Consider the following 144,179-nt stretch of genomic DNA (forward strand, 5'->3'; position numbering starts at 1 on the left):
AGCACAGATGATGATTGACAAAACATTTTGTCTTGCTTGCACAAAAATGACAAAATATACATTTATAATTAAACAATCATGGTGTTTAGTGAATACCTTAAGTATAATCAGGTGTCTTAGTAATGGGCTAAAACAAAAACCTGCTTTATATGGATACATTTTTCTTTTACTGCCTTGATACTCAATCCTGGTCCTGAAGTGCTGGTTGTTTTCATAAAATCAGCGACTCCAGCCAAGAAATCAGGTGACCTGAATTAACTGTTTAATCAATTGCTTTAACTCATCACTTGCTGAGATACTGAAATGCTGAATAACAACAAAAACCAGCAGACCATGCAGCTCTCCAGGACCAGGAGTAAGGATCAAACATTTACATTTACATTTCAGTCATTTAGCTGACGTTTTTAACCAAAAGCGAAGTTACAAGTACAATTTCAACAAAAAAAAGCATCAAATCCATAAATATCAAAACACAAATGTAGAGTTCTAACCAAAAACAATAGTCATAGTAAGTGCAAGGTTTTATAATATATAATAAAGGGTGTACAGGAGGAATATAGTGTGGGGGGGGGATCAGGAGGGAGGACGTACAGTCTGAAAAGATGCGTCGAAATATTGGGATTCTGCTGTTCTGAAAGTAGGCAAGTCATTCCACCACTGAGGTATCAAAACCGAGAACAGGCGTGAGGGTGCAGCTTGACCACTTGGTGCTCGAAATGAGGAGACCACAAGTTGACCCAAGCTGGCAGACCAAAGTGGTCTTGCTGGTGTTTAGGGAGCAATTAAAGTCTGGATGTACTATATCAGGGGTGCACAACAACCTGGAGAGCCAGTCTGCGAGCTGATTTTTGTTCCAACCAATTACCTTAATTTATTTTTCTGATCGCTCTATAAATTATGTTGGTTCACTCCTGTACGTGAGCACAGAACAATCTTTAGGATACACTTGCGATCTGTAGCTGTAGCTGTCTGATCAAGACATTATTTAGCTAATTAACTCATTAAGATTAGAAGTTGGCACAAAATCCTGAAGCGGATCGGCCCTTGCTGTGCACCCCTGCTCTATATATTATATTACATACTCAAAGAGACAAACTGGTGGCCCTATTTCTAATGCCTCATACTTTTAAAATGTTGGAAGCCATTATCAATTCCAACATGCTCTTTGAATTCCTCTCAACATATAATATCCCATATATCCCAAAATAACACATCTGTAGAAATGAAATGAGTGTGAGCAAACACCCCAGATCATGGTATGTGGTTGGATAACATGTAACTGGGCAGTCCCCTTAGCAGCCTGGAATGGCAACACTAGTGCCTTGAAGCAGATGCATGCAGCAATAGGACAGCCACTGGAGGCCAATGAAAGGTGAGGTGACATGAGCCGACTTGGGCTGACTGATGGTCAGGCGGGCTGCAGCATTCTGGACCCGCAGGAGCGGCTTGGGAGGGAAGGGAATTTAAAATTGAGTGTCATGAGCATAAGAGTGGTAAGAAAAGCCATGGGAAGAGATAACACAACCAAGAGACATGGTGTATAGAAAGAAGACCTGAGCCCTGCAGGACCACAGTTTGTAGGGGGTGTGGGTCAGAGACTGAGCCCCTCCATGTCACCTGGTAGGAACGACCAGAGAGGTAGGAAGTTCTGTGACACCCATCCCAGTGAGTGATGAGAGCAGAATCTCATGGTTGAATGTATCAGAGGAGGTCGACAGGTCAAGGAAGACGAGGACAGAGGAGAGGGATTTGGCTCTAGCAGAGTGGAGAACCTTGGTGACCGCGAGTAGGGCAGTCTCAGTGGGGTGGCCACTCTTGAAATGTGTCTTGCTGCATGATGATAATCTTTTGTCCAAAGAGATTGGTGGAATTTTCTGGAATATTGGTGGACAATATGGGTCTATCACTCTGTTGCTGCTATCACTGATTACATCATCAATAAAAACCAGTGAACCAGTTCCATATGCGGCCATACAGGCCCAAGCCATCACACTGCTTTCACCATTCTTTACAGATTAACCATATTATGCCAATGGAGCTCTTTCACCTTTCTATCAATCTGGTGAAGGTTTATCCTTGTCTCATTTCTCCATAAGACTTGTCTTCAGAACTCATCAGGCTCATTTAATTATGCATCTTTGCTAATTCTAACCTCGCCTTTCTTCTCTTGGTGCTGATGAGAGGTTTACCTCTGCATGTAAGTGTAGCCTCTGTAATTTGCCTCTCTCAGTCTTCTGCACGTAGTAGTCTTCTGTGATGCCTTCAGCCCAATGTATGGAGATCATTAGCAATTACTCCAGCTGTCAACTGAGGATTTTTTATCCCTGTCAACACTTTCTGATGTTTTCCACTGACAGACTGAACAACGGTTATTCCTGAATCTTCCATGTGTCCTCTTCTTTAGGACATTCAATTCTGTTGACTTTGCAATGTACAAACATTCTACAACTTTTTTTTTCTTTCATCCTCACAATAGCTGTCATACTCAGTTGTCTGGCCCTCATATTATCTTGTATCTTTTAACTAATAAAGTAGACTCTACAAACGTTTCCAAAGGATGCAACCCATGCCCTGACACACTAGTTCCATTTACAAATACAGTTATAAATGAAACCTGTGAAATTTGAAACAGCTGACAGGCATTTGTCCTAATACTTATGCTGACTTGGAATAGGGGGATTCATTGAATGGGATGGGTGTAATGTAGTTCAATGTTTGTTAAAATACACATGAAATAAAGGCAGACATTGTGAATTTTGCCCCATAGTCATTGTTTAATTAAAAAAACAAAAACAATTTGACACAATTGCCCCAATACCTTTGCATTGAACTGGGTGTGCTTTTATGTCAAATAAAAAAATCTATGCTTGAAAAATTGTGGGTGTATTAAAATCTTTGACTCGTAGTCTATATAAAGTGATATAGGCTGTAGCTAAATAGTTCCTACTTAAATAGTTCCTATGCAGGATCAAATGTAAATTAGAGCCACCAAAACTGCATGGCATTCAAAATCCAGCGGAAATATTTTGTTAAGTAGCATTTTATGTTAAGATTTAATTTTACCCTGGTGACATGGCATGGATAAACAAAAAGCTTCACTCAGATTAATGAATGAAATTTTAAAAACTGTTTTTTTTTTTAGAAGAATGACAGATGTGGCCTTCTGGAACACTTCCTAATGATCAAAAATGAATTATTCCTTTTTTGTCTCACTGTAGGGTACAAACATCGACTGTATCTTACTCTGAACGACATTTATACTGATGATATTATTCTAATTACGGAGTAGCATAAAATGGGAGATTATGCTCCTCAATAATTTGAAAAGGCATAATTATTGGATAACTTTCTCAGAAACATTTATTCCGTGATATTTTCCAAACAATTCTATTTTCTTGGCAAATAGCAAATTCAGTGCATTAAATATTTCTGGTATTCAGACAATTAGCTCATGTTTATTAAAGATCCTTTACAGAAAACAAAATGTCGTTTTCAACCACTAGCAGGCGCTGAGTTTACAGAAAAAGATTTTTGTCGTCGCTGACGGGATGCCTTTTAAAGTTGGGGCTGCCGAATGAACGTTCGTCTGGCTCCTTTCTTGCTTCTAGTGTGTGGACATTGCCGTGGCGTGAACGGTTTTCATGAAAAATAAAGCCCAGTGTTTGTAATTATTACATTTTCTAGCCATGAATAAGGGTGATTGAAATGCTTCTCATTTGAAATATTGTGTGCAGTGTGGTGCATTTGTAAAGTTTTCTCTTTTGGTTTAACGAGGTAAGTTTGTTTTATTATTTGTATACAAAACACGAGCTGCGAAAATAAACAGTTTAGCTCGATTAAAGTAGACACGTGTTGTTAGTTAGCTAGTTTACTTGCGCAGGCTTGCCACCAAGGTAGCTAGTTAACGTTACCTAGCTAATTACCATAGCGACTGGAATTGAATCGATAAGATAACATGATGGCTAACATTGCTATCAAGCTATGTCTAGGCAAAACGCTAGATTACATAATTTCGCCACGTCTAAATAATATGTTCGCTACATATAGCGTATAGCTACTTGTTTTTAAGAAACACTCGTATTTTATCCATTACGGTGGCTGACCAGTTAGCTGAAACGTTTCCTTTTGAATTTCCTCCTGGACGTCGGGGGCATTTTTAAATGCACACAGACAATAACGTTAATCGATTGGGCGCACCAGTTGCATCCTTGCAGAGACTAGCCTACACAGTTCTCATGTTCCTGGTTAGTTTTAACCGCTATCCCGAAAACTACGCAGTATTAATGCGAATATTTGACCGGGTGGCACACCGGCTACCCACAATGTTGGAAGCTTTTATATCTCATAGCTAGCTGGCCTGTTAGCTAATTAGTTATTTCTACTGTTACAATGATTGGCTTCTGTTTTAAAAGATAATGATTATACCAGATGCAACACTATTTAGCAGTTGTATTGCATACGAGCTGAGGAGGTGGTTCCACTGAATATTGCGGTGGTTCTACGTTCTAAGTTAGCTTGGTTCGTCATATTGTTCTCCGTTTTTAAGCGCCAGCTGTAATTAACATAACATGCTTATTAAATGACGGAACCTGTGTGATGTAGCTAAAAACGTACCTATTTATATATTTACGGAATTGCATATAACCTACAAAGACCTGACTGTCGGTATTTACTATTCATGGTTACCCATATGTCAACGCAGCACATGGGTTTTGTCAGGGGCGAAGGTCTGCGTTAGACATATGGCATCTAGGTGCAGTCTGGTCTAAGTTACGTTTCACGGCGACCTGCGTCACTAGTCTTCATTGATGTTCGATGGGTGTGTATCGCTTTTGTATTATGTTTAGCCTTTTACAGAAACAAAGAGGAATCCGGTTGCTTTGTCAGGTCATTTTTCTCATTGGTGATTCCACGTCTGTTACTGTTCATGTACACAATACCTATTTGCTGTTCCCAGGTTTGGTGAGGAAAGCAAGACAGCGTTTCAAAATGGTGTTTCCGAATCTATAGGTAAGACTGACTGCCAAATATCTTTTTGGGTTTGTACAGGTGTGCGGATCTCAGTCCAGATTACACCCCATAACTTGTTGTGGTTCCTCATCCGCTTTAGTGAGAATTTACAAGGAACTTTTGCAGTGGACATTGCATTGAACTATGTGTTATCAGTTATTTTATTTGTCTTGGTTAAAATTCAAATATCAAATATTCAATCAAATATTGAGTGTTGTGAGTTTGCTGACACTGAATAAATAATTGGGAAGGGATGATGGTATGCTGTCATCATAGCAGTCAGAAAATATGCATGTCATATTGTATGTGTGTCAGCATACAGAGCTGCTGCCATGTGAAAGTGCAGTTAAGTTGTCAAGGTGATATTTTAGGGGCATTTTGTACTGGAAATCCACAGGGGTCTGCTCCTTTCTCTTTGCACCTTAACCCTCCTATTATATTTGGGGTCAATATGACCCCATTTAATATTTGACATCTCTTAAAAATCAGTTAACCTTGTTTCATATTGATACTGTATGATTTGTCGAATTTCCTAATTTGGTGGGATTAAATAGTAAACTTGCAATAAATATACTGCTAAATCCTGTACCAATGTTTCATACAAATGTGTTGTGGGGTTCCTTTGACCCTCTGTAACTGTATAAAATTAAAATTTTTATTTTTCTCAGATTTCATGTTCACATTTCCGGTGGCACTTTCCCATGCAGGTGCCAGACTTTCACTGACTGTAACTTCGGCTCTAAGATAAAAGCTTAGTCATTTTGAAAACAATAAGAAGGCGACAACCAAAGTGTCAAAATATTTATATTATTTCTATTATTTAATAATTGTGTGTTCATTTAAACTGCTGCTCAATTAGACCCCCAACATAAAGGCAGTCATAAAATCTTAACATAATAGGAGGGTTAAATTAAAATTCAGACCCTGTAAATTGGTGGGGTCCTTTCACTGTGTAGTTGGCTGCTTCAATCAATTAAGTGCTGAGTAGCAGAGAGAAGCAGCTGCCCCTGTGGCTCCCCAGGAAGGGTGCAGGCCCCCTAAAGTATTACAGTGGCTCTGAAACCCTGTAGGTCCTGTTTGGTATTTTTTTGCTTTCAGAAAGCTGTTAACCGGTGTATTTGGGTAATTCCATGTCAACTTGGCACACTTTTCTACCGCATCGTTAATGATTTTAATGGGATTTAGCATGAAAATTTGGCCTTATAAGAAACACCTGGAATAATAATATTAATATTGTCTCTGATTATTAATCTGGGATACATGGGCTGCCAAAGTTTGTGCTAATTTGCATGACTCCATGACTTGCCCAATCTTCATTACTGTAGGGCATAGAGAAATGGTTCTTATATTGCTTTACAGGTCTTCACCAGTCCTATCTTTGACATCTACACTATTCTGTTCACCCCAAAATGAATGCCGACAGTTATGTACTGTATGTATGAGTAATTATAATCTTGAAATCTGATTTGTGAAAAAACTTATGTTTAAAAATTGATAAAACTTTCTCCTAAGTTAGGTTATAATGTCAACATCCTCTCCCGAGAATTCTGTCTTTGAAATATGTGTCATTGCCAAGATATCATTACTTATCTGAAGTAACATTACATGGATTAATATGGACTAAATGGGTTTTCCACCCTCCATCTACCTGGGAGTTGTGTCAATACATACTGGGCAATCAGTAACACTAATTACCCAGGAGAACACATAACCAGGGTCATGTGACGCTACTTCAGATAAGTAATGATATCTCTGCAATGACACAAATATCCAAGATGGTTTGTTTTTGTAAATTAATTATTTTTTATTTATTTTTTCAAATCAGATTTCAAGATTATAATCACTCATAGCTCCTGTTGCCTTTAATTTCGGTGTGAACAGAATGTGATGGAGCTGGTGAAGACCTACGAAGTGATAAAAACAATTTCTCTATGACCTACAATAATGGAGATAAGCCAAGTCAAAGTCATGGAGTCATGCAAATTAGTGCAAACTTTGTTAGCCCATATCTCCAAGATTAACTGATTTACAATCTGAGAGAAGGCTCATTTCTGTTCCAGAGGTTTCTTATGAGGCCAAATCAGCATGCTAAATCTCATTACAATCTGTGACCATGCGGTCCAGAAGTGTATTAAATTGGAATTACCCATTCCTGGATTAGCCTTTTTTGTTAGGGTTTTATGTTCACCCTGTGTGCTTAAATATTAACTTTGTTCTTTTCATCATTCTGTCATTTACTTCATATAAGCATGTAATTTAGCTTTTTCACCTTTTTCATTTGAACAAACATTCTATGCTGACATCACTTAATGAAAAAATGACGTTCATTCCATGGACTCTTCAACTGACTGGCCTCATAACTGCATGCTGCATGCTTAACCCCCCTCCCCTTCCCCTCCAGAACATCCTGCATGAACCATTTCCAGCCCGCCATTTTAAATTGCCCATGTCCTCCTCGGAGCCGAGTGGGGCTCCTCTTCCCTGTCCGTTTGCTGTGCTGCTGTGACAGGGCTTGACCGACGATGGGCAAGGACGGCGGTAACGCTTTTATTCTCTCATCCAAGAAGGCCGCCTGCCGTTACCGCGGCGAGCAGGGGCGGGAGGTCGAGAAGCTGCGCACTGCGTTGGAGGCGGAGAAAAACAAGAGCAGGCAGGCGCAGCGGAAGCTGGCCGTGGAGCTGAGGCGCCTCCGCGAGGCGGCCAAGCAGGAGCAGCAGAAAGCGGAGCGGGAGCTCACCTCCAGGCACGAGCAGGAGAAGGCCCTGGAGCTCCTGCGGTTGAGGGAGGCTCTACAGAAGGAGCGCGAGGCCGAGGTGCGGACCATACTGCGGCGGAAAGGGGAGGAGCTGCGGGCCGCCGGGAGTGGCCTGGAGAAGGAGCGAGAGTCCGCCCGCAGGCAGGCCCGGGAACTGCAGCGCCAGCTGGCGCGGGAGCTGATCGGCAAGTCCGGCTCCTCGAGGAAGGGTTGTGGGGGTTGCCTGGGCAACGCGGAGACCTACCGACGGCTGGAGCGGCGACTCCAGCAGCTGCGGCGGGACACGGATGGCGAGCAGGCCGCCCTCGTCCGACGCCTCGGAGAGGAGCTGGCGCTGGAGAAGAGCTTCTTCCTCCGTCACCTGCTGGAGGCCCACGGCTGGGCGGAGCCGGAGGTGAGCGGCGGCGGAAGGCGGAGGTCCTCCAGCTGCACCCACCTCCTCAGACCCGCCAAGGCCGGCTCGGACTCCGGCAGCGGACGGCGGGTCTCCCGCTCCAGGTCCCTGCCACATAAGTCGAGGAGCTTTTCTCCACCACCCGAGAAGAAGAGCAGGGAAGCTGTCCTATACCTGTCCCGCGCCTCCCGCTGCTCCTCCCCAGTGAAGGAGGTGTCTTTCAGCAGCGTGTCTTCGGAGTCGCGCTCCACGCAGACCTCGCCCGCCGAAGGGTGGGCGTCCGTCCTCCAGCACTCCATCACAGAGTCGGCGGTGTTGGACGAGTCCTCCCTGTCCAAATGCTCTCTCTCAGACATGGAAAGCACGGTAAGGCTTTTTGCTTTGACTCTGCTCTCCACGTCTTCCCCCGTTTAGCAGGGATATGAGCCTGACCAGGTGCCTGTGTCACAAAGCAGGATTACAGAGTTAGCTGGATAAGTCCCAAGTCCTTGTCTATGTGGTATTTCCTAGCACTTGAAACTGTTCTTCCCTCTAGAGTCTTTCAGCACACTTGTCCCTGGTTATGAGTATGCACTTTGCTCTGGATAAGAGCATCTGCCAAATGCCTATAATGTAATGAAATGTAATAACTGCACTAAGTAAAACCTGGAACCCTTCCAAATCCTGAACATGCACTGAAGTAAAAGGAGTGGTTCCTGTTTATACTCTGCAGTTATCCAGCCAACTCTGAAGTAATCCGGCTTTGTGATACAGGCCCAAGGGCTGTCACTCATGCGGGGTCAGTCTGGCTGGCTGCCACAGATGGGCTTTTCTAACAGACCAACAATAACTTACTTCTGATGAATCTTAAGCTAACTCAACCATTGACCTATACAGTAGTTGGAAAATAAATCCTCAAACCCGATTGCAGGGAAAACGGTGGGAAATGAACTGCAGACACACAGCTCAATGTTTTACTGTTTTTACTGTTTACTGAAATTTCTTCGATGTGACCTGTTGTTGCCATTTATCAGTTATGATCATATGATATAGTATTATACAGTATACTAGTATACAGTTTGATGGCCTTGCATCTAACTTACAGTTGGTAAGGGAGTCCCACAAGGTTCAGTTCTCGGTCCGATTTTATTTCCAGTTTATATTGACTGTCCTGGGATTGAATGTACAAATGTACAAATTTTCATTTCAATGCTGATGACACTCATTTATTGCTGTGCTCTCACCCTAAAAAAGGCGCATGTATACCTGCATGCTGCTTTTGATGTAGTGCAGGCTCAGCTTTGTTGACTGAAGCTTGTCTTGAATGCAGATAAACCAAAAAATCATGGTCTTTTCAAACTCCAGAAAGATGTCATTAAATCATTGTAATTGAAGCTGTTACCACTTACAAATATTTTTAATTGATCACCTCCTTTTAAGCCTCATATTCAGCACCAGGTAAAAGAACTAGGGTTTTATTTTAGGAACTAGTCTTATTTTTCTTTTGATGCCAGGCAGAGATTGGTGGTTGCTACTTTTATGCCCATTCTTGATTGTGGTGATCCGTTGTACATGAATGCCTCAACTCTTTACAAATGGTAGAGCTCTTACTCATTGTACATTATATTCCAAACTCAATCGGCCCGCTTTGTCCATACGAAGGCACAGTCACTAGTATGTTTTTATCTATAAAGTCATTTTAAGAAAACTCCCCTCCTATTTATGTAGTTACAGGCTATGTTACAAAAATGTGGAGGCACTTATAGGTTATGGTCTCAAGCTTCTCTGCCTACGGCTGTTTCTAAAGCTCGCACTGAGTCTGGCGAGAAGACCTTTATGTATTCTGCACCCTCTGCCTGGAATAGCCTGCAGAAAGAGCTAAAACTTCAGGATTTGGTCACGCTTAGTGAATTTGAAGCCAAATGTTTATAGTTGGAAATTGATTGCTTTTTGCGCTTGATTATATTTAGCACATTCTGCTTGTACTTGTGTACTTTTATGCTTTTATGTTGTATTGTCTGAAACTAGATGTGCTGCTCTTTTGGCCAGGTCTCTCTTGTAAAACAGATTTTTTATCTCAATGGGAATAACTTGGTAAAATAAAGGTGAAATAAAAATGAATAAAGAATTTGTGGAAAATGGTGCTCCACTGTTTTCTGCTGCAGTTACGATTAGGCCTCTGGGCATCTCTGCTTTGTGCTGCATTCCCAGACTTTAGATAACATAACATTTGATGTAAAGCTGAAAAATGCAGACTGACTATTGAGGCACTTAAATGTACTTAACTGAGAATGTCTAGCCTAATTCATTTACCTTGGATAGAAATCAGAAAAGAGATCAAGGGAATTAAACTTCCCCTTGAAGGCTTGTAAGAGGGAATTGGCCCCTTCATTTTTCATAAATCCAATAAAAAAAGTGATATTTAGGCTAAAATTACTTAACATTAGAAAAGCTTTTCTTTACATTCAGAGCTTTGTAGCAGAACCCAAATCTCTTAATTTTATTTATTTATGATGTTTTTAAATTAGTGATCAGATGCATGTTCTTATTCTAATTATCAGTTGCTGACCTTAGTAATGTACAGGGAAATGTACCCTAGGGAAAGATAAATGCACAAAAATCAATTATGCTTACTTAGCTGATTTATAAATGTGTGTGCATCCAGCCACAATTGCTTTTTCTCAAGGACAAGTTTGTAGTGTGTAGTAAAAAAATGTAGTAAAGGATAGAAAAGATTTGGTAGGCCTACTTGGACAGTTCATTTTAAACTTTTGGTCTGCTGATTTTTGTGAATGTTCTGTGCTAAATAGGCAAATATAGTTTTTTGGGTTGTGCCTCAGTCTGGCAAACGCACGCCTTTATTTTGAGAACTGATCCCTGTGATTTAACGGCCGCCTCCATTGCTGAGGTGTGCAGCAGGGCTACTGCGTGTTTTCTGCTTACTCTCACTTCTGCTGCCAGCTGACATGAGGTCAATATCTTAATCACAAAAAAAACCACCTTCCATAAATTTAAATAATGGCAAGACTATAACCCTGTGATATTTTATGGATCCTGTATCCATAGCATTACCATTGAGGAAATGCCTCTGGTCTGAAAGCGCTGTGTCAGTGCATTTGGATCGGTTTATCCCTGCATGGACACCTTCAATCTCCCCAACAGTAATGTCTTGCCTCTGATATAAAATATTCAAACCTCATATTGCAGAAGGGGTAGGAAAACTAGTATCGCCAACTTTGCTTACGCTGCTCTAAGATTATATTTGGCATTTTTGAAATGAGTGCATTCATGTGTCATTACCCATTTCTAGGCATGAGAAATTGGTGATATTTTATCATATGATGTCTCCCTAGGCCTTCATGTGCCAGACCTGAAAGCCAGCACAAACAAAATGGACTTATTCCTTGTCCAGCTTGAAGGAGCGGCAGTTGTTTGCTTTATCTATCACCAGTCTATGCTCTAATCCTTGTGTAAATGATGTTTGAAATGACTCCAGTAACTGTAGAAATGGGAAGAGGAGCCACCAGGGCATGTTTTTTGGCTGTGCTCTCTACGCTAGTTAAAGGGGTGCGAGCTCCCTCTCTTCTAAATAATTTATTCTTCTGTTACTTTCAACAGAACCACATTTCATTAGAGCCCAGCTCTGCAGCTCAGGTTGAGCCAAGATTGCTTCACAGGCTTGTAGCGTGGCACGCTTACAAATATTACTGATGTTGCTCTGTCAACACTTTTTTTGAGGCCAAAAGCTTTCTCTTTTTGCAAATCGCACATGATGTTCTTGTCCTGTTCTTAAACTGGGGCAAACAGTCCTGTTATCAGTGCACTACAAACCTGCAGACATTCGAGGTCTGGTCTCCTGTATTTAATCTTGCTGTTGACGTGGTTACACAGTTCTGCATTTGACGGCATCATCCGTCCCCATTTATGAAGTACGTTTCACTGGCGATAGCCATTTTGTTCCGCGCACTCGGTTGGTTTTTAATCCAGTCACAGCCTCATAAATGTGTATTAGTATTACACTACCCGCTCTGGGCTCTACAGCGGGATTAACAAGCAGCACCGCCCGTGCTTCAGTTGTGGAGGTAGACCCTTTTTGAAACGGCTTCTCTATTGTCTGGATACATGTCAGTAAAGACTCGCACTTCTTGGCATCGACCACCGTGCCGCACCAAAAGCGGCATTGTGCGATAATCCACCTCATCCCCATTTGTTTCTATCGTGTAGGATTTGCACGCTACATACGCTGCTGCCGCCCGATCTCCCGTGTGTCAGGTGCGCTCCCCGGACGACGCGTTGTGTTTTCCATTAGCATTTTAATGAAGACGCGACCAGGGAGCATGAGGCGAGCGCAGGAGTGTTAAATAGGTTCACTTAGAAGCTGTGCAGCTACCGAATAACAGCTGGGGAAGGGGGAAGGGGGGAGGGGGGAGGAGGAAGAGGAGTGAAAAGGCGGGGTTCCCTCGCGGCTCTGCCGTTCGGTTAGCGGGCCCGTCGGGATTCAAATCCGAGACGGCGGGGCGAGCATCCCGCAGGAACGCAAGCGTTCATTTTGATTCCCTCATTTAATTTTTTTGCCTTTATTAAGAGCAGATGAAATGAGCACTCAATTTTCTTCTACAGTGACGACTGAGGGAGTTGGAGAATATTAGTTTTCTCCCAGAACGGGTGCTACGCTAAAAATAATTCTGATGTTTTCTACGGTTAAGTTTTGATGTAGATGCATTGTTGACGCAATGGCTGGAATGGATTTTTCTTTTTTGCCCCATAATTCCAAATCTTTTGTTGTGTTTCACTGTTAAACAATTAAAAGGAACTCTACCTCTAAGCGTGACGGTGTCATTTCGTTCTTGGCTTTTATTTTGACGGCAATTGTCTAGGAATGGATTGGGTTTCCTTCCTCCTTTTTTTTTTACTCTCAAAAGCTGCCGCTGCTTCGCGGCTCGGCAGTCATCGGTATGAGGGAGGCTGACACAGGCTGAGAGTGACACCAAAACACAGCTGCGAAACCCAAACCTATATTTAGATCTACAGGTCCATTTAAAATCCCTGCTTACCTTCCCAGAACCCTGCTGGTTTGTGAGTACTGGTGTACATACATTTGCCCACGCACCCACCCCACCCCCACTTGTCAGGAGGCGTTTTTTTTGTTTGTTTGTTTTTTTTCCCCTCAAAGGCTGATCTGGTGTTGATTGTGATTTTTTTTATTTTTATTTATTTATTTATTTTCATTTCATGTAGCCCTCAACCACCTAGCTGCTATTTGCCTGTATTATGAATTGCATGCTAGAATATGCTCACTGCCACCACTCTGTGATTCAAGTTAAGCCCCTTCAACTTGTACCGTTACTGAAGCCCTCGGGCCTCTCCGTCTCGGCCATTTCAAGTGCTATATCCTTGTAATCGGGACGGTATTAGAATTTCAAATAAGTCGTTTGACATTGTGAAATGTGCTAGTTGACCTTCCATCCTGTCCATTTATGGATGGCTTGGTGTTGAAATGCCCCTCTCCCCACCCCCCATTCTGCTCTGTATCCATTGGAACACGATGCGGTATGAAATACATTTTGGAACACTTGGAAACAAAACAAGGTAACCTTATTGGTAAATGCTGGCTGTAGTTTTTGTGCCGTTGGTGATACAATTGTCGTTTGGTCTGGTTTTCCCTTAGCTCTCTGCCTAAGGCGATTTTGTGGGGAGGAGGACTAAACTTACTTGAAGATGGAAACCCCCCCCCTTCTCTACCCGCTGTAATAAGAGGTCCTTGGCAGTGAGGTGGAATTGAAGATAAGCAAAGCCCAGGAATAAGGAGAGTAGGTTTGGTGAAATAGGGAAGGATTTGGTGATTAAACTTTGGGGGGGGGTGTATTCATATGAGAGCGAAGAGGAGTGAGGAGTGGGAAGTGGTGTGCTGGATCCTGGCTGAGGCACGTTAGTGAGCACGGGCTAAGTGCGCACTTGTACAGTTTATTGTTTATTTGAGTAGCAACAGATAGACATATTAAAGGTACAATAGGTAAGATTTTTGTAAAAATATTTTTACAAGACCATTAAAATCCCTTCCTATCATTGAAAAAGGCTCACTGTTGACTCCCCCTCCACCTGTGTTTATAGTTCTTAAATTCGGGTTTCAAAACATCTATAGCTGTACAATAATTCAAACTCATTGGTTGAAAATTGGTTCTTTCAACTTCAGTGCGTTCAAGAGAAAGGGGAGGGATAAACAGTGTTGTGGTCTGAGCGTATTTGTTGCTGCAATTCCTTTAACATGTTGTGTAAACAGTTGTCACCCCATGCAGTGTTTCCACTGCATTCATTCAGTGGCTGTGGCCCACCACTACAAGATTCTCACCACCGTTGCAAGCAAGTGCATAAAATTACCTAACCTCATCAAACACTACCACGGTGTGTATTGCTTGTGCTATTTTTCAACGCCTGTCATTAGATGGGATGAGTTTTTGTTTCTTGTTTTGTTATTCGCAACTTCCTGAGAGTTCAGTCAGACAACTCACAATTAATTAAACAATATTTGTTGAGGTTTAATGTAAATGCGAACTTTGGCGTTAGCTGAAACAGGGAGTGGCTACAAACCCCCCCCCCCCTCTTGAGAAGCAGAGCTCTCTGGTGGTGGAAGCGCAAATATTTTTAAGGCATGAATTTGGAATAGCATGATTATTCAAGTAAAGGCAGCTTGCAAAAGTGGCAATAGCATGCAATATGGGCAATGGCAGCATTCCAAAACCGGTAGTGCAGCAGAAAGATGGCTTTAGTGTACAGAATGAACCAGGCAGCAGGGCAGCTTTGTATGATGGCTTCAGGGCAGATGCGGCAGCATAGCATGGCAGAGCGTTCAAAATGAGCAAGGGCCTAAACGGGTAAGGCTGGTGCTTTATATAGGCCCTCCCATTAGATGTAAGCGTCATATGAGGGGGAGGCACTTTGAGTTGTCTGCCCGAACTAGCTCTGCTGGCTTTGCATCATTAGGCAGTCACTCTACTAAATGACAGCTACAAAAATAGCATGGGCTACATTAGGTTTCTCAAAGCAGTTTTAATATTTCAGGAGATGAATAGCTGTCAGAATAAACCAGCATCATCATATGTTCTTTAGAGTCAGATGACATGGCCCTATAAAGGATCGTTCATGCTCACTCCTTTTGTTTGTGTTTTTAATGGCAAATCCATCTATCCACACATCCATTTTCTAGACCACTTACTCCTGGTCAAGGTCTTAGACTCCAATTCCCAGCGCCCCCCAATCTTGGCATACATTGGCTGTGAGTCCGGAATACGCCATGGACAGGTCACCAAACCATCGCACGGCCCACATACACACACACCATTCACTAACACCCTCATACCCCAGGAACAGTTTAGACCACAGATCATCAAATCTGGCCCTCAAATGTGTTTCTCCCACGTAATTAACTGGACAATTAGTGCTACTGATTGGCCAGACCACCTTCACAAGTGACTCCCAGGTGAATGGAGGGTGGAAAACCCGCTGTTCAAGGCCCTTGAGAATTGTGATTTTGATGATCCCTGATTTAGACCGCCATTAACCTAAGCTACATGTCTTTAAGCCTTGTAGGGAAACTAGAGTACCCGGGGGAAACCAGGGGAACATGCACCCTCCCCACAGAAAGTCCCTTGGCCCTGATCTGAACTGTATCTTCTTGTATGAGGTGACGGTGCAACTCATTGCACCGCCATTCTGCCCCATGAAAATCTAACAAAGGGGAATGTATTATTCCACTTCATTTTGTTTTAGCCATTTAGCAGATGCTTTTATCCAGAGTGGATTTGCAAGCACGGTTCCCTAACTGCCCGTACTAGAAATAACAGGTACTTCAGAATGCCTGCTGAAATCTGCATTGCTTCATGTCTCATGGTCCGTTAAAGGCTCACGGCCATCAGTGTTCTCTTGGTTTTAGCATCTAAAACAGCCACAAAATGTTTGCAAAGAGCAGTGAAATGGGTTTTCTGAAAAGTCCCTAACCCTGCCTCCAGAGCCCAATTCCCCCTCTGCCCTCTGTGGACAGCTCTGTGTTAACATTTAGCAACATACTTTGATCATTATGTAATAACATATGTCATGTCGCGTGGGAAATCATTTTACAAACAGCTTGGAGAAATAGCAGTTAGACCCTGAAATATGCATACTTCTACCAAAATTGCAATTTACATATGGAATACAAATCGTAAGGATGATATGAAAAGTTGGAAAACAACCCCCCCCAACCGCCATGGAAAGGGCTGGGAGTCCTCCCTCAACTCACTGATGTCCTTAGATACCCTCCATACCTCCAGTGTTCCAGCAGCTGACCCTATCCTCATCCTCCCAAGGAGGAAGAGGTCATTCTGGGACACTGACACATCACGGTAAAACTGCACAGGCCAATGGCCCATGAAAGTGCATTGTCAAGTCTATCAAAGGACATTTCCGCCATTAAATCAAAGCCCTGCTTTTTGAATGTTTTATCTCTCGGGTTACAACGCCTTTGAAAATTTTTGCCTCTTAATAACCTTGGCTTTGTCTATTTTTTATTTTTATTTTTTATTTTATTATTATTATTTTTTTGGTGCCCATTTTGTACTCTTGAGCAACACGGAGTTGCTAAGCAGCAGAGTGTGTAAATCTACTTAAAACACTGCATTGTGGGGGACATGGAACCCTTTGTATCCGACGACGACTCCCTGGTTGTAAGGTGACTTGCTGTCAGAGTGCAGACGATGAATGGTGCCTCGCTCAGGGCCTGGTTTTACTGCCCTGTAGTCATATAGGCAAGCGTGTGTCCCTGGGGTGAGAGGGGGAGGGGTGGATTATCCGCTGCACAGTGTCTAACCAGCTCCCGGCTCCTCCGTCCTCACTAATCCCAGCAATCTGCTTTTGCCCGCTCTCCAATGCCTCCCCCTGTCCATGGGCGCCGTCAAGGTGACCAAGGAGGCAGCTGATGCCATTTGCTAAAGCGGTCAGGTACTCTAAGCCTGTTTAAATTAGACCTACTGCTTTGATTTTCTTTGAGGAAAATAAAACTGGAATTTAAAATCACTGGGGTTCTTGTTTAGCTTTGTGTGTACACGAGTACTTCAGACTGTCGTGTCGCCCTACCAGATTATTTGATCCCCACCTAAAAGAAAAAGTGTCTTTGGTACAGTGAGCTGGTCATGTCTCTTATCTGGTAGTTGTGCCAAATGTTTGCACAGGTTGCTGCTTTGATGTCGTAGCCAAGAATACAGACGGATGTGACCTGTGCGTTACGTCTCCCTTAACAGACGGATGCAACGCCAGGGTTGTGTTTGATCATATGACCATTTTTCAAGACTCATGACCGTTGTGATTCCTAGGACTTTCCATGGGTTTTCTATAGGGTGCCTTAGTCCATAATGGGTTAAACAATTTGAAACCATGGAATTGTGGTTACCATGGATATTTCCAGGACCATAATTGTACTGTCACTTACCCTTGCTGTGACTTGCCTAGCAGCAAGCGACTGTAGGCAAAAAAAAAAAATAATGTGGGGAAAATCCTAGCAGTTCTACTTAAATATAATGATGAAATGTCACCATTTGATGAAATATCATTACAGTTAACAGGCTTTTTACCATGCTAGAGGATTAACAGTCATGTGTCTGAGTCATGTTTCCGCTGTAGTGCTTCTCATCCTGCTGTCTGTGTGGCACAGTGATTACTAAGAGCGACTGTGCAACTGGCCATTACAAGCTGGGGCGGAAAGAAAAAGGAAAAAAAAAAAGTTCCATGTAATTGTTATTTACAGCCATTGTGGTCCTTTTTGCAGTGGCCACATTTGGACACACTCCGTTTCACTTTTCTTTGTTGGTACATTCTCAGAAAGCCCTAGGACATCCCCTAAACCAGGGGTTTTCACATGCAGGGACCTCACCCAGGCTCAAAGGCAAATCTAGCTGTAAATGACAAGTCTGGCCTGGGACCCCCACTGTATCTTCAGTTAAAGTCCCTGAATCCATTTTGACTGCATTCTCTGTGGCTGCCCTGATATGAATACATCATGTCCCCTTAGCTGGCATTATAGAACTATGATTGGAAGCTGCTGTGATTCATGGGGTATATTTTCTGTTATTTCAGGAAGAGGGTGGTGTAAGTAGGGCACTGTGATCGGTCCCCGCCCCCCAAAAAAAGGATTTCACAGAGAGGATTTTAAATTATTTATCAAAGCCTGGGTTGTGCTTCAGACCCAGGGAGCGGAGACAATGCATCTCAAAAATCCATTTCCTTTAAAAAGGGTAACCCTCCCTCCCTCACTCACCAGCTGGTATAAAAATATAATGCATTTAACGGACCAGGGTCATATACATACATTAATGCAAATCCTGGGGAAATTCAAAAACAGTCCTGCAGCTCCCTGTGAATTTTCAATGAAACGATTTCATATAAAAGAAATGCAATGATATTAAAGAAGAATTTGTTTCTGAATACTGGTGAGTGACCTGAGTTAGTCTTTCAGATAATCGTTTGACCCAAGTCTGGTATTCATGTTTTTATTTTGTATTTGGGGGAAAAAAAGAGAGAAGACAATGATGACATGAGGGGAGAACACCGGCAAATCGGTTTTTAGAAAGCATCAATAGCGCTTGTGTCAGGTCAAGCTGTTGTAGAGATGGGTCCAGATTTGTCTGTTGGATGGGGCTGAAAGCATGGCAAATGGGCGTTGTGAGAACATGCGACACATCCTCCACCCTCTTCCTCTTCTCCTCTGGAGCTTATGCCCAATGGTCTCATTAAACACACTAACCTTCTGCAATGAGACCGTATCATTATTGTCAAGAAAACTGTATTGGTAAGAGAGAATTTACCATGACTTCAGCAGATTGTGGAACAGCTTGAAGCGTTTGGTTGGGTAGCTCCACCGCTCGGCAAACATCTGCCAGGTGCTCTTGACTAATGCTGTCATGGTATTTGCGGAGGAGGAAAAAGGCTTGTTTTCCATTTCATCAGTTCTCCTTTGTTTTCATCCTACAACCCCTCCGTGTGTGTTTATATAGGAAAGACATTGATGTTTGCACTAAAGTAGCTTGCTAGATTTTTTTGTAAGGTAACAGACAGGAAGTTTAAAATCAAAAAGCCTGCCACGCTAAGCTTACACACGGGTCATTTTCCCAAATCCTGAAAGCAGGTAAATCTGAAGATAAAATTCTGTAGCTGTGAGAAAATGTTAAAATACTTGCAAATAATATTGATTGCTCTGCGTATGTACACTGTAGTGTCAAACACAGATGAGCACAGCTGTCATCAAATACTGTGTATACATTTCAGTGGTTCAGTCCTTTCACGAGAATAACAATGGTGAGTCCTTCATCGCTGTGCATCATGTTGGTTACCCGTTATCTTGTGGTTTCTCAACAGCAGCCGAAGGTTAAAAAGATCCTCGTCTGAGGATTTTCTAGACAGAAAAATAAAAAATAAAATGGGTGAGGACAAACCTTGAACGTGTGCCAGACGTCATGAATCTCGCGTCACTGTAGGAAGATCCTCAGCAAACAAACGTGAAGTTAGCAGGAGGCCCTGACACCGCTGTTTATCACCCGCGTGTAGGCTTTGTACGCTTTTGTTTTCCATTCTGTGCTCTGCACCGAGACAGCGGTTAGATTAAAAGTCAGCGAGAAGAGGCTCTCTCAGCCCTGCCGTCCTGTTCGATTTCCTGCCAAGGTCATGTACAGGTAACGGCCTCATAATTAATGTTTGCTGGAAAAGGCCGGAATGCTGGCAGTCGATAGAGGTTCCTCTTTGGTTATTTGGTACTCTCTGGGGTGCGATTTAAAGGCTGCACATGAAGCTGAACAGGCCTGAATCAGCTGGGACCTCTGTGTCTGCTGGAGAGAGGTGCTAACAAGGACAGCCAGTAGCCTTTTTCAGTTGTCTGCAGAAACCAGGCTCTGTGCTGGTTTCTGGAGCTGCCTGGGCTTCTGAAATGGCTGCAGTATGATGATGGACAGCAACTGTCGCCCCTTTACAGCTCTGCTGCTGGCCTTGACTACAAGCGGGGTTTGCTTAGCTTAGCCGTCTGTGTAATACCACTACCAACTAGCACCAAAGCTGTCGCAAAGATGGCAATGGTAGTGGCTATTTGCAGCAGGCTGCAAAAAGCATCTGTAATAATATTTCCTTGTCCTCGCACAATGATCCTTCTTTGTCCTTTGCAGTGTATATGTTTGACAGCTACAGCAGCCCTGCAGCAAGGGCACGTAACTAATGAGCATTAAAATGAAATGGAGTTGGCAGTACCTTCTTACTCCCTAGGCTTGTTTGCTAGCTAATTGGATAACGGATACAGTAGCTCAAAGGTTGAGACCATATGTGTCTGATTGTATGTATATACTGTATATATTTATTTATCTGTATACTGTATAGTTGTGTGACTGGGTGTGTGTCACAGGTACACTACTAATGAAGAAGCAAGCAAGTCTTATATCTTGCCAGCAAGGCCCACCTGAGCTCCTTCAAGTTGTGGATAGACGGTAACATACTGAGTACGTAGTATAAAATGGCTCTATCGTTCTAGCAAATCATATTTAGCATTACAATATGTAAGATTTTTGTGTTAAAACATTCCTAGACCATTACATTACATTACATTACATTATTGGCATTTGGCAGACGCTCTTATCCAGAGCGACGTACAACAAAGTGCATACCCATAACCAGGGATAAGTTCGCTGAAAGACCCTAGAGGTAAGTACAATTTCAACTGCTACCTGTACAACAAAGATAAGGACAAGGGCCAATTTTTTTTTTTTTTTTTTTTTTTTTTTTGAACAAACAAACAAACAGAGCAAAAGTCACCAAAGTTAACTATCCAAACACTGCTTACCTAGCCAACTAAAATACTGATACACAAGTCACAGAGACAACAATTAAGGTTCACAGGGAGGTAGGGAGGGATGGGGAGAGGTGCTGTTTGAAGAGGTGTGTCTTCAGCTTGCGCTTGAAGGTGGGGAGGGATTCTATAGTTCTGACCTCAACGGGGAGTTCGTTCCACCACCGTGGAGCCAGAACAGACAGTAGTCGTGAGCGTGAGGTGGAGGTTCTGAGAGGGGGAGGTGCCAAGCGGCCTGTGGAGGCTTACAGTCCTTACAGCTTACAATCCTTTCTGATCATTGAAAAAGGCTCACTGACATGTTGACTCTGCCTGCGTTTATAGTACTTAAATTGGGCTTTCAAAATATACAGTTGACGCACCAACACTCTGTACCAAAACATTATATACCTGCAATAATTCATGCTCATTGGTTGAAAATTGGTTCCAATTGCCACAGCCAATGGTGTTTCAACGTCGCCGTGAGAATTAACAAAAAAAAAGTTTCTCAGAATGCATTTGCATAGAGAATTTAAATTCTTAGAAATCAGCAAAAGGCTACCTGGTAGATCCGTCCACGTTTTTTTTTTTTTTTTTTTGCGCCTTCTCTTCACGCAGTGGAGCGCTGTCAGTTCCCTCCGTCTCAGGCATCCCCATTAATGCACGGCCCGGAACCCAGACGGTCATTCTCATGTATTTATGGGCAGCGGCGCGGCTGCCTGCCGCTGAAGTGCGGGAGAGAGAACCCTCGGGGACCCAGCTCGGTTTTCACTGGGTTTCATTAGCATTGATTATAGCTTAGTGTCCCCCACAGCTGTCAGAGCCCTGGCTCACGCAGAAACCGTGCAGTGTGGGATAGAGCGCTGGAAGAGCGTGGTTTGAGCCGGCTTTCCTCACTAGATGAACACCCGGCCAATCGGTTTTGTTTTCCTACACGGCGCGCTGAAGACTCGGCGACACTATGCTAATCCATGCCTTTTTAGTCGACTGACTGTGTGCATAGCAACATCCTTCATAGCAGCATGCATGCCGATCCCATGGCAAGCTGGCAGCTTGTTACTGGAGACTCCATTTCACTCTTATTTTCAGTGTACATTCACCATGAGTCTCTCTGGTCCTGTCTGACTGTTACTAAGACTGGACTGGCAGGTGGAACTGTGGGAACATGTTGCAGCTGCCTCTCACAAGCAGCTTCGAGGCTCACCGTTTTGGAGTAGCTCAGGAATGGACTACTTTTAACTGGAAGACTTGGGTGGCATCGGAGCCACATACACATGCTGCTGCTGACCTCAGCTCTTCTCTAGCCTGGGTCCGTCCATTTGTCTGACCTGCTTACCTTTAGCTGACCTTTGACCTCCAGTCAAAGCCGGCAAGCAATACCGAAATCGTACCCTTGTGGTTGAAAATGTCGCAAGAGGAGTTGATGTTTGAGTGACAAAGGGATTCTTGGATATTTGAAAGGAACTTTGTGAGCAGTGAATTAGCCTAGTTTCCCTCGGCTGTTATGCTATCGTGTTTGTTTGACTCCTTTCATGAGCCGGTGACATGTCGACAAGAAGCTCACTGTGCAGCGATCATAGTATTTACCCTTTCTGCGAGGGCCATGCTGTGCCTGCCACTGTTTCTTCATGTACCAAGGGACATTGTTCTATTTGCTGCCATAAAGACCTGCTTGAATGCGCTGTGCATAGGACATGAAAAAACAAAATGGAGTCTCAATTTTCAAATAGGCAATGTTAATGTTAAATCGCTTTAACGAATGAAAAGAGTGCAGGATATTATTTATAGCACGTCGGTGATTAATGCGTAGGATGGAGAGAAACTGGATGCAATGGGAGGTCTGAAAAACCTAAATAACCAAATAGGAAGTAGCACAAAAGAATGGCGTTGCTGTTTTTAGCAAGGTGGTGATTACTGTGTTGGATGGGGGGGGGGGGGGGGTGCTAGCATTAATCCGATCCCTGTAATACAAAGTGTCACCTACCCTGTGTTTAAAGTGCGTTTGATCTGGGCCAGGCTGGCGATTCGAGCCCCCCTGTGCTTCTGTTGGCTGTGTGCTGCGTCGCCTCCAGCCTCAGATCCTAGCGCTGCCAGTGCTGCGAGCTCTCCGGTCTGTCAGCCTCCTCTGATCTATGTGCCAGTTCAGTGGAGAGCTTTTCGCTGACTCTCCGCCTGCCACCTTAACTAATGACGTTCCCTATCCTGGAGACCGGGAACTCCTCGCCGGGGAAAAGCGTGTTTCCCTGGTTTAATTACAGTAAAGGCTGTCAGAGCCCCAGAAGCAATGTGCCTTTTTTCTTATTTACATATCAGGGTAGGAGACGCATCAGGTCTCATTATCGGTTGCTTTTTCTCCTTTGTAGTCCATTTCCGACCTCAGTGGTACTGGGTATGAGGGACTCCGCCCATTGCAGCAGGGGTCGGACACTAAACCTGGCCTGGGGCCAGTTTCTTTTTTCCCCAAGTTATTACTTTGTCTGGCCACTCGATTTATAAGCCTATCATTAGATTAGGCCTACAGAAATTGCACATTCAATGTTGCTCACATAGCTCTACAGCAGGGGTGCCCAATCTTATCTGAAAGGGGCTGAAGTGCATGCAGATTTTTAGTTTTAACCCAACATAACGATACCTGATTCAACACATTGAGTCATGGTCTTCAGTCAAAATCAGATGTTTAATCCTTGGCTAAACCTAAACAAAAACCTGTACCCACACTAGCCCTTTTAGGACAAAATTGGACACCCCTGCTCTACAGCGTTATTCAAATTAATTTTTAAATGAAATTGTCATGCTTTTTTTATTATTCTGCTAAATTTGGCATGTCTTAATGTCACTGCACGTCTGGAACATTCCAGAATGACAGGATGATTTAATTGATAAGTTGCTCTTCAGTCGCTGTATATAGCTGGGATGACACTCCTAATTCTGTAGCATCAGGGCTGCTCTCTTTCCTCCTGTCATTTAATTACTGATTTAGATTAATTATCAGGCTAAATGACTGGGGGCGATTATGTCTTCGATGTACTTGCTTGTTTTGCTACCCAGACACACAATAAATAAAATGTGCTATGATGTAAAAGTATAGAATATTAAAGTAGTACAAAATTAGGAAAGCAATCAGGCGGAAAATAAATTCTTTCATTACGGGTGAGAAAGAAATCTGATGTGCAATTAGTGTATTTAGGTTGTATTCCACTGGAAATGCATCTTTGGTCTTCCAGCTCATTTCAGAGGTGCATACTTCAATTATCATGAGGTATGCACTTGAAAACATAAATTCAGACAAAATGTAAATGAGCTAATTTCCATACTTTATTCTGGATGGCGGAAATTACAAATTCAAACATTTTTGTTGCTGTCTATAATCTGAACCAAGATCACTCTTTCAGGTTCTAAATAAGATATGTTTGAAGATCGTTTTGAGCTTTTTTTCTTTTTTCCAGTGCCCAATAGTTATTTGTTCTAGAAATTTCAGATTTTTACATGAAGAAAAATGATGAAATTTCAGGATGTAACAATGAGATTTGTGATGCTGTAACTGCCCCTATAGCTTCTAACAAGAAAATAATTATCCTTGATATTGAGTAAAGGTTTGCAAAGTTTCACGATGATAGGATGACTATGCACTGAGAGATCCTGTAGTCCTGTAATATTGTCCAAAATCAGGTTCTGAGAAAATTGACTCCAAAGATAGAAATGGTAAATAATTAAACTAATTTCACCATACACATGGCGTAATCATTCAAAAGGTGGTCTTACCCTGAAAGTTGAATATTTGAGGGATGATTTGCAGCAGTATACAGAAAAAGGTACATTTAACTGAAAATTATGTGGAACAGAAGATTAATATTTATAGAAAATGATGAATACCATGCAGAAAATCGTACCTGAAGAATATTCAGCATGCAAACTCGCATGTACACTTGTGAAGGAATGTAGTATTTAGTTCTTGCCTGTGAAACGTACCTGTTGGTAGAGGAAAACCATGGTGTAAAATGTATTGCATCTTCTGCCACTTTGTGTTTACTAAAGGAGCGCATGCAGTTTGTGTTAATTGACTGAAATAGCTTTGCCTGACCCATTATGTACAAGCCTGTACTGCCCCTCAAACACTCATGCAACCAGTGAATACGCTGATGTAGTGAAAGCCAGCAACCAATTTCCACTTAGGAACATAATTGCACTCATAGATTGCCTGTCTTGCATGAGGATTACCCTTCTGTCTTCAGTTAGGTAATAGGCAATAAATTGAGTTTACTGTGATTAGTTCAATTTGACATGTTGCACAAATGTAACGGGCTATTATTTTTGCTTGTGTATGTATAGATATGTTTCTTTCTAAGCATGTTTAGTGTTCATTTGTATGTCCAAGAACAGTTGGAGGTGATATTAAAACAACTCTCCTCCTCTCCATTTGCTGTGCAGTGGGGCAGGTGATCATTGTTAATGGAATGATTCAATAACAACCCCCCCAACCACACACACACACACACACACACACACACACACACACACACACACACACACACACACACACACACACTCACACTCACACTCACACTCACACTCACACTCACACTCTCTCACTCTCTCACTCTCTCACTTTCACACACTACCCTTATTTCACATTTTCTGCGGCAGTGTTCCATCTGTAGTCACATTTGGCCTTCTAGCAAAGTCTGTGCTCTCTGACTTCTGAGTCAAAGCCAGAGTGTTATCTATCAGATTTCCTGTGGCTCTCACATTTTGGCCTTTTGTTTTCATTGCTAATTCACATTCATGTTGACTTTTTGTACACTTTCAGATCCCATTTGTTTTTTGTGTCTGTGGGTGCTGTCAGTTTTGGCCACCCACCACCCACACAGATGGGTGTCGGGGCATGCGGGGGGGTCACAGCGGGGGGCACTCAGGACATCCTTGCGGGGGTCAGGGTTCAGGGGTCAGGGGTCAGGTCGTTGTGCGTCTCTTGGACTGGAGGAGGCATTGACACGTTTCGGTCAGGTGGGGGCAGCTGTAGACAAGGGGGGGTGTTGGGTCTGACAAATGAGCAGCTGCTACCCTTCTGCGTGCGCAGTGGGGGCACAGCCAGCTATAAACGCCCCCATTTGTTACCAGAAAATGGGATTCATGATGAGATTTAGATTCATATCTCGCCGAGGCCATTTCCCCCCGCCCGTATGCTAATGCCACAAAGGGAGGGGCTGTAATGAGCGTGTTTAAAATAAACTGCCAGCGGAATCGACGGCGTGTCTCCGAAACAGTGCGGCACACTTGCGCTCCAGGCCTGGCTATGATTGGGCTATATCACTGTGGTCACTGTGTCACGTGGGAATGAGTCGTCATCACTGGCAGATGTCCTTAGATCTTTAGTTGGCCGCCAGTCTCTTTTTTTGGTCCAGAGAGGAGTTTTTTTGATTAGACGGGTTTCTCAAATATTGTTCATTTTAGCCTTGTGTTATTGGGAATTGAGTGGTTGCTGGTACATAAGGATTAATTGGCAGCATTTCCATATGGATGGGGTGAGGGAAAAACCCATATAGACTGCTCCATCTCTGTTTCACAATGGGGTATTAACATGGTTATTGTATGACCATGCATATTGTGCCGACAGATTAGCAAATAGTTTCATATTTTTGAAATATTCTGTAAACATATCCGCTAATCCCCTAGAGTCCATTCAAATCTTTAGTGTTATTGTCTGACCTGATTATTTATGTATTTTTTAAAATATATTTTATTATGGAGCAAAGGCTCCAACTGTTCTGCCAAACCTGTATTGAGTATTAATAACCATCAATTCATGCGCGGTGCTTTTGGTATTGACAGAAACCTCTGGATGTAGTGAGCGGGTTGGTCTATATTGGTCTCCTTGGGGCCATTTACTCTCGCTGTGTTTGCTTATTCGAGAGGCAATTAACAGACCCCGCAACACTGTCTTAAGACATTAAATGACTGCATCGAAGCCAAAAATCTTTCGAATAATGTAGCTAGGCAGACTAATTTGCAGCGTTGGCAAGCCAAGCGTATCCTCAAGCAGATATTTGACCGTCTGCTTTCGTTTGTTTGAGATTAATTTGTGACTATAAAGTATGAAGTATGACAAAATTTGAGTAGGGGAAAGGAATGTGTGCAAAAATGTGATGGATGCTTCCGGATCCCATTGTCTTACGGATCTCTAGTGGGCCTCTTATTGCAGTGCTGTGTTTCAGTCATTCTCTGAGGGAGCCTGGATCTGTGGGCTGTTAAATTCAGCATATAATTATTCTTTTTTTTTAAATGGAAGCACGCTAGGGAAGAAATGATAAGCATTTTTCATATGAAGTGAAAAGCTTGAAAAGGACTGGGGGAAAGTACAGGACAAAGCCATTAGCCAAAGCAGTGCTATCTCAGGCAATGCAGCGAAACGATTTATACATCATTATGCGAATTGGTCGCTTGGAGACGGGTGGTTAATTTAGACGTTTTGGAATGATTTTGGAAGGTTGGATTCTGTGTCAAATTTGTGGATTTGGAAGCCTGTGATTGTTGTTGCTTTTTGTCTCGTTTGGAATTTTTCATTGCGTTGCATCATGTCTTTATCATGTCTTTCCTGTGTCTTCTGTGTAAATCTATGTCTTCTGTGTATGTGACAGTCGGCACAGAGCAGTAAGAGTCCAAAAAGGGGGATTTATCTGTGCTACACAGAGCTGAGGTTTATTTGGTAATGTTTATATGTGCAGTGTACTCCAGGGTACAGTATATTGTATGTTGTGCCAGGGGAACGGTGAGCCGTGACGAAGTGTTAATTTGTGTACACGCTGCCACAGTGTTCACAGCAGTGTGTTTGTCTGCGTGGTATGGTGTCTGAATGGTGTGTGTGTCTGCGCGATGTGGTGTCTGAACAGTGTGCGTGTGTCTGTGTCTGTCTGTGAGTGTGTGTGTGTGTGCGCACATGCACGTGTCTGTATGTGAATGGTGTGTGTGTGTGTGCGCGCGTGGTGTGCGACCATTGTGTTCGTACCTGTGTGGTGCCATGTGTGAACAGTGCGTGTACATGTGTATCTGTGTGGTGCCATATGTAAACAGTGTGTGTGTGTGTATATCTGTGTGGTGTGTATGTGTGAACAGTGTGTATCTGTGTGTCTGTGTGGTGTGTATGTGTGAACATTGTGTGTATCTGTGGTGTGTATGTGTGTATCTGTGTGGTGCCATGTGTGAACAGTGTGTATCTGTGTGGTGTGTGTGTGAACATTGTGTGTATCTGTGTGGTGTGTGTGTGTGTGTGTGTGTGTGTGTGTGTATTTATGTGGTGTGTGTGTGTGTGTGTGTGTATATATCTGTGTGGTGTGTATGTGTGTTTGTGCGTGGTGTGTGAATGTGAGGCTCGTTCACGGCTCCAGCCCCTCTCTCCCTCTCTATCGCAGGGCGCTTCGTCTCGTACAATCAATAGGGAGCGCACATCATTCCAGCATCATCTCCATGGAAACGGTCACTCGCTGCAGTCAGATTGGCCCCCTCCTGGAGGCTGCTTTCATGCGATAGGATGACAGAATCCACCCCCCGCTAACACAAACACACACGCACGCAGGCGCACGGCACGTACACACACACACACACACACACACACCCCTCCTTCGTCCTCATCTTAATGTTGTTATCCCCCAAACGGAGAGCAGGCGGCTCAGTGTACCTCTGGCATTCTGAGCGTGACGTGCTGCACTGCGGTTGTACCCCGGCACTGGAACCACTTCCTGACCGAGGAGGCAGAGACACGGCCGCGCGAATGTCGCGAGGCTGAGGGGGGACGAGGGACTGTCGGGGACATCGGGTTCTCTCTCTCTCTCTCTCCCTCCCTGTGTCTCTCGCTCGAGCACACACGGCAGAGATGCTCCTCAGCGTGAGTCCCGGGCTCCAGCGGCGATAAGACCGCTCTCCGCTCGCCTGCTTCGGGCTGAACGACGGTGACGGTGACGTTCGCCCGCGGACGGTACCGGGCTGAGGCACTGCCTCCAGCGGCAGCGCAGTGGCTGGTTTGGGATTCTGCTGACCCGGCCCGACTCTACCCCTCCGTCTCTGCTGGGCCAGCACCGAATTTTAACAGTCTTTTCGCCATTTCATTTTTCGGAGGAAAGGAGGGGGGATTTTTTGGTATGTGGACGCAGAAGTAGAAGTCGCAGGCAGAGGCTTTGTGCCAAATTTTTATTCATACCCGCCTTTCGGAAGACGCTAACCCAGATGCCTTTTTGTATTTTCAGATGAGTTTTATTTTGCAGCGTTTTGTTATGTGATTTTGTTTCTTTAAGGAACTGTCTACACATGTCTGATTCGACTGGAATTCTTCCTCAGTGTAGCATCCATGGAATATCTCACCGAACACCTCAGACTTGACGGCAAGCCCGATCTCAAAGGGGTGACAAACTTGTTTCGTTTCCACGGCTAGCCGCCGATAAGCCTCATAATTGTATTGCTGTGCGAAACGATCGCATGTAGATACTTCAAAACTCGTCCGGTGTGAAATTACTTTTTTTCTTTCCGAGGCGGTCGCGTACTTTCCCCCGCGGGATTATCCAACTCTGCAGAAAGAAGTGGAGGAGGGGGGCCGGCCGCTCTCTTTTGAAGTCGCCCTGGCGTGTCTGATCCGTGTAATTTCCAGAATAAGACCCCACCCCCCCCCGGCCCGCTGCCGTTTCCGATGCGCCCCTACGCGGTGGTACTGATTCCCCCCGGCCCAGCGACAGGGAGTGATGCGTGATCTGTGCGCGAGGCAGGAGGAATCGGCGGACGGAGCGATGGAGAAACCAGCGGTGACGGAGGTCCCGGCCCCGCAGGGGGAGAGGGCCGAGCAGCACGGCCCCGCCTCGGCGGACCCCGCGGGGCCCCTGAGGGCCTCCGTCCTGGGCAAGCGGCACCACTCCCTGTACGAGGGCCTCAACGGCTGCGAAGTAGGAGGGTTCCGCAAGGTAAGAACGCAGACTCCCCCGGCTCCAGGGGATCCCGGTCAATACCTGTCAATGCGGATATTGCGTAACCATTACATTACATTACATTAGTTATTTAGCTGACGCTTTTATCCAAAGCAACTTAAACTTGATTAAACTGAGTAAGGGGCCATTCCCCGCCGCCAGGGAAATGTGGGGTTAAGGGCCTTGCTCAAGGACATCTTATCGTGGCTACACTGGGGCTTGAACTACCAACCTTCCAGGTCCCAGTTCAGCACCTTAGCCACTCAGCCACTAACCCTCACCTTGTAGCCTTTAAAGCATGTGACCACATGATGCGTACGATGACATCACTGTTGGAGCATGTGACGGGGGTGCAGCTGTGGTGCCGATGCCAGCCTCTGCGCACTGCCCACCCCAGCGTTTATATAGGACAGCGCAGTAACCGGCGCAGGTGACGGTTGCTATATTCGGTGCAAGGGTGACCTTAACCCATATTTCCAACTACCGCGGAGGCTAAGTAGGGCAGCGGGAGACCGGCACCACGATGCCTTCACAGAAAATCAATAACACCGCAGATGCCACGCTTTCCCCTGTCCATGTAATTTGCCCTCCCGTCCGTTGACGTGTCAGTTACTGCGGAAAGGCCTGTCGTGATTGAGAGACGCCTGGTTCCTTGAGTGAGGCATCATCTGCCAGCTGATCGCAGAGTTACTGCACAGAGCTGAGCGCTACTGTGCTAGAGGCATTTGGCCTGTCGTCTGTCTTAACAGGTTACTGAATGTCTTCGTTGAGTCAAGTGTCATTTATGCTTCCTCAAACTCTCTTCTGACCATAAATGTGAAACACTTGCTTTGTTGCAGTAACCTTAAGTACTGGCCAGGATGCCTGTATACTACGATGAGCAGGCTAAAGTAGTATAGTACATGCGGGTAGTTATATCCCAGGTTAATATGGACACATGCAGAAATGCATTACTTTGTCTCAGACACAGTATCGGGAAATTATTTTTATGGGAAGTGAATGAGAAGCCATTTTTGTCCTAGATATGCACAGAAGACTTAAGCTGAATGTGAACAGTCTTGTTGAACGTTTTACCTGCAAGCCTTTTATTTGCTGTGCAAGCACCCGGAGTCCTCGAACCCTCGCTCTTTCCCCGTCTCATTAGCGCTATCTACAGGTGCCATGATAACAGCTAGGCTCACACCGTGTAGTGATAACGTGTGATGGCACAGAGTCAACCTGGCTGTGACCTTTCTCGTTACCGCCCTGGTACCTTAGAATACTTCTGCTCCCAGCAGGTGGCCAAGCAGAGAGCCAAACACAGTGCTTCCTGAGTACCGCAACCAGCACTGGCTGAGTTTGGCCTCTAAAAGGCAGCCTAACCTTTGGAAAACTGTTTTCTGAACCGCAAATAAACCTGTAGTCACTGCAATGCCTTTATCCTTCCTTTTCCGAATCCAAACGTCGGTAGCACTGGGACTGGGTGGTGCACGGTTCATGTACACAGTGTGTAAAATTTCAGTTCCGTTTCCCTTAAGCTGTGTTTGGTCCAGGACGTTCACCTTGGGAAGCATAATGGTCCCCCCTGAACTAGAGATCTGATTTGCGGCTGTGGTCTTTAATTGTTGTGACTCTGCTTGTTAGTGTACTGTGTGTGCGTGCAGTTAGGACTTTCATCAAACAGTGCCCCTACTTGAGAGTGTGGTTGCCATGTGTGTTGTGGTGGGTTGGGAGCCAAGCAAGTCAGATCTTCATTCTAGAGTGAGGTTTCTTTCAAACTTATGGAATTGGAAAACTTGAAAGGTGAGGGTGTAATGTTTGTTCAACACAGGTTTATTGACATTCCTATTATCAGTTCTCAGTACATGGCCAATATGGTTAAACCCTGCAATGCGTGATAAGAAATGTCCCTTTTGGGCACCTCCATTCCATAACAAACAACATATTTGGCCAGATTTCAGAAGGAACAATTTCACTGTCAAGTGTAGCAGTTGGCTTTCCCTTGCACAGTACATGCTAACATTCGCGCATAGACAGTGCTAATGGGGAAAGGTCGACTGCCGTTTACATTACATTACATGATATTTGGCTGACACCTTTATCTAAAGTGACTTGGTTGATTATACTAGACAACGCACCCCCACAGTCATGTACCTTGATTACTGGCTGCCACCTAGTTACATGTTTCAAGCGATTGAGGTTTTTCCAAGACCACCCCCCCTCTTCCCCCAAGGTAATTCATGTGTATTATGTGATGCTTATTCAGGGTTGAATTTCAAACGTCATTTACCACAAGATAATCGTGAAAATTGCCATAAGACGGCTTTTGCTGTATAGGGCTAAATGCGGTTTTGGTTTTAGCCATGTCAGGGTGTTAACATTGGAGGAGACGAGATGCACATAAATTATGCATTAGCGTTAGCATCATCAGCAATTATCTTATGTGCTTGAGCGGCACTCTCAGCCCAGCGGGTGGCCGGGCGGCCCCAGCTGGGGTTACCGTTTCTTTCCCGTGGCGTACAGAGGGGAGGGAGCGGCCAGGCGTGTTTTCATACCATCACCATTTTCATATTTAATGAGCCGTCATGTTTGGCCACAGCCTGCACCTCCATTTTAATAAGCTGCGAGCGGCGGCAGTCCTGCGGGTTGCCAGATCCATTATTCATGCTGGTCTAAACAGTGATTAAGGGTGGCACTCAGACAGCGCGACTCACCTTTCCGCGGATATGCAAGGAGACCATAAAAACGAGATTCTACCGAGACAGCGGGTTTACCAGCTGCTCGCACCCACTCCCCCAATGCCTTAATAGTTGGTTGTTATGCATAATGCACAAAGAAAAGGAAAGATCAAAATATATAATGTTAGTGGTATTTTGTGTGTCCTTTGTGTTTCTATAAACCCAGGGTTGTGCCATGTTTGTAGTTTTATATCAAGTCAGCATTTTAATGAAGGAGGAGCCTAGTCCTATTCCCACTGGTACAGAGCTGACCTGAGCCAGGTGCATGTTATGTGGGTCTATTAATCTGTTCATTGAAATGTGTTTTTCTTTTTTTTCCTGCTTTGCTTATTTTTTCTTCCTTTTTCATTTTTGAGAAAATGCTAATGAAATATGAGGACAGTGTTTGATTGGACTGTCTGCAAGGCAGTGACTTTTAGTGTTGTGCTTAATGCATCCAAATAACCTCTCTTCCTCTCTGAGATTTCTGAAGAAATCAGGCCATTTCAGAACAGCCATAGGTGGGCAACTAAGGCTATTGAAGGGCAATGTAATCTTAAATCCTTTTTTCATTACAGTTTATCAAAGGTCTTGGTAAAAAAAAACTGGAAGTAGGGACTCTTTTGCATTCTTGAGTTGTTTCTATACTGTACAGCCTTTACGATTGTAATTCCTTGCAGGCAGTCTGTTTCCCAGCCTCCATTTGAGCCTACAGTCGTGTTGAAAGAAATAGCAGTACAACATCTGTAACCTGATGAACCACTGTTATTAGTAGTGGTGATATTTCTGCATGGCAGATAATTTACTTGTAGATGTAGTAGTGTAATAGAAAAACAACAGACCCAACTGTCATGACATGCACGCTACTTGTTCTGAGTAATTGACTCATTCATTGAAAGGGGCATGTTCAAAATAATAGCAGTGTGGAGTTTAATTAGATAATAAATTCTGTGAAAAAAAACAAAACAGGTGTCATTGAAACATTGTTATAAAATGTATTTCCTTCTGAATTGCTAAGTAAAATGGGCCATTCCAAACGCTGTTTGGAGGAACAACATCATTTGATTAAAAACTTGATTGGAGAGGGAAAAACGTATGAAGAAGTGCAGCAAATTATAGGATGCTCAGCTAAAAGGATCTCAAATGCTTTAAAATGGCAACAAAACCCGAGACAAGCCGAAGAAGAAAACGAGCAACTACTGTTAAAACTAGTCAGAATAGTCAGAATGACAAAGATTCAGCCATTCATCAGCTCTAGAAAGATCAAAGATGATCTACAATTACCTGTAAGTGCTGTTGCAGTCAGAAGATGTTTGATGGAAGCTAAGCTATCAGCAAGAAGCCCCTGTAAAGCACCATTGTTGAAAAAAGGGCATGTGCAGAATCAGTTCAAATTTGCCAAGGAACACATCGATTGGCCCAAAGAGAAATGGCGTAACATTATGTGGACTGATGAGAGTAAAATTGTTCTTTTCAGGTCTAGTGGTCTCAACAGTACGTCAGACGACCCCCGGGTACTGAATTCAGGCCACGGTACACTGTGAAGACAGTGAAGCATGGTGGTGCAAAAATCGTGGTATGGGGATGTTTGTCTTTCTATGGTGTTGGGTTCATATACCAGGGATCATGGATCAGTTTGAATACATCTAAATAATTGAAGAGATTATGTTGCCGTATGCCGAAGAGGAAATGCCCTTGAAATGGGTGGGGGACAACGGCCCCAAACACACAAGTAAGCGAGGAACATCTTGGTTCCAGACAAAAAGGATTGAGGTAATGGAGTGGCCTGCTCAATCCCCCGACCTCAACCACATTGAAAACTTGTGGGGTGACATTAAAAATGCAGTTTCTGAAACAAAACCCAAAAATTCACAGGAACTGTGGAATGTAGTTTGTTCATCCTGGGCTGAAATGCTTGTTTCTAGGTGCCAGAAGTTGGTTGACTTGATGCAACACAGATGCGCAGCAGTTATCAAAAACAATGGTTATGCAACCAAATATGCAACTAAGTAATTTCAAGTCAAGTTAAATCTCAAAAAATTTCTTCAGTTTATACAGTAGTGTTTGAGTGTGAAGAGAGAAATTTCGACACAACATATTTTTATTTTCTTCGCTTCCTGTAAAAGAATAATTCAGACATGATAAAATTTGGTACTTCTTTGATTTGGAATTGAATGTGTAATGTTTCCACTACATTTGAAATATAGAACTAAAAGCTATTAAAAAATAGCACTTTTTTTAACCCACTGCTATTTATTTGAACACAACTGTACATCTGTACATGACTGGCCTGAACCATTTAATTCATTTGCTCATGGTATTAAGGTCCACACACATTATTTAGGCCACCAAGGTGTTAAAATGATCAGTAATGTTTGTTTTAATGAAGAATAACCGCGCATAATGCTAATGTAATTCCCACAGTCCACAGAAAGAAGCTTAGGTTAGAGTTTTTTTTTAGGATGTAGATGAAATGGGTTCCATATCCCCATGAGGATGAATAATTGACTGATGTCCGGAGTAGACAAAATAGAGCAGCTTTTAGGGCTGGTATTCTTGCACCTTTGTTTTCCTGAGTGGTTCCCTTTGCATAAGATGCTTCTGGAAATGAATAGGGGCCTGCTTATGTAATCTCATCACCTACCTCTTTTTATGCACTCTGCTCGTTCTGACGTATGATAATGTTCGGCTTTTGTTGTACCCTACCTTTCAGATGGAAAAGAGGAAAAAAAAAGTGCTTTCTAGATTTTGCCTTCTGTGACACAGGCCCATTCAAACAAGCCATTTAGTGACTCACAAGTCCTCGATGACTCCAATGAAAAAGGTGTAGAGCGAACAGCCCCAATTGTTGCGGGTAAGGTTTTACAGGCGGGTGAAAGGGGCGTAATGCTAATGTAACCTCCGATGATGATGCGTCTCCCCGGTTGAGCCGATTTGCTCTTCACCGCGCTCTCATGGAGCCTAATCTCCCCCAGGAGGGGTGCTCCGCTCAGCCACTCTGACACGCTCGCGTTTGCAGCCTAAAGCCTGGCTCAAGTTTAATTGGGACCGCTGACAGCATCGTATCGCAGTGAACCGCAGGATGTCGCTTAAGAGGTGCGGTGGCTTCATTTATTTATTAAATTTTTCTTATGGAGTCAGTTTGGTAGTGACACTTATGGTGCAGTTAACCGAGTCGCTTATGAAAACTGTAGTGTGGTTTAGGAAGTGCCTCGGGGGCTCCGTCAGGCTATCGGCTGCACACGGGGATACTTGGGGGAACTGGGAAACTGGAAGTGTGAAATCCGTGATGGAGAATGAGGAAATTTGGAGTGCCGTGGCATCTTCCTGTGCAGCTCCAATTTAGCAGTGTCACTGTCAGTCTGGGGTCATTTTCCGCCCTGCAGTGCTGATCAAAGGTAATTCTTCAGGCTCACGTTCTTCACAAAGGAGGCCTGTGAGTGTCAGCCGCGTTAACCTTCCTCTCTCTTTCCCTGTCGCACAGCGAGGGGGAAAGCAATCGCATTTGCTCATTGCCTTTTTCTTGGTCGGGTGACCTGATTGGTGTTTATTATTTTCCGTTGTTTTTGTTTTTTACCTATTGGGTTATTGCCAAGAATTTGGTTTCAGGCAAATTTATTGCTGCATTAAATTTCAAATATGTAGAAGCGACAAAATGCGATGACAATAAAAATTATTATTATTATTTTATTTATTTTTTTACCTTGTACCCAGTCCTGATAATGTCATTGATATTTTACTCTCTGGATATGTGCATAAATCTTTAAACAAAACATTTTGCTGTATGAAGCTTGGGGTTTATATTCTGTCCATTGCAATTCTTATCCTTGACATATCCTTACTTTCAGACCATGGTGCCTTGACAGTTTTCACTTGCACTTGGCATTTCCATGTCAAATAAATGAATGCCACAAAGTTGAATGGAGAGAAAAGACCTGAGTGTTTTGAAAGGTTAGGGGAGTGGCCTGAATGCATTCAGACGGATGTTTTGTCTGCCTAAAGTAAAAATATGACTTTTTGACCGGGCAGAGATGAGTACAGGCATTGACGTGTTGTTTTGTTTAATATTGTGCTCAAAACAATGATTGATTAATTGAACCGGGCAGCCAGGCCAGTCTGCTGGCTTGAAAAAACACAGCACCAGTTAGATTCCCGAATGGGCGTAATGAAGGAACTCAAAGCTTGCAGTAGTGTGCTCCTCGTCCTCCCGAATCTGCCCAGAGGTTGCTGATGGGGCTAAAGCAGGTGGGGATTGGAATGTACCTCGTGTGAGGATGGGTAACGGCAGTTTGTCTTGAAAACCAAAGACGACCGTGATGGAGCTCTCGAGTCCAGGGAGGCCCGCGGGTGTGAGAAAGGGCTGAGTGTGCATTTTAGAAGTGCAGTTCTGGGCTTGCGCCTCGGTCTTCCGCTCCAACACAATTCATTAATTCTGATTAGCCTTGGTTTTGGGACCTTGTTTTTGAATTCGGGACATAATGCATCAATTACTGCGCAGAGAGTAATAAAGAGCCTGCTAGTCTGGCAGAAGTCCAGAGGTCTGCCATCGATCGCTGATGTTCGCTCGCTCCCTCCCTCCCTCCCTCTCCAGGCCCTGTCAGGGCCCTGAGCCTCTGTGCAACGCTGAGCTCTTCCCCTTTTAAGTTGCCATGTTTAATAATGTAATGTTCGCTCCCACTCTTGAGATGGTCTTTAATTACCCATTTGTTCTGTGCCATATAGGTTATGTCTCAGTGCTAAAGGGCTCGACCTCGTCGAAAATTAAAGGCGTACTGCACTGCAAGGCGTTTCAGTAGACCTGTGTGCTTTCTTCTGCAGAGCGGCTATGATGGTAAGGGTATTACTTCAGGTGTCGAGCACCTTTTGACAAGCCGCTGATATTGTCCAAATCCATTTCATACGTCAAGTCACCATCTTGTAAGGGCTTTGAGCGGCAAATAAGTGACCAGAGGCAGAAATTGCAATGAAAAGCCATTGGTTTCTTTTCATTTAATTAAAAAAAAAAATGCTGGTGCTGGATCGAACTGGTTTCTTACCTTGAACCACGCCAAAGCTCCATAGCTGTGTGTGTTTATGAGGAGGGATAAGGTTGTCTTCAGCTCAGCTCTGACCCAAGTATCACCTAGTGAGGAGCAGAGAGAGGATTTTAAACTTTCCTCTCTAGTTTGAGGGGTGTGACAGTTCCAGGGCCTCTTGCGCTACATTGGTTTGGTGTACAGTTTCGATGCTTTTCCTGTGAAAGCCAAGTCTGTTTATCACTGTCAGCTAAAGCTAACGCAGCTCTAACAATGGTGGGAGTTCCAAGTATTGCCCATTTCATTTTCAAAGGGAGTGTAATGGGAACTGGCCTATTTGTTGAAACTTTAGAAGCCCCCCAGAAGTAGCTGGTTTTATCATGCTAATGAAGTCCCACAAAGAAAGTGAAACTGAAAACTGGTCGGTAATGTCATAATTTGACACCGCACCCCAATGTGGATGTACAGATATAACTCGGCGAGCTTTGGAGGTCAACTTTATTTTATTAATACAAATTTTCATATTCAAAATCCATAATACAACCCCAAACCCCACCCACCCTTCACTAACACACAATCCCCCCACACTCCCTGTCCATCACTTATTGATATAATCTAGTCTACCCCAGCTCCATCACCTAATGGTGAGATAAAAGGGAAAAAATAACAACTATATATATTTACTGAAAAAAAACCCAACAACTAAAATGATACAAATGTCAAATGATCGGATCCACAGGACAAACAGGAAATGACATGCCGCTCTTTTGAGTCTTTATGGTTTGACTGTGAGGAATGATTAATTGCAGTGAAAGTCCATGCTCAATCCCTATTAGTCCATCCTGGAGCTCCTTAGTGCTGTTCCAGCCTGTGTGAACACTAAAATCAGCATCTGCCTTTCATCAGTCATGTGCAAGGCCCAAACCTTAAAGATACAGGGATTTCTGTTGTCTTAAGAGGTGAGCTAGCAGAGTGTCTGTCTTCCCCACTCTCTGCCCAGGGGCAGATCTGATGATTTTGGGGCTAGTTTCAAAATGCCACCATCTCCCACACCCCCCTTGTATACTGGGTCCATGTCATTCACCTCCAGTGCTCACTGACCAGTGTGCCGCTGTGCCTCCCTGCCGCTAAAGGAAAGCTTCATAGCATGCTATCGGAGACGATAAATAAAATTCTCTTCATGGCCATATATATATATTTTTTATTTAATCTTTTTTTGCCCCCTGGTTTGTCAAGATAAGTAAGCCAATCTAAAGACGGAACTGCATGGTAGCTATAAACCTGTAGGCCTGATATGTGCAGCACTAAAGAATAAAAGTGGGCAATAACCAATCATATAAATGTGCACTCCCTGATTGCAGCTATTTGGTGACAGATTTTGGCTACTGTGTGTCTTGATTGTATAGAATAGCCTACAAAGATAATAGTGTAATTGAGGTCAAGGGGGGTATCCCTGCTAATTTAATTGAACAATTAAATCTCGGAATAGACAATGAGAACACTGAACAGCCATGGCTGTAAATTGATAAGCAAAGTACACAGACTAACCTAGCTCGTAGCTCGCTATATTACAAACAAGTAGCCTTGAATTCAGTCAATTTTGTTTTTCCATTACCTATACAAAAGGAATTTGCTTTGGTTCTATGGGTTAATGCAGTTTTTTTCCAAGAAAGCAGGACTGATTGCTTTTTCCTTCAAAGTGTTTTGTGAGATGCGGGCCTTTTAATCATGTCTTTCTGTTTATTTAGGTGAGGCGGTGCGTGTCTGTTATAACTGTAGCATCCCCAGAGGTTGCAATTTAGCTTGGCGGCATGCTAATGTCTTTCCTCCTTCAAAGGCTCCTTTAGAAGTAGTGAGTTGTAATCTGTATGACAATTTAATAGCTTTGTACATGCGGAGAGAAATTGAAGAAATGTCTTTTGGGCTGGGATGATAAAGGATGTTTGAAGCATTACAGAGTGAGAATTGGAAAGGAAACATAATTGATGCCTTAAAAGTAATTTTACTTCTTTAAAGGTTTTGCATTCTGCGACACCTTCATATGTCAGGGGATAACTGTTATTAAGGCGGCTAATTCTAGCTTTTTCTCATCTTGTTACAGAAGGCAGGTCTGTTAGTGCTGCAAAATGTTTCAGATTGGGAATAGTAGATGGTACACAATGTACTAGATGGCCACAGGAGAGGAACACAGACACACACACACACACACACACCCTCTTCACCTGCTGTAGGCGATGGACTCGGCTTTGTAATGAAATCGGAAGTGCAGTCCTGTTGTTTTCCATTTGAGTCTGGTGGCTACTGCAGTGCAGGGCTCTCTATTGCAGGCCCACGCTACACTGGCGCTCTCTCAGAAGTTCTCCCTGGGTGTCAGAGGTGTGAGGAGACTGTCGAATATTGGAACAGAAAACCCGCTGTAATGAGATGCGGCAGAAACGGGATTAATGGGTTGCTGTTCGGACTCCAGGGTGCACCATTCCGTACGAACGGTAACGTAACCAATTAAAAAACCCCCAGCTGCCATACGCGTGCTCACCCCCCGCATACGTGCGCACACGTAATCTTTTGTTCAAGACGCGCATGCATTAAGCCGTCTCTGTTCGCCCCGGAGGTCTTAATTCCTGGAGGCCGTTGTGGATGATTGAGGGACCAGGCTGCCGGTTTGTGCGCACGTGCACAGGTGCATGGAGCGATTGCTGCTCTCCATCACGCTGGCAGTGCTGGAGCAGACGGTGATAGAGAAGCCTGGCACAGTGGAGTCGGGCTAATGGAGAAGGACCCCGGTATACACAGCGCATGGCTGACATGCACACAAAGGCACAGAGTCGCGAACTGAGCGCGCGCGAACAGAATGGATGCGTCTCGCTTCGCTCTGTGTCCGGTCCATCACAGCTTGTGTCTGTGTGTGTCTGTGTGTGTACGTCTGTGTCTGTGTGTGTACGTCTGTGTGTGCGTCTGTGTCTGTGTGTGCGTCTGTGTCTGCGTGTGTGTCTGCGTGTGTCTGCGTGTGTCTGCGTGTGTCTGTGTGTCTGTGTGTCTGTGTGTCTGTCTGTGTCTGTCTGTGTCTGTCTGTGTGTCTGTCTGTGTGTGTGTCTGTGTGTGTCTGTGTGTGTCTGTGTGTGTGTCTGTGTCTGTGTGTGTGTCTGTGTGTCTGTCTGTGTCTGTGTGTGTGTGTCTGTGTGTGTGTGTCTGTGTGTGTGTGTCTGTGTGTGCGCGTCTGTGTGTGCGCGTCTGTGTGTGCGCGTCTGTGTGTGCGCGTCTGTGTGTGCGCGTCAGTGTGTGCGCGTCAGTGTGTGCGCGTCTGTCTGTGTCTGTCTGTGTCTGTGTGTGTGTGTGTGTGTCTGTGTGTGTGCGCGTCTGTGTGTGTGCGTCTGTCTGTGTCTGTGTCTGTGAATGAGAAGTATTAATTATAAAGCGCTTTGGATAAAACGTTACATAAATGCAGTCCATTTATCATTTGTTTGTATTTGTGTATGTATGTATGTGCGTGCGTGCGTGCGTGCGCCTAGGCACACACCTTCCCCCCTGAAGCCCCCATGGGAGATTTTGGTTGTTTGGCTGTCCGTCTGTCCCCCTCTGTGGTCCAGCCCATGTGAGTACTCCTCTCTTGAGGGAGGGGAGGGGAAGGGGGGCAGTAGCATCAAATGACCATCATCTGTCTGCCCAATCAATCCCTCCCTCCCCAAATGTGTCCAATCAGGAAGAACACTGCCGCTCCCCATTGAACATCCGTGTCCTTATGAGCCATTGTCTCTACCTGCTAGTTTTAGAGGCTTTTTGGTTAGTTCTTGTTGTTTTGGAGGTGGGGGATGGGTCGGCATTTGATGAAGTGGCTGACATTTAATTCTGTCACTTTCATTTGAAACCCTCCCGCGGGGCGATAACCCTACATGATCAGCTGATATCCCATCCCGGCGAGGGCAAATTAGGCCCCCCGACCCCTTTTCCCCAGTGAATTCGGGGCTCCGGGAAATTGGGAAATTTGATGGAGGAGCCCACTGTCTTTTCAATAACGAAAAGAAATCCCCTCCACCTCTACCCTCGCCCCTACCTCTGCCCCTGAGTGAGGCATAAATCTCCCAGCCGAACCCCCTCCCCGCACACGCACGAGCCCACCTCTGCTTGATATTAATCAGGCTGGATGTGCTTTGTCTGCTCGCCCTTTGGCTCACATCAGCGGAAGCCATCAGGACGACACCATCTGCACAATGGCGGCTCGTACCAAAGGAACAATACAGCCACATGCAATCCTCTCATTTCCTTCATGGAAAATATAAATGGGGAATAAGGTTTGCACACCTGCCTTAGATAGCAGGTGCTGGAAGCAAAATGGTATAAATTCATGGAAAACATAAATAGATTTAACCAAATTTTTTGCTTACGTGGTCGTGTTGATGTTTTTTGTGGTAACTATGGCAGCCGCCACCACAGCCTGGGTTCAACACCCGAAGCGTCACATGACTCGCAGCCTTCGGGCATTTTGAAAAGCGGTTTGAAACCGTGGAACTCAAGTTCACCGGCACCGCCATGTTGTACTATTTGGAGCCGGATATAGTGGTACCATTGACTTTACATCAGAGCCAACCGCAGTGGCGCTAGTGAGCACCGTCTCTCTGCAGGACCAGGAAATGAGCTTCAAAAAAGGAGTCCGGTTTTGTCCGCTTGGGCTGTACGCAGAGCCCCGTCTCTGTTAATGACGGTTGGGGAGGTAGCGGCAGCACCCCGTTAAGGGGTGGGGGGCACTCGCCCTTCGCAGCAGCTGAATAATTTATTAAATGACACGTTGCGTCCTCTGGGCCGCTCCCCCCTCCTGTTCTGTGGCTGAACCAAGGCAACTTTACACACCCAGGGGGGGTGCGAGCCAGGGCGGTAACTGGCATGGAGCTATTTACAGTCTATCGTCAGACGGGAATGACAGGATGCTTTCGCTGTCCGGTTCAGTCGGTGCATCTGTGTCTGATCTCGCTATGGCAACGAAAGTATTTTATTCAAAAATAGACTTATTCTCTCTCTCTCTCTCTCTCTCTCTCTCTCTCTTCATTTTTATTTTTATTTCTTTTTTCTCTCTCCAGTTCTCTTCTCTCTCATCTCTGTCCATTGCTTTTGACGGCATCGGATATTGCTAATGGGACACAAGAGAAACCGATTTGCTCATCGACCGGGGTGTGTTAAGCTAAGTCAGTGTTGACACTCAAGCCTTTCTGAGTAGCTTTTAATTATTTGCTCTTTTGCCTTTATCAGAATTCATTTCCAGTATCGCACTTGCGTTGTGTAAACTTTGTTACTTACCGTACTGCCTTTTTAATTCTGTCTCATTTACTGGGACCACTCTATTGTTCACTCATTTTGGTCCCACGTAAAAAAAAAATGCTGTCATTCCATTGATTCCTATAAAGTTGCCTATTGTGGCCACAACCAATCACAGACCAAAATCAATATGAATGCAATACCTCTCCTGCCTGCTGTTGCACTCATTTTAATTGCTTTTGCAGTTGCTTATTAATATTAGCCAATATATAATGCAATTGTGTTGAAATTCATTCCACAAATCTGCACGGATTTCAAGCGGTTCACTATGACATGGCCACATGCTTATACAGCGTGCGTGCGTGCGCATGCCTGAGATTAAACACCTCCACCTCGATCACAGTGCTCCACACACAGAGCCATTGGCGCTTGTTTCTGGTGGAGCAGGGCTTCAGTGTGGGTGCCTGTCTGTTTGGGCGCTCCTCTCCTGCATTCTAAAGGGCTTTTACACCCCGGAGGCTTGCTGTCTCTGTCCTCCTCTCGCTTCCTTCCTTCCTTCCTTCCTTCCTCTCTCTCTCTCTCTCTCTCTCTCTCTCTCTCTCTCTCTCTCTCTCTCTCTCTCTCTCTCTCTCTCTCTCTCTCTCCTCTCTCTCTCTCTCTCTCTCTCTCTCTCTCTCTCTCTCTCTCTCTCTCTCTCTCTCTCTCTCTCTCTCTCTCTCTCTCTCTCTCTCTCCTTCTTCCTCTCTCTCTCTGGTTGGTTGATTATACACAGTCCCCCTTTCTGTGGTAGCACAGTACCCGTCTCCGTCCCCCTTCCATTTCTCTTTCTCTCCCCTTTCTTCTCTTGTTCTGTCTCTCTCTCCCTCCCTCTCTCTCTCCCCCTCTCCAGTGGGTAGATTGTACACAGTACCCCTCACTTTCTTCCTCTCTAGTCACTCACTCCCTCTCCCTCTCCAGTGAGTCGATACAGAGCCCCTCTCTGTAGCAGTATGGTACACTGAGCCCCTCGCTGTAGCAGTGTGGTACACTGAGCCCCTCGCTGTAGCAGTGTGGTACACTGAGCCCCTCGCTGTAGCAGTGTGGTACACTGAGCCCCTCGCTGTAGCAGTGTGGTACACTGAGCCCCTCGCTGTAGCAGTGTGGTACACTGAGCCCCTCGCTGTAGCAGTGTGGTACACTGAGCCCCTCGCTGTAGCAGTGTGGTACACTGAGCCCCTCGCTGTAGCAGTGTGGTACACTGAGCCCCTCGCTGTAGCAGTGTGGTACACTGAGCCCCTCGCTGTAGCTTTACGGAGACGCGGGCTTTCATTTCCCCCCCGCCTGCTCCATTCTCTTTATGCAGAGCAGGCCTTTGATGGCGGCGTCTCATTTCCACGCCGCTCACGCGTGGCGGAGTCCCGACAGCGCCAACGTGTCCTCCCTCACAGCCCCTTCCTCTCGACCGCGGCCCTTAACCCTTTCCTGCCCCGTGCACAACAACCCTCCCCGAGGACACTATTATTCTCCACCAAGGCTCCAGCAACCTATTTCAGAAAACTGCGCAGGGTCTACAAAGCTTCTTCTCCCGCAGTAAGGCCAGGCCAACTTAATTAAAGTACAGTAGAATGAAGGAGTCATTATATTTTACATTATATGTCATTTGGCTGATGCTTTTATCCAAAGCGACTTACAGTTAAGACTAAGCAGGAGACAATCCTCCCCTGGAGCAATGCAGGGTTAAGGCTGAAGGGCCCAATGGCTGTGCGTATCTTATTGTAGCTACACCCCGGATCAAACCACCAACTTTGCGGTTCCGAGTCATGTACCTTAACCATTAGATTGTACACGCTATCTCTTAAATCCATGCAGTATATCTGTAGTCGTTATTTAATGCCCAATCTATGTGTAGTGGAACGTACAAAGCACTTTGTAAGTACTGAGGCACGGCTGGTTTGGCGATGCTTGGCACAGCCACGCCGCCATTTTCCCCTTGTTTATTCTGCCCGAGCAGCGGCGTGTGTGCCTTTTAAAACGGAGATAATGCTCACTGGGGTAATAAATCAAAACAGTAGGCAATTACAGTTTTGCCAATGGCGTGCACGCGCCCCCACATTGTGGGGTTTCCTGGCTTTTAATTGAGCCACGCTTTGTCTCTGCGTGCAGTCTCATTGGGACCAATGCTAAAGCACCGAGCTCATGACCGTCAGGGGCGGACATTAAAGGGTTAATGAGAGTCGGGCTCCGCTCATCCACCCACCCCTCGGGACACCCGTCCCGTTTTCACTCCTCTCATTAGAGGTTAATTTCGCCTCATCCCGTCGACGGACCCCCATCCCATCTCCTCGAAGATGCCGGGGGTCCCTCCGCAATTAGTATCTGCAGAGCGAGGACCTCCGCATTTCACTGGAGTGACAGACTATTGTGTCTGTGACATTTAACTCTGCTGACTCTGCATCTGACCAGAGGCAAACGGCTATGTGTGTTTTTGCCCCCAGCAGCACGCTGGGGGCATACGGCCGTGTTTTGCTTGACGTTACTACCAAAGCGAACTCCGTTCTGCACTCTAAAGTAAGAGTTTGATGGAACCATTTCAGTTTAGGTTGCCTTTCCCCAAACCCCCCTGGACTGACTCTCCGGCATGAGACAATCGCACTAACCACAACACCAAATCTGCTGGGAGCCAGACCTGCTTTTTCAGTATATGAGGCTGCTCTCTTTATTTTTTTGATTGACTTGCAGGTGCAAGATAACCTGTTTGACACGAGTGTCTGCCCCCAGGGCGTTGTTGAGGGCAGAAATATAGCTAACCAGGCAAAATTCTGGACCGGGAGGACAGCTGTGTTTCTGCCGCTCTTCTTTTTGTCTTTTTTTAGTGCTGAAAAAAACAGTGCGCCTACAACATATTAGAGACCTTTTTGTAGTTCCTACAGTTAACAGCACTGTGGTGCAAACCTTTTTGTGGTTCCTACAGTTAACAGCCCTGGATTGGAGACCTTTTTGTAGTTCCTACAGCAAACAGCACTGTGTTACAGACCTTTTTGAGGGCTGTGAGGTGGTGGGTATGAACTATTTGGTGAGCGTTACGGTTCTAGGTACAGTCAGGGGGGGTTATTATCGAACTCCCAGACGCCGACGGTGACCTTTTCTCTTTTCATAGACGGAACATGACGCCATGCACCGCGGTCCAGTGCAAACTAAGGGATTAGTCTGGGTATTTCTCGGGCTTACCCAATACCGCCAGGTTCATTTCTCCGGATCGGCTCGATTTCCTTAACCTCCTGCGTTCCGCGGCATGTTTCCATTATAAACGCACGTTGTCTGGCCTGCCTAAAGACAAAGCCTTGCTAACACAGCAGTCGTGCCGCATGAAATGCTAAATATGTATGCTGAATTTTCTTAGTGGAGATGCTGTCTATCCAGGCCAAACATGTCATGCATTTTTTGCCCATGTTTGTTTTTAACTGTCTGCCTGGGGACAGCAGACAGAAACTAGCCTTACTGGCTAATCACATTTACAATGATATTGCTAACGTGCATTGTCCGTTTAATAAACTAATAAAAAATAGAATAAATGAAAAATACTAATCAATAACCAACAAAGACACCAGCATGTAGTACAACTCTGCTACATGCTGGCTAACTGGCACATATACAGTGATATTGTTTACGTGTATTGTCCGTTCAATAAACTAATAAAACTATAATAGATTAGAAATGCATAATCGACAGCAAAGACCCAAGCGTGTAGTATGACTCTGCTACACGCTGGCTAACTGACACATATACAGTGATATTACTTGCGTGCATTGTCCGTAAAATAAACTAATAAAAATATAATAGATGAAAAATGCATAATCGACAACAAAGACCCAAGCGTGTAGTAAAACTCTACAGCTCCCCCCACATAATCGTTATTGATGCATCATTCACGCGGTGCACAAGGGCCTCGGTTATCATCACTAATTCATTTCTCATGTCTGCTCCTCCCCCCCTCTGTAAGTAGCATATGAGGAATTAACCCATTTAAAAAACAGGTTGGCACTTTTCATCCCAAACCAATATCTTGGGAGGCAGCCATTAAAAGTAGGCCCTTGCTTCCTGCCACTCGAGCGCTGACAGTGATGGATGAGGGGACCGTTTCCGCAAGTGCCGTGAAGATTTGTCACGGAGCCGAGGTCAGGGAGGCGTCAATCAAGGAGAAGCGTTTGGATTTTGCGGGCTGCTTTAATGCAGTTACTTGGTGCGGTTTACGGTCTCCGTCTGCTCATTGCAGGGCGCTCGCGTGTGCGGAGTCGTTATCAGTCACACTGAACCATTTCCTTTCATCACCGAGCCTTTAATTGCAGGTCTGACTGCGTTATATGGCCCCGTTGTCTCTTCTTGCTTTACTTGAGGAGTTTATGGGGAGTTTACGGGGAGGTTGTCCACCCAGGAGTGTTCCCCATAAAGCTTGAGCTTTTTTGTGTTTTATGTGCAAATGCAGTCATCCGGATTCAATGTTCTTTTTCTGAATGGTACTTTATGTAAATGGTCTTTTTAAAGTCCTCTGCCATGGCTCATTTTATATGTTCTCTTCACACAGAGCGACACAGAGCCATCGGTGAGTTCACTGTGTGAGGTGTACTTGGGATTTTGTTGATGTTTCTGGAAGGGAATGTCATTATATAGGAGCTACTGTTCATCATGCTTCTCTACCAAGCGCCACATCACTGGTCTCTCTTCTGTTGAACATGTATCCCCTGTGTATATTCATAACCAAGTTTGTTATAAAGTAATACGTTTGCATAGATGTCTTGTTTTCAAGGTATGAATCACTTATTTTGCTTGCCCTGGTAATCTTACAAAATAAATGAGATTATTTTCCCTAATTTTTCCAGAGATGCGGTCATCTGAAAATGATGCCTCAGTAAAGGCAGCCATTTTGGACGATGGTTGATCATTTATTCCTCAATAACCTTTTGGTGTCTGGAGCTCTAGCTTCAGTTTCAGTGTTTGCAGATGGGCAAGAGATATGCATGTTAAAATGAGGGGGATTTGAGGAGCAGGCCCGGCAGCCTTATGGAATGACTCGGGTGCGTAGCTGTCTGAGCACTTGATTGGCGGCCCTGGCAGGGGCATGTTTTTGTACAGACATGACAGACATGAGGCCTGGTGCTCTGTGCCTGACCCCTCCCCCAATCCCAGCCCACCCAGTTCCCACACAGGGCACTCCAGCTCTCAGAGTCAAAACATCCTTTTCCGTCCAGATACCCCGTTCTCTGTGCCAAAGCACTTCCGGTCTGCTAGGAAAGGCCAATCTCATGGCAGGATTGTCCTGGATTTATTTCCTGTAAAAAGGAAAGAAAACAGGAAGTGCTGCTCATGTTGGACAGATTGGAACTGGCATAGGTCAGAGAAATTTCAGCACCTTTCTTCCTACGCTTTGCTTAAAAGACCCAACGTGTGCATGTTTGATACCTCATTACCGACCTCTCCGTTGTGAATTTAATGTATTTATGCATTGAAGCCAACCATAAAACATCAAGGCCAAAGGATGACCGTGCCTTAATTATTTTGCTGGATGGGCAAAGGGCGCTAGCTGGCAGGGAGCAGCTTTTTTGTAGCTTATTGATTTTAATTGTAGAAAGATGCCGGGCAGAGGCTGTCGTATTGAGTTGTGTGCTGATGAGGCATCCGAAATGCCAGGGAACGATGTTAACATGATTGTCATTGATTTGTTCATTGTCAGGAAACGTACTGTGCTTGCTAAAAATCCTGCAATTGAAGTGCAATTGAAGATTCATGAGAGAACATGGTAGCACCTGTAAGTGAAAACCTCTCATTGCAGTAGTAACCCACGTGTTTTGTTGCTGAGGCCGCAGATTTGTCTCAAAGGTTCTCTGTGCAGGAAGCGAGAGAGGTCAGATGACAGAAAAACAAAGGACCCAGAGGGAGGTGCTGGGGTAGAGAGCAAGACCTCTCTGTGGAACAGGTGAAGGACGGCAGCGTCTGTCTTTATAGTTAGACCCAAAGGCCCATGCAAATCCTTCAGCTCATCAGGAAAGCAACAGCAGTAAAGTCAATATCCAGCAAGCTTTAGCATGAGTAACAGTTTGCACACTGCTTCTCAGCACTACAGACCTCGGTTTCCCAACCTTTTTCCTTCCACACCACACTTAACAGTCTCATGGCACACCACTCTCAAAACCAAGTGACGTACTGACATTGACGTGAAGTATCTACAGTAGGCTCATGGTCTTTCGGGGTTTAAAGTCCGCTCTATGCATTGCAATGAAGTTTATTTGAGCTTTTGTGAATAAATAGAATTAGGTTTGCACACAGGGTTAGGTAGCAGTTGCCAGGACCAAAAGAAATTCAAAATGGAATTTGACTCCCACATCGTGCAAAACCGCCTATTGTGACTGGGAAATTTATTTGAATGTGTATTTATTTTTATTTTATTTTTTTTCTCACATGGCAGACCTGACCTCACATGACTAACTACCATTGGGAAACGCTGCTTTCGACAACTTTATTAGCGTAAAGACAAAGACCAGCCATCGGTCTTTTTGTCCATGCTTTTTATCTGAATTTGTAGGTAGGGTAGGTAGTCTGTGCACTGCATGTTCTTAGAACAGGGGGGGCTCTTTGCCATACCGTGCCCATGCTGCCCAATCCGTCAGTGTCAGGCGTCCAGCAGAGATAAATCTGTGATGAATGTGGAATGGAATGGAAAATGGCACTTAGGAGCGACCCCCCCCCCCCCCCTCATGACTAATGGATCGGGAGTGGCGCCTTTGATTCACAACATCTTAGCAAACCTTTTTTATTTATTTTTTATTTTTTTGCCTAAATTTCCATCATTCTCCCTACTGTCGTGGAGAGTTGAGGTTTTTCTTAATCTTTTTTCCACACTCCCACACACTTCCAGACACTGAAGATTTCAGTTAAAAAGACATGGTTAATCTTCTGAATGCTGGAGCAAGAGATGCGTGTAATCCTGAGTGGTTTTTGCGGTGGTAATTTAAAGAATTATAATGGACTGTAAAGTCGATTGCTTTTATTGAGAGCGTAACGCATGTCGGCTTCCTGGTGAACCCATGTTCCAATCTGAAGAAACCTTTTTGGTAAGATTTGGGCGGGCGTTGGTCGTGCTTTCGGTTTGAATGGCGTCCTTTTCATCTTCAGCACTCTTCTCAGAAAACCCCTGGGATTTCTCCTTGACGTTCCCATTGGGGGATTCAACACTACCATTGTGCAATCAGATGTACAGAATCAGCTGTAAATGCGTCAGCTAATAGAAGTGGAGGGGAAGGAAAGGCTGTCGAAAGCAGAAATGCATGTACAGTAGCATGCTGCCATCACTGCCTGTCACTGCTGTGCTGAATATTAAAGACAAGCTGAACTGAAAATTCACTTTTTCCTTAATTTAGTCAGTTCTTCATAACCATACAGATGCATCATAACATATATATAACCCCCCCCCCCCCCCCCCCCCAAAAAAAAAGAAAAAGAAAAAGAAAAAAGAAATTGTTATACTTCTGTACTTTACCTGTATTTTATTTTCTTTATTTTTTCCCCGTCCACTCCTGGAAAAGGAGATTTTGTGTCACAGTGTACCAGTGTGAATGCATGTCGATGAAATGTCTGTCAATTTTCCGTTCCACTCCAATCAATAACCTTTTCACGCAGCGGCACGTATCCTCATTTGACGTCCCCCTCCTCATTCTACTCCCTGTCCTTTCCCCCGGAAGATCTGTTTCACACGTGTACACATCATATAGCGGAAGCTAGTGCTGCTCTAACTTGTTAGCATTGTGCTACAAATCAATGCTCCGCTATGCTGAAAAGTAAGGACCCTGGTTTGCAATCATGAAAATATGGTAAGGGAGTTAATGAGTCAAAATGTCATTTTGTATCCTCAAATATTATCACATCAGTGCCTCACACCCCCTATCAAATCAAAGGTGACAGCATAATTACATTTGTTTTCATCGACTTAACAAATTACTTAATCAATGTGATTGTGGTGAGGTTGTGATGGTGGAAATCGCATGATTAGCGCTTAATTCAATGTAAAAAAACTCCCAGCAAAACTCCCAGCGGTTCAAGAAAAAGAGGAGGATTTAATTAATTCGAGGGACATTTGTGCAATTCTGCGATACGCTGCTCCGGCATATTATTGTGACTGATGTGTTTTTGGGTGCAGACACAGCCTTTCCCCGCCCCTCTGTTGGCAGTTAGACTCCAGCAGGCAGCTGAACATGTGGGCCTTTGAAGCTTCTGATCTTCTCGTCTGGAGACAAACAGCTGGGATGCTAATAGATTCTGCACTATACTATATGGATCTAGGTCAGAGCGGGCCGTTTCTCATTGGCGTAACGTTTCCCCGGGAAGCCGAGAACTTCAACGTCGACGCTACTCCCTTAACAAGATGATCATCAAAGCCTTGGAATCTGTCCCACAATCCTTCACTTCCTGACAGCTCAAAAGAAAGTTGGGGGGGGGGGGTGTTTGGGGCAAAAAATATATATATACAAATGTTCTTCAGAAGCAGGGCTTTGAGCGTTCTAACGAATATGTATTCTCAGTTCTCGTTTTAGTCAGAGCCTGTTGTGTGTGTGTGTGTGTGTGTGTGTGTGTGTGTGCGCTTGCTTTTTCTGTGCTGTAGAGATTCATATTTAAAATGGACGATGGCATTGTGTAGTCGAGCGGTGTTCTCCATTTTCTGACGCAGCCTCATCTGTCTCTGTAGCAGGCCCATTCTGTAACGCAGACGTGAATAACGATGCGCGTTTGACAGGGATTTGTCCGTGTAATGCGTGCTCCTCTATAGCCTCAATTGTATTAGAGGAGAGAGGGTTATCTTTCTTACTGACCTTTATTTGAAAGGATTCGGTCAGAAAACATGGGAGCTAATACAATGCAGTTAAGTGAATTACTTTCTCGACCGTCTTATTGATAGCCAAGCAGTCAGGAGCTCTGCTTCTTTTAAATTGACTGTCCCAGACATTTTTGTAGAAAAGTAAATGTATGCCTCATCTCATATCGACAGACCTCCAAATATGAGCATTATATTGTAAACCAAACCAGATAAATGTCCCCATGCCTCATGACAGTCATTTTCCTGGGTATTGTGAGACGAAAACATGTGGGTTGAAAATATATGGTTCCATTTTATTACAAGGGCGTTTGGGTCCTCTTGAACCGATGAAAAAGCTTTTGTTTGACACTGAGCTTGTGTCTTCAATCAGAATTAATAGCTTGCATGATACTGTACCATAAGAGGGAAAAAAAAATAGAGGGAACCTTACTCATTGCAGAACGAGCACCAGATGTGTTCTCCTTTCCTGGCCTACATTTAAAATGCTGTGGAAGCAACCTGTCATTTTCTGTCTTTTTAATATTTTTTTTATACATAATTGGGTTTAGTTTCTGGAGTTTCAGGTGGCTAATGGCGATGAAGCTTCTTGACCCCTCCGCTGCAAGCTGGGTCAGTGGCAGGCTGTGTATGAAGACCTTTAGACTGGCCTGAAACGGTCCATAGAAAGGCTGTGATTGCAGGGTTAGAGGAGTTTATGACCAATGTGGGGAGAGTGAGCCAGGGTGAGCCCTGGTCCACCTCAGCTTTTCATTTTAACTTTGACCTTTCTCCGGTCACGGCTTAAAGGCTCTTTTATTTAATGAAATGGCAACCGTTGAACCTGGTAGGCCAAATGCCACCACATAAAATTTCATAGCAAAGAGTTGTGTGATTTATGGCAATAACATGGAATAAGTCAGAAGCTATTTATTGAGGAGTTCATGTTTTCTTGATGTTCTTCACAGTTTCTGTATTTCTTCAGTTTTTCTTTATGACCTGTGGGCAGAGAGCATTTTTAATTAATTTAATTTCTATACAGCCCTTTTGGCTCCATTAAACAAAGAAATGGAAAACCTGTGTTGTAAATGATTGACAGATTGACAGTTTTTGTAAATTACATTTTTTTTTTTACCAGTGTTGACATCTTTTTTTCCCCCTTTATCTTCAGACCCCCCTACCCCTGAGACCTGAACTCCAGACTATATAAGAACTTTTTTATTAAAAACGGTTCCTTTGTGGGTTGAGGCTAAATCCTGAGACTTCGCTGTTGTGTAGAACCGGAATCAAATTGCCAGGATCAAGCTGTCACTGAGCCCTGCGCACTGAGATCCAATTTAGTTTCTAAAGAATACGAGCCGTTCTTCCACGGTACCTGAGAGATACAAAACACAATGCAGAGATGATGGAGAACTGGAGGCAATAACCACATTTCCTTTGGGGGAGGGGGAAAAAACTGAGAAAAACATCAAGGGGGGCATTGTCATGCAGATAGAAATATTTTCCTGAACTTACCCGGTGAGTCATTGAATAGACTCCGCTAACTAACGCCCTTGCTAATTTGAATTCTCGTCTCACAGTTTCCTTTCAATAAAAGATTGGGGCGCAGAAAACGTTTAATGGGATAAGACAACGTTATAGCCACACATTAACTACACCCCATTGTCTTGGGTGGCGAGGGAAAGCGTTTAGGGGAGAGTAATAACGGTTTAAGGGCCTGCGTCTCACTGGGCTGTTAGTCACTTATCTGCTGCTTCACACTCTGCTTGTACAGCTGTCAATCAACCCCAGGACTCCAACCACAATCATCCTTCATTTTCTCCTCTGTTGCAATCAAAATAAAATATACCCGCAGAGTAAAATATACCCCCCCCCCCATCAAGGGGCATATTGTCATGCAGATCAGCTTGCTGTATAAATATTTTTCAGAACTACCCGGTGACTGATTTGATAGACGCTGTTAACTAGTAAATTCATGGTGGAGGGCTCCTTAAGTAATGTGCTTAGTTATAAACCATTGAGCTTTATTTATTCATTGATTTAATTTAAAAAAATGCTTAGTATTCATCATTTTATCAACAGATTAGAACCTACATTTCTGGTTTACTGTGCTTACAGTGGTACTGGAATTCACTGTAGCGTTAGTACTCTATGCAGAAGCTGTATGATGATTTTTGCAATCTGCAGCCTTTTCCCGGCCTGTTTCATGCCCTGTTTGTTATTTGCTCTAAATGGCGTAGCGAAGCGGCCCCTTGCTGCTACTTGGCTTGAAAGGCACAGGGGTGTGATGATATAGAGATATTGATGCTGGAGGCCACTTGGGTTTTCCCATTTAAGTGTCTGTGCAGTGGCCCCTTTGCTGTCTCAATTCTCGCTTTAAACGCTGTACCCCAAATGCCACTTCCCAGACTGGAAAAATCACTTGGGCACCATTTTGTGCCGTTTTGTTTATCACGTTGGGGTCCTAAAATATTGCAAATAGAAAGTTGCAGTGACTGTAACTATTAGCCTGCCTCCTCATCTGCCAACTGCGTGTCAGGCCTGTATGTCAGCCTGCATTAAAAATGCAATAATTCTAATTTTATGCTTAATTTGGATATTATTGGCCCTGACTGCCCTAATGGGCATTGCTGGTTGTCTGTTGTTTTGTCAGCCAATCATAACCCATTGCATTTTAATGACAGCATCTTACTGTGTGCTGATTGAATGGTTGGGTCACCTGCTGCTCTTGATTGCGCAGTTGTTATGCATATCTTACCTCAGTTTTATGCACCATTATAACCAAACAAGATGTAATTTCTGTCACACAGTGATGCTTACAGGAGTAAAGCCTTAAGTTATTAGTCAATGTATTGTTTTTTTGTAAATCTTAGTTCCAAGTTTTAAACCTCTGTTGGCATCATTTAATTGCATTTGCCCATTACATTACATTGCATTATTGGCATTTGGCAGACGTTCTTATCCAGAGAGTAGACTAAGCAGGAGACAGTCCTCCCCTGCAGCAGTGCAGGGTTAAGGGCCTTGCTCAAGGGCCCGACGGCTGTGCGGATCTTATCGTGGCTACAGCGGGATTAGACCTTGCGTGTCCCAGTCATGTACCTTAACCACTACACTACAGGCTGCCCCATAGTAGACACTGCGCAAGTGAGACACTGTAAGCTTGAGGAAAAAATAAGAAAAGCCAGTGAGATTCACACGACATGTAGCTACAAAGGTAACTTAGGAGTGGCTTACCTCCTCTGGGTCGCAGGAGAGTCATGAACAGACTATCCCATTTTGAAATATCATAAATCAAAAATTTTCTTCAAACTGGAAATGAAACGTGAACTCTTAATGCAGAAGAGTTGGAGGCAGGTTGGCCGATTGGTCCTTGGTCATCGTAGAGCAGACATGGCATTGAGGGTTCATCAAATCAGTGTAACGCAGGGGTAACTGGTCTTGCTTTGGAAGTGTGGAGGGAGCCGTTTTACAAAATAAGGTCATATATTACTGTCTCACACACAGGATTATCATAATTTCTGAATGTTCACTCACTTGTAGTGTTATGTTGTGTACATGTTGAAAAGTTAGCATACTTTTTTTACACCATTCAATTAAAAAGGCAAAAACTATTCTAAGCCAAAACTGTATATTGCATTGGTAATTTCTCTTGGGTTTATTTCATGAAGCTAATTCCCAATAACTCTGGATCTGTAATTTTTACTTTTAAATAGTATCCATTAAAATATAATTTTAGTATAGCTTAAAATGTGATTACTTTAATCAAAGTATACTTTTTAAAAATTAAGATTCAATGCAACCAATTTTTGACAGCCCTAGAGAATTTTGAATTTAATTTGGACAAATGTAATGGGTATGCTGGAAACGCACAAGAAAGCATTGATTTCGCCATCCCTCATTACAGTCCAATGGTGTAATGATGAACTGTGCTGCACTGTTTAATGGAATGCAATTATTTTCAGTCTGTGTTTTGTGACAGCGGACCTTTTTTACCCCCCCCCCCCTCCTTCCTTAATTAAAACTGGGGAAGGGGGGGGGGTTCTTTTGACTGAGACATTTGGGAGGGAGATCTCCCATTTCTGTTGCCAGGAGCCAACAACCCCTGGCTTAATTAGAAAACATTTTGAGATGCAGCTGACTCCTCAGACAGCAAATGAGCACACTGGTGCCTTCGGAACCACGTTTAATAATCCCTTTTATTGCCACTGTTACCGTAAGAAAATGAAGGCGCCGTTAACTTAGCCCGCTTTCGTCCTTGCCGAAAAATTGTTTTTGCATAGGTCTTTCGAACACCGATATGCAACTGTCTCTTACAATTGGTTTTGTTTTGTTAAGCAGCAACGTTGCACCTGTGCTCTCTTTCCTTCTGAGATGAAATGAGTGGCAGGTCCCTATGAAAGAACTAAATGATTCATTATTCCCGAGATGTTATGTCAGTCATAACGCGCGTTTATGAAGTGTTTTGATTGCGTCAGATTCAAGCTCAGAGGTTCTTTGACATGTTTGATTATCCCACGATCGCATTAACGTGGGGTTTTGAGCTGAATCCTCAGAATATTCTGGCAGTGTCGTCCCTTGCTGCGCGCTGTCTGTCGCTCCTGGCTGTGGAAGTGGAAAAGCACGCCACACGTCGACACCTCTCCGCGTCTGTTTCCACCCCGCCGTCGTTGGAAGGAGGTTTGTTTTTGTGTGGCGGACTTCAGTGGAACGGCTGGCATTGACCTTGCAATGATGGTGTCAAACACAGTCGGGGGGTGGGTGTTAGAAGGAGTCCAAACTGCCATCAGCTGAAGAGATAAACAAAGTGATACCATAAAGAATGAGATGGGGGTGGAGTTTGCGGTGAGAAATTATTCGCTGAAATGATCCGTGTCTGTGGAGCATACCCGTCACTCCACAGATTGCCAAATTGAATAGTCCACCTGTTATGGAGATGCCTCCGTCATGTTAATCAAGTCTCAGCTGGGATTCTCTTTCAGAATTGCCCCTAAAATTGGGCAATTTATTTTACTGCCCCGGCTAGTTGCCAAATGGCTATTAAGTCCCCTTAAATTAAAAGTGGTGACTCGAATTTCAATTTAGTTTAGCTCATTTGCTTCAGACCATTAGTGAGTTTCATAATTGCTCAAACAATATGGGGGAAAAGTTGAAAGTTCTGAAAGACTGCAGCTAGTAGAGATGTTTTCTAGCCGCTTTTTCCTTGTCCACCTGACCCATTTGCCCTGCAAGTACAATAGCCGACTAAGGCTGCTAGGGGAAGGAAACTATTGTAAGACGCAGACCTATTTCTCTGTAATATCCTGCATCCCTCTTGTGATTGCTATGGGCGTCTTAATAGCGCCTTTAGATGCCGTTGCTACCAGACCGAAACGCTGACATACCGGTTTCGCTGCCAGCACTGGGGAACAGAGATTAGCAATTCAGCTCGTCGTTTGACATAATCAGGTCCTTAAGGGTATGCACTGATAGGAACAAATCATTTCTCATTTACATAACTAAAAATATTGGTCGAGTCGTCGACGTTGCCTGCCGTTTTGTTTTGTTTTTTCCCCCCAAACAGTTTTTGTAGTTATTGTTTGTTGTCAGGCTCACGTCTCCCTCCTCAAAATGTGCGTATTGGTACGGCACGCAACTTTTCATCGCGTTTCTTTTCCGGCTGTGCAGAATTTGCAGACTGCTCTGTCTCGAAATATATTCAGGCCTCACACGACTCAACAGCGGAGCATCTGATGTGTTTGTGAGGGGTTGATCATTTGGGATCAGTCGGCCCTGGTATACTGATAAATTATTTATCAGAGTAACACGCTTTCCGAGGAGATTGCTATGTGGTGTGGATGTTCGTGTCTTATCGCTAACATCGATATTCCTCTAGAGCAATACTGAAATTTAAGTTTGCAGTGGGCTTTATGGGATTTTAACATTACAGATGCATATACCACATAGAACCATATGTCCTGACGGTCTCCATCTAGCTGGAGTCTGCTTTGGTGGTGTTTAAATTCATTGCGTATGCACACCATGACTTCGCTTCATATCTACTTTCACCTACCGATAAGTGTTAACTTTAGACTAAGCTCTGCCTTGTTTATTGGCATTCATTTATTTGTTATTGTAAGGCATTTACTTGAAGGCAGTAAATACAATACATGATGGAATTGTTAAATTGTGTGAGTGTAATGATATAGCCTACATAAAGGTTGTAGCTGAAGGCTGAATTCCCCAGGTTCTTATATTACTTTACACTCCTCCCTCCTCCTCTTTCATTCTTTCACCTTGTCAATTCTTTCACATTTCTCTCACTTTAACTGCCACATTTCTTCTTCCCACACTCATTTAGCTTTTACATAAGAGTACCAGTAATGGCTCTGACAGACGTGGGTTCAGCTCATGTCTGATATTTCTCATTTGTTAATCATACAATTTGATTTCCGTTCTTCACACGTACAGTAGTTGGCATAATGTCACACCATTTTGTCTCGGCAAATACCCTGTAAAACGCTGTGATGGTTTATTTAATCCACCTCAGTTCTCTTATCAAAGAAAGCCTTGAAGGTTTATCACGGTGCATTAGTAAAGGAACGCTCCTCCAGAAAGCCTCTGATGTTACACAATGGGTGTATCTGAAAACACTCCCCACTTCTGAAACATTCCCAGTTAATACCCAAGTCTGGTTAATAATGATTTTGAATGTACCATATTCTTCGTTTTAAAGTATTCATATTTCTGAAGCATTTGCAGTTGTGCTGCCATTTAGAATCAACATACAGTCTCTGAAAGTAGTACAGATGTAGTGGGGCAACTGTTTAGGCAAGCTTCTCAGTATCAGAACAAGGTGTACCATTTAGGACAGAACGCTCTGAGAAGCGCGACCATGAGAACGCACACAGGAAATGAGGTCGCCATAAAGCTCATCAGTCACTGCCGCTGCATCGAGTGGAGTCATTGCCCCGCCGTAGCATCCCTGGAGGAATCGCTTTTAAATAGCAGCTCCTTTGGCATGCCGCGCGCTGAAACTGAACTTGCAGTTGTGTTTTTCCTGTCACCTATAGGGTCTTTCTGCCCGTCACTGCTCCACGTTCAAAGTCTCGTATTCGGTAGCTACCATTTAAATTGGATTTTCCTTCTTGACAGTCGCTGGGATTATAAACAAGATTTTCTTCTCTAGCCGATGTGTCAGGTGGTCTCACTCCCGTCCGTGACTGAAGCCCCCCGCCCCCGAGTGGGGGGCTCAGAACGTCTCAATCAATCAATCAATCCCCCTTTACAGCAGCTGACCGTGGGGCCTATAAATAAATGAAACCCTCACCTGCTCCAGCCCTGAATGCTGGGAGATCGCTGACAGATGCTTGTGCCTCTCTGGGGAAGGTGTGTGGTTGTGGGGGGAAAAAGACTTCAGGAAGCATCAAAAGGCCCGTCAAGAGCCTTGCTCCGGTGGCTTGGCCTCTGTGACAGCTGAAGCAGTGCTCCTACCCAGCATGCAATGTGGGAGAGATGTGCTGCACTGACCTGGATACCACTGACAGCAGAGTTTCTTCACACGAGCCACTGTCAGTGACGTGCTGCAGGCCCTCCCGCCTTGGCGTGGTTAATGTCACTCCCGTGAAAACGCGCTCCTGTCTGGTCGCGTCTCGACCTGATTAACTTTGCATGAGTCTGACGACTAAGGTGAACTTCAGAAGCTGTGCGAATTTTGCATTGGCTTTCATAGAAAGTGTGCCGATGTCTCTGTTACCCGGGGATCTTTTTGGTCTTCTGAAGCACTGACGACACAATGCGGTTCAGAATTGGAACAACGCAAACATGCAATTGACTCTCAACATTAACCTAAACATTGAAGATTCAGTCCAATCAGTTTTTAAAGAATTTTTGATTTTACTTTTTAACATCAGGATAATTGTAACTGTCTGTAAAAACTGCTGAGTCTACTTTAAAAACATGGTGCTTTTTTTGAGCACAGCTGTTTTTATTGCAACGATGGCTTCTCAAAAGCACATTTCATACACCTATCCTTCCAAGATCTCGTCTAATTTAATCTGCTGGATGGACTCAAAATGAAAAATGCCCGATAGTTACAGCAGTGTTGGGATAAAATTGTGCATGAATCAACATACATACTCATGCCTTAGGGTGAGGGGGGGGTCGTGGAAACGGACATTGGCTTTGTTTTGCGTGTGCGTGTGCGTGTGCGTGTGTGCGTGTGTGCGTGTGTGCGTGTGTGCGTGTGCGTGTGCGTGTGTGCGTGTGTGCGTGCGTGCGTGCGTGCGTCTGCGCCTGCGCCTGTGCCAAAGGGACAGCTTTTTGTAGGGGGGTGCAGAAAATTGTGCCCTCTCCCACCCAACTGCATTTTCTAGCTACCGTGAGCCGCTTATGAAGCAGCCACATGGATATTCCGGAGAAGGGAGTGAGACACGAAAGCCTATTGTTCCAATGACGAGGAAAATAACTAAAATCATCTTGGCGTGTGTGTGTGTGTGTGCGGTGTGTGTGTTTACAGAGACAGCACGGAATAGCCATACATTATCTCTGTTTGAGTCTGCAGTGATTGCAGGCCCGGGCCCAGCCGAGTGACGGGCGGGTGGCGCTGCCGTGGCGACGGCGCTCTGGAAACCCCCGGCTCCAGCGCATCTGCGCTGCCGACTTAACCACTTCTCAGCGGGATCCTAACCAACCGCTGGCCAGGAATATAAAACGCCGGCCGCTGCCAGCGAGTTGTGTGCAAGTGGTCACAGCGGCCGATGCAGAGCTCAGGAGGAGGCGGGAGCTATGAGGCCACGTTAGACTAGAGGGCCTTCGCAGGGACACGTTTAGGGTTCAGAGGTTCAAAGTATCACAACACACAGTCCCCTATAATAGATCCACACAATCTGTATGAAGAAAATATGCTTTTAAATGAGCCGTGTCGACGTTTGTGAAGTTATGACATCACAACGATATGCTAATTTATTTCAGCACGACCCACCTTGTAGCCAGAACAAATCCCAGCACCCAGCACAGACTGTTCAGTTAGTTGGATTGGCCAGCCAATCAGAAGAAAGGTCCGTTGATATCAATGAGCTTTAAAGTCACAGTCACTTAAACAGCCTTGGTAAAGCTCATGAGAGGCATTGGAGAATGGACAGGTAAAACTGGATGCACTGTTTTTGGTACTTAAAACCGCTCCTACGTCTTCTTATGAATATCAGATCATAAAATATAATGCCGGAAAGGTGTAAAATATGGGAAATATAAAATTAGTAGAAGGGGAAGCAAGGGCTGTGGCTGAGAGAGGGACTCATTCAAAGATTGATTGTATCTGACTGGAATCGCTTAGCGCCAGGCAGCAGCACTGTGTCTGATGAGAACAAATGGCTTCAGAGTCAGACCACTCAAGGACACAGACACTTTCCTCCCTGTTCCCATTTAACCTGTCCTGGGCCATTTGCTGCATGATAATTCCCATCGATCGATTGTCTGGAAATTCCAGTCCTTATTCTCCCAAAATTAGACGTAGTTGGCTTAAGCTTAACCCGGCTTTGCCTTTTGTGAATCCTGAGATTCATTTGGGTCTATGCAAGATTCTGTGCTGCTGTATTGTTTAATTATATACACACCAGAGTACTGCTCTAGCTACTCCTGACCAGGGTGGTCCTGTTGAGCAAGCACTTTAATGCAGTTTGCTAGTGCTGTGAGTGGAATGGACCATGCATGAAAACCATGTCAAGTAATCAAGATCGCAGTACCCGGAAGTCTGACTTCACTGCGTTCATTCATCCTGTACCGGAGCAGGTATAGTGGACGTTTTGTCCTTTATTTGCAGAGGAAAGTACGTTGGTGATGAAGAAATCAGCTGAATTTCCTCTTAACGAGTCCCAGTGGCCAGAAGACAAGATGATGTAAGCAACAGGCCATGAGGCCAGCCATTCAGAAACCATTTCATGTGTGGAAGCTGTTGATTGAGTTAATTGAGCAGTTAATCATGTTTCGACAGTGCACTATTGACTGCTAGTGAATATAAACAGAGCCATTTCCTTGAGTGTTCTTAAAACCCATTATTCAAGTGCCACGAAATGCAATTGAAATTGCAACAGATTGTAGGCAATTACAGTGACTTATTCCTTGAGTGGTGGCATTTTCATTGATTATGGACGTAATTGTAAGTCAGGTTGTTATTTTTGTTACCCATATATCTATTCAATTTGACTGAAAACCTGGCTTACTTCATTTGAGTGTTCTGTATTGTCAATGTAGAAAGCTATATTGAATATACACTAAATGTCAGCCTCTGTTTGTCTGTTAGGCTACATGCTATTAAACTGGTATTTAATGGAAGCTCCCTTACTCTTGCGTTAATAGCTGAAGTAATGCTAACCTTGCCCATCATCACACTGATCAGTGCTGCCACCACACCTGTAAGTTGTTACTGTAAAAGGAGGCGTTGTTTCGGGGGGGAGATCCGCAGCTCTGTTTGTTTGCCCGCTCCCCTCTTGAGTTTAATCGCAGCCGCGAGTCTGGGGATGTACCGCTTAACTCCGACAGTGTGACCGGTCCAAGTGTTGTCTGCTCTCCGTGTTTGTTTCTATCCAGCAGCATCTGGCCGTCCTGGCACTGTGTTTACCCGCATTAGCGATTAGCCTCTCGACAGAGACGGCGGTGGTGCCGCGTCCCTCAGCCCGGAGAAGGAGCGGAAAAGGCGGAGAGAGCGAGCAGCTGCTCATTAGTGTTAAACTGACACTCGGTGCAGGTGGCTCGAGGTATCCGTGGCACCAGACAGACAGAACATGATCCCTCACACAGGAAAACACGTCTATGCTATTCCAGGGTACCCTGCTCCATGTGCTGTGGGCTAGAGACTGTTAATTTAGGGATAACCTGACTGATCATTCTGTAATCAAGTCAAATTTGTATTTGCATGATAAGCGCATCTGGACGGTTTTAGTGAACACTGCCGTAGACCATATGGAAGACTAATCATTTTTATCATGTGCACAAAAACTTGTTTCTAAGGACTAGCTTATTAGCCTACCAAGGGAAATGGTAGCATGCTGGTGTGGTCCAGCTGTACTGTGTGGGGGGGAAAGAAACTGTCTACTCAAAAAACATGCCCCCCCCCCCCCCCATCCCCGAGGACTGTCACCACGGTAACACATGTAACACTTTCAAATTTTTAACCTTCACTCACTCAGGTTACAAATGAGCGGAATCCTCATCCTCCTATTTAAAGGTACAATAGGTAAGATCTTTGTAAATTACAAGACCGTTGTAAATCCATTCCTATCATTGAAAAAGGCTCACTGAAATGTTGACTCGCCCTCTGCCTGTGTTTATAGTCCTTCAATTCTGGTTTCAAAATATACAGTTGACGGCCCGACTCTGTACCAAAACATTGTATAACTGCAATAATTCAAGCTCATCGGTTGAAAACTGGTTCTAATTGCCATAGCCAATGGCGTTTCAACATCAGCGTGTTTACACAGAAGGGGGTGGGATAAACAGTGTTGTAGTTTGAATGTGTTTGTTGCAGCTATTCCTCTCTTGACCGTTAGTAGTCCGAAAATTACCAATTGCACCTTTTGTAACTGTTCAGGGCACTCCGCTCTCTGACAGGGTACTCAAACGAGAGCATGTCGAGGTGAGAGTCTGTGTTTGCCTCGGGGCACTGTTCTTTAAATGGTCTACTACCTACCCATGGTGCTAAAACATTCGCTACCCTATCGAGAATAACGCTAGTACAGTAGGTGGCCTTTCCGGCTGAGTGAATGAAGAGCTTGTCTCTGCGCCGAGGCTTGGTATAATTTGGGCTTTGGCAATTAGTTGCATATCGTGTTACATGTCATGCCTAGAGTGCTCGAGCTTGGTCTCACTTGAAAAGTATTTAATGAGGAATATTAAATGAATGTATTTAATGGCGTGTGGCAGTTTTAAACCCCACCCCTGTGACAGGGTCCTAATATTCCATGGTTCAGGCAGTTCTGCGGACGGCCAGCTCAGTCAAATGAGAAATTCTCCACTTCAGCTACAGAACTGGGCCCTTGAGGCATTGGAGTAATTCCATTTCCAGTAATACACAGATAAATGAATGAGTGCTGGCTTAACTGTTTTTTATTGGGGTTTTTTTTGTTTTGACATGATATTTTTCAACTGGATATTAGATTTAGACAGGCCCTGTTATACTGTGGCTTATATACCTGAGATATCGGTGATTTGCTTGGTTATGTTTTAGTGAGTGATGTATATAATATTTAATAAGGCTACAGTTTAAAGGTTATTGTGGGAAAGACTGTAACCTGTGTCTAAGGGTCATGTTTCTGAAACGATAGCATATAATTAAATCCTTTTGATCTTTATGTGGATTGTCGGATTTATCCTTCCAGGGGTTAGAACTGAATTGAATGAATATTACATGGAAATGGCCGCCTTGCGAAAAGAAAAATACAGACTGTGGACTTTTACCTCAGAAATCTTGCATGCAAATGAAATGGCCTGCTTTTCCGGTTTAATTTGCTTGTTCTGTGTTTGTGCACGTCCAGAATTCTGAACACGTTGCCTGTCCACTAATTATGTTATTTTCACTCTGTAGAACCAGTGTTGTCGCTTGCTGTTTCTTAGCGACTGTGGGAAATGATATGCATTTGTTCAAAAGATGACACAGGATATTAACTGAACTGGATGGCAGATGTCTCCGTCTCCTCACTCCAAACAACATCGCTGACCGCTGGTGTATCCGACATTGGAGTGCTTTCTCTCTTTCAGACAGTCTGGCAAATTTAGCCCCTTCGTTCCCTACAGTGCGTCTGCTGCGGGTGCTTGGACCGAGTTAGTCATGCAGGCTGGCTTATATTCGCCTCCTATGGTGCATCAGGAATTTTAGGCATTGCCGGAAAAATACGGAATCAAAGCTGCCTACTGGTTGATCATCCAGCGGCCGTAATTACCGGCTTAGAAACAGCAAGATAATTTGTAACACCCGAGGTTGCCGAGGCATCGACGAAAGGGAGACCGCGGAAATAAACACTTAATCTTTTAGCTTGAAAAATAGATTATTTTATCTTTGCCGTCACGTCAGCCACAGTAAAACGGAAGGGCTCAGAAACCTGGCAGCGAGAGAAATTGAGTTTTTTTGCTCGGTGCTGTATTTCACTGCAGTCTGTGTTGCGTGAGCATGCCGAGAGTTATGTCTCTCTTGTCTGCGCTAGTGTATTTACCGCCGTGTACTGACAGGATAATTAAGTTTCCTGCCACAGCTGAAGTGCTGAACCACGCTCAGATGGGTCTATTGAGCTGCCGTTATGTTGGGGTGGACGTAGCGCAGTTTTGACGCCCTGTCCAGGTGCATAATGTCAGCGCTAGTGTTAGCCGTGAGAACTGGGAGTTTAGTTAGCACATGCGCATACACAACCACACATACACACAAACACACACACACACACACACACACACACACACACACACCGCATACACATACACACTGTCTCTCTCTCTTCACACTCACAACATACTTACTGTATTCCACAGGCCTTTGGCTGCACACTCCCTCATTAATCAACAAAAAGAGCCATCAGTGATCAAAACCCAGCTACCCATTGTGATTTCCACATCTGAAAAAAGAAAAATGTTCTTCACTTCCAGATGCATCTATTAGAACTTAACCCCTTATGAGTGGATGCAACCTGCACATTACATCTCCCTCAACAGACGGATGTGACCTGTGCGTTACATCTCCCTTAACAGACGGATGTGACCTGTGCGTTACATCTCCCTTAACAGGTGGATGTGACCTGTGTGTTACATCTGCCTTAACAGACTGATGCGATGCCAGCTTTGTATTTGTTTTTCAAGACACATGACTGTTGAAATGCATTGTGATTCCTAGGCCTTTCAAGCGGGCAATACTTTGTGCTGAAGTCTTTCCGTATCTTTTTCAGAATGGCACGGATTACGGATACCTGGTGCGGCAGAACTCGGAGTTGCTGCGGGCACTGGATGCACTGGAGAAGACTTGCGCTACGCTGAAGGAAGAGAATGGCCTTCTGGTGAGAGCCAGACTAGAACATGTTCACAACTGGGAAATATTATAGCTATTTGCAACAGGCTCTGTGCTCTACTCCTCCATTTTGAAATATGAAGTTGCGGTTGCATTCATATTTAATCTTCAGATGATGAAATGGGGTGCACTAGTGACTGATGTGTTGGCGTTCTCATGAAATTGGCGGGTGTAAGAAAAAAGGGCCGATTCTTTTTTCCCAGCAATGTAGATGATAGTTGCCTTCACGCATCATAGTGTCAGTTGTACTGTGTAGGCTGTGGGCTGCCAGGGCTTCAGTGGTCTGTTTTTCTGGCATCCAGCGCAAAAGCAGCTCCCCAGAAACAGAGGAGAAGGTGAAGAGGCTGAAGAGGAAGAACGCAGAACTGGCCGTCATCGCCAAGCGCCTGGAGGACAGGGCTCGCAAACTGCAGGAGGCCAACCTCAAAGTGGTGAGCCAGCGTTCCCCCTGGGTTAACGGCTAAAAGCAGCACTGTTATACATGCGCACGGTATGCATCCAGTGCTCATGGGAGTTGTAGGACCACAAATTGACTTGATTATTTCAGATAACTTTTGTAAATTATCCCCCCCCCCCCCTTTTTTTTTTTTCCTTTTTTTTTTTTTTCCTTTCCATCTTCTACTGAGATCTCACCTACCAAAGTGTCTACTAAGCGCAAACAAGTTACTCTACTGCTGAGTTCTACCCACATTTGGCGGGTATTAATGTCAAGCACTGAACGCATCCATTAGTTTGCTAAATGTATCTAGATTTTCAGGTTGTAAATGGACTGCATTTATATAGCACATTTTTCCGAAGCGCTTTTACAATTAATGGCTCTCATTCACCCATTCTCAGACACGCACGCACTCACGCACGCACACTCTCTCATGCCAATGGCAAAAGACTGCCATGCAAGCCACCAGCTATCTCATTGGGAGCAATCAGGGATTAGGTGTCTTGGTTAAGGGTACGTTGACACACTGAGGGCAGGGGATCGAACCGGCAAACTCTCCAACTGCCAGACGACCGCACTTTCCTCCTTACCGCCGAGCTAAGAGTAGGGAGGATGAAAGACTTGTTGAAGACCCAAGACCTCAAATGGTCCTGGCCTGAGTATGAAAAAACCTCCTGTCTCTGACCAGGCCACCATATATCGGGCTGGCCTCCGTTGGGAGCCGCACTGAAAAAACTAAAAAAGTAATTTAATCTTATATTTACACTCTTATTTCTGTGACTTTTTTTGTTAAATAATATACAAATACTGCAAATGATGTGAGTCCGTTTGATTAAGGATTTGCCAATGGGTTAAGAAAATTTCAGTTGTCAAGGAAACTTAAAACAAGCTAATATTTTCTACTTGAGAGAAGAAAAAAAATAGTTTTAAGGACATCGATTTAGCCTAGCCCTGGACTAAATTGCATGAAGAATCTCCAATCTCAAAAATGTTATTTCGTCTAAAACCATTCTTAGTCCGTGAAACTCTAGGCCCTAAGTCTCACTACAGAAAACACTTAAGACAGACATTTGTGTGTGCTGGGGGAAACGGGGACAGCTTCTTTCTGCCCCATTTCCTCCTGTTTTTCACCGGAGCGAGGGGCCTTGGTAAAATCGATAGGAGAATGCGATCGATAAGCTGCGAATTGTATCAAGCCATTGTTTCTGGGCTACTGAGGCTGCAGCTGTTTTATTTGTTATACTCTTTAAAGCGAATTCCACTTCAGAATGCATTAATCGTGTCCACATAGCTGAACAGCTATAATGAGAAACCGTACTTGAGGTAAGTTATTTCCATTGTGGAAAAAGGTTTTAGTTTTTCTCTCGGGAAACATGAGCTGAATTTTTAGTGCGCTGCACAGTTTTGCTGCTGAGACCTGGGTCAAATATGTAATTGTTTTGGATTCAAACACTTTTCTGTGCACAATTCATCTTGCCTAGTGCAGTTGAGCCAACCAGAGGACCAGAAAGCGGGTTTGTACTTTTTGAGAGTATTTCATACACCAGACAAGCTCAAAACAGCATAAAAAAGCCATTCAGCCCAGCAATGCTCGCCTTTTCCTGCCTCTGAAGTGCCTAAAAGCTAAATAGTATCAATTCCGTATAGCATTTCACGTATAGTATCTTTTCCTACCACTAAAGTGCACCTACTGCTTAGTTTGCCTAAAAGCAAAATGGTATAAATTACGTATAGCATTTGACCCACATCTGCTGCTGTCAGGGGGACAGCATTCCGTGTTGACCCCTGTCCCTCGCGTCCTGCCCCGGCAGGTGAACGCCCCTGTCCCGGTGAAGGGCGGGGCCGTGGAGCAGTACAAGCGGGCGTTTGCTCGACAGCGGGCGCGAGACCTGGCCCAGCACGCTGACACTCTGCTCTCCAAGGACAAGGAGATCGCCGCCCTGCAGCGGGAGTGCAGGGAGCTGCAGGCTCGACTGGGCCCAGGGAAGGTAGGCCGTCCCATCACCCTCCGCTGTTATTCCATATTAATAATCATTCCCTTTCATCCAAAGGGACTTACAGTTGATTAGACTAAGCAGGGAGAATCCCCCCTAGAGCAATGTGGGGTGAAGGCTCCTTGCTCAAGGGCCCAACAGCTGTGCGGATCTTATTGTGGCTACACTAGGACTTGAACCACCATCCTTCCGGGTCCCAGTAATGTAGCTTAGCCACTAGGCTACAGGCTGACCCTTAAGGGTATGGTTTTCATGCAGTTTTACATGCCTTAAAAGTGCCACCTGCTGAAACTTTCTTCACTCCACTAAAGTGTGCCTGTGTCTGCAGCCACCAGACCCGGGTCAAATACTTAATTGTTATGGATTCAAATACTTGTCTGTGCTCGATTAATCTTGCCTAGTGCAATTGAGCCAACCAAGAGGACCTGAAGGTGGGCGTTGCAGTTTTAGAGCGCATTTTATAAGCCCCCCCCCCATCATCTCCTTCCCCAGGGGCGCACCACCCGACCTGTGTCTTTGTTGATACTCTCCATATCCTCCCCTTGCCTTCACTTGATCAGTGTCCTTCAATTTAACTTTTTCAGTAAATATCTCTTCATATGAATGGGCATTGCGCAAAATGTGGGGGTGTCTGCTAAGTGAATGAATTGATTGTCCACGGCATTTCCAATTTGCTGCTTGCCCAAACTGTGGCTGTTTGTGGAGAAACGTTTCCATTAGTGCACTAGTCAGCCCTCATTAAGTGCCTAATCACCACGCCAAATGGAATCTTAGTGAACTTTCCAATTACGCTTTTCCTTTTGTCATTTGCTGATGCCACATTCTTGGTCCAGGTCCAAATGTAGGTGTTGCTCATCTCATCAAGTGTTCACCCTCCCTGTCATTCAAAGAGCTTTGTCCTGTCCCGCCCTCTGCTGGACACATGGGTTACTGCAGCGGTGCTTCCCATTGTTACGCCACCGCATTAACGACGAGGGAGCTGGGATTCTCAGCGCTTTATTTCAAGCTTTGGCATGCATTTACTTATTTATTTATTTGCTTATTTGTTAAATCCCATTTGATGTGGATTGGAGCATCTGTGGCCACGGTTACGTAAGGGCTGTTGCCATAAAGCAGGCTGACGGCCTTCCCTTGCCACGGCTGAAGTCCCTTCGGTTCAGCCTGACTCGACAGTGCTACACGTGACGCGGCTAAAGACATAAGCCACGCCTGACCTCAGCCTCAGAACAAGACCCAATTTCAGCCAAGCACTTTCCCCGCAAAAATGGGAATGCTCTTGCCTTCTGTTATCCGCTGCTTTGTATGTAATGCTTGCTGAGTGGTGTAATTATTTCAGCCGTTCGGCTTGAGCGCCAGGGCTATGTCATGATACAGCATGGCCTCAATTGCTGTATTGCTTTTCTGAAATAGTTATAATGTAAAGAAACAATTAGCTGTTGGCACAATATTACTTATTTTGTGAGTAACCACTTGTGCGATACTGTTCTCAAACCGGTTGTTTGAGTATCTGTTACTGGATGATATTTATAATCTGTAGAATCACTCAAATCAGTATCTAGGATCGAAACGACGCATTTATAAAGGATGTTGGGTAACACACTGAGACTGTTACTGGTATGAGCCTTTGAGCAGAGGTGGAAAATCTTGGTTCAGACAGTAGAAGTCCCTGGATTTGTTAATTTGTGCAATTCTTCAGCCAAGAGGTAGAACTAATCAGCTGGCTGTGTTCCTGGGTTGAAGAAACACCTGGCAGAACTTTATCTTTCAGACCTCTGGACTTCCCACCTCTGCTTATGTCTATCCAATGGTCTGTCCAATGAGATGCAGGAACATGCAAATGCATTTGACAAGCTTCTAGCCAAAATCCACATCCACAATTCCACAGTCTAAACCAGTGGTCACCAACCCTGTTCCTGGAGATCTTCCATTCTGTATGCAAATTTGGCTCATTCTGTATGCAAATTTGGCTCATTAGACTGTACTCATTTGCAGCCCAACATGGTCGCTAGTTGTTGAATGAAGTGTGTTTTTTTTAGGGTTAGAGTGAAAACCTATAGGACGATGGTAGATCTCCAGGAACAGGGTTTCTTACCACTGATCTAGGCCTACAACCAAAACTACTCTGCTCTTTTTGTTGGTTATTATACTTGATACTTGACTTGCTGTAGTATTACACACTTTTGTATTTTCCCATGGCCAGTCACTTGCCACCTTATCAAACATTTGGCTGAATTTTGGGTAGCTCCTCTTCATGTCTCTTACAATTAAATGAGTTAAAATGAGCAGAGGGGTAGAATTCACACATTCAACTGGTGTCCACTAGATGGCCAACAAGCATATGTCATCGGAGCTCCTGTAGCTGACGTAGCTGATCTAGGCCAACTCACACGCACAATGAAATCAGCAGAATGGCTGTGTTAGGAGTGAGGTCAGGGCACGCTAGCGCAACAGAGACAGCATTGTGCGTGCACATTGCCGTTACAAATTAGTGGAGTCCGCTGCGTTCAAGCTGCTCATTTAGTTCCTAATAGATTATTGATCCACGGACCTCATCAGGAAGCTCCCGTAAGTATACACACAAACTGCCCGTAACTGCTGCAGTTAACCATTTCCCTGAAAGCCTTTAAACAGTAATGTTTTTTTTTCATCATTATTCCCCCCTCCTCAAAAGCCTAATTCAGTGTTCTAGTTTACTGGAAGTGATTGTTATGTCAGCATTAGAATTTGGCTGAACATATACTTATATATTTGTGTTCGGTTCACATAAGAGCATTCTAATCATATATTTGTGATCAGAATGTTCAGTTAAGAACATTCTAATAATATATTTGTGATCGTATGCCTTAATCATCTACGGACCGATTTTCATTCACCTGCAGTACATCCACTTGACTCCAGATAAGACTGCTGTTGGGTCATGAATCGATTGGTCAATATAATTGGGTGGCTTGATGCAAGAGGGGTTTCAGGTAATCTGCCAGGATTCTGCATATAAACCCCAGAGGCCTTTGAATGCTCTATTGATATATTGACATATTGAGGATTGCACCCCATTCCAATACTTGGACAAAGAGCATTAGGGGTAATTACGTTTCTCATTAGACTTATCATTATTCAAAAAAGAAGGTACTGAAATGAATAATTTTAAACAAAATGCTAATTACATTTTTAAAAAGAATCCCTGGGTGTCTCGGTGGCACAGCCTGCAGAGCACTGACCGCATGCTCATTGTGAGCCGCGACGTCAACGGTTCGAATCCGACCGTCTGACAATTTGTCGCATGTCTTTCCCTCTCTCTCGCCCCCATTCTTCCTGTCTCTATATACTGTCCAATAAAGCTGAAAAAGGCCTAAAAAATATCTTAAAAAATAAAATAAAATAAAAAAATCCCTCTTTTGTGAAGTGTCTGTTTTTGTTATTTTCCTGCATGCACAGTGTGATGACTACCACTGGATGTAGATGTGTCTTGTGAATGATCCTAAAATGCATATTGCAGCTATAGATCATTTTACATTGTCTCGTCTGTCACTACTGATTTATTTGGTGTGGTAGTGTGGGTATTGTAATTATAAATGCTTTGTAGATTCATTTTGGGGGTAAACGGGTCTTTACTCATTTACTGTCCACCTTCTTTCAAATTTGTTGGGAAAGTTATGGAGCTTTTCATCCTTTCCGTAGCAGACATAAACTCAAAGGATTTAAACCCGCCCTCCCTTTTTATCCTCGCCGCTTCCCCTGGTAATAAGATGCCCTATTTTTTTTGTTCTTTAGCATGATCTCAAACTTATGGCTAGACCAAGACAACCATTTGCTCTGAGCTGATAATAAAAACATTAATATTTAACAGCTCAGAGAAAGCACTTGTAATGTCACATCAAAGGCAGGCTGGAGGACTGTACAAGGCTAGTTTACAATATAGCTCTCTTTTGCAATAAACATAGTAGGCATAGTGCAGTACGGTAGAGTTGCGGCAGTAATTACACGAAGGAAAAAATGTTTAAGCTTAAAGGCACTCGCATTGTTTGTGGAAAGGGATGTTAACATAGGGTGCCATTTGGCACTGTAGCACTCTCAACCTTATACCTTTTCAACCAATCAAAATGACTGCTATACTATTTTTTTGAGTCCCTATTAAAAGTTTTTTATTTTTATTTTTTATTTTTTATTTTTTCTCTCCCCTCTCCAAGTTTCACTATTTTCTCAACCACAGCCAAACCCCCATGGGTGGAGCCACTTCATATTGGGCGTGGCACTGAAAGGGTTAGTGGTGTTGCAGTTTTGGCGCTATTCCCCCATCTCTGTGTGACTCCCGTGTGCTCCTCTCGCCCACTGCAGGGTTCCCCTAGCCCCTCGGGGGTCCCGGAGTTTGAGCGCCTCCTGCGGGAGTCGCAGAAGGAGGTGCTGAGACTGCAGAGGCAGCTGTCCGTGTCCTCCTGCAAGGAGCGCGTCCCTGGGAGCGTCCAGGACAAGGTGTGTCCCCACTCTACACTCCCTCACCCCTGCACAGTACGGCTCACTGTCACATTCCCTGCCCTCGGTTATCTCCACAGGCCAACAGGGGCAGAGCTAGCCTGTCATACACAACTTTAAAGATACAATACATTTCAATGTCAACTCTTTATTATGAACTTTTTTTACTTTGACACCTACTTATTCATGCGATTCTCTAATCAGCCAATTGTGTGGCAACAGTGCAATGCATACAATCATGTAGATATGGGTCAGGAGCTTCAGTTAATGTTCACATCAATCATCAGAATCGGGAATTGATTGGATTGATTGTTGGTGGCAGACAGGGTGGTTTGAATATCTCTGAAACTGCTGATCTCCTGGGACGCTAGTCTCTAGTTTACAAAGAGTGGTGCAAAAAACGAACAGTCCTTAAATTCAGGTTTCAAAATATACAGTCGATGCAATGTTGTTGTACCAAAAACATTGTACAGCTGTACAATACTTCAAGCTCATTGGTTGAAAAGTGGTTCTAATTGCCACAGCCAATGGCGTGTTAACGTCTGCACATTCACAGAGACGGGGAAGGAATAAACAGTGTTGGGGTTTGAGGGTGTTTGTTGCTGCAATTCCTCTCTTGACCATTAGGAGGCCGAAATTAGCTATTGTACCTTTAAACAATGTGTTTCATGAATGAGGTTTTAAGTTAGTGCCTCTTTTTTGTCTTCTCCCACCCCATGGGTCCTGCGGCACCCCCACTAATTCCGCTTCTGCAGCCTTCCCATTCATATTGCTGATAAACTGAGGCTCTTCCATAGTTTTCCTTCACAAATGTTTTGGTGTGGCGATGCACCCTTTGCATACAGCACGAACCAAGAAACGCTGTGGTCACCGAGGTGGATCGTTGGGATTCAGTTGGGGATTCTTTTATCCTGGTAATTGTCCTGGGTACCCGGAGTGAAAGAACTGTTGACCATGTGGTCGCTGAGGACAATCCGTGGGAACAGAACAGGTCATTTTTTCATAAGACAGCTGGAGGATTATTTGTGTTGATATGGAATTTGGTTTTGTGCATGTGTACCGGTAAGCTTAGTGTATGTTTACATTGTCGAGGACACTGTATTGCAGTGTTATATAACCACATGACTTCTGCCCCTGGACTGGCTGTGAAAGGAGGCATAAGGAGTTCTCTGGGCTACAATCTAAGCTGTGTTTTCTGGCTACACAGTCATTGCATTGGAGCAGTCATGTAGACGGCTGAAAAAGTGCCTTTTTTCACAACACTGTAAACATTTATTTGGAAAAATTGGCCCTTTTCTGTTAAAACTCAAAGTCTGAGTCACTCAGAAGCTTAGAGGCATCACTAGTAATCTGTCATTTGTGAGGGCAGCACTGGCATGTTGGAAGGGGCCATCTCGTATCTACGCTAATCCCCTCTGGCAGCAGAATGGTACGGTCCGGTAAATCCTCTCTCAGTTGCCGTGGCAGCAGCAAGAAGGTTTGGATGGTAGGTAAGACTTCGGCTGCACCAAAGACTTTTCTAGCACTCTTGTTGCGGATTATCGGGGGCCCCGGAACAGTCTTCACATTGCCACAAATCACGGGACAGGGGTAGGTCATTTTCCTTTTAAGCTGCGTTGCGCCTGTGAGTCAGTGTTGTGTGCTTTACTGTCGTGTTTGATGTCAAAATCCCTTGTGAAGCGTGCTCTTCAAGCAAATATCACTGCAGACGGAAGCGGACTGACACAGCGTAGTTCAAGAATAGTCTGCAGAGTCAGCTTTCCGCAAAATGGGCAGAAGATGTAATTGAAACAGGCAGCCGAAATCAGAACTACAGTACAGTAGTAACGTTATTCAAAGAGTTTCCATGTTTACTTTTTATCCTCTTTGTACGTGTTGTATGTCCGGGGCGTTCATGTTACTGCAATAACCTGGCTGTCCTGTACATGCAGCACGGGACTCGAGCGAGTTAGTGTGAGTTGGGTGATTATCAGACCTGACCTCTGTGCTAATGAATTGCGTTTTTAGAATCCCTAATGTTTAGAGCTGGGCTTGCTGCCCACAGATGTTCAGACTGTGCTGCAGCCAGAAGGACAGGATCTGGCAGAGTGACAGTGTCAGAAACGCATTGTCTATCCGTCTCCGGCTGAGGAGTTATACAGATTACTTTAGAGCAGACCCATTTGACTGCCGGGGAGCATCGCTCCCCTTGTTCGATACTGCCGCATCGATATGCATTAAAAACCATACAGCCTGCCCAATCCATTAAGGTGCTTTTAAAAGAAGTGATCCAGTTAGGGATTACCGCAATGTGCTTAGTCCATTTTAGCCTGCATGGTCCCAAAGGTCCGAACCTCGGCCAGAGTTGCGCTCCATACCCCCCTGTCCCCGTGCCCCCTCGGGCGTGTCATTGGAGCAGGAGAAGCAGGCAGTGTGTGGTTTGCAGTGTGCAGACTCCTACCTCGTGGGAAGGGGGACCCCGGTTCTGTGATATGAGCTGTGGGAAGGAGCCACAGGCCCAGTGGAGCCAAACGGGTCATTGTCCATAAGCCATCACTTTCACAGGAAACCTGAGGAAGTGCACCGTAACCTGGAGAACAGCCCTCTCCCTCCTCTCAACATGAGGCCCGTGTGACCTCTGCACTGCATCTAAAAGTTAGTTAGTGGCTATGGGCTGCTGGATTGATGCTCTCAATAAGCTGCAAAAACCAAAAAATATATTTATTTTAGTTTCATTGTTGTGGTTATATTTAGTCTTAAAATCTTATTCCGAACAACTACCATCAATGAGGCGAGACTGTTTGACTCATTTCAAGGTTAGCCAGTGGGGTAAGAAAAATTCACTTGTCAAGCAAATGGTAACTCAAAACAAGTTAATTTTCAATTTGATAAAGAAAAAAAATGAGGTTGTAAGAACACGAACACTTAAGACAGACTTTTTTTGCAGTGTGGGGCTGCCCCCCTCGGCAGCTGAGGAGGACCCTCCAGATTCACAGTTCACTGCTGTTGCGGGGGCAGGGGCTTTGGCTGGGCTGGGGGGGTTTAGCCATCGAGTGCAGCAATAAGATCAGTGTAAGGGCCAGTGTTAAAGACGGTATTTTTAGACGCCTTCCACATCACCGACCTCTGCAGTAAGGCATCCTGGCTTACATGAGTGACCCTACCCCCCTACCTCCCAGTTGGCGACCCCCACCCCCCTCTCGGCATTGACCACTTTATCTCGTTACTGGGCCGTGACCCGGGGAGCGGTGGCCATGAGCGCAGCTCGACCGTGAGCGCAAGCGACTAAAATTAGAAGCGCACAACTCTTAACCACGCAGGTCAAAGAGGAAGGAGATGTGTGATCCCGCTCCCACGCTAGCCCCTAATAGCCAACAATAGGGCAACACTCCCCCTTAACGGAGCAAACCAGCAGTGATGGGATTCATCTTTTATATACACTAAGCACTTTATTAGGGACATCTGTACACCTAGTTAAACCATGCAATGCATAAAATCATGCCGATATGGGACAGGAGCTTCAGTTAATGTTCCCATCAACCATCAGAATGGGGGGGAAATGTGATCTCCGTGATCGACCATGGCATGATTGTTGGTGCCAGACGAGCTGGTTTGAGTATTCTGTAACTGATCTCCTGGGATTTTTACGCAGTCTCTAGAGTTTACAATGGTGCAGAAGAACAAAAAACGTCCAGTGAGCAGCAGTTATGCGTATGGAAACGTCTTGTTGATGAGACGGCCTGTAGCGTAGTGGTTAAGGTAAATGACTGGGACATGCAAGATCGGTGGTTCTAATCCCGGTGTAGCCACAATAAGATCAGCACAGCTGTTGGGCCCTTGGGCAAGGCCCTTAACCCTGCACTGCTCCAGGAAAGGATTGTCTCCTTAGTCTAATCAACTGTATGTCACTCTGGATAAGAGCGTCTGCCAAATGCCAATAATGTAATGTAATGTAACTGAGAATGTCCTGACAGGAAGGCTACGGTAACTCAGATAACCACTCTGTACAATTGTGGTGAGCAGAAAAACATCTCAGAATGCACATGTCGAGCCTTGAGGCGGACGGGCTACAAAAGCAAGAAACCGCGTCGGGTTATACTTCGGTCACTCAAGAACAGAAAGCTGAAGCTGCAATGGGCACAGGCTCACCAAAACTGGACAGTTGGAAAAACGTAGTCTGGTCTCATGAATCTCAATTTCTGCTGAGGCAGACGGTAGGGTCAGAATTTGGCACCAGGCTGTTGGAATTCATGGAGCCAATCTACCTTGTGTCAACAGTCCTGTCTGGTGGTGGTGGAATGGTGTGGGGAATGTTTTCTTGGAACTCTTTGGGCCTCTTAATACCAATCAGTCATCGCCAGAATGCAAGTCTGTCTGAGTATTGTTGCTGACCATGTGCATCCCTTCTTCACCACAATGTACCCATCAATGACTACCTCCAATAGAACACCTTTGGGATATGGTAGAACGGGTTATTTGCAGCATGAATGTACAGCTGACAAATTTGCAGAATTTGCTTCATGCAATCATGTCAACATGGAAGAGAATCTCAAAGGAATGTTTTCAACATCTTGTGGAATTCATGCCATGAATAATTGAGGCTGATTTGAGAGCAAAGAGAGGCCCTACCCAGTATTAGTATAGTGTTCCTAATAAACTAATAAAGTGTTCAGTGAGTGTATATGCAGTTGTGTACGAACCGTACTCCACTCTGATATCTGACGTGACTGGAACTGTCAATACAACTCTAGAAGGAAAGGAACATGTACTAATTGATTACCTAATGTGTCTTTCCTTTCCTATCCTATCAAAGTCCTCTGAAGTTGGTCCAATAACACTCATCGAACTTCACTGATCTTAGGCCTTCCACAGTTGCTGAGAAAAAGGCTGTTGCAGCTTTGGTGATGCATAAAGTCTTTGTGCTGTAGTGGAGAAAAATGTCTTTGTACTGTACTCTGCTGTGGAAAATCTAGAATGTTCTTTAAAATCAATGTGGTTGTGCAGAATATTCTGTGGTCTGACGTGTAAATAAACACCTCTAAAATCTTGTGTACACGAAAGTATAATCGTGTTTCAGGTTATTTGTTAAAACCAGAGTGACAGAGTGTGTAGACTGAGTCTGTTGGGGTGGTTCTCTTTAGTAAAAACTGTGTATTTCCATGTTCCAGTCTTGTTCCTCTGGCTGGTAATATCAAATACGTAGTTTTGGGTTTAAATACTTTTCTACGCCTTACTGAGCACGTCTGGTGTATCGGAACCTATGAAATTGCTCAATTGCACCAGACAAGATCAGTCGAGTGCCTCAAACCCAAAATCGATTCCGTATTTTTGTCCTGGGTCTGATAACCAGCACGCCAGATGATATGATCGTTGCGGGTCTCTCTCTCCCTCCCCTGTCGGCCCATCCCAGGCTGCCCCAGAGACCCCGTTGCCTGTAGTGGATGAAGCCCCAGCCGAGTGTGAGGAGGATCGAGGTGAGCAGGAGGAGGAGGTGAAGCAGCGGCCGCCAGAGGTCCAGGAGCCGCACGGGGACCAGACTGAGGAGCAGCAGCACCTCCAGTTGCTGGTGAGAGTCCCTCCCGGGTCTCAGCCGTCACTCAAATCCTCTCAGCTTCCCCCCTTCCCTCAGGCCTCGGAGCACTGCACCAATAGGGCGAAGTCACCATGTCACTGAGGTCACCGTGCGATTCCCCCAGGTAGCAATAACTGTCGCGTTGCTATGCCACCACTGAATTCACAGGCCGCTCCGCCAATAAAATAAATAAATATCTATAAAAACTCATTTGGATCTCCATAAGCTCATGTTCAACCGTTCAATAAATATGTGCTATTGGACAAAGTCAGCATGGTGTAGTCATGTTTTCACCAGGTCAGGTTCAGGCTGTATGGTTTGAATATGGCTGCTCATCACGTCGCTCCACCATTGCCTATCCTCTGAGGCACTTCCCCCTCCGCCATCTGTTTACCTGGGAAACCCTACTGTGTATAGATCTGGGTGGCAGCCTGTAGCCTCGTGGCTAAGGTACATGACTAGGAAGGTTGGTGGTTCTAGCCCCAGGTGTCGCCACGATAAGTTCTGTACAGCTGTTGGGCCCTTAACCCCACATTCCTATTCTAATCCTCTGTGAAAGGCTTTGGATAAAAGTGTCAGCTAAATAACTGTACGTAATGTCATGGGTCTAGTGAGCCACGACACAAGAATGTTTCAAGATATCTGACTGTTGGTATTCTGCATATGAGACTTGACATGGGGACAACTTTGTAAGAATGAAGTGGCAGAACTGCCTTCACAGTGTAGTTATGCTGTATTCCATCATCTCAGTTATGCTTGAACAGAAACGCGTGACGGGCATGATAATAAGTACATTTGTCAAACCGAGTCATTTTGAATACCATGTGATTATTATAATTGCATATACATGTCTGGTGCTTACAGAAGACATATTGTTACTGGATAGCATAAACTGGAGTGGAAAAGAATACTAATGCTGATTGTTTCCCTGGAATCACGGTGTATTGAGTCAGTGTTACAGCCAAACCATACCTGCAGGATTTAGGCAGCGGTTGGCTTTTAATTATCGATATTGCTCTTTCTGTTTTACCCTGGAAGCACCAGCCCGATTTTAATCCGATCCCAGTCTGCAATTAGCCAAATTTTGGACTGCATCTATATTCCAGTAATACAGTCTGTCATTATTTTCCACCCTGAAATAAGCAGATTTTTATTTTTTGCTAAACTATGTAAGCTGCATTTAGAATAATTAAAGGATGCTAAGCTTTGCAATACCTTCCTGTCAAAGGTCGGAACGAAAATGAATTGATCTTTTCAAACCAGACAAATTGCATTGTCGCAAACAGTCTTTTGCTGTAGCTGCATGTATTTATCATCTGGGTAATTTTATGTTCATCTAATTCAGTGTTTCAGAAACTATCTGGACCCAAAATGGGCCGCGGATATGTTTGAGGCGGGTCCCAAAATGAGTCTGTAGTATGCTAGGCTATGCTAGCATGTTCAGTATTATTACATTCATTCACCTTAACCACTATGCAAGTCAGAGGCTACAGGCATCAGAGTATATTTGACGGGTCCCCGGAACGTACTACATTTCAAATTTGGTTCTCGATACTAAAAAATATTTCAAATTTGAGTCCCCAACATAAAAAGTTTTATAACCAGTTATGTATGTAATGAGAGGTCCATATTCTAGCTTAGTAACCCACTGTGTGTTTCCAGGAAAGTGAACTGAGCAAGAAGAGGAAAGAATGTGAGAGCCTTGAGCATGAAGTAAGAAAAAGGCAGAAGAGATGTCTGGATTTGGTAAGGAGTCTCCTCTGCTGAACTATAAGGCGTATCCTTCACTCCTGCCACATAATTGATCCCCTTCCCAGCATTTCACCACAGTGGCCTGCTGCAGTGTCCAAGATTGGTGACACTTTACAACATTGGCATGAACTACTCTTGTTGTTAACTAACTACTACTTTGAAGTTAATGTGTAAAGCTCTGTTAATGTATCATCAGTGTACATCATTAATTAATGTTAAAAACTACATTAGTTATTGCCAATTCATATTGGAATGAAAAGGTCAAAGTGTTTGTTTATGGTTAACTAATTATGAGTTGATCATATGGTTTGCTAATTTATAAATATCATGCAACAAATATGTTAGTTGTTAACAAATGCTAATTCCATGCTGAATTAGATTTGCCCATCATTAATTCATTTTAATGACTACATTAGTTAATGCCAATTCATGAGCCTTATAAATGTGACCTACAGATTTACTTAAGAATAGTGAAAGCCTTAGCAAAACTGGTTTTGAAATGGACTTGAGTTTGAATGATGATTCTTAGCAGATACAGCATACAGTGCAGGCAGTAGCCTATGGAATGCTGTGTCATTGGAGAGCGTGACTGTTTTAGATAAATTCATTTTAAAAACATGAATTATTTCTGATAAAGAGTTTTCACTACAATATGCCAACTCACAATAATAACACAATACATGTCTGTCATTCAAAATTTTATTATGACATTTGTAACAGAAGCAGGATGAAATAAGCTGCATATGATGTTTTGCCGTTCAAAACCCAAGGTGTGATTTATTTTTCTGATTACTCATGCTGGGCAAACTAGTTAGAGCATGGCATCTCATTTTTTGACTTATTCATATAATTTTCGCTTTCTCTTTAAATCTCCCAGTGCTACCAACAGCTGTGTAAATATTATGATCAATGAACAACACAAATGTCAGATCCCGAAAGTCGGCTCAAAGAAATTAGTAATTGTTCTGTTGTGGTTCACAATCTTGGTCATTGCCCGTGGTAATCTTTACAAGATATTTACATCTATAATGATATTTTGCCCCCTGCATTTAGCTCTTCTTTCAGCATAAAAGCACAGAATTAACCTAATCATTCTGGTCGCCAGATTTAGCTGTGTGCCCATTCATTTCTGTTGACCGCAGACTCTGTAAGCTCTGTCCTTCCCTAAGCTAAGCACCTGGCGTGCTGGCGTAAGGCCTGTGAGCTGAAGCTCTGACTGCGGCTGTGTGTCCCTGACAGGAGAGCCGGCTCGAGGATGAGCAGAGCAGAAATGAGCGGTTAGAGGAGCAGGCCGATCACCTGAGGCAGAAGGCACAGCTGCTCGACCAGGTGAGGCTATGCTGCCCAGAAAAGGAGTCAACACTTTTTTGTTTTTGTTGAGATTTTCATCTTTGTTTGTGAACTTTGGTCACCTTCCTGGATGCTGGCTGCTTTTTTTTGTGTGTAAAAAATGCTGTGTCTGGTATTTATTAGAATATACTATGCTTTAAGGCAGTGGGGTTCATTCCTGGTCCTGGTGGGCCTCAGGGTCTGTGATTTTATTTGTTTATTTCTTTGGTACTCTGCACTTAATGATCAATTAAAGTAGTTGATTACGCAGTTAACTCAGCTGACCCAACAGACTCTGTGGCTCTCAAGGACCAGGAATGAAGATCCCTGCTTTATGGTATAAGTTCGCAGAGGCATTGGTTAAGGCCTAAAAAGTGTGACGAGTAGAATTTCTGTTTGTATGCGTGCGTGTATGTAGCATGCGTGCACGTGTGTGTGTGTGCGTGTGCTAGTGCAGTCAATGGGGTGCTCCAGTTCCTCCTAGCAGTAATAGAGGGCCTTCACTAATGCCTCCCCAGATCCAGGTTGAGAATGAGGTTCTGAGGGACGACCTCTCTGAAGTGACCGCTCAACGCAATTCAGTGCTCGAGGAGAACCAGAGACTCCGCGCCAAACTGGAGAACCTAGAGCAGGTCCTAAAGGTACAGACTCGCTCCTCCCTGGCCGGGGGGGGGGAATTGTCGTCTGTGTCTGTGTCTGTGCCTTCCTATGCTTGCCAGTACTCTCAGCTTTGGTGTAAATCAGCCTTCATTAGGCTTGGCCATATGGGAGTGACTCAGCATTTATGAGTCTTGCCATTGTGAAATATTGGTTATTTCCATTAAAAATGCAGACACGATTTTCAGCTTTAAAGCAGCTACTGAATTTCTACATTTGTTTTAGGTTTCTCTTTGATGCCCTTTTTTCTCCCTCTCATTGTCTTTTTCATTGTCTCTCTCCCTCCCTCTCTTCTCCTCTCTCCCTCCCTTTCTCCCCCTCTCTCTCTCTCTCTCTCTCTCTCTCTCTCTCTCTCTCTCTCTCTCTCTCTCTCTCTCTCTCTCTCTCTCCCCCTCTCTCTCCCTCCCTCTCCCCTTCTCAGCATATGCGAGAGGTAGCAGAGAGACGGCAGCAGTTGGAACTGGACCATGACCAGGCTCTGGCTATCCTCAAATTCAAGCAAGATGAGATCAAGCGGCTACAGCGGGTGAGCCCCCCCGTCCCACCACTCCTCTCGTCCGAGGGAAGGGCGTGGACAGTATGAGAAACACTCTCATGATGTAATACTAATCTGGATGTATGACCTCCTCCTGTGCTCTTACTCTGCATGGTGTCCTTTTGTGCTTCAACAGGCTCAGTTTTTTGCCAAGAGGGAACATGAGGGGGTCGTGCAGATGCTTGAGGTGAGTCGAGCTGAGCTCTTTGCCATGAAATATAGATGGAGTTTCTCAGTGCACTCAGCTGGAGCAGTCTGAGAGAAACTGAGAGCCGCAAAGGCACCAACAGGGCCTCCAGGAAAGAGCTGGAGATCCACAGGGACAGCCAGTGGGACTGCACAGGAGTGATGCCAACTGGTGTCAGATGTGTGTGTGTTTGTGTCTGTCTGTCTGTGTCTGTCTGTGTCTCTCTGTGTCTGTCGGTCTATGGTTAGGGCTGTCACATTTCCTTTAAAACTTCAAACCATATTCAAATACGTATACTGGTTCCCATGTTCGAGCGTGAAAAAAAAAAAAATATATATATATGTATATATATATATATATATATATATATATATATATATATATATATATATATATATATATATATATATATATATATATGTATATGTGTATATATATATATATATATATATATATATGATTATATTTTTTAAAGCCTGCGGTTTTCTTTCATTCATTATGCATTTTTCACATGCCTAAAGGGCCAATAAGATTAGTTTAAGTTGGAAATTTTTTTTGCAATACTTTTTGGCCCTCTGGTGGACATATCTAGCACTACATGGATAGGTATTATAAGTGGTTATTTTTGCCGTTACTGTAATTTTTTTTTTAATATTAACAAAATTGTAATATGTTCAAACTAATATGTATTTAAAATCAGCAATTTTAGGTCATCGTGACTGCCCTAGAATGTGTGGGTCTGTATGTCTCCACAAAGCAGCAGGCTGTACTTTGATACCACCCTCGTGTGCGTGTGTGCGTGTGTGCGTGTGTGCGTGTGTGCGTGTGTGCGTGTGTGCGTGTGTGCGTGCGTGTGTGCGTGTGTGCGTGCGTGTGTGCGTGCACGCGCTGTATCTCTGTGTGTTCTTGTCATTGTCTCCCCGAAACAGCGGACTTCCTTTGTTGGTATAGTTGCTGTTCTGCTTAAGTGTTTCAGTTTGTGCATTTAAATGCCGTTTTAGTATTGAAGGCCTTCCATTGTTTTAATTGTCAAACACATCAGTCTCATTACCTCTGCTGTCTCAGCTGAGCTATAATGCTTCATAAGACCACAATAAGCTCTCTGAACACGGCTTTGTGCTGGCATTTACTTCATGCTACAGTGCAATTTAAATGGCTTATTTTAATTTCAATTTTCAGGCAGTTTCCATTTCCACAATGCAAAGTTGCAAAATATAGCTTCTCAACTAAAGTTGAATTGGCTATATAAGGAAAATGTTGGATGTTAATGTAAATGATTGTCACAGGTTTGTGTAGACAGTAATAACACAATGGAAACTGCATCACTTCATAATTGCGTTGATAATTTGCCACTGCCTGAACAAGCATATAGGTGCTGTCCTGTGTTCTTTATTTTCCCTGAGCTCTGCTTCAGCTGGGTAAATGAAGTGTGTGTTTCATTGTAGGAGTTGGTCCAGCTAGTGTTGCAGAGAGAGCTGGTACAGTACAGCGCCTCCCCTCCTGTTTGGACTCCTCTCTCTCTCTCTCTCTCTCTCTCTCTCTCTCTCTCTCTCTCTCTCTCTCTCTCTCTCCTTTTCTCCTTCTCTCTTTCTTTGTCTCTCGCTCTCTAAACCTGCATCATTAAAATGCCTCTATTCCTCCAGGGGGCTCTGTGTCACCAGCAATGTGCTCCCAAGGCCGACCTGAGCTTGCACAGAGCAGACAAAAATGTTTTTGATGATCACAAAAACGAGTGTGGCCTTTTGAATCTTCAATAAATGGCCAATATTACCCTATGAAGTGAAAAAATTATCAACTATATGAGCTATAACCTCAGCTGTACTTTGGATCTTTTCTCATGGCTTTCTTAATAATTGTGGCCATTACCACCATGCTAGCTAGCATTGAATGTTATTGAGTTGAGACTATGGTGCATATGCAGTATCACCTCATGTTAAAATCAGTCAGCGTAGCGGACACTCTCATTCAGAGCATCATGCAGCATATACACTCACTGAGCACTTTATTAGGTAGACCTGTACATCAGCTTGTTAATGCAAATATTTAATCAGCCATTTAATCATGTGGCAGCAACTAAATGCATAAAAGCATGTAGGCGTGGACAAGAGGTTCAGCTTTTTCAGACCAAATGTCAGAATGGGGAAAAAATGTAATCCAAGTGACTGTGGAATGATTGTTGGTGCCAGATAGGGTGGATTGAATATCTCAGAAACTGATAATCTCCTGGGATTTTCACGCACAACAGTCTCTCGAGTGCGAAAAACAAAAAAACATCCAGTGAGCAGCAGTTCTGCAGACAGAAATGCGTTGTTAATGAGAGAGGTCAGAGGAGACGGGCCATACTGACAGGAAGGTGACAGTAACGCAAATAACCACACATTACAACAGTGGTATGCAGAAGAGCATCTCTGAACACACGATGCATTAAACCTCTTAGTAGATAGGCTACAGCAGCGGAAGACCAATAAGTCTAAAATACCTAATAAGGTGCTCACTGAGTGTATATAACAGCAGTGCTGTAGAGGGGCTCTCTCACTCACACGTGTAGAGAGGAGAGGGTACCTGCTGTGCGGTCGTGTGCACTGAGCGCCAGGTCTGCTCCCAGCAGTGCGCTCATGCAGGGCGCGCCTCGCCGCAAACGCACAGGAAATGGGGGGGGGGGGCGGGGCGGGGCGGAGCCCGGAGGACGCAGACATTTTTTTGATGTCACTTGACATTTTATAACCCCAGTTTTTTGATTGCAGTGTCTGATCTATTAACCTTTTTTTTCCCCTCCCCTCCTCGACTTGGAATGTTACATGCATGTACTCACCTTTTTTCCCGCCTTTTTTTTGTGTGTGTTTCTTTTGTTTTTGTGGTCGCTTTGATCTGCTGCTAACCAGAATACGCTGGACTGCATGCAGGTATCAGCCACATACGACATCCTGTTATTTCATACCTACCCCCTCCTAGTAGAGTAAGCCTACACCTTGCTTCAAAATAAAACACAATTTGAAAAGGCCTCGCTTGCTGAGATGCTGGCTGCAGAATAGCAACGATGTAGCATGTGAGGAAAGGAATTGAAAGCCAGCCAGCATAGCTGAGCAGTACTTTCCTTGTGGTTGATGGCAGCACTGGTGGCATTGATTCACATACAAAGCTACAAAGCTACAACGCTGCAGTTACGATGGTTGTAGTGTAGTGTAGCATGTGACGCCTTTATGTCAGAGCGAAGGTGTGCCGTTCAGAGCTTCAGAGTTAATGTGTGTTTGTTGTAGTAATCCCTCATGGGCAGGAAGAGACCCCCTTCACATCTGCTGATGTGTCTGGGTGATTAAGGACTATGAATAAGTAGACCTGGGCAGTTTGCAGGGCTGGGGATTAGAGGTTTGTAGCGGCATGTCACAAGCCGGTTGGTGTGTCGAGCACCACCACAGCACAGAGAGCTTCCTCTCAGGGTGAGTCGTGTCCACAGGTCCTGCATCGTGTAGTCTGTAGAGGAGAATCATAAGCAGGGTAAGGGCAGCAATGTGGATGCTGTTCTTTTCAGTGCACGTTGTGGGAGAGGGTTCCATCTCACCACCATAGTTTAGTTTAGTGTGTTCGGTTAGTTGAAATGGGGACAATGCACATTAAGGTAAATGCGGCAGTTTTACCCAGCTGGCTAATTTTGAACTGTAGTCCCTGGCAAGGTGTTAAATCCATAGGGTTTTGCTGCTCAAATTTGACCAGTGAACTTATACATGTATAACTGTACTCTGCCCCCTTTCATGAACTCCCCCCCCCATAATTCCCCAGTGAGCAGAATGCATGCTGGTCCCCGAGGTGAGGTATAGTACAGAGAGGCGGGATGTAATCGCAGTTTTTTTTGGATTGAGGCCTGCTCTTGCTATCTGAATTCCTGCTGCAGTCGTTTCCTCGGTTAATCGTTAATGTGACCCGGTGGTGCACAAAGGCAGCTCCAGCAGCCTGTCGCTGCCAGGGTGCCTGACCAACAGGTCCAGGGCTGGACTTTGTGGCATTGGGGTTACAGAAGGGTAGCGGTCAAGCAGTCTAGTGTGTTTCACAGACCAACGCCGCAGCGTCTTTTAAAAAACGGTGCCAATTCCGATTACAAACGCTACAGTTCTGGGAAACGAAGATCCCATAGGTCAGCATTTTTTTGTTTTGTTCGATAACACTTTGGGGCTTGTGTCATGCAGAATTGCTCAGTGCTGTTTTAACTGTGCAGACTCTGTGTGCAGTCGAGGCTGAACAGGATAGGTGACAGGTTTGAACAGGAAGCGGCGCTTTGTGCGTGCGAGTTGGGTATGGTAAAACAGTTGGTCTGTGTGGCCTGCTCCCTCGGCTTATCAGGAAGTTACAGCTCGTCGGCGTCAGAATCAGGAAGTGAAACCAGGCGCCATTTATAGACACGCATTCAGGCTGCCTTTACGCCCCATAGGCATTTTTAAAGCTGAGAGCGTGCGAGTGTGCACCCTTAAGCAAAACAGTTACTGGCTTCTGAAGGTACCAACTTTCAGCTTCTTTCTATACTCACTATACTGCACACTTATTCCCTCCCTCCTGCCCTTTACAAGTGGGGCTGTTCAGTTACATTTAGCTCCATTTTCTAGTTTGTTGTAGTGCTCATTTATGTTTTGTTTGTTTTTGTGTATTGGGCAGTGTTTTTAGTGTATTATCACTGTTGTAATATGCAGTAAGTCTCAAAATAAGGGTTACATTATTAGTCCAGGTTTTTGCTCCCATTTAAAATGCATTGACAACAAGTAGGGCCCCTGGTTCACTGCTTAGGCCATGGGTGTCCAATCTAATCTGAAAATGGCCGGTTTGGGTGCAGGTTTTTGTTTTAGTCCAGTATTATGACACCTGATTCAACAAATTAACAAATATTGTTCTTCTTCAATCGAGTACTATCAGGTCTCTGAGTGCCGGGCGACAACAAAAACCTACATCTACACTGGCTCTTTTCACATGAGGTTGGACGCCACTGGCTTAGGCCCAACATTGAGAAGAGAAGTGACTGACTGCGCTCTAAACCCCCTCCTGATCCACAGTCCAAGGTGCGGGACCTGGAGGAGAAATGCAGGAGTCAGAGCGAGCAGTTTGGCCTGCTGTCCCAGGAGCTGGAGAGGTTCCGCCTGCACACCGGCAAGACGGACACGGGCGGGAGCAGCTCCGCACTCCCGAACCCTGGCCTGTCCCACCTGACCAATGGGGTCGGGCTGGGCGGGGAGAGAGGTAGGCTATAAGCCCCACTGACCCCAGACCGGAGTCTCAAAGAGTTCACCCCACCCTTATCTGGACTACACATAGCATAGGATACAAACTAGAAAAATTATCAGAAAGTCAGATTTCATTTCAGAATTTATGTGCAAGGAAGGTGACACAGGAAGCCATCTCAAATTGGAAAGTTTCTCTTTTAGTTAGCTGTGTTTAAATTCCACCTCGTTCTGCTTGTAGAGTCGCTGGGTTCTTGGGATCTGATCAGTCTGGGAGATATCGCCTTCTGGAGTCTGGAAGGGAGGGAGGGTCAATTTTGTGACCTTTCTCTGCAGGGTATAAGCTCTAGCTAAAGTAATGAGGCGTGCCTCTCACACAAGGGTATGGGGGATGGGCTTGCTGTCACTCTGCTCTGCTTAGGTGCACTATTGGGGGATGTAGTCACGGTTAATACAGTTAATTAACTCTGCCCCACCACCTCACCATTGTTACTGCATGACTGTGTCAAGCCCCTCGGTTGTGTGTTTTTAGAAAGTGCACGAGTAGATCACGATGACAGAGTGCTGTATCTGCACCTCCTCCACACTGCAACGGCCTGCGTGCCTGATGACCGCAGTTGCTGGTTGTGTTGCCCTCAGCATCAGTGTTCCAGGTCGTGGTGGCAATACAGCGGGAAAGGTGGGGTGCACTGCTTATGAGGTAGACGGGCCGAGTCTTTCATCCAACTGGGCTGGACTCTGATCACAGGTTACAGCTCAGCCTGCAGTGAAGAGGGGGGGAGGGTTTCCCTGCAACATTTTATCAGTTGGACCGTGGATGTTTCTAACTGGGTTGAGTGAACATTTAGCTGCATATTCAGACTAAAATCTGTGTGTATGGGCTGCAGAAGCGATTACAAACCCAGGGCGGTGTCAGCTGTCAGTAGTTTGCCATTTGCCTACTGTAAGGCAGTGCTAACCTTATCAGATTATGTAATGATTTGAGGTCATTTGAGCTGGGGCTCCCTTGCTGCTGCGAATATGATTTCATTCACTCTATGGGTCTCTTACTGATAAACGTCAATGACATGAAGAACATTAGTCTGTTAAATCGCATTAAATATGAAATATCCCTGCAGCTGGCTGGTCCTGGTCAGAGCTCTAGTCTGTAAGGAGCTGAAAGATGAGTCGTGGTTCACCTCACATAAGCATGGCTGAATGGGAGCACTCATGCGTGTTGTGTTTGGGTTGGAGCCGTGGTGAACTCCTGTGGGTGCTCCCCCTCTCTCCCGCAGACCTGGTGCCAGCCCCCCGCTCTGCGGCCCCCCACCACACCTCAGCCCCAGGCCGGGCAGAGCGCTCACCTGGCACCCGTCACCGAGAGCTGCCAACCATCAGCACCAAGTCAGGGTCCACCTCCAGCACCCCCAAGTCTGACTCCAAGCACCTCACCCCCAAATCCGAGTCCCTCCCCCACAGCCCGCGCAAGTCGTCCCCCACACATGAGGTGAGGAGGAGGGGCTTCAGGGCTCGTATTGCCCTTCCTGTTTCTATTTGACAGCTACTGATACTGCTAGTACTGCTGCTGCTGCTACTACTACTACTACTACTACTACTACTACTACTACTTCTACTACTGCTACTGCTAGTACTGCTTCTACTGCTACTATTCATACTGCTGCTGCTGCTGCTGCTGCTGCTACTGCTACTACTGCTTCTACTGCTACTATTCGTACTGGTACTACTACTACTACTGATACTACTACTACTACTATTATTATTGCTACTACTATGATTACTACTACTACTACTGCTGCTACTGCTACTACTAGTACTGCTTCTACTGGTACTACTAGTACTGCTGCTGCTACTACTACTACCACTACTGCTACTACTAATACTGCTAGTACTGCTGCTGCTACTACTACTACTACTACTGCTGCTACTGCTACTACTACTATTACTACTACTACTATTACTACTACTGCGGCTACTACTGCTTCTACTGCTACTACTGCTACTACTAATACTGCTACTACTACTATTACTACTACTGCTGCTGCTGCTGCTACTACTACTATTACTACTAGTACTGCTACTACTAATACTGCTAGTAATGCTGCTACTACTACTATTACTACTACTGCTACTGCTACTACTAGTACTGCTTCTAGTGCTACTAACTGCTGCTGCTGCTACTAGTACTACAACTGCTGCAGCTGCTACTACTATGACTGTTGCTCCTGCTACTGCTGCTACTGCGACTACTAGTACTGCTTCTACTGGTACTACTAATACTGCTAGTACTGCTGCTGCTACTACTACTACTGCTACTACTAATACTGCTAGTACTGCTGCTACTGCTACTATTATTACTACTACTACTACTACTACTACTACTACTACTGCTACTGCTACTACTACTATTACTACTACTGCGGCTACTACTGCTTCTACTGCTACTACTAATACTGCTACTACTACTATTACTACTACTGCTGCTGCTGCTGCTGCTGCTACTACTGCTATTACTACTAGTACTGCTACTACTAATACTGCTAGTAATGCTGCTACTACTACTATTACTACTGCTACTACTAGTACTGCTTCTACTGCTACTAACTGCTGCTGCTGCTACTAGTACTACAACTGCTGCAGCTGCTACTACTATGACTGTTGCTACTGCTACTGCTGCTACTGCGACTACTTCTACAGCTTCTACTTCTACTGCTACTACTTCTTGTACTGCTACTACTACTACTATTAGCAGTGCTGCCGTTGCTACTATTACTACTACTATTGCTACTTCCATGCATCAGGGCACAGGCACATGTATGGATTACAAAGGCGCAAGCAATCAGCCCGGTACTGTGGATTTATGCCTGGGCTTGATGGGTTTAAAAACCTCATCTAGCAATCTGATGTGGGCCTGATGTGCAATTACAGGAACAAAAGCAGAAATGAGGTTGTGCAGCGTGACCCCAATGTCACAAGTGCAGCTTTCCAAATTAGTTTGGTAAATCTTGATGGAGACGGATAACAGGATATATATTCAGGAACATCCATTTGCCCCTCGGCGGTAGACATGAATGAAAGTGACCAAACGAAGGGGGAATGACCTCTCATTCCACTCATATTTATTATGATAATCCATTGACTGATGTGGATTATGAAGGTTGTAGTAGCTGCAAGTGATTATCCTGAAAGTTTTCCCAATAACTATAAATAGATGTTGCTCTTATTGCCCTTTAATTTTTGTAGATATATTTAGAAACTGTCTGTTCTGTGCCTCACACATTTCTTTAGTTGTAGCATCTATGCCGGCTTGTTAGCGAGTGGACATGTAGAGTGGAAAGCACTGACCCAGGGTGAAGACGTAATCCATGCTAATGCAGACGAGCATGCTGAGTGCCTAGTTGTGTGGAGGATTGGTTTAGCTGTTGCTCTCTGAAGCGTAGCTGCAATGTTGATTGTGTGTTTCAGGTCGACACGGCCAGTGAGGTGGAGGAGCTGGATATCGATGTTTCCCCAATTCCATACCCAGGGAGCAGAGTCGCGGCTAAGCTACAGGTCTTCATTGCCAGATACAGGTAGAGTACCTGCAGGTTACCCTTACATAATCAATGTATTGCTAATGTGTCTAATATATTGTAAATATGTTGACTTATTTCTTCAATAAAAATATATTTTCAGTTTTGTGGTATATTTTATTCCAGTGTAGTCCATTTCTACGAGGATAACTACAGACCGAGGCCCCCCTGCCCCCACTTTAAAACCACTTGCTCATAATAGAATAGTGTTTGGTTGCTCTTTCATGTTTTCGGTTTCTGACTTGATGTGTGCAGCTACAACCCCTACGACGGTCCCAATGACAACCCGGAAGTAGAACTCCCACTCACAGCCGGAGAGTACATCTATGTCTATGGCGATATGGATGACGATGGCTTCTACGAAGGTGAGGAAATGTCCTGGGTCATTTTGTTAAACATTAAAAGGAAAGGCTGTTTGGGAGGCGAGTCCTACACTGGCATGTCTGATGATCATCCTCCCCTCCAGGGGAGCTGATGGACGGACGGAGAGGGCTGGTCCCCTCCAACTTTGTGGAGCGCGTCTCCGACGACGACATGATGAGCCTGCACCCCCCGGAGACGGGCGAGCTCTCCCACAGCTCCTTCCAGGACAGCAGCCTCCACAGTGAGAAGCACCTCCGCTTCAGCCTCAACAGCTCGGGCAGGGCAGAGCCGCTGCCGCCATCGCCCGGGCCCGAGAAGGCCCAGGCACCTCTCGCCAATGGCCTGGACCTCGACGCAGAGGAGCTGGGCGTGGACTCCGTGCCTTACCCGCGAAAGCTGACCCTCATCAAACAGCTGGCCAAGAGCGTCATCATCGGCTGGGACCCGCCCCTGGTGCCCGCCGGCTGGGGCAGCGTCTGGAGCTACAACGTCTTTGTGGACGAGGACCTCCGGCTCAACGTGCCCTTCGGTGCCCAGACCAAGGCCGTCCTGGAGCGGCTGGATGTCGGGCTCAAGTCCTACCGCGTCTCCGTCCAGAGCCTGACCGACAAGGGCAGCTCGGACCAGCTGCAGTGCAGTCTGCTGGTGGGGAGGGACGTCAGCGTGGCCCCCGCCCAGCTGAAGGTGGACTGCATCTCCGCCACCTCCGCCAACTTGGCGTGGTTGCCCAGCAACAGCAACTACGTGCACGTAGTGTCTTTGAACGACGAGGAGTGCGAGCTGGTCAGGGCCAGCAGCTACTCCCTCTGCCTCAGCAACCTGGAGCCCAACAAGCAGTATCGGGTGAAGGTGGAGGCTAGGCCCCACCGCACCCCCTGGGAACTGCCCCTTGAGCGGAGGGAGCACAAGAGCGCCACCACCTCGTTCACCACGCTGATGGCAGGTGAGCGTCCTCCCCCTTGCCGAATGCTACCAGATGTGTGTTCAGTATTGTGAACGTTCTCTGCAAACTGTGTTTGCAGCAGACAGTTACTTTCGAGCGTTTATGAATGTTACATTCCATTTATTTCGCCAAGCCTTTTTACTACAAATGGATGTGACTATGGTCTAACAATGCTAGCAAGCTGAAATTGTCATTTTTTCCGCATCAGCCATTTTTGTTGGCCGCACACTACCTTCTCAAACTCTTAGAAGGCATACCAAAAACCAATCAAATTAAGCAAACTGTGATGAAATGCAACAAAATAAAGGGCAAAATACTGATACATTTTGAAATGAAATAAAAGAATTAATGTATGTTGGCGAACATTAGCTAAAGTTAGCTACTTTTGTTGTTTGAACTCACGTCTTACCCCCTGAGTAATGGTATTAGCCCCTTATACCATTGCAGAATGCAGCCTATTGCGTCCCACCGCTGTGCTGTCCTGCTTACAGTGTGGCAAAGTTGACTTGAGCTGTTTTTGCTTTTGAGCACCCAGTGAATAGTGTCAGTGTTCCCTGCTGGGCAGTGAAATGTGTACGGTGCTCTGTGCTTTCCCAGGTCCTCCTGACGCCCCGCTGGATGTGCAGCTGGATTTGGGACCCACCCCTGGCATCGCACTCATCAGCTGGCTCCCCGTCACCATCGACGCTGCAGGCACCTCCAATGGCGTCCGGGTAACGGGCTACACCATCTTCGCCGATAAGGACAAAGTAAGTGTCCAGCAGTTAAACTGCAGGGAATCTCATGTGCCTATTCTCAGAGCTAGGGCTAGGGGAAGTTCACCCAAAAATGGAACAAGGGTATGTTTCCACTCACCTATCTATCCGTCCGGACAGTTTTGCTGAGATTTGATGCGTTATGCGTCCCCCTGATACAGCGGACTACAAGGTACCCGTGTTTTCATGGTGCTCAATTTACTTAAAAAAATAAATAAATAGCAGTGTCTCTTTCCAAATGTAAAGTGTTGAGTGTAGTCATTTTACTACCTTCTACTCTTTTTTTTTTTTGATCAAATATTTTCAAACTGAATTTTTCAAACTGATTTGCAGTGGTGCAAGGTGCCGACGTTCCCCTGAGGGCACAACTCACAGATCAGAGAATGAGCGAGCGTCATGATGTGACGTTTCTAGGTGTTCTAGTATGTACTGTGTAGAAAGTTGTAGTGTATGAGCTGATGGTCAGGATTTTTAGTACGCCAACTGTATGTCAGGCTATTCAGCAATAATGCAATAGTTCATTCATCCACTTTTATATTCATCACTGACAATAGAATGGTGTCTCTTTTGGTTCCCCTCTGTATCTGCTAGAGTGCAGCAGTCAGAAATAATCCTCAGTGTTTTTCACTGTCAAAAAAAGCACCTGACTTTTTCATAGACCTTATCCGCTGTGAGTTTTGACGTTCCGTGACATTGTGGTTTTTCTGTCTTGGCACGTTTCAATATTGATGGCAGAGGCCCTGCAAAGAGACTGACAGGAAACACAAAATACAGTTCATACTGCACAAAGTATGTTGGCATACTCAGACTTTCAGTCTTGGATAACCTTTTGCATGTAGCACAAACAAAAGGGAGAGGAAAAATGATCAATCGTACATGTGGCAGATGATTCTAGGTCATGTTTATTTTCAGTAATTTGTGGTAATTTTGTGTATTTCCGTATTAATATCACAAGTGAAGATATTGTAGCTATCACTTGATAAAGGTCAGAAACTCATATACCTGCTGATGTGGTATCTGGCTTTGTGTTTGAATTGTTACTTCTTTGCGTAACACTTCTCTGACCCACTGAATGATGATCCTGCACACTGTTACACGTGGACCTTAAGACCCTGAGATGGGAGATTTGTCTTTGCACGGATTACACAGGCAGCAGCGATGTTGCATTAGGGGTTAGTGAACTGGGCTTGTAGCTCAAAGGATGCCGCTTCCGTTCCCAGGCACTGCTCTTGCACCCTTGGGCAAAGTGCTTAACCTGAGATGCTCTGGATAAGGGCAACTGCTCAAGGCTGTAATGCAATGGTCCTCACTCCTGGTCACCTTTTCAAACTCTACCTTAGTCCTCCCTCCTGATTTCCCCCGCCCCCCTTTTCTGATATCCCTATCCTCCTTGTCTAACCCCCCCCCCCCAAAAAAAAAAAATGGCACTTATGATGACTATATGTTTAGAACAGCATTTCATGTGTATTTTCCTAGTTATGGATGTGATGCTTTCACTTGTGGAAGAACCTATGCACTTGTAAGTCGCTTTGGATTAAAAGTGTCTGCCAAATGACTAAAATGTAAAATGTAATGTAAAATGGGGATCCACAGGGTGTGCTGGCTTTTGTTGTTACTCAGCACTTAATTGATTAATTAAAGCAGTTAATTCCAGTTAACTCACCTCACCTGGTTTCTTGGGTCTGATATTGGTTGCTGATATTAAGGCAAAAACAAAAGCTAGCACACTGCAGCTCTCCTGGACCGGGAGTGAGGACCACTGTGCTACAGTAAATGCTGTTATGTAAAGGCATTCTCCTGTAAATATGGTGCTGTGTTTCATGCTCTACCTTTGGATATGCTGGTTGAAATGTACAATGAATTTACTGTTGACTCCTTTGCAATTTAAAGGTAAAATCTGATTTATATTTGAAAGCCATACCAGTGTGAGCAAGGGAAGATTTTTAAAGGGCAAATAATGACTTTTACTAAGAAAGGTAATGGAGCCTTAAAGGAAACGTATATCTCTGTGTATGTCAGTCTATTATTACGATGTAGTATTTCTATGTTGTTTCACCTTATACATGTACAGTGCAGTCCATAAGTATTTGGACAGTGACACATTTTTTTTTTTTTTCTTGTTTTCTCTCTCTACTCTAGCAAACAAACAGTTGAAATGAAACAATCACTCTGGTTAAAGTGCAGACTTTCAGCTTTAATTTGTAGGTTTTTACATCCAAAATGGCGGAACTGTGTACGAATTTGAGGGGATCAGAAGTAATTTGGTTTCTGGTGTGTTTCATCATTAGTTCATGCACAAAAGACCTTGCAAAAGGTCTAGAGTTGATTCTAGGAGTGCCATCTTTGCATTTGTATTTGCATATTCATAAGAAAATTCAAATTGACATTTAGATGTTGTTAAATGTTAAATTAATTTAAAATCAGCCTGGCTGTGGTAAACCCTACCCACTGTACACGGTCGTGACTGAATGAGTGGTATCTGCTGTCCTTCCCAGGTGTTAGAGGTGTCGTCCCCGACAGCGGGCAGCGCCTTGCTGGGCCCGTCCCAGATGCACATCCTCAAGTCGGCCAGCGAGCTGACAGTGCGGACCATGTCCCCCCACGGGGAGTCAGCAGACTCTGTGCCCATCAAAGTCCAGCCCAAACTTATCGCCATAGCGACGGGCGTGACCCCTCCTCAAACGTCCCTGCCGGCCGCCTCCAACATCGGCGCCTCCCTGGACCCCACCCCCCGTGTCACCCCGCCACCGACAGGCGACACTTCTGCCAAACCGCCCGTGCTGCTCCCCTCCCCGCCACTAGAGGCGCTCGCCGGGGGTCCGAAGGCGGAGCCCTCCTACGCCAAAGCCTGGGCGGACCCCTCCGTCCCTGACGCAGACGTCCCTGTCATCACGCACGAGGTCTCCGCCCCGTCCCAACCCCGCAGCAACCTCACGGTAATCCTAGCACCAATGAGAGCTCATGTCTAACCCTTTCGGTCCCAACCCCAATATGACCCTAAGGTCTTGGTTTTGGTTGGCATTGGTTGGCTTTGGTTGAGAAAATTGGGTTGGGTTTCAATAGGGGCTCAAAAACAATAAAAAAGCAGTCATTTTGATTGGTTGAAAAAGGTATGAAGTCACATCATATGGCACTCTTGGGATTTTGCAGTAGTGCCATATTGCACTCGAGACTGAAAGGTTTCATATGTATTATAAAAGGTGTGGGGTTTTTTTTTGCATTAATTCTGCTTTTATCATTAATTCAAAATTAACAACTAGATGGTTAATGCCAGTTCATGTACCCTTATTCTAAAGTATGACCGCTCTTTCCTCTGCTGCTCCAGGTCAGCGTGGCCGTGCCGTCCGGTGCCGACGAGGCCTTAGAGTTCGGCAAAGCCCCAGAGAGCCCGGGAGCCAGGCGGCCGGCCGTGTCCATCTCCGAATTCCTGGAAGAGACTCTGACCCCCGCCGAGCCCAGCGCCCCGCTCACCAGCTCCTCCCAGGCCCCTCCCGCCGCCCCCAAGGCCGTCCCGGAGCCAGACCCCCTGAACCCACCCGACACCCACCCTCTCCGCCCCGTGCAGCCCTCCCCGCTGGAGTCAGAGACGGAGGACGAGAGCTCGCAGACCGGGCGTTTGGTGTCCATCGACGAGTTCCTGGACCCCGACCGGCAGAGACACGACGGCGGCTACGCAAAGAGACGCCAGGTTTGCCGTTCTGCTAATCTCATCGACGCGTGGCTGCTTCCTGTGTAGTGAGTGAAAGCCACTTCGGTCAGTCAGGAGAGCGCTGCATTTGCAGCACTAAGCCCCTGACGTGTCCACTTACAGTGAACTTTCCTTTTTTAAGTATGAGCAGACAGTCCAATTCAATCCTATACAGAAGGAAGTGCACAGTAGTTAGGCTAGACTATAAAAATATGTGGAGCGAGTCAAATTTAATGGATTATAATAACAAGCAGATATAGGCCGCACATTGACAGGAATGAAATTGATACATTTATGGGTCATTTAACACTTTAATTATGTCGGAATGGCTGGCCTCTAATTATACTGACATGTGTTGAAGACATCAAACATTTGATGCTTGCAGCAACCAAATACTGTTGAATTTTTTATTTTTAATTAACATTCCGTATCAGTCAGTTGTGATGTTAATGGAATTAAACGGTTGTTTCCATGGTGTTGTGTTGTGTGTGTATAAGCTGTTGTTTCTGCCCCTGAATGACAGGACTACGCGGCGGGTCAGATGGAGCCGCTCAGCGAGTACCCGGCGGAGAGCAGCCGGGGCTCGGACCTGTCGGACATCCTGGAGGAGGAGGAGGAGGACCTGTACTCCGACCCCCCGGGAGAGGAGCGCAGCCGGGGCTACAGCCTGGGAGCAGCTGCCAGGGTATGGAGAACCTCACTCTCGCCAACACCAGTCTGTCCACACTGTCCAGGTCACAAGCTGTTCTGCAGCGTTTCATTCGGTGAAATCAGATGTAAATGCCCCAGAAGGGTCAGAGGCTCCGCTGGTTATGGCTCATCTAGTAACTGATTTGAAGATCTGCTCATTAGTGAAACCACATTTAGGCAGTAGTTAGCAGAAAATACAGGCCTCTGTAGTACAGACTACACAATCCATCTTTCCTTGTCCTTCAGAGCAAGAAATTCCATGTTGCATTATTCTGTTTCTTCTCATTCTTGAACTCTTCAGTTTCTTTTTTTGATCTTTCACTCTCTTGTCTTCTGTTTCCTCATATTATCCCTTTTCCTTTTGTATCGGGACCCTATTTCTCCTTCGTTCGTACATACAACTCCCGTTCTTTTCTCCGTGGTCCACGCGATGCTGCCCCGACCCAACCTTGACTCCTCCCTGGCCTTTCCTCACTCCAAACCGCGGCCCCCATTACCACAGCTGGACGCGTGGGAGGTGGACAGTGAGGAGGACCTCCTGGAGAAGATCCTGAAGCTGCCACTGCAAACCTACCATGATGCGGAGCTCTTCAGCATCGCCGAGGTCACTGAGGAAGAGGACAACTGCTTGGAACTGGATGAGGCCAGCCCACAGGGAGGAGCCAGCTTTGGAGGTGGCCCAATGGCCAGCAGCAGCTGCTTGAGTCGCAGATACTACGGCCCCAAAGACCTGCTGACCAGCAACAGGCCCCGCCACCACCTGGGCCTCTCAGCGGACAGTGCCATGCCAGTCCGGAGCAAACGGAAGCACCGCGTTCACTACGCCGACACAGTGGAGACCATCAACTACCTGGATGAGTGTGACTCAGACAGCAGTGTCTACATCCCCAACAAGGACGTCCAGGTGAGGGTGTCCCAGGAGACCGGGCACAGGACCTACCCTCTGAGGGACGGAGCCAGTCGGAGCGCAGACCGGCTGAGGAGGGAGGCATTGCTGAGGAGCCAGATGACCTCCAACCTGGTGTCCTCGGGCCAGTACCATCACACGGGCCCAAGGGCAGAGGCCCCCGCTGGCACGGGGGCGGAGATCGACATTGAGTACGGGACGGAGGACGACGAAGAGGTGGCCCCTTACGACCCCGGAGAGGTGCCGGAGCAGTTGAGCCCAGAGTGGTGGGTCGAGGGCGAGTGCTCGGAGGTCCCGGAGGAGCCGAGCAGCCATTTCGTCTCATTTGGTTCCCTCGGGCCCCAAAAGGCTCCGGGTCCTTACTCTAGGGTGCCCCCTGAGGACCTACATCACGACCACAGGTTATTCCCGCGGCGTGCCAAACCCGAGCATGCGGCCAAGGGTTACAGCTCCACGGACAGCCACGCAAGGGTGTGTTTCTCCCCTCTGGGTGTGCGGGAATGGCCGTAACCTTTTGCGTCTCGTTAGGGAAGGTCATGCCCCCAGGACAACAGTTATCGTAGTGACCCAAGAAGAGTGACAGAACAGCTTTTCAGGAAGTCTTTCAATGTCATTTTCACAAATCAATGCTAGGAGTAAAAGACATATGCTAGGACTAAAAGACAGATGCAGTGGTCTTATAACCATGGAGATGCCTGTGAAAGCTGAATGAAGTAGGGTGATGGATGCAAAAGGTTAAAGCCAGTATTTGTTGTCCCCGTGATCCCTGTTGGTCAGTCGCTGGTCTACCCCTTTTCGTAGCGCTTGGATCCCAGCTTTCCTCTGTCCGAATGCATCCCCTCCTCGCTTTGTGTTTGGGGCGAGCATCGTTCTCCATGGCTGGACTCCATGGCTGATGTGAGGGAGGGGGGAGGATCTACTCCCTCTGTAGGGAGACATGCCTGTTCTGTGCTTCTTTTTCCCATGTAGCTGCAATAGCGATAGGAGTGTATATTTCGAGAGAGAACTTGCGAGAGTTTTTTCCAATCCAAAACAGCATCTGTGGAGGGCATCTTGGGTTTTACCGACCGTAATCTTGTGTCCTTGACTCACTCCCCTTTTGGAAATGAGTCAAAGCAGTTTGGGGGGAGGGGGGGGATTTGTGTGTAAAATATAAACTCAGGAAAAGTTTGATTGAAGGGGGGCACGCAAGTGTCCAAGAGGGCCTCAAAAGCCTGATGGTGTGTGGGAACTTTCCACTGGGATTCAGGAATGAACTACTCCAGATGCTCTTCAGTAAGCAGCTAGTTCAAACAGGCTCTGAATGTACAGTTTAGCATGAACTATGTTAGCATAGGTGTGGAGATGGGGAGCTGAAACTCAACTGTTTACCTTTCATCAGGAAACTCTTGGCAACGAGGACCCGCATGTGACTAAGGATTCCTCAGCCTGGTATGGGCAGAGCTCGCTGAAGCCGGGGCATACTGAAGCAAGGCAACCCACAGGTCAGGCTAACCACGTTTTCCTCACAAAACCACTGTATGTAGATCATGTGTAAGGCAAGGTATCTTTCACTGAAAATATTGACTCATGGAGCAGTCACAGCAAACTTGTTGATTATCACTGAAAACCAGGAAAAATGGAAGAAATCATTGAGTTAAAAAAAAGCTGTTGAGTTATCATCCAAAACATCAAGCACTAATTAGAGAAAATACGGAAAGTCACAGAACTGCCCAATTCATGACAAAAATCACCGTGACACCGTGACAACTGTAACGGAATCCCAGCCTTAGTCATGTTTGCTGTTACTGAACCCCTTGAAAAAACAGAGAATTGAAACCCAGATTAACTGCGAACGAGACCAGCCTAATTTTGGAATCTATTAAAGTTTCCATGGAAAATATGAGTGTGTCAAAATTTATTATGATTTGGCCGGTGGCTGTTCATAACTTTCACATAGACTTGTGCACGCACACATACACATACATGCATGCAAATACCGAAAGAAGAGGAGTGCTCTAGATTCTTAGCTCTCTCAACCTGACGTGATTGCTGCTCAGGTTCTGGCTCAACACAAACTCATTTATTGGCCATTGTCAATGAGATCCGAAAATGCACATCATGTCTGACTGCTGTAGTTCAGTGTTATTCATCAAGGGCTAGCATTGTTTTAATATACTTGCTCTCATTTCTATGTAGAATCGAGAGTCACTGATGTAGCCATAGTTAAAACCCAGGTTAATCTCCCGGCCCATGGGATTGTCCGTTCAGGGAGGCGTGGTGGTCTCCCACAGCCGTTTCACTTAGCTGGCATGAGTTTCCCTCGCCATGGGGGGGTTATCTGCACACGTCCTGCCTCACACACACACACACACACACACACACACACACACACACACACACACACACACACACACAAGCCGCTCACACAGGCTTAGGCTCAGGGAGGATTAAGGCACACCTGGGCCCCTCTCTCCACGAGCACGTGGATGACCGAGCGGGCGGCTGTCTCTGCTCTGTGTGCAGATGGCCAGTTGGAGGCAGAGCCTGAGAGGCTGGTTGCCGAGGGCGAGGTGCGCATTTTCGTGGCTCTTTTCCCCTACGACCCTGCCATCATGTCCCCCAACCCGGACGCTGCCGAGGAGGAGCTGCCTTTCAAGGAGGGGCAGATTATCAAGGTACAGCTCCCCCAACAGGACACAAGCCGCGGCACAGACTTCCCCCGTGTTTGTGTACATGGGCTCATACATACATCATCTTATAACATATTTATGACAGTCAGTTTGTGCTGGTGTTGAATGCATCTACTCTGAATGTTTGAATACTTTGAAATAGAGGTCCTTTCCTTTGTAAGTAATTGCTTTAAATTCAGTGTTAATGTCTTCATTTTATAAAGAAAAAGTGAAAGACAATTTGCAGTTGCTTCAGAAAATAGTCACCCCAGTCTGAGGTCGCATGCACTCTAGAGCAGGTTTTCTTCTGTATTTGGCTACATTCATCCTTCCCTCAATTCTGACCTGTCTTCCTGTCCCTGCCGCTGAGAAGCACTCGTATAGCGTGATGCTACTACCACCATTCTTCACTGTAGGGGTGGTATTAGCCAGGTGATGAGCAGTGTCTGGTGTTTGCCAGACAGTGCTTGGAGTTCTGCTTAAAGTGTTAAAGTCAATGCTTTAGAAATAGTTTTATACCCTTGCCCTGATCTATGCTTCAACACAATTGTATCGCGGAGATCTACAGAGTTCCTTGGACTTAATGGCTTGGTTTTTGTCCTGACATGCAATGTGAATTGTGGGACCTTATATACACAGGTGTGTGCCTTTTGTCCAGTCAATTCAGTTTGCAATTCAGGATGCACCTGACCATAATTTGGAGTCCCACAGCAAAGGGTCTGAATATTGTTTGAAGCCATTTTTCACTCACTAAGCGAGATACTGACACTAATGGTTATTACGGTCTTTAGCAGCTTCATCAGATGTTGATGCATGGTTTTCATTTTGACCCACATTTCGCACACATGCTTCTATGTATTAGCAGGTCAATAGCAGCTGTTGAATGATCAATCCTTTGTTCAAGTTGGAGTGAAAACCTACAATGGGAGTAGATCTCCAGGAACTGGGTTGGGCCGCCCTGAGCATAACTTCAGCTCAAACTTGGTGTTGTTGAGAGAGAGAGAGACAGGAAGTGATGTCTGGGGGTCATTTGTATGTGTGTGCTCCTGCGTTAGGTGTGCGGCGAGAAGGACGCCGACGGTTTCTACCGCGGGGAGTGCGGGGGCCGCCTGGGCTTCGTGCCCTGCAACATGGTGTCCGAGATCCAGGTGGACGACGAGGAGACCAGGGACCAGCTGCTGCAGCAGGGCTTCCTGTCCGCAGAGGCGTCCATGGAGAAAATAGGTACTCGAGCCAAGAGGCCTCGCCGGGTAGTCACCGGCCAGCACAAGCACCCTCATTGCCACTCGACTCCCAGCATGCACCACACCTGTGCTGACAGCGAAACAGCCTTCCTGGATTGCATTCATTCCGTTCTAGCACCAGTCGCCCCAACAGGGTGGGACTTGAATATGCAGTATGCAGGCCCGCAGTGCCTAACGTATATGTATGACAGCAGTGGCGACCGAGCACTGTGGCCTTTTTTACTATCTCTTCTGCAGGCTGCAGTGCCTCTGCTTCAGCAAACTCATTTCACACTGCTGACCTGTTTACTTAAACAGGAAGTGATGTAACATCTTTGGGGCTCATTATTCTGTGGTCTATGCATGCTGCAGCAGCAGTCTTACAGTTTTTAATTAGTACACATATTTGATGTGTTATGCTGAAACCCGGAAAATTGAAAAGATTTAAAGACAATGTTAGGAAGAAAAAAAACATTTCTCAAGCATTTTCCTTTGTGAAATCTCCCTCAGGGCTTTTTTGGAAATATTATGTTTCCGAAAAATATAATGTATATAACTATATAGAGTGGAAAAGTAATTCCACTTCCTTTAGGCTCTTGAAGAAGTCAAAGCAACTTCATACAATGCAATCATAAGAGAGTAAAATGCCACACGTTGCTGTCAAAACTGACATTTTTTTCATTCTTTTTATTATTATTTTTTTTTATATCAGTGAGCTATGTGGAAAATAATAGTTTCACATTGACGTGCTCGCTGGAGGGCTAACGTCAGGAGCATGCATGAAATAAAAAGAAAATGTTCAGTGAGTCTTTCTGAACTCCACTGCCCTGTATTTCTCCTTAATACTGACTTTAACATATGGAGGTTCTGGGCTGCCTAAGGACAGGTCCGTCAGGGTGAAAATGAGGTGAATGTTTGTGTGGGTCTCTGCTGCTTTGCTGCTTTCTCCAGGTGCTGGCTGTATATGTGCACAGTTCTCTTTTAATGAAACTGATGGTTTCAGCTCCAATAGCACACACACGCAATGCTTTGAGTTCCACGGCTGAGAATTTCAATGTAGAGCGAACGCTTTGGTGTGGTGTGTTTTCCAAAAACACTGTCTTACATTGAACTGTGGTTTGAACCCCCCCCCATACACATGCATACATGCACACACACACACACACACACACACACACACACACACTGAACCATCAGATCAGCCAGTGTTTTGCATGTTCTCTTTCTTCAGTCCTAAGAGTTTCTCTGCAGGTGTTGTAACCCTCTCCACTTTCACTTGTCTCACTGCCGTTCTGCCAGCCATGGTTTTGATTCCCGTTTTTTTATTTATTTTTTTCTTCCTTTGGGCCTTTCGTTCTGTCTGTAATTTTGCCTTCTGTCTGGTCTGCTTCTTTATTTCCTTTCTATTTTTTTCCTGTTTTTTTGTCTATTTCTTTTTTAAATTCCATAAAGGCGCTCGTTCACACGCACAGCTTCCGCGCCGCCCCGTCCCACCGCCGAAACCTAGACGAAGCAAGAAAGGTGTGTCTCGCTGCTCGCTGTGTCTCCTCTTCTCTCCCCCGTTTCACCCTCTCTCCTGCCTGCGTGTCCACCAGAAGGGACGTTCTGTCAAGATTTCGTAGGTTAGCAGACTACGTTTGAACAATTTCCTGCAGAAAATCTGCCGTCGTGCTCTTTGTAGAGCCCCAGAGTGAAGGGTGGGAAGACTATGGTAGTTCTTTGTGATCCTGACATAGTGTCCTTTCTGGTCTGCTACATCTGTGTCTTTGTTCACTTCCACGTGTGACCGCTACATGGCCTCCATCTGCTTGATTTTGGGCCAGTTTGGGCTTGTTCTGTGTGCGCGTGTGTATATGGCTGTGTGTGTGTTCTGCAAAAGGATAGATTTTTACTCTAATGAGCACTTTTCTCTCCTTTCCCCCTCTCAGTGGAATCTGCCGGTGTTTGGGAGGACAGTGTAGACTCGAGTAGAGGTTAGGATGATCTCCCATTCTGTCCACAGCCTTGCATTGTTGGACAAGGGTGCCACAACCCTCCAAACAACCCAAAATTCATAACCCTATGCATGTCTGAAGAGTGCCGAGTTGTTGAGTTTCCCGGAATGAAAACCTCATGCATGCTGTCATTTTCATGGCTAACTACTTGCTTCTCTCCCCCCCCCCCCCTTTTTTTTTTTTGTTCTTTTTTTTGGACAAACACTGACCTGCCTTGATTTTGGATATCCCAGAATGCTTTGTCTTTGTTCATCACATTTTTTTGTCCACTTCCTCATTCCGTATGAGGGTGCATGTAAAAAGTGACTCCATGATTTATTTTTTTCAGTTTTGTCAAATTTTTCTCCTTTTCGTGTGCATTTACCGGCTAATGAAAATGTGGACTACAGGTACCACATCACATCATTGCAGCTTTCTTAATATCCAGCATGGCTACAAAGAGGGCCTCAGTCACTGCTGCCCTCTCCATCCCCGCTCCTTACATCTGCTGGATTTCATTAAGTTTAGGGGCTCCTGGATTCTCCTCCCATCGAGCCCCTAATGAGAGTAAACCGTATTTCAATTCTGGATCATTTCAAGACTGAGGAAAAGTAGTGCCCGAATTTCAAAAGTAGTGCCAGAGCATGAATAACGGTGACCGTGGCTGAGCTACTATGTGCCCATGTGACTGCGCACTGGAAGGCTCATTATGCAGCACATGCCCAATACTCGCAACACGCAACACTCAACACTCAGCCCAGCAGTGAGCGGGTGATGGGTTCTTGCATTAAGGGGGATCTGATTGTGTCGTTTGCTGTGTTTATTGACAGATTCCAGTCTGCCCGCCAGCGGACCCCCGGCCCTCGCCCCCCGCAGGATGGTGGCCGTCTTCGACTACGACCCCCGGGAGAGCTCCCCCAACGCCGATGTCGAGGTGACTGCTCCGATATCGCACTTCAGAGTCCTACAGAACGAATGAAACGGGGCGACCGATGTCCCCTTTTGTGTCGATTTGGCTGGCGGAGTCGCATGACCTCTCCTCCTTGTTACCGTGAGAAGCTGGGCTTCTTGTCCTGGAGCTTTTCCTGAGTGCTGAAACCCCATCTCTCTCTCTCTCTCTCTCTCTCTCTCTCTCTCTGTCCCTCTCTCTCTCTCTCTCTCTCTCTCTCTCCCCCTCTCTCCCCCCCCCCCCCCCCCCTCAGGCCGAGCTCAAATTCAGTGCCGGGGACGTCATCCACGTGTTCGGGGACATGGACGACGATGGATTCTTTTACGTAAGTGTCCCCTCGTGACTTCCGATTCTCTTGAACACTTGACCGGTTCGCACTGGGCTGCTTTGGCCCAAAAAAAAGCTAAATTAAATGGGAGATTTGATCAACCTTGGACTTGACATTCCTGCAGAGTCAATGCTAGAACATTTTCTAGAAAAAGTATGACAATTGTGTAACCAAATGGTTCAACCAATAAAAAAGGTCTGTCGGGTTCAGGTTGTGGGTGTGGTGACAGCGGAGGCAGGGCTGAACGTGGTGCTGGGTGTGTGTGTGACTTACTGTTTGTATGTAGACCACAGAACTGTGTAAGAACTAGAAAGGACCTCATTCTATCTGGTACTTACACAAGTGGCGCCACCGCAAGATGGCTGCCATGGCCCAGAAATGGTATTGCCAATGAGCCTGCCATGTACTTCCTATGAGTGTTTAGCATCTGACAGTGACTGTTTGAATCCAGGGGGAAGTGAATGGGCAGAAAGGTCTGGTACCATCCAACTTCCTGCAGGCCCTTCCTGAGGCTGGGGACGAGTCGTCCAGGGGCCCCGTGGTGGACCAGGGCCAGTCAGAGAGCAGACAGGAGTCCCAGGTAAGAGGAGCATCCAGGAGAACATTGTATTTGCAAGTACTCAGTTACATTTATCTTACCGTTAGAGTAGTCTGAACTTATCAAGGGTTCCTTATTGCATTGTTTTACAAAGTTGAGATATCATTGAGAAACCAACTGTATTTCCATTTTACTGTGGAATTTACTATGAAATTATAAAATTGCCTGGGTTTAGTATTCTATTTGGAAAAATTTTAGTAGAGAATGGTACACAGCTAAAGTACTATACTGCTGGGGACTCGTTTTTATTGTTTCTGGGTCTGTGAACTGGATCCTTGTGATGCCTTTCCTTCCATCAGGAACTAAGGCATGTTCTTACAGGGCCTCAATATCTACATCACCTTCAGCAGCATTAACATTGCATGAAACTGTCCTTACTTTTCTGATGTCTGTCTTTTTGTGTTATTTTGAGTTCTTCTTCGTTCGATTTTCATCATGCGTCTTCCTTTTTTTCCCCCGAACTGCCTTGCAGAGGCACAGACGAAGTGTGCATTCAAAGCGTAAAGTGTAAGTCTTTCTGTCGGTGAAGATACCCAGAGAAGGGCCAGAATCAGGCCTGTCCCCCCTCCTGTGCCTGTGGATTCCTCAGGCTCCAGACTCCGTCTCAGACAGCTAGTGTTTAAGTCAGTGGATGAAGTTTAGTCCATGGTGCTCTACAACACAGGGCCAGTTGTGTGAATAGTGTTACAGTGATGATGTCTTTTTGTAGGCCAACCCGACAGTTTCTTCCACCATGGGTTCCCTCAGTTTTTTATTTTATTTCTGTGGGATATAAGGTTTGTGGTTAATGTACACTTAAGAGAGGTTATATATATAGGTTATATTGCATCCAATAATATCTCAACCGTGTACTTCTACAGTATGTGCTTTAAAAAAGCAAGTTGCTAATCAGTTGAAACTACAACAACATTCATATTTTGCCGGCCACCACTCATGCTGTTATAGTTTCAATCTAGCAACTTGTTAGCAACTTACCTTTTTAAAGCACATAACCGCTTCAAAACTCACGGTTGTAACATTAATGGATTTAACTTATCTTGTAGAACAAAACACAAAACTCTGAAGTGTACGTTAACCACAGACCTTATATTCTCAAAAATTCTAACTCTAGGACTACAAACTGTGGCAATCTATTATGGAATTGGTTCTAAAGGTGTTTACTGTATTGTATTGGATAGAAAAAGATTTAGTTTAATCTTTTTAATCACAATCTTCATTGTTTGCTTTGCTTTCAAATTTGAAGGTCTGTACTGAGGAAAGCTATGGCATAGAGTGAAGCTTGTCACTGAAACAGGAGCTACATTGCTCCCTGATGTATCTTTCTTTTCCCTCTAATCAAATGCCATTCATTTTTAAAAATAACGTTTAACAAGCTTATCACTCTTTCAAGAGCTCATTGATATGGTGGGGTCTAAATTATTTGATGGTTGGGCCCTATTTAAGCCTTCCCCTTTGACTTGGTCTGAGCACCTCAGTGTAGTTGTTTCTGTGTTTCGGAGCATGGAGCCGAGATAATCTGGGTTCTTGTGTTTTATAAAGCCTTCATAAGACCTCAGATCAAGCCTCCTTTCTGTGATGGGCCAACTGAAGGGCTGGGTATCTTCTGCCATACCATGGAGTCCTGGTATCCCACTTCCCTTAGCTCTTTAGATAGGCTTTACACCTTAGGTTGTAGCTGTTTATCAATGAAAGGTATTACATGACTTTCTGTTTGTATGTAGAACACTTAGCCTACTAATAAGTTAGAATTTAGACCCTCTAATGCGCTCCCTACTAAACAATGCACAATTAGAATTATAAATTGCTTAACTGTTTACTGTTTAAATTTACTTAAATTACTGTTTACTGTGACAGGTTTAGCAAATTCTCTGAAATCACTTTTTTACTAAAATTAAAAAAGGATAAAAAAAAAAAACTTGATTTTTCTGTTGCCAGTTTGGTACATCAGTATGAATTCTCGAATGCTTTTTCTGTTACACTGAGTGAACATTGTAATCAAACAAAAAGAATATGACTTGTGGAGCTACGCTTTGCTCATGTAGACTGTGGAAGCAGAATTTTTGGTTGGAAAGGTCTTTACATTTACAGACTTTACAATCTTATAACCCATTCAAGTCTTGCACATGGTTCCACATTTAGAGGCAGGACTCCTCACTGCTCTCCAATCAGGTTGATAAGTAGTTACAATGGAAAATGGAGCCTCTCGAGTCATCTGTGAAATGTATGTGTCCAGTTTCAGTTCCCATTTCTTTCCATCGCCCCATGATCATTGGTTTTAGATTTGTTTAGTTTTTGAGCCTGTGAAGGGCGGAGGGGGGTTGAGGTCAGGGTGTTGTGGCTCAGTAAATAAAGGGAAGATGGGTCTTCCTTCATGTCCTCATTTCTCCCCGTCTCCCCAGGTGAGCCTGACCGCGTCGGAGGACCAGCCCGCACCACGGGTGGCCCCAGAAGCAGAGTCCCCTCTTGCTCCAGACCCAGCCCCCAGCACCTCTCCCCCTCACCCGCCTCCCTCAGAGAGCCCCATGCAGACAGACGCCTCTCCCCCAGGCAAGAAGAAAAAGGGCTTCTTCTCCAAAGGGAGGAAGCTGCTCAAAAAACTGGGATCTAGCAAGAAAGACTGATTGCCAGGGCAACTTCCCCTTTCTTTCTTTTTTTTTTAAGCAGAAAGCACTTTTTAGACTTTAGTTTTTACTCTGTTCTGTGCTGGTCATTTAGGACACTAACCAGCCTCTCCCTGAGATGCGTTGGGGAAAATGTCGACCATCTGTGGGGTTTCCTGTAAGCACTTAGTTTGTCCGTTGAGCAGTTTGACGTGGTTCTCACTGCTTTTATTGAAGGAGGACATGGCATTACAAGGCTGTGAAGTTGCATGTTTAAGTTGGGTACCCTCCCTCTGCCCTTTAACTACTCAAATCCCTTCACTAGATGAGCTGACTATTACTCCTAACTGTCATGTAGGCTTATGTCAAAAGCTGGAATATATTTGTGCATAATTATTAACAATAGAAGCAATTAAAGAGGTAAAAGCTAGTGTGCCACATGGTCTTATAGTAATATAACTCAATAACTACAGAAACACCCATGGGAGTGTTAATATCTGTGTTTTATGTATGTGAGTTGACCTGTAAAAGGTTTCTCTGCTATTATTCAATGCCAGACAGAAGATATTCTCTCTTTATTCTTCTTTTGGTTTGTTCACACTTATCAAGTGGATTGAGAAAGGATTGAGTTTTAAATGGATCTAATCTGTTAAGTGGTAATTGCATGTTTCTTGTCTAAGGTGTTTTTAATAAGTGTTTTAATGTCTTCAGCTTTTTGAAATTCCACCCTGTTTATGCACTATCCGTTTGTTTGAATCGTTCGGTGTGGCAGTTTGCACATACATAAGTGTAGCCATGTTTGTGCAAAGCATCCATGAGCTTATTGGCTATGCTTTTCCATACCTTGAGCTGTCAGAAGATTGCAAGATCTTTTTTAGTGTGACAGCACTGAACATTCAAAAACTTTAGTATTCATTGGCTTTCTAATGAAAACAATGCAGTGTGAAATATGATTGGTCTTGCCGACAGACTTCCCTTCACTCCCGTGTATTTAATTATATGTAGATGTACCGTTAGCTCGTGAAACTGAGACTGTTGTCTTTGCCTTTTTGAACTGAAAATTGACATTTTAAGTCTGAATTGTCATGGATGGAAGTGTCAGTACGTGAGCGGCTTGTTGACGTATGTTGGCTGCTAGCCCGTCAGCAATCGGCGTTGTCCAAGCAACGTAGTATGAAGTCATTCAAAAGCTCACAGGACTTTTAATGCGGCGACTGTTTTCTCTTTTGGATTTTCCTCCGTTTTAGGAGTGTGACATATTTGTCTCTGTAACGATAATGAATGTTGTAAAAATGTTTAAATGGCTTTGATCATAGAGGGTGCTCAGCAACTGGGGGAAAATATTAATTACCAACATGGCCAACAACCCATGGTTTGGTAACCAGAAACTCTAGTTCTTTGACTTGTTTTATTTCACAATATGCAGTGGTTTATTTTCAGGAAGCATTTAACTTGGTATTGGTTGCCCCTGTGTTGAGGTGTTTGTTTCTTTATTTTGTATTTTAAATGACAGGGCTCTTATAAAATCAAGCTCTCAGGTTTAATGGGTAGTTGGACAGTTTAGCATTTAAACCACCCAACCCTAACCCTGTACTCGTTTCCTTAGCATCTGATTCTTGCCAAACCTTTACTGTTTTACCTGTTATTGTTTCAACTGCAGAACAGTCATGATGGTTAACACTACATTTTGATGTTGTGTCTGACCAGATGCAAAGGTAGTTCAAAGAGACAACAAGTAGTTGAAGCTCAAGGGAAGTATTTATTTATTTATTTTTTTTGTTTGGGTTTTCCCCATGCGTCCACAGTGTTACTGAGAGGTCAATTGTAAAAGACCGTATGGGTGATACTGGTTTTACCCTGAATTAGGTCATGCGATCTTCGCCTCTCGCTTTAGTCTCCTTAGATAGAAAAGGCTACAAAGGGAAAAAGAGCACTTTGAATTTTCTGAAAACATATGTAGTTTAAATTTGCAATCTCCATGGCCTTTAGCTTTCAGTGCTCCCTATAATGCTCAGTAGTTAAATGCTCAGCTGTTAACCTTCATTGCTTTAAGAATGTACCAGCCAAATTGGCCCTGTTACTATTAGCATATGCTAGCCTGCACTGCTGTTTAAATAGACTTAAATGATAGGAACTACACTAGCAACAATTGATATGTAGCCTTATATGACCTCTTTTAGTCTTAATTTGTTGTTTACACTATATTTATATTAACTGCATGCATAATGTTCTACCCATATTCTGCCTTATTTGTTACATTAATGTATTTATAGAATGTCTGCCATTTTGTTTGCAGTTTTGGTATGTTTTATGGTAGCCAAGTAAGGAGCATGCAAAATGCAGCAGTTAGACCTGTATATAATGTACAGCGTACAAATTGTTGTTGGGTTTTGTCTATGAAGTATGATATTTTTCATACAGTAGAAAGCATTTTCCCTTACTGCTGTACATGTTTTTAAAAACCAGAATTTTTTTGTATATTGAGATTTTTATTACCTGTTTTGAAAGCTCATGTGTACATATGGTCCTTTTTGTTATTGTTTATCTGTTTTTTGCATGTCTTCTTAAAAAGCAGTGTTGGTTTCAGAAATGGTAATAGTGGAATTAGTGTACGGAGGAGGCAACTTGAAAGTGTGAAGATTTCTTTCAGTATGGAATCAATCTTTTTACATGAATAAAGTATATTTTCACATAAAATGGCAGCACAATCTTTTAATAAGAACTGTTTGTTTTGAACTGTGCGCTTTTGTGCCTGTGTGTGTAGGGGTGTGTCTGTGTGTGGTTGTGTGTGTGTGTCTGTCTGTCTATCTGTATGGTTGTGTGTGTGTGTGTGTGTGTGTGTGTGTGTGTATGCATGTCCTACTTTCATTGAAGAAGTTCCTTCAGTAGTTTCTACTTTCTACTTTCATTTCTCTGATGTGATGTCTCTGAAGCATTATGACTGGAATTATATATATATATATATATATATATATATATATATATGGGAAATGAATTTCTAAATTTGAAAAGTTGAAGATATTTTATACATCTAAGACAATGTCCTCCAATATTAGTGACCTTCCCCTCTCCCCGCCTGTCAAAAGCAGTTTTTGGTGTGATAATTTAGTGGAGGTGTAGGGAAAGCAGCAGGAGCCCTGGCTTCGCCCAGGCATTCGGTGGCTAAGAGATAAGGGCAGCCTTTCCCCTCCTCTGCCCCACCTTCCCTCACCAGCTGCCACAGAAATAGGAAGCGAAAGGAAATGTGGGGGACATGAATTCAGAACAGTCCCCACAAACGAAACCCTCCCCGTATTTAAGAGAACACACATTTTGAGATGAGAAACAGTGTTTTATTCACAACCATGGCAAATGGTACATTATACAACATTTTGGTAGCCTAGTTTATGTGTATGGGAAAGAACAAGTGACAAACATAAAATGAAAATATAAAATTAATTGAAATAAAAAAAATAATTTATGAATAATGGGTAATATTACCAAAGTCTACTCGGCTTTGTTTTGTCCAGAATGCACAGCTCATGTGACCTATAGAGGGCGACACCATGAGTCGTGCAAACGTGTCTAAAACAAAGTGTTCCTCTTTTTCTTCTTCTTGTGGAGTTTTTCTTTAGTAGTTTTCACAGTAGCCAACAGTACACTCATCCATAAAGTAGGAAACACTACACTGTGCCGTGGAGTTTAGTAGTGCTTTCTACTTTATGGATGACTGCACTGTACTTCCGATGGTCGCTGGGTCGTTCCTTCCCCTATGATCCTCTCGGGTCGTCTTCCTTAGTATTTCAAGTACACAATGGTAATGATTTGACTCCTTAAACATTATGCTGGCCTTATGGCCCAGTCAAGACAGGTGTAATATCGATGAATCAAGAATAATAGCAGAAAAACTTCTGACATCACAATGACAGCAAACAAGAATTTACAATATTCCTGGTATTATGCAATGGCCTGTTCTGTTTAATTGCTCACATAGAAAAAATAATACATTATGTCCACATTGCATAAAGCTCAAAAGTGGTAAAAAAGCAGCCAAAGAATTAGGTATTTGTTTTATTCATACATTTTTAACAGAACTGTACGAATTCTATTTTCACTCCAACAGGCTCAATTAGCTGAAATGACCATATTTGTAGAATGTGCTTATTTTGATACTACTGCGATTAACTTATTTTGCCCACCCAATGCACCTGAGCACTAAATCAGGATCAGTCTTAGTGACGAGCAATAGGATAGGAGTTAGGTTGGCTAATCCTGGATCAGTGCTTTGAAATACAATCTTTCCGGAAATGGTTCATGCAAGGACGCCATCTTGTCTTGCGTGAGTTAGCATTTTCGTTTACAGAACAAAAACCGTGTAACCACCTCAATCTTCTCAATGTACATAAAAATTTGTCAAAAATACTATTTAAATACATATATTTTTAAAAATTCTAACATATTTGTCATGCTTCATCAATTAAAATGTAAGCCAATTGGAAATTGACTTTTTACATTTCCATTTTGCTGATTGACAAAATATAGACTATTTTTGCCTTTGAAATTCAAAAAAGCTTTAATGAATGGTAAAACTTACAATTACATTACAAAAGTCCATGCGCTTACACTTTGTCAAGCTCTTAAGATTATTCAAACAAAAGAGGATAAATGTAAATTTTGAAAGTTTCAAAAAGAAAAAGCAAAAGTGACCTCTTGTTTTAATCAGAAACGCATATTTTCCACATACATATTTAAAAATAAGAAGCTAAAAATGTAAAAAATGGACAAGGGTGTCCAAATGGTCTTACCAGGCGTCTGTCCCAGATGAAGTGGGTTGCAGGAGGAGAACTGGTCTCCTTTTTAACCCTCTCTCGACCACGTGGTGTAAACCACAGGAAGAGGTCTAACAGTCGCACGCGTGCGCTCTCTCACACCCTCACACACGCACTCTCACACAACCTCGCTCCTATTGGGCCTAGGTATACAGGGCGAACATAGACCTGCTCTCCCTTTTATGGGCATAGATTTTATTGTAAAGAAAGATTTTTTCGGGCGAGAATAAGGGCAAGGGACCCTGCCAAATTCCTACCTGTAAAAGACAAAGCTCTTTGAACATGGACATCTTGAAGCTTGTCCCCAGGTGACTTGATAGCAGCCTGTAGCCTGTGGATGTCCACCTCACTCTGCTGCTGTACATATCTTCTTTGGAAACATTTGTTATTAAATATGCACCACTGCATGTTTGTTTGCATGTGTAACATAAAAAATGTGTAACAGTAGAAATGTAACTTGTTTGAATTCATTTTATTTGTATCTGAACATGACGGCTAAAGTAAAGGCCCTATTCTTCAACAGCACTGGTACAATGAGGTCATCTCACAACTGCAGGTCACTATGATGCTTCTGGAAGATGAGGTGAAATTGACTGTGTGCAGTTTTATAGAGATTGTTCACTTGATCCTGCAATATGGCAGGTATTTATCCAAGGCAGCTATATTTATTAGTATGACTACTATACAAGCCTGGTCATTTATACAGTGTTTTAAAGCCTCAGTTTTGCAAGACTAAGCTCACAGAACATACAACATGAATGTATGAACCAGTCACCAGTCATGCATGTGGCAAGTTGGCTTCATCTGACCTTAATTAATTTATATGAATGAATAATTTAACATATAAAGTATGACTTGGCAGAGCAGTGTTGTTTCCTTAAACCATACACATTCCCATTCCATGAAGCAATGGGTTGCATTTGAAAGGATTTCCAACAATTTACAATGAGGGGTTTGTGATTCTGGTAGTCCCATGTGCTATTCTTTCACTGGCTTCTAAAGAGAAGTTTTGGTCCTGGAGGGCTGATGTGTATGCTGGTTTTTGTTTCCATCAGTTACTAATTGGCTGTGTACACCAACACAGGTTCATTAAATGTTCATATACTGACACAAGAAGAGTCTTCAGCTGTCATTCTCGTATCGAGAAATGTATCAAAATTGTCAGATGGCATAAATGTTAGAGCTAATTAAGTAATTAAGGCCAGCGGTTCGCATGAAAAGCAGAAACTGATAAGGCTCTCATTGACCACCTCTGACTTGTGGAACATGTCTCCTACCTGCTGGGACATTTGCTGGTCCAAACTCGCATATCTGACCACTGTACTCAAATACACAGATATTGGAATCCCCAAAAATAATTTTAAAAAGAACTTGATAATGGGGTGGGAGGATACATTTCTTACTATTTCCACATCTTGTAGATGCAAGGTTTCATCAGTGCAGAATGGTGAAAGATTGACAAGAGGAAGGACCCGCCATTCCACGGCATCTCACACATCACTACCCAGCTATTTTTAGAAGGAGGAAGCATACTTTTGTCGAAAAAAACTATAATGTAGTAAATGGGACAGTTTGTTTGTGTGCTTGTTTATTTTACTGGATTGCATCTTCATATATTTTAATAGGTTGAATGTATATAGATTAGTATCTACATTTAGTTGCACACAGCTGGCTTTCTCTTTGACTGCTGATTGCTCTGATTCAAACCTCCATTTTAAATTTGCTGCACTAAAGGAAAACCTACTATTCCATTGTATTTCACATGGCCAACCATGTTCTGTAAATGGTTTGAATGAAGAAAAAAAAAAAACATTTCTGTTTTGGGAAATGAGAGCTAACCTGATGCTTTTCTTAAATATTGTATCTCAATCAAAGATTGAGTGTGTGTGTGTATGTGTGTGTGTGTGTGTGTGTGTGTGTGTGTGTATATATATGTCTCAGTCTGTCTGTATATGTTGTCTATGTAATGTGTGTACATAATATATTCTATTTGAAAGCAATGGCCAATCTTGGGCAGGTGCACACCAATGTAAATGTGTGTGTATATATATGTATGTATATATATGTATGTATGTATGTATATATATATATATATATATATATATACACATACACAGTACTGTGCAGAAGTCTTTATTATATATAGAATTTATTATAGACTTTATTATATATATATATAAATACATTTATTTTTGGTGTGTATAAAAGAACTCATTTGAGATTTCCAAATATTCATTTTCCAAAAGATTTAATTTTACAGAAATATTTTTTTGTATTTGATTAAAAAAAAGTACCATATTACTGTAAGCAATTGACTACTTTTTACATAAACACTTGATCATGGCTGTCTGAGATCGGAAGCAAGGAGCCAACCAAAGTCTGCAGAAGAACTGTGGCAAGTGGTATATATATATCCATCTATATATATGGTATATATATATCCATCCATCCATCCATTATCTGAACCCGCTTATCCTGAACAGGGTCACAGGGGGGCTGGAGCCCATCCCAGCATACATTGGGCGAAAGGCAGGAATACACCCTGGACAAGGTCGCCAGTCCATCGCAACACACACACACCATTCACTCACACACTCATACCTATGGGCAATTTAGACTCTCCAATCAGCCTAACCTGCATGTCTTTGAACTGTGAGAGGAAACCGGAGTACCCACGCAGACACGGGGAGAACATGCAAACTCCGCACAGAGAGGCCCCGGCCGACGGGGATTCCAACCGAGGACCTCCTTGCTGTGAGGCGGCAGTGCTAGTCACTGCACCATCCGTGCCACCGATATATATATATATATATATATATATATATATATATATATATATATATATATGCATATATACATCATATTTTCAGGTTGTCATACAAGTGATACAAAAACCTCTTTGCATGTGAATGGATCTCTATGGGAACCGGGGGGTGGGACTAGATTTAGCTGTAAATTACGCCAAAACAGTACGGAATACATGTTTTGGCTAAATGGCCTTATGTCATCAAGGGTCCAACGTATCGGATCAGCCTCAAACCATCGTGCTGTTGCCAGATATGCTGTAGATACTACAAGCGACATTTCTTCTGACTCATTTTCCTGTTGAACTCAATGGAAGAACTATCCAGCAGAAACAACCCTTGACATATCTCCTCTACATCCAATTGTAGCATATCTAGTGACTGGTACTGCATATTTTTTTAATTAAATAATTAAAATTAAAACTACTTCACTACCAGACATCTTCTGAAGTTAAACCTACTACAAATGTGATTTCTAATCATGTTTTTATTTCATTGACATTAATCTTATATTAGATAATGGATCTGAATGGGGGCTATATACTGTAGGTGCAACCTGCAAAAGCATGTTTTATTTATTGCTATGCTTTCTAATTTCCCACTTTTGCAATTATTTGTAAAGTCTTTAGAACCAGGTTTAAACATTTATTCATAAATTCACAATATGAGGTTATATACATTATGCAAACACATTAATACTGCTTTGTGTTTTCTACTTAGTAATTTTTGGTTAACTGGATGCAAGCAAAAGTATAGTTTGAAGTGCCACCTATCCACTAGTAATGTAGAGTATGTACCCTTGCTTTTAACGTAACAAAGGCTGTTCAGTGGCCTTGCAACAGAGAAAAGGTTCAAACAGAGATGTTTCTGATGATATAGCTTGTTCAGGAACTACCTATGTTGAAAAAACACAAACGTTTTTTCCTGTAAGCACAAACCAGCACCTCATTTTCAAGATAAGTGCATTTTCTCAGAGAGTTGGTTCATGTGAAAAAAACAGCCTAGAACAATAAATTGACTTACTATCTTCAAACCTTTGCTATTTGTTGGTAACCTGTTTTGGACAAATTTGACAGATTAGGGAGTGGATAATCTGGTCACAAAGTGCTACATGCATTTTCCTTACATTTGATAATACCTGAGAATCTCATGAAATCTGGTATCTCAGTACAGTCATTAATAATTAGTAATTACTAATTTATGCACAAACAATGTTGTATGAGGAATTTATTTTACATTGTGTTTTAATGAAATATCTTATACAATTATATATTGTTTTCAGTGGGTCACGGTAAACATCTTGTTCCTTCCTCTAAGACGTCCCTGTCCAGAAGCAATTAGGAACTGTGTAAATGGATATACAAATAAAGAAATGATAAAATTATAAAAATGAATTCGCTACACGAAAGTAAATGTCAGTTTTTATGAAGGAAAGAGACCTAATATGGTGTCAGATTTTACTGTGGAGGAATTGAGCCTGATGACTTACTAGAAAACCAAGCCATGCGTAACGGTGAACTAAGAGTGAAATATCTGAATGTGTCCTTTTTAAAACAAAAACAAACAAAAAAAAGACTTGTGCAAGGGAGCACCTTGAACACGCCTGTAACTACAACTGTTTCTCTATTCTGATCTATGGCCTCTGCGTAAAAAAGTGCCTTTTCCTGTGACCTCTTTTAACTGATGTCTGATGCTTCAAACAACAGGAGAGAGAAAAAAGCTGAACGTTAGCCACAGAATAAGTGTCATGCTGCTTGGGGGAGAGGTATTTGCCCTGGTACCTAGGCAACTGTAACCTCAGAGTTATGCTCCGTAAGACGAGGGAGGAAGTGGGGAGGGGGTGGAGCGCACCAGGCTATGAGAAGAACTTCTTTTTAAAAAACGATCTGGCAGCACTGCTACGCTTTCAGAAAAAGCGCATTAGCAGGCACCTGAACCGTAGAAAAGCTGTTGCTATGGTTTTAGAGCAAAATGGGTAATTTTTGTGTTGCTGTCCTTGAAGGCCTTGAACATTTTTTAGAATCGAAAAGGCCAACTTCCAAATCTACCATGAAACAGGTTGTTATTAACTCTAGCCTACTGCTAAGCTCAAACATGGTGGCCAGTTTTCTCCTGTTACACAACAGGAGTTATTCCTGTTGGTCTATTTCAACAAATACGGTCTTGTGCGACCTCAATGTGCTCAAACTCACGGTATTTTGCAAGAGACAGAAAGGCATGACACTGGCTTAATTCTTGATAACTTTATATAACTGTGAGGGAAAAGGTTTCATGTAATTTGATATAGGCAATTCCAATTGTGCTTATGTCCAATTTTTATTACTTAGCTGCCGATGTTCAATTCTTAAATAATCTTGAGCTTGCTTAAGATAGTGAAGTCATCTCTTCAATAGTAAATTACTGTAGCATTAGCGATATGTATTCTTCATTTCATTGAAGGCCTCAATGCCTCTGTCATTATATGATAATGGGCTGTTTGCTGCTTGTTATAGTTTAATGGGTCATTTAACACTGAAACCTTAGGCCAAATAAAATATTAATATGTAAATCATTGTATGATTTATTTTTTTGCCAGATGCTGATATTCAGTGCACAGATTATGTACCATAACCAGTTTACTGAGCAAATGCATTTTAGCAAACTACAGTATGCAATATGCACTTTCTGCATTGGAACTGAGCCTGTGAAGATTTTGTCATCCAGAAATAAAACAGTAATACAACAGTCTAATGATTCTAAATAAATAGTGGTGTAACGTGAGTATGTGTCGCCTAATAGAATTGTGGATATATAACTTTTTTCCATAGAGGCCGAAAAATAACTTTTATTGTTCTGTTATGAAAATGTAAGTCATTACTATTAATGTCATTATTGAATGAATAGAACTCGGAAAATTAATTTCCACTTATTGAACATGGCTGTTGAAGATGTCGTCTGAAAGGCATCTGATTGAAAAGTCGAATTTGGAGAGAAAGAAGGGGATAGATTTATCATAGATGAGGTTGTTGATGGGAGGGGGCAGTTGTGGCGTGGGTAGATGGGGGGGCTGGATGGAGGATGGTGGCGATGGAGGGGTACTTATGGCCAGCAGGGGTGTTTCTGTGTGTGTTCCAGAAGGGGAAGTGATCAGTGAAAGTGCGTTTGCAAAGCTCTGTCAGAAGGCACAGGTCCCCAGAAGCTGTATTGCCCTGGAGACAGACGTTATCAGAACTGTCAGCCATTTCCTCTCCCTGATACAGCTTCTGTTGCCCTTTACCCCACTCTCATGCCCTTGTGCTCCCCCACTACCCAAGCACAGAATTACCAGCAGGGTCTCTTTCACTGATTTCATTTTTTACTTTGAGTGATACAGCGCACAACAGTCATGTGTGGGGTGGTCAATATGTTATGTTCACTTAAGAGACTGTACTGACTAATACTGGAGGTGTCCAGTTGTGAGAGTGCAGGAAATGCAGCATAAAAACTGGCACACCCTGCTGAAAAAAACAGCTTGAGCTTGGTATTGAAACAGCTGGTAGCTGGTTGAACAGTTTAAACCAGCTCCCATCTTAACATGTTTTTACCTGCTCAAGCTATGTTTTGAAACAGCTAGTAGCTGGTTGACCAGCTACCAGCTCAGACAGGCTACCAGCACTAGCTGGTTCACCAGCTCATACCCAGCTTGACCAGCTTCATGACCAGCTTGGTCACGCTGATTGATCAGCTGTTCAAGCTGGCATGAGCAGGGCATGCAGAAATTAGCAGTGTGAAAATAGAATCTAATTTTCTTCTCTTCGTGCACATGATTTTTTTTTTCGTGTTTGCAATAACTCTTAGCTAATCTGCTGATTCACCCCAGCACAAATCATTGCAGTTATACACCTATCATACACAAGCACAATTTACACACTTTCTTATCAAGAACTTTTGTCAAGTTTGACACAAAACAAAGCGGACTAGGCTCAAATGCAAAATTTTCCATTCGCTTCTCAACCGTTATTTAAATGAATTGCCTGAGCTGCTGACAGGTGGAGTCTGGGGACTCTTTCTCTTTGTCAGCAGATCAGCCATACGTGCTGTTCACTCTGGCAGACCTGCACCCCCCCCCCATTTTATGAGACCAGTCAATAGAGACTAACCACTATAGTCATTTTTCATATCATGTTGCTGAAGGAAAAAAACACACTGTGGGCAAACGTGTTGTCTCTTGGAAACCAAGCGGGGACAGTTGAATGTGTGGAACACTGCTGGTCCCGTTCTGAGATCATGTGGGCTTGTGACTCTCCTCCGTTTTTCCGTTTTTTGTGTTTTTGTTAACATGTGGCTTCATTGACACATTGCTTTATTGTTGAATTGCAGTGAGGTAACATTCATTTTGGAGAAAAGAGATCCCTCCCTAATAGCTTACTCATTTGATGTATTCACCCAAGACTGGAAGGCAAAGTAAAACAGAAACTAACAAAGGGACAAATAGAGAAAAGGCTACAGGAGTTGAATGTACTGTCAATAATGCTGGCTTGTGATATTCCCCGAATTTACAGAAGAGGCTTAGACATTGCCAAATATGGGCAAAACAGTTGCAGCAGCCAGCCAATGGAAGGCAGGCTTGCAGGCCCTGTGAGTTCCAGCGAGGGACCGACAAAGAGAACTCACTCATTTGTCGAAGGGACGTCGAAAGATCTGCCTAGGTCTGTGCAGACTGAGGGGGAGGAGCTTTCCATTCTGTTTGAGGCTGTGGTTTGGGTCTCTGTGTGAAGAACAGCAAGAGCGGGCTCCCAGGTTTTGTTTTGAATGGCAGGTCTCATTGGTTGATACATTCTTTCCACTGCATGTTGCAACCCCCCCCCTTCAAATTTACCTTGACTTACTACCGTGAGGCATCAGTAAGCGTGACAGGAAGTAGACATTTTGTTCTGCTCCTTCTCGTTCACTATGTCCAAGTCTTACAGATACTGTAGCTTTTGATGTGCCATTTCATGCATATCATATGCTATAAAGCAGATGTTACAATTTGTTCTGAATTCAAAATTCAAGCAAACTAAAACACGTATACATTCATATTCTGAAAATGAAATGTGCCACAGACAGATTTATACATATACTGTTACACGGTTGTGTTTATAAATGAACCTTTTACAAACTGTATAAAGGTTTAGTGGCCCCTCTGGAAAATAGCAGTTTGAAAGTCAAACATTGTTGTTTATCATCTGCAGGTTGTTTCAGAGAAATCAGAGAGACATCTTACCAATGTGTGACAGGAAGGAAGGGAGGGAGTAGAGTTCACATTTGGTAAAGTAAAATGCATAACTATCTCATTTGATTATCAACCGCCCTTGACCTTGTCTCTTCGCTAAGCGCATAATTCAAACCGTTAAAATGTGTAGACTGCAGCTGTTCACAATATGTGACATGTGACACTGTAGCAGTGGGGACTGTCAGTTTGTTCAGCATCACCAATCTCAAATAGTGAAGCAGGTTCCCTTGCATTCCTGTGGACCAGATTCACGCACCTTCAGTGAAAGGCATTCACCTTTGGTCCATCCCCTATGTATGAGTGACCAACAGTGCCAGGTAAAACGGCGCCATTAAGTCAGGGGTAATGGGGGGTCACCGGAAATATGTAATAACACATACACATGTAATAACACTGTAGATTATACATTCCCCAAAATATCAAGAATGTGGTGAAAGTGTAGATTCTCAGCTTTTTTTTAAGAGTATTTCAATATTTCAATATAATACCATGTGGAAATTACAGCACATGGTATTATGTGCTGTATGTCCCCCAATGGCTTCACAGCTGTTATTGACTCATGCTGGCATTTGATAACACAAGGACCAAAGATGTGACATATGTCCTCTGACACAGGCCAAACCTTACCAAAATCAACTATGTTGGGGCATCATTAAGAAGAGCACTGTGGGCATCTACATCTACAAGGAAGACATCTACAGTTGATGACCAAAGGATTCGCATCAAAATGAAGAAAAACTGACCGACAGATCAAGAACACTCTTCAGGAGGCAGACATGGATGTGTTAGAGACTACTGTCCGCAGATAACTTTACAAACAGAATTACAGAGGATGGCCAGGTTACAGTTGCTAAGAAGAACCTAAAATAGCCTGCAGAGTTCAGGAAAAGGTATTGCGTACAAAGAAGACCAAGATTCACTTCTATGTGTAGAGGCCAAAAGTAACTGCCGAAGATCCAAATTATGAAACATGGTGTTAAAAATTACAGAAATGAGAGCTTTTTCTACATGTAAAAGACTTGTAATTTATACATGGTTGATTACAAATGTAAATTTGTGAGTACAGAGCCAAAAAAAAGGTATTTGTTCCAAACATTATGGAGCTCACTGTATGACTTGTATTACTGGTTCCTACCTTAAAGTATACATATAATAAGCAACATGGTTAAATACTGTGGTGAGATTAGCTGAAATCTTGACCAGAAATGTGTTTGTTGAGGTGGTGTGATCTGTCTTTAAGTCATGTGTCTGGACTAATAATTTTTTTAAATTTTACTTTTTGAATTTTGATTTTCCATTCAAATCCCTGGCAAGATAAAGGACAATCTGCTTTATACAAAAAAAATTATATTCTTGCTTTGAAAAGCTGTTATTTCCACAATATATGAACATATGGGTTGTCGCAGGCTGAGAATGTAAAAGTGATCATTTTATTTAGTATTCCCATCCATTATCTTAACCCTCTTTTCCTGAACAGGGTCGCAGGGGGGCTGGATCAATGTATGCTATCCCAGCATACATTGGGCGAAAGGCAGGAATACAGCCAATCCATCACAGAGCACACACACCATTCACTCACACACTCATACCTATGGGCAATTTAGACTCTCCAATCAGCCTAACCTGCATGTCTTTGGACTGTGGGAGGAAACCGGAGTACCCGGAGGAAACCCACGCAGACACGGGGAGAACATGCAAACTCCGCACAGAGAGGCCCCGGCCGATGGGGATTCAAACCCAGGACCTCCTTGCTGTGAGGCGGCAGTGTTACCCACTGCACCATCCGTGCCGCCATTTAGCATTCCCAGATTCTTAAAATATGTCCATAAGGCAGAACATTTTATGTAGTCCTATAAACAATATGTGTTAGCATCCTTTATACAAAAGGGTAGCATACAAGTTGGCAGTGGCTTTACATTTTCTGATTCCATAGTGTCATTAGGTGTATGAAATCAATATAACATTACATTAAATTACTTTACAATCATTGAGCAGATCCAGAGCAACATACAATAGAGTGCAAATCATAACCAGGGACAAGTGCACTGAAAACCCTTGAGGTAAGTACGGTGCTAGAAGTGCTAGAATGGTCACATACCATACTGTAGATAAAAACATGAACCCTTGTAGAATAATCAGATAACTGTCCAAGTAACAATACCACAGTTGGCAGCTAGAACACCACACACAGAAAAGTAATTAAAGCCAAGTGTGATCATTACATACATAGCATACACATTGCATGGCTAATTATTACAGTAAGGTAGGGAGGGAAAGTTGCAGCCTAAAAAGGTGTAGCTGTGTGTTGGGGAGTAGCAGAACTACATGCAACAGAGCTACTAACTTAACCAGATCAGGTTGTTAGGTAGGCTCTAGATCAGTGGTAACCAATCCTGTTCCTGGAGATCTACCATCCTATAGATTTTCACTCCAACCCTAACAAAGTGTGCCTCATTCAACAGCTTCAAATGTCATTGATCTGCTAATTAGTAGAATCAGGTGCGCCAAATTAGGGTTGAAGTGAAAGCTTTCAGGAAGGTAGATTGCTATGATGGACTATGGTCCTTAACAGACAGGTCCTTAACATGCAATATTGTACCTTCCAATGCTTTTTCATTTTAAGATAACTTCAGAAAACTGCACAACTATTTGCCTGTGAGAACTGCATTTGTGTGAGAAAAGATAAACCAACATGAAAATCAGAGAGCTGTTTTTTGGAGAAAATCAGGGAAATCCATTGTACAAGCAGTTGGAGATAGCTTGTACAACAACTTGGAATGTCCTGAAAAAGAAAGAAACTGCTGGCGTACTGAGCAACAGATATTTCACAGGCCAATGACAGAAACATTGTGAGAGCTGTGAAGAAAAATCCCAAAACAACAGTCAGTGACATCACAACTAATCTCCACAGGGCAGATGTGAAGGTATCTCAATCAACCTTTCGAAGAGAGCAGCAATATAGAGGCTATACCACAAGATGCAAACCATTCATCAGTAGTAAGAAATTACAATTTGCAAAGAAGTACAGAGATGAGCCACAAAAATTCTGGAACATAGCTTTATGGACTGATGAAACCACGATTAACCTCTACCAAAGTGATGGAAAGGCAAATTGTGGAGAAAGAAGGGATCTGCTCATGATCCAAAACATACAACCTTGTCACGGTAGAGAAAGTGTCATGGATTGGGCTTGTATGGCTGCTTCTGGAGTGGGCTCACTAATCTTTAATGACGATGTAACTCATGATGGTAGCAGCAGGATGAATTCAGAAGTCTACAAAAGCATTCTGTCAAATTACGGAGAAATGCATCCAAACTAATTGGGAGGAACTTCATGCTGCAAGACTGACCCAAAACACACTGCCAACACAACAAATGAGTTCATTTGGGAGAAAAAGTGAAAGGTGTTAGACAGGCTGCAGTAAAAAGCATCACAAAAGAAGAATACAACAGTTTGGTGATGTCAATGGGTCACAGGCTTCTTAAAGTTATTGCAAGCAAGCTACCAAATATTAAGTGTTAGTTACTTTCATTAACTTAAATACTCTCTGTTCCAATACTTTTGCTCACCTAAAAATTGGGTGGTCTGACCCAATTCATACACACCCATTCATACACACACTCACACACCGACGGCAATTGGCTGCCATGCAAGGCGCCAACCAGCTCGTCAGGAGTATTTGGGGGTTAGGTGTCTTGCTCAGGGACACTTCAACACTATAAAGGCTTCATGGTCGTTGTATTCACAAGACTTTTGAAAGAACATTTTCTGCCAAAATTTCTGGCATATTTAATTTCAACTTTTTTTAAACAGGCCCATGTATATATATAAAGCCTTTTTCTGGATTTATTTATTTCATTGGGTGATGATATAACCTTTTCTTTATTCTAAAGATGATATACTACTCTTCTGATAAGCATTTCAAATACAGAAGTAACTGAAGAGTTTGCATTTAGCCTTGTGTGTGCACGTGCGTGTGTAAAATGTGCAAAACATGCCACAAGGATGTTGACATCTGCTATTTATTTGACCTGTAGCTGCTTGTTTCCTGTCAAATTTGTTGTATCAACTTTACTGACTGATGAATGATTACCCAGAATTCAAAGTATTACAGCACAGTGTCACCCTGCAGAAAATACTTTTGCCAAATTCATACAACATGAAGGCAACACACTGACCCTCCTTAGCTGTCTTAGATTATCACACTGTGTGTGGTGTGTCAGTTACAAAGTGTGAAATTGGAGGAAGGAGAGCAGGGAACCAAACAGCCTGCAAACCTCTACCTCTGTTTCTCAGCTGTTTGATGTGGTGAACTGAAGCTTTCCATTTTGAGCTAGTGTGCCCTGCCAGTAACAGTCTCTTCAGTCGGCCAATAAAAAATCAGTTTTGTACGGAACTTAATAATACACTAAACTGGAGTTGTGTGTTCTAAGCGCCCCTCACATGCATGGTGTGGCTAACTTGCATTCAGAAAGGACAGAATTATGTTTTATTGTGTAGCAGGCATGTTTTGTGTGAAATATTTGCTGATTGCATTAATTTGTTTTTAGGCTGCTAGGCAAGCTAACCACAGGTGCAAAAGAATTAAAGCTGTTATACTGCATTGAGAATCCGCAACAAATCTAATAGCCAGATCATGTAATGTACAGGTTGGAGAGCTGCTTCACATTAACCATACATCTAACAGATGGCCAAACGAGGCATTTGGACTGTGTTTAAGCTAAATTTACAGTTTAGAGGACCTGTATCTGACAAATGGTTCTTCTGGATTCTTAGGCTCACCCTTTTTGAGTTATGTGGTGTAGCTCGCAAAATGTAATATGATTCTTATATTTCAAACCCCCTATATCAGCTCAATCTAACATTTGCCTTGGTTCTCACCGACAGCCATGGTAGCTTCAAGTTGCCTGATGCAACTTCCTGTCAAGCGTTTCCTCTCAAATTGAGTCCAATGAAACAATGCCATCTTGTGTAACCTGTATGTTGTGCAACAAGCTGCAAGATTCTTTGAGCTCTTGCTGTCTGGTCATCATAAAACCATGACATAAGAAAATGCCTCAGCAGGGGCGTAACCAGGACCTAAAAATATTGAGTTTGATAGATTTGGCGAAGATTGAGTGAGGTGGGTTTTTCTCTTTTTTTCTCCTTTATTTTGTTCATCATTGAGGATGTAACTTACAGAGTAAACTGAGTGACCACTTTATTAGGTATTTGACTTATTGTTTAGATTGATTGCTATGCATGGTTATTGAAGTTACTGTTGCCATGCAGTTAGCTTGAACTAGTCTGATCATTCTCCCCTGACCTCTCATTAACAAGCCATTTTCGCCCACAGGACAGCCGCTCACTTTTTTTGCACTGTTCCCTAAGATTGTTGTGCATTAAATCCTAGGAGATCAGCAGTTTCTGAGATATTCAAACCACCCTGTCTGGCAGCAACAATGATTCCATGGTTAAAGTCATGTACAATGGTATTAAGACCACTTCACTTTTTGCACATTTTATTGTCTTGTAGATTTAACTTTATACACTCAATAACTCATACTGACAAAGTGAAAACATGGTTTTAGAATTTGTATTTTTTATTTGATTTATTTTTATCCTTGAGATGTGTGACTTGTGGCTAATTTAACTGATTGGACATAGTTTAGAAAGGCACATGTCTGTGTATATAAGGTCACCCAATTCACACTGCATGTCAGGACAAAAGCTAAGCCATGAAATCACTCTGTAGACCTCCATGATGAAATTGTGGCAAGGAATAGATCAGGGCAAGTGTATAAAACAATTTCTAAAGCTTTGAGTGTTCCTAAGAGCACAGTGGCCTTAAGCATTATGAAATGGAAGAAGCTTAGAACCACCAGGACTCTTCCTACAGTTGGCCGCTGGCCAAAGTGAGTACCCAGGAAAGAAGGATCTTAGTCAGGGAGGTGACCAAGAATCCAACGGAATTTAGGGTCTGAATACTTGAATAGAGAGACATTTCCGTTTTTGATTTGGACTAACTTTGCAAAAATGTGTAAAAACATGTTTTCACTTTGTCATTATCAGTTATTCCATTTTATCCATAAAACACAATAAAGTGTGCAAAAAGAGAAGTGAAGTCTGAATACTTTCTGAAGCCACTATAGATCACATTTCTTCCCATTCTGATGTTTGGTCTGAACAACAACTGAACATTTGTCTGCATGCCTTTATGCATTAACTTGCTGCCACATGATTGTCTGATTAGCATTAACAAGCTCGTGTACAGGTCTGCCTAATAAGTATATACACAGACACACAAACACAGTGCCATTCATGAGTATGGTAGAAATGAGCCATTTCTGCTATATAAGTAACGCATTTGGATTTGAGATCAAAAGATGAATATGAGACAAAAGTACGATTAGCTTTTAAACCAGTTTTTGTGTTGAGTCCCCCCAACACAACTTTCCATGAACTTTCATAAGTTAATGGATGACTGACAGGTGCTAACTGTTGCTCAGGTGTTTCCCTTGGCATGGATTGTTCATACAGAGAAGAGAAGCGACTAATCTGTAAACTGAGGACTGAATTTCAAAAGGTTTACCGCAAGATGCAAAACAGTGGTAAGCCTCAGGAACAGAATAGCCACCTTGAGTTCCAATGCCTAAGTATATAGAAAAAATTAAGTATGGTATGGTAAGGCATATCTTTCTGGTTGTTTCGCAAGTAGTAATGTGCATTATGTGAAATGCATGTTAGACTTCCACAATGTACTTTAAAATATTGAATGAAAATTTGATATCCAGTTATACTGTTGTACCATATATCCATTACAGCCTATACTAATATATATGGCATTCTGCATTGACCGTTACCTGCCTGTCGAATCTGTTTTAACAGTTACTGAGGGACATGGTAGAGGAATCCTGACTGTATGCTGATCTTCAATGGTTTAACTATACAGTGCATATTATACCTTAACATCTATACATGTGCCTAGATATAAATTATTTGTAGACTTAAGAGGAAATGTTTTACCAATTATTTGAATATATCACCTCTGATAGATTTATCACCTTCTGATAATCACAGATTATATGTTGTAATTTGTAAGGATTTTTTTGCCAAAACTTAATAAAAGACTCCAAAACTAAAGGGTTGTGGAATAGTATCCATTTTGGCTTACTGCATCATAATAAATATGGATTAGCAAGTGCAAAATAAAATGCAAATGGACAAAGTAGCATACGTTAGCCTATTCTTATTTTCAGGATCAAGATTTCTTCCAGTATTTCCTAGTTTCTGAACACCAACATTTCACGCTTCAAAATGTATACTTTTCATGAATTTGCAAACCACCAAAACATAATCATATGCTGATGTATTTGCTTGCATATTTATCAAAGTCAATGAAAGTGCAGCGCCTCTGTGCTCCAGATGGCTCCAGACTGCCACCACCTGCCTTTCAAACAGTATAACAAATGTGATTATGGTTTCATTGAGATGCCTTCAGCAAATATCATTGCATCCATCAAAGCTTTCGTTTTAAAGATGTAAAGCAAACCTAGGGCCTCTATCCCACTCTACTAAACCCCATGCCAAACACTTGGGTCTTATTTTTGATTCCACCATTACATTTGACAAACGCATAAATTGCGTCATTAAAACCAGCTTTTTCCAACTACAAGCCACAGCCAAAGCGAGGCCCTTCCTTTCATTTCACAACTTGGTAATAGTTATTCATGCATTTATATCATCTCGTCTCAATTACTGTAATTTCCAGTAGTTTGGTCTTAGCCAGACCTCCCTCCGCCACCTGCAGCTAGTGTAATTGCTGCTGCAAGGCTTTTACCTGGTACAAAAAAAGTCAACATATCACTCCAATTCTCACTTCTCTGCACTGGTTAGTTTTAGGATTGTTTTTAAAATCTTGTTAGAGGAATTTTCATAAAAGCAATTCATACACTTTATTAAGATGTCAACTGCCTCATTGTTCTGGGGAGTCTGGGGGGGAAAAGGAGGATTTATGCATGTTCATGTCCAATAAGACATATAACCCCATTTAATTTCCTAAAAAAAAAAGAAAAAAGAAAAAAAAAAGGTCATTTTACACACCACACATTATAGTATGTATATCATTCCCCAAACACAATTAATAATAGTCCTCTAATATCCATATCAATCAATACCTAGTATTTAACAAATACATAAACTACTTGAAACAAAAACAAGACTATTCCATAGATGACCCTGATCATGAAAATATGCACATGTTCAATTAAAAAAAAAAAAGACAAATGACTCATCCTTACAACAGTGCTAAAATGTGTGGTTTTTACAGGAATGGCATTTCAGAGATATGCTGACAGGTGAAAGGCTTCTTGAGTGATGCGTGGTGCTGTGCTTATGTCTTCACAGCTGTGTCTCTTGACTTGTAGATCACTCCTCTGCTCTTCAGTTCCCTCACAACGCCTGCAGAGAAAAGGAAGGGCAAACACCCAGCAGCTTAAAAGATCGCTCATGATGCAAAGACATTGACACGAGGCTGAGGGATAGTGCTTTAGGTGGTTGTCCAAAGGAATTCCTAGTGATACACCCTGCCTTCACTCCTGCAGAAAAGGTCACAACCACTTCCATACCTTAGCATGAGGAATGCCATTAAGTGGCGTGAGAAAATTGGGTAATACACCTTCAGCCTCTCAAGATGCTGACCAATGTGTTTCGAAAAAAAAAAAAAAAAGTTAAGTTCTAAAAAAATTAATTTGCTTTTTAAATCTGCGTCAAACATTAAATGGGCCATTAAAATAATAGCGCGAGTGACAAAATCAGCATAAACCCACAAAACATAGTCCCACTTGAAAGGTTGACATTTTTTGTAGGAATACTGAACTGCAGACAATCTTTGTATACGAGTACGGACAGTGCAGTGCTTTTCTCAGTGAGAGTGCCAAGTAACAACCAATCCTGAGCTGTGAGGTTGCTGGGCAGAGAACAGGTCCCTGCTTTTCATAGGCACATACCTGGAGGCAACCGTCCAGTCACTGTTACAGCATAGACTCCGGGCTTAAAGTTGCCTGAAAAATAGACATGCAAGTGATGAATAGTTCCAAGGTTTTTTCAAATCCCCACTACTCCACTGTAACTCCTATTTTTGATACATTCTATGAAATGTGCCTCAGTGCACAAAGACAGCTCTCGAGAACAGTCTCCAACCCTGATCCTGGAGAGCCACAGGACCTGCTGGTTTTCAATGTTACTGCAATTAATTGATCAATTAGAGCAGTTGATAACACAGTTAACTAAACTACTGTTATAACATTGCCACTACATGGCAGAAACACCATGAGAATGTTACATATGAGGCAGCAGGAGCCTCGGCAGTGCATGTGATGCGAATTATTTTCAACTTTATATTCATTATTATAATGCTAAATTGTTGCACACCAAGAAAAGCAGAGACTACAACGGTGAAGTCCATGTGAAAACAGTACCCATTCAAACATCATTGCTGTGCAATAACATTAATATTTCTTACTGATTCTTTGCCATTTGGCTACCCAGCTATCTTCCGGACTCATCATTGCTATGACCCTGAAAAAAATAAATGGATCAAGGTTCAAAGCACTGCTATAATCACAAATATTTACTTTCATATGCATGCTTAAACAGGAAAAATAAAACAAATACCCGTCAAAAGAAGAACTTGTGCACTCATAGACCATCTCCCTATTTCCCTTCATCTGGAGGTAGGATTCACAGTTGTCGCAGCCATCATATTCAAACTGATCAATGGTCTAAAATTGAGAGGAGATTCGTTAGTCTTATAGAGAAGCTGTGCTTCACTGTCTAATTCATGTAGCCGTATCCAGATTTTGTGTGTGGGTTTTTATAGTACATAAATTAACTACGAGCACATGCTTCTGTGTTTCACAGCTGAAAATAAGGTACAACTTGTTTTTAAAGATAGTACGTATGTCGACAGACACCATTTGGTAGTCTCTAAATACAATTATAATTATAATTATACAATTATAATTCATACTAAACAGTGAAATTACAATAAAATACATTAATAGTAATGAATTTCATAAACTCTGAAATGCAACGTTATATTCTTACCAGTTACTAACCAAAACCAACACGTGATAATGTTCGCAAACGTTTATTTTATTTTTTTAGGTTTTCTGTAACATTAGCTACGTGTATGATAAAATAGCGACAGGTACCTTAACACAATTAGCTGGAAAACCAATATTTAGAGTTTAAGAGGTGAATTTAAGAATTACCATTAGTCGATGTGTTAGGACCACAGCTTTTGGTTCCAAATAAAACTATTATATATATATGTTCAGTAACCTACGTTAGAAGGCAAGAAGGCAAGAATGCTTGCAATGTATTAGCAAACTATCTCGCTCTAGCTACCATTAATTAGCCTAGCTGTTTTCTTCACTAGTTTGACGTCTTTACCTTAACAAGAGAACACAAGAGACACGCTCGTAAATGACGAAGGTCTTTGGGTACCGTTTCCAGGGCCATCCTGGGGCGAAAATGAGCTAAGTTAACGAATTAGATAATTATTTTCAACTACTACCCCTCTTTGTTTTTGCTATTTGCCAGTCGATGCCAGTAAAGTGTGTTTCCGGCGGCATGCACATACGTCATATACTTGCGTCGAGGCTACTTCCTTGTTTGTGACGTAAAACCCGATGCGTAAGATCGCAATCTCCAGTGGTTACTCTGGTTTGTTTTTTTCAATAACCCAAGACGACAAATATTTTGTATAATAAATTTGATATTGATGCTAGCAATATTTTTAATTCATAAATGTAAATTTAGTCCTAAAAAATTTTTTCTAACTGAACTCACAAAAAGGATATATAAAGGATATCTTTATATTTAATTATATTTTTGTCTGGTGTGGTATACCCCTGGCTCTTTTGTTTTTGTTATGTTTTTTATACTATCCCCTGTATACTGAATCCGTTTTATATTCCTTTGTTAATTAACATAATAATAATAATAATAATAATAATAATAATAATAATAATAATAATAATAATAATGAATAAAAAAAACTCCAGTGGTTACTCGAGGTATACCAGTTTTGCAAGCCTCTGGTGCAAAAAAAAAGAAAAAGAAAGAAATTCAATTTAAACTACAAACTTACCCTGTTCAAATAATATTAGTTTGAGCCATACTTTTGAAGTCTTCACACTGAACTAGTTACTCTTCAGTAGCCAATTTATTTTCTGAACCATACATAAGAAGATCTAAGATTTAGGAAATTTCATTTGAAATTGGTCTGCATGGTTTTATGTCAATTCAATTACATTTTATTTGTATTAATTTCACAGAAGACTGTCCAAAAGTCACTTTACAGAGTAACAGAAAGGAAGAATAAATACCAGCCCCCAAATAGCATATGAGCTGATGATACAGAGCGTTGTAATTTTGTGGTTGCAGAACGATTCAATGCTCCGTTTGCAAATATAAAGTTGTTGCTGCTGCCATCTATGATGAACTGCGCTAGAATAGCATTTAGCAGTATAACAGAAGTGCACTTCAGCAGGTCATCCACTTTACCTCCCCATTGAGTAGCTCCCATAGGACTCCATGGGACTAGAAAGTGGACGCTGTCTCCCGGTCTTATCTCAATGGTAACCATCAAGATATACAGTGAGCACCATAATTCAGTGACAGTTTTTTTCTTATTTTGTTTCTATACTCTAGCACCTTCAGTTTGAAAGGATACAATGACAATGAGGTTAAAGTGCAGACTGTCAGTTTTAATTTGAGAGTAGTTTAGGAATGTCAGCACCTTTTGTATATGGTCCCCCCATTTTAAGGTACGAGAAGTATTTGTTGAATTTGCTTCACAGATGTGACAGATGTGTTTCATCAGGCAGGTGTATTCATTTGTGTTTAGTGAATGCAGAAGAGAGCTGTTGATGTCTAGTCTTGATTCTAGATTTTACAATTGCCTTTGGAGATTGTTGTTGGGGTGTGACAACATGAGGAAGACAGCAGTGTCCATGCAAATTAAGATGGCCGTAAAAAAGCTCATGAATGAAAATCAGGAACATTGAAAAAAACCCTGGGCATGCCCAAGTCAACAGTTTGGTTCATTATTAACAAGAAAGTTGGTGAACTGAATTATGTCAAAAGACCAGGTAGACTGAGGAAGACCACTGTAGTGGCGGACCAGAGAATACTCTCTATGGTGAAGAAAACCCCCCTGACATTGGCCCAACAGATCAAGAACACGTTCCTGGATGCAGGTGTATATTTCTGAAAGTCCACCATACGTAGAAGACTACACCAGCAGGACTATAGAGGGTACACTCCAAAATGCAAACTGCTGATAAGCCAGAAGAACAGAAAGGCAAGATTAGTTTGCTCAAAAGTACCTAAAGATTTCTGGAAAGTCTTGTGGACAGATGAGACAAAGATTACCGTAATGGAAAGTACAGAGGGAAAAAAAAGGAAATACCCATGATCCAAAGCATACCACCTCATCTGTGAAACATTTTGGAGTTGTTATGGCCTGTATGGCTGCCAGTGGAATGGGCTAATTTGTCTTCATCAATGATATGACTGCAGACAGTAGTAGAAAGTAGTCAAAAAATGTAAATAGCATATTAACTTATTCCATTCAATAATAATAGCTTAAAAGTGTTCTGAAAGTTAGGATGCCCATTTTCTCAATGTTAACTAAACATGTGCATAAATAGCCTGTAAATGCATGGAAAGAGGGGTGTTTGCATCATATACAGTCAGGTTCAAAAATGTTGGGACATTGACACAATTCTCATCTTTTTGGCTCTATACACCACCACAATGGATTTGAAATGAAACGAACAAGATGTGCTTTAACTGCCGACTTTCAGCTTTAATTTGAAGGTATTTACATCCAAATCATGTGAACGGTGTAGGAATTACAACAGTTTCTATATGTGCCTCCCACTTTTTAAGGGACCAAAAGTAATAGGAGAAACTAACAATCATATATCAAATTTCACTTTTTAATACTTGGTTGCAAATCCTTTGCAGTCAATTACAGCCTGAAGTCTGGAACGCATAGACATCACCAGATGCTGGGTTTCATCCCTGGTGATGCTCTGCCAGGCCTCTACTGCAACTGTCTTCAGTTCCTGCTTGTTCTTGGGGCATTTTCCCTTCAGTTTTGTCTTCAGCAAGTGAAATGCATGTTCAATCGGATTCAGGTCAGGTGATTGACTTGGCCATTGCATAACATTCCACTTCTTTGCCTTAAAAAACTCTTTGGTTGCTTTCGCAGTATGCTTCGGGTCATTGTCCATCTGCACTGTGAAGCGCCGTCCAATGAGTTCTGAAGCATTTGGCTGAATATGAGCAGATAATATTGCCCGAAACACTTCAGAATTCATCCTGCTGCTTTTGTCAGCAGTCACATCATCAATAAATACAAGGGATCTTTCCATAGGATGTTGTTCCAGAACTGTAAAGGCTTTTTTAGATGTTGTTTGGCAAACTCTAATCTGGTCTTCCTGTTTTTGAGGCTCACCAATGGTTTACATCTTGTGGTGAACCCTCTGTATTCACTCTGGTGAAGTCTTCTCTTGATTGTTGACTTTGACACACATACACCTACCTCCTGGAGAGTGTTCTTGATCTGGCCAACTGTTGTGAAGGGGTTTTTCTTCACCAGGGAAATAATTCTTCTGTCATCCACCACAATTGTTTTCCGTGGTCTTCCGGGTCTTTTGGTGTTGCTGAGCTACCCACTGCACCATCCGTGCCGCCTGCTGGAATATTCTAATACAAATTATGTCAGAGAAATACAGCATATAAAGGACACAGTTAGATAAACAAATAACTAGCCAGTCCACAGTCCTCTTGAAGCAATCATACAATTAGCTAACTTTCTTAGCGTTCTTTCTTTTTAAGAATGTTCCAAACAGTTGATTTGGCCACACCTAATGTTTTTGCTATCTCTGATGGGTTTGTTTTGATTTTTCAGCCTAATGATGGCTTGCTTCACTGATAGTGACAGCTCTTTGGATCTCATATTGAGAGTTGACAGCAACAGATTCCAAATGCAAATAGCACACTTGAAATGAACTCTAGACCTTTTATCTGCTCCTTGTAAATGAGATAATGAGGGAATAACACACACCTGGCCATGGAACAGCTGAGCAGCCAATTGTCCCATTACTTTTGGTCCCTTAAAAAGTGGGAGGCACATATAGAAACTGTTGTAATTCCTACACTGTTCACCTGATTTGGATGTAAATACCCTCAAATTAAAGCTGAAAGTCTGCAGTTAAAGCATATCTTGTTTGTTTCATTTCAAATCCATTGTGGTGGTGTATAGAGCCAAAAAGAGGAGAATTGTGTCGATGTCCCAATATTTATTCACTCACACACTCATACCTATAGGCAATTTAGACTCTCCAATCAGCCTATCCTGCATGTCTTTGGACTGTGGGAGGAAACCGGAGTACCCGGAGGAAACCCCCGCAGACACGGGGAGAACATGCAAACTCCGCACAGAGAGGCCCCGGCCGACAGGGATTCGAACCCAGGACCTCCTTGCTGTGAGGCGGCAGTGCTACCCACTGCACCATCCTTGCCACCCACAGTGGAATCTTGAGAGCCAAAATTGGTGGGGGAGGAAGCTTTCCTGTAAACTAATCGCTGATCTCAAATTGTACCTAGCGACCCTATGTCATCCAACCCCATGCTGAGTCTGCTTGGCACAAGTGCGAGATCTTTAGTCGTCTAATTTCCATACCGTACATATATTTATAACTGAGACCATAACCTTTCATTTGCTGCTGGAATATCCATCCATCCATCTATTATCTGAACCCGCTTATCCTGATCAGGGTCGCAGGGGGGCTGGAGCCTATCCCAGCATACATTGGGCGAAAGGCAGGAATACACCCTGGACAGGTCGCCAGTCTATCACAGGGCACACACACCATTCACTCACACACACCTACGGGCAATTTAGACTCTCCAATCAGCCTAACGTGCATGTCTTTGGACTGTGGGAGGAAACCGGAGTACCCGGAGGAAACCCACGCAGACACGGGGAGAACATGCAAACTCCGCACAGAGAGGCCCTGGCCGACGGGGATTCGAACCCAGGACCTCCTTGCTGTGAGGTGGCAGTGCTACCCACTGCACCATCCGTGCCGCCTGCTGGAATATTCTAATACAAATTATGTCAGAGAAATACAGCATATAAAGGACACAGTTAGATAAACAAATAACTAGCCAGTCCACAGTCCTCTTGAAGCAATCATACAATTAGCTAACTCTACTAGTATATGAGGTCATTCAATGTTAGGCATGTATTTGTTGCACACTATACTTATAAAATTACTTTGAGATGTCATATTTCATGCCAGTCTTTCTTTTTGCTCGAGACTGTGGAGAGCAATCTGCTGGTGCTCTTAGCGTATGTGCAGTTCTAGCTCGAGAACCCTGGGCTGTTCGGCATTCAAATACCATCAGTGGGAACGTGCACCAACGGTTCGGGAACACTTTTCAACGGTTCTGAAGAGTAATTTCAGAATATCATGAGAAGGGTCACATTTGAAGGCATTACAGGTACTTAGAATGTGTTGATATTTGACAAAATTCCTTTAAAACATACAAATATATACTTTACCCGAGTGTGCTACTTACTATAAGATTAAACGATGTCTGATTGATTTAGCTAACTAACTAACGCTAGTAAACCGCAGCTTAACCGTAGCTAACGGATACGTTAACTTTCGAAGCTAAGATAGCAATCAATCTATAAGTAAGTTGGCTAGCTAACGTGGGCGATATTAGGGCCGCGTGTGAGTGAAGTGTTGATCGTTGTCCTAAGAAGCGAAACATGGTTAAATGAGTGAATAATTATTTTATGTTTCTTTCCCTTAATCTAGCTGTTCATCATCTGGACATGGAAGAAGCATTAACCCTCCCAATTAACCCCAACAACTTCCCCGCGAAACTCTGGTGTCTTGTGAACAACCCGAAGAATCGTTCGATCCATTGGGATCACAATGGCCAGGGCATCATAATAAATCAGCAGTTGTTTGAAACGGAGCTACTATCTCCAATGAAGTCCATTGGGGAACCGATTTTCAAAACCACGAATTTCACGAGCTTTATTCGTCAGCTAAACCTTTACGGATTCAGGAAGGTAGAACTGAGTCCTGGCAGCGCGGATAAATTAGGAGATGGAGATATTAAAACCGAAGGGTTACAGCAGCAACAACACCGCTTCCAAAACCTAAATTTCAAACGAGACCACCCAGAATTGCTTGTAAATTTAAAACGGTTAACCACCAGCAACAAGGCAAAAATAGAAGCCGGATTAGAAGTTAGCTGCAGACCCCCAAGTCGTATCCAGCGACTTTTATCCAGTGCACACGAAGAGGATAAGAGCAAAATAATAAAACGTGGTAAGCGATGACTGTTAGGCTGAAAAGGATGGAAAGTAATTGGATAACTAGACATATTAATGTTTTGGGTTACATAAAATGCACTTTTGTAGATATCTCATTAATGTACATTGCTTTGCCCAATTTATACAGTTATATCTTATGTACAGGTTCAGTGTTTGTCGGGCAGGTCCGTCGAGGATTCCACGACGGTAACTCTCCCTCCTACCAGTACCACCCTAGTAGACCGCACGCCCTGAAGGGATATGACCGAACCCCAATCCCACAGCGCGGCTGGGTCGTGGGACACGGCGATTCGGCATCCCCTACAACTTTTTTCACGGACAAAGGGATCCCAGTGTCAGTCATTCAGCATTTCCCCAGCGACACAGGTTGCTCTGCACAGTCCAGCCCAACGAAGCATATTCAGCAGGGTCCACAGGGCGTGTTAACGGCTGGACAAAAATATAACAATTTCATCCCTCATCATGCACAATTTGGCCCTGGATTTTATAGTACAGGTAATTAATATTTTAAGGTGTTATTGTTTTTTTTAATTATTATTTTTAATTTCTTAAAATGTTTTTTTAAGTCTCTAACGGTTGAATGTTTTTGTTAATACGTATTGTTCTCTGACCAACACGCCACAGCAAATTCCTAATACGTGTAAATGTGTGTGACGAATAGTTGAAAAGATGATAAAGATCGTTAAAAAGCGTTATAATATCCATGTCATTTATTTTTTGTAAAGAAAGCACTGCAAATTCAAGGTCATAGATTCATCTTTTCAAATCAGTCATTGTCAGATGTATGTAATTTGTTTATTTGCATTCATTATGTACATGTTTTTTTTGTAGCGGTATGTCAGTGCTGTTCCTCTGGGTCAGTAAATCAAAATATGGCAGCATGTGTCCACCAGCCTCCATCGCCTTTCTCACAATATAGCTATTATCAGGTGGGTGATTGTTAACAAGACCTTCCAAAGTTAAATAAAAACATACAAGAGTGAGGTTCAAATTAGATGTAAATATACAGTATTGGAGTGAAATTAAGTTTTTAATTACCATTTGGGAATTGATGTGTAAAACAAAACCCCACAGATTTGTATTTACTATGACCAGGGGAATTAAAGAAAAAATTATGAAAATTGCTGTTGCAAGTGATATGACTGGTCCAGTCTGTAACATTTTATGTAGATCAAGTGCTTCATCATTGATGTCTCATGTGGTTTCTATACCCTGACTGTTTTAGCCAAACTACCCTGTGGGGTTCTTACACCCTGGTAGCCAGGACTGGCAGAACAGTGCAAACGAAGATGTCAAGAGGAACGATGTCAACCTGGAAACGGTCTTCCAGATTGTCGATGAACTGCAAGTTTCCCCAAAACCTTCCATGGTCAAAGTGGAAATCCCAGAGGAGTCTGATGTCACCTCCGCATCGGAGCGAGAGCTTTCTACGACCATCAGTCTAAGCGTAGTCGGCCCTGCAATCAGCACTCCAGAAGCCGTCTCACTGAATGAGCGAGAGCAGAAATCATCTCCTGAAGTGTCCGGCCAATCGGTGCCTTTGGATTTCTCCCAGAGAGTAAGTGCCCATGCATGTCAGCGTTCTCTTCCTGGTTTTAGTATCTAGAACGCCCACAAAACATTCACAAAGAGCAGTGACGTAGGTTTTTTGCAAAGGCCCTAACCCTGCCGCCAGAGCCCAATTACCTCTCCCCTTCCGCCTCTTGTGGTCAGCTCTCTGTGTTAACATTTAGAAACTTAATTCGATAATTATGCAAAAAATTGTCTGCATAAAGTCATGACTCATGAGAAATCATTTTACAAACTCCTCCCAACATTGCAATGGTTTTACTTGAATCAGTATGAAACATAATTCAAAGCCTCCAGGATGACATGAAAAGCTAAAAAAACATGAAAATATTATGAAAACCCTTAATTAACGAGTAAGTTATGTCCATTGTGTCACTTACGACAATTACGATTATTTATGGTAGTAGGATAATCAGTTTGCTTACAGCTTGCTAATGGTTCAAATTCATTCCATCAGAACAGATTTACATCAGGTTGCAGGTTTTAAAAAAGTAACTCATGAATAAAGTCATTCATTTGTATTTGTTTACAGGTGTTGAAGAATGTGGAGAATCTTTCCAGATGCCTTGGAAGGACATTGGAGACTAGTCCATCAGAGTCCAGCTGTAAACTAGAATTGTCAACTTCCCCGAGCAAAACCAAAGATAGTAGGAACTCCAGACAACAAAAGCCTCTTGGTAAGACTTAATTGCTTTGCAGTTGCAATGCTATCATACACATTCTTAAGTCCACATTGTAATAAAACTCTGGTCACTGTAGAGGTATATTTTTTATAGGATAAAATTTCCCAAATGTACCCTGAAATTACAGTAATACAAAGGAGTACATTTGTATTACAAACAAGTACTTTTTCCAAGCAAAAAAGCATAAAAATTAAGCATAATTTCCTTGCTACAAATCTTCTTGCCACAATTCTATGCAGCAGTTAGGTAACACCCCAGCATTTTAACCTTTTTAGACACTTCTTCGGACCTTTATTTCTGAGAGTGTACCTCGAAATCTAATTTGTAACATAGCATATCTATTCTATAGCAAACAATATTTTAGGGAAAAAAAAGCCTTTAATTATATATGTAATGTGTTAACTGTCACATAATGTAAGGGAAAAAAATTGGCTATCAACTTTTGTCACCACTAGTAAAGCAAGTGCACATAGTTCACTTGTATCTGTCTCTCTTTGGGTGCAATATAAATTGACAAAATTAACATTAAGACTATTAAACCAACAAAATAACAAAGAAAAATTGACTACACTAGTTAATCAAAATGGCGTACCAAAAGCCACAATAGCCGAAAAATAGTCAACCCAACAACCCAACTTCCCACAGGATTTTCTGTTCCAGTCAACTTCGGTCTAGATGTTTACAAACTTTTCCACCCGCCTGTATTCTTATATTAGGTTCAGTGGCCCATTTCAAATGTATGCTGTTATATTAGGCTCAGTGGCCAATTTCAAATTTATGCTGTTTTATACCCCTAGATCTCTTGGTGGAAGTGGCTTGCAAACAACAATCTTGAACAACGAATGACCTTTGTAACACTGAATCCTCCAAGCAAATGTCTCAATGATCTTTATATTTGATCTTACAACACTGGGCAGGTTTCCTCCTGCCAATGACCTGCAAGAATGAGAGGTTACCTCATATTAATTTACCCCATAGGCACTGAAGTTGGCTTAATAAGCTCATAGTTATCAATCAGCAACAAGTATGTGCCTTTACATTAAAATGAAAATACAATGCCATATACATAGTTCATCTTAACGAGTCTGCTGTTGTTTCTTGAAGTATTTATTGTAATTTACTGTTGTGTTTTGTCACATTGCATTTTATTCATATTTTAAACATATTCCTCAGCTTTCAGCTCAGATCACTACATTTGCCACTGTGATATCGTGGTATTTTGAGTGCTGTATTTATGAACATTGTCTTTTAGTTCTCACTTAAACTTATGGCTGGCTGACTTAGTGTAACTGCAAGTTATCCAAGCAAATACATTGTCTCATTTCTGTAATGTTTGGTAGGCATTCTTGAAGCTAATGCTGTAGTTTATTTTGTGATTCTGACATTGTTTATTTTAAATAATATATTAAGTAATGAATATTGTTAATTGTCTAAAATTATATGCAATATTGTTACTACCATCTACGATAAACATAAAACATGTTTCATGACTAAACTCATCGACTGCTTTGTATTGATTGCGTGTTATTAGCTTATGTACAACACATTTTTAAGTATCTTGTGCTTTTGTGGTGCCATTATCAAGCGCCATTATAGATTATTGTGGTTTCATCATAATCTACAATTTAAATGATGATTTGAGACATTATAATGTCATTTTATTTATTTTTACAGAAATAAAGGTACACTGGGTTTCACTTCTAAAAACAGCCATTTTGAGATTAAGCTCAGTGGTCTGAGATGTGAGGCATAATAATAATAATAATAATAATAATAGTAATAATAATAATAACAATAATAATAATAATAATAATGATAACTTTATTTTTATAGCACCTTTCAACCAGACAGCACAAGGTACTTCACAGCAGCGGAAAAAAAAGAAAAAAAAAGAAGAAAGATAAATACATTTCAAATAAGTGTCAATTATAATAAGAATGACAATACACAAATACAATAAATCAAATTAAAATAGACAAGGACGATAAAAATAGAATAAAAGTAGGCAGTCAGACATTGAAAAAGGCGAGTCTATAGAAATTGGATTAAACCGCAGGGACTGACTCAGCAGATCTGATATCGTGCTGCAGAAACAGACTGCCTGTTTTGTATGAAGTTCGGTACATATGATTATATGTAGTGCACATAGAATGGCCTGACTTTTGTGACTTCATCTGGAGATGTTTCCAGCACTGAAGTTGCTCAGTCTCTTTCCTCTTTTCAGGCCTGCTGTTAAACAGTTGTCACAATTCAGTACATTAATTACCACAAGTGCAGCTTCTAACCATGCTTACCAGTGTAAATTTGTAAACACTTTATCCCTTCCTGTTGTACTTAACAGTAGGGACAGATTGCACTACATTAAAGTGAGTTGATGAGGAAAATATGTTCTTACCGCTTACCAAAATTCATCTGCTGGCTAAAATAACATTTTTGAGCTGATCATGGTGACAGTATGCAATGATTTTTCAACAACTTCACTGACAGTTTTATTTTTGTGCATGGATCAGAGAAATGGGACCGGTTTTCTTACACTGGTGTAATACCTTAACATGGACTCTGGGTGGCGCTTAATTCCCACAAAAAAGGATAAGTATTGTGGAAGCAATTCAAAGCGCAATGTATTTGTTAGACAGTTGCCAATATAAACACATTATTTTACCCAATTTTTGAGTTGAGCCATCACTGCCATCCCTTGCTCATTAACCGTTCATTACTACTTTTATGGGATGTATTTGCAAATGCTTGCAAATTGTATTACTTTTTTTAAATATATATTTAAATTTCTCAACTTTTACAGGATATTTTAGATTTAAGATTTTTTGTGTTAAAACATTTTTACAAGACCATTGTAAATCCCTTCCTATCATTAAAAAAGGCTCACTGACATGTTGACTCACCCTCTGCCTGTGTTTATAGTCCTTAAATCTGTGTTTCAAAATATACAGTTTATGGCCTGACACTGTACCAAAACATTGTATAACTTTACAATAATTCAAGCTCATTGGTTGAAAATTGGTTGGTCAGCGTGTTTACACAGAAATGGGAGGGATAAACAGTGTTGTGGTTTGAAGGTGTTGCTCTCTTGACCGTTAGAAGTTCGAAATTACCTATTGTACCTTTAAAATAGCTATGAACAAAGGTATAGGGATAGAGGGGCAAGTTTTTATTTTATAATCCTAAAATATATAGGTAGTGAACAAAAACATTGAGGTAAAAGTCGCATAATACTGGCCCCACATACACTTACTGAGCACTTTATTAGGAACATTTACTTCAATAGACCTACTTATTCATGTGATTATCTAATCAGCCAATTGTGTGGCAGCAGTGCAATGCATACAATCATGTAAATACAGGTCAGGAGCTTCAGTTAATGGTCATATCAACCATCAGAATTTGGAAAAAATGTGATCTTAGTGACTTTGACCGTGGAATGATTCTTGGTGGCCGACCGGGTTGTTTGAGTATCACAGAAACTGTTGATCTCCTGGGATTTGCTGATCTCTTGGGTGCTTGCAAAGAATGGTGCAAAAAAACAAAAACAAAAAAATCCAGTGAGCAGTTCTGCAGACTGATGAGAGAGGTCAGAGGAGAATGGCCAGAC

The 144,179-nt window shown here is 43.4% G+C and overlaps 3 protein-coding genes across 4 annotated transcripts in view; 2 read left to right on the top strand and 1 right to left on the bottom strand.

Annotated features, from left to right (window-relative positions):
* Positions 1 to 3,585: 3,585 nt before the first annotated feature.
* LOC133133295 (peripheral-type benzodiazepine receptor-associated protein 1-like) lies at positions 3,586 to 111,757 on the top strand. Its single transcript, XM_061249402.1, has 31 exons — positions 3,586 to 3,774; positions 4,958 to 5,010; positions 7,412 to 8,525; positions 65,593 to 65,700; positions 66,014 to 66,142; positions 67,959 to 68,135; positions 72,477 to 72,611; positions 78,001 to 78,156; positions 79,825 to 79,908; positions 81,154 to 81,243; positions 81,762 to 81,884; positions 82,322 to 82,426; positions 82,572 to 82,622; positions 87,659 to 87,842; positions 89,098 to 89,309; positions 91,286 to 91,392; positions 91,648 to 91,757; positions 91,859 to 92,698; positions 93,296 to 93,447; positions 95,949 to 96,389; positions 96,779 to 97,141; positions 97,665 to 97,826; positions 98,334 to 99,209; positions 100,120 to 100,222; positions 101,244 to 101,395; positions 102,445 to 102,613; positions 104,541 to 104,585; positions 105,416 to 105,519; positions 105,788 to 105,859; positions 106,314 to 106,442; positions 108,860 to 111,757. Exons 3-31 carry the CDS (start codon positions 7,533 to 7,535, stop codon positions 109,079 to 109,081), a joined length of 6,594 nt encoding a protein of 2,197 aa, XP_061105386.1. The 5' UTR covers positions 3,586 to 3,774; positions 4,958 to 5,010; positions 7,412 to 7,532; the 3' UTR covers positions 109,082 to 111,757.
* An 18,058-nt stretch (positions 111,758 to 129,815) lies between these two features.
* supt4h1 (SPT4 homolog, DSIF elongation factor subunit) lies at positions 129,816 to 132,534 on the bottom strand. 2 transcript variants are annotated; one of them, XM_061248775.1, is made up of 5 exons: positions 132,341 to 132,534; positions 131,561 to 131,667; positions 131,409 to 131,464; positions 130,894 to 130,947; positions 129,816 to 130,345 (listed from the first exon to the last, which is right to left on the bottom strand). In XM_061248775.1, the coding sequence occupies exons 1-5, from the start codon at positions 132,407 to 132,409 to the stop codon at positions 130,278 to 130,280; spliced, it is 354 nt and encodes a 117-aa protein (XP_061104759.1). In that variant the 5' UTR covers positions 132,410 to 132,534; the 3' UTR covers positions 129,816 to 130,277. The 2 variants fall into 2 exon arrangements, with proteins under 2 accessions (XP_061104759.1, XP_061104761.1); XM_061248777.1 differs by lacking the exon at positions 132,341 to 132,534 and adding an exon at positions 132,160 to 132,233.
* Positions 132,535 to 137,810: 5,276 nt separating this feature from the next.
* hsf5 (heat shock transcription factor family member 5) overlaps positions 137,811 to 144,179 on the top strand; it is an 8,511-nt gene continuing 2,142 nt past the window's right edge. Inside the window, exons 1-4 of the mRNA XM_061249403.1 lie at positions 137,811 to 138,315; positions 138,465 to 138,815; positions 139,182 to 139,249; positions 139,546 to 139,878. Of these exons, the coding sequence (XP_061105387.1) occupies positions 137,811 to 138,315; positions 138,465 to 138,815; positions 139,182 to 139,249; positions 139,546 to 139,878 (1,257 nt within the window). The remainder of the gene's footprint in view (positions 138,316 to 138,464; positions 138,816 to 139,181; positions 139,250 to 139,545; positions 139,879 to 144,179) is intronic.

The sequence above is a fragment of the Conger conger genome, chromosome 7 (assembly GCF_963514075.1).
Source record: "Conger conger chromosome 7, fConCon1.1, whole genome shotgun sequence".
Taxonomy (NCBI): Eukaryota; Metazoa; Chordata; class Actinopteri; order Anguilliformes; family Congridae; genus Conger; species Conger conger.

Coding starts and splice junctions, on each gene's coding strand:
- LOC133133295 (XM_061249402.1), top strand. CDS start 7,533: ATGGGCAAGGACGGCGGTAACGCTTTTATTCTCTCATCCAAGAAGGCC. Junction 89,310..91,285: donor AGTCGTCCCCCACACATGAG/GTGAGGAGGAGG, acceptor TGTGTGTTTCAG/GTCGACACGGCCAGTGAGGT. Junction 97,142..97,664: donor GCTACGCAAAGAGACGCCAG/GTTTGCCGTTCT, acceptor CCTGAATGACAG/GACTACGCGGCGGGTCAGAT.
- supt4h1 (XM_061248775.1), bottom strand. CDS start 132,409: ATGGCCCTGGAAACGGTACCCAAAGACCTTCGTCATTTACGAGCGTGT. Junction 131,668..132,340: donor TCTTGTGTTCTCTTGTTAAG/GTAAAGACGTCA, acceptor TCTCAATTTTAG/ACCATTGATCAGTTTGAATA. Junction 131,465..131,560: donor ACAAGTTCTTCTTTTGACGG/GTATTTGTTTTA, acceptor TATTTTTTTCAG/GGTCATAGCAATGATGAGTC.